Here is a 144,179-nt window from a genome sequence, read left to right on the forward strand (position 1 = left end):
TTGCTCCTCCATGATTTTGTCTTGTTCTTTTCAAGTTGTGCTTACAAATAATGAAACATGAAAGCCTTAACAAAATGGATGGAGAACACTTATCTAACAGACCCCGATTTATACACGCCTAAGAGTTTCTTTGTGCTGAGTCTCTCTCTCTTTCTTTTTTTTCATTCTTTGATCAACTCCACACACATTTGAATCGTTGTGAAAGGTATCCCGAAGGAGTTTTACTGGAGAGGAAAAAACAATGATGCCAGGAGGCAAGAGGCTGTTTCATCTGGTGCAGAGGTAGAAATCTTGTATTGTTACCAGGAACAAGAGCCTGGGATTGAATTACTGATGCATATTCAATTGTGTGTGAGAAAGGTCTGGGTAAAGTTGAAGCTCCTAGGGCAAAAGAGATGATGCACAACTTGCTCCAGAAAGCTCATAATCTGCAGAATGAAATGACAAATCTTTCTTCTTTGTGAAAGGATTCTGATCCAAGTATTTAACACTAGACATCAGTCAAGTCTTCACAGAAGCGATTGTTTCCGCTTTCATCTTTTACTCCAGTTGTTGGGAAGCCCACTTTCTTGTCTATAGCATCCTTTTCAGGCAGTTTCGTAGACCATTTACAGAGTAGTACAGTGGAAAGACCCTCATCCTAAAGATCAATCAGCCTCAGGCTTTTTGATTTCACTATTTGAAAGTGAAAGTGTTAGTCGCTCAGTTGTGTCTGACTCTGCAATGCCATGGACTGTAGGTAGCTTGCCAGGCTCCTCTGTCCATGGCATTATCAGGCTAGAATACTGGAGTGGGTTGCCATCCCTTCTCTAGGGGATCTTCCTGACCCAGGGACTGAACTCAGGTCTCCTGCATTGCAGGCAGTTTCTTTACTGTCTGAGCTACCAGGTGTGATGATTTCACAATTTACTACTATTTAATTTGAACTTGCCACTTCACCTTTCTGAGCCTCAGTTTTCGTCTCTACCTGCCTTACAGAATGGCTGTAAGCATAAATTCAGTAGTGTCTCTGAAAAGACACTAAAAACTATAAGGCACTTGCAACTTTATGTTATTGAAGGATAGATGAAATGGAGAAAAAAATGTTCAAAGAATATTTATGGTAAAATCATATAACTATTGTATGCATGAGTTTTGATTATGTTTGATTCATTTATGTGACAAAATAGAAATATATTGAACTGATTGATCAGTTTACAATAAAAAAATTAGAAGCTGATTTATTTTGTAACCACATTGTAGCAAAAGTATTGGCATACTTTTTAATCCACAGTCAAGGTGATTTTAAAAAAGCTGATTTATGGTTGATTTGCATTGCTTAGGTAACATTTATACAATCATTCTGCTTATTTAGAATCAAACTTACTAGATTACTACAATTATAGCAGAACACTTATTTAGCTATTCTACTTATTCAGATTACTTCTTCACTAGGAATATTCCTTCCCTGCCCCCACCCCCATTCAAATACCTTATATTTACATAGTGCTTTGTAGTTTTCAAAGCCTTTCATGGATACTACTTAATTTGAGACTTGTGTAATACAAACTTTGTGTTTTTCTCTCTTGGTAACATACTGAACATGTGAGGTGAGACACTGGTTACTCTTAACAGTCCCATGAAACCCAATCTAAGTTAACCATAAGGATGTTGTGAAATCGCTTTCTCTTTGTTAGATGTTCTCTTAGCACTGCTGCCCTTCCCTTGTGGCTCTTGCTGAGGCTGTATTTTTAATTAATTTCTATGATCACCAGGGAAAGTTATTTGTCTCCTAGGAGATGTTAAGTTGCACGAGGGCAAGAGCAGTCTGTTTACTTACCTCTGTAGCCCCACGCAATCTGGTACTTAGTAGGGGCTCAGTAAAAGGCTGATGAAAAAAATGAGTCCAGGACAGTGCTTGAAATATTACAAAGGATCTAGTTATTTGAGGCTTCCTGGGAGAAATTTCCTTGTGGTCTTACTACATTGCTTCTCAGAAACAGTTTGTTCTTAGGCCATGGACACTCTCAACTGTGTACCCATTCACATTCTCCTGCTCTTGTTTGTGGCAAGAAAGCTTTGAAATAAGTGTGGTTGCCCCTTATCAGACATAAAGAACTTTATGGTGTGTACTTTGTGCACTGGTCACCTTCCTGCTTAAAATTTATGCCCTGTTCCTTATTTTCCCTTGTTATTTTTCTTTGCTCTCCTTTTGTTTATTATAACACATATTTTATGTGACCTTTACTATTATATTAAATATATTTGACAGCAAGGCAGGTTATACAAGATAGTACCCATAGGAATGACCTTTAATGAACTGGGGGCAAGAGATAAAGTTAGAATTTCAAGAATGGAATAAACAAACTTAGTTTTTAATTTGCTGGTGAGGTAATGACAAAAACAAAACAAAACATATTCATACTGTTCATACTGAGATTTTTGAGTTTTAGCAATGTAAGATCCTACAAAGAAATGTGGACTTCTGTGTAGAGGGTGTATGAGAACTAAGAAAGCCATTTGAACAGTGCTTGGGCCAGAAAGATTGGTTTCTCTCTTAGTTTGCTTCCTCATTGCTTTAGTTTTGGAGACATGAGTCAGGTACGTTCTTTTCAGGCCCACCAAAGTTTTGCTTCGCTTTTCCTCTAGGCTTTAGGGATATCAACAGGCTTCAGGGATGTCAACGAATGGAGAACTTATTTCTCACACTGAAAGCTTGGTTCAACCTCAACATTTTCAGGCACTCTTTTTGGCTTGAGAAAGGCTGTCTGACCTGTAGCATCCCTGAGTTAAACCTTGGAAATAGTTCCAGCCATAGTTGCCACAGTGCTCAAGCAACCAGATTTATAGGACCAGCCTTCTCTGTGCTTTTGAGACCTTGGTGACCCCTGCTTGTGGGAGACAGGGAGCTTTGTTTACACGTGAAGCACCACTTTCAGTTACACTCATGATTATGTGACTTTCGGTATTTGCTATGTCCTCACTCTTGGCCAACACAAATATGTTATCACATTCGACCTTCCTTAGCATAAGAATGACTTTGGAAGCCCACACGATTTTCTAATAAACAAATAATGAAGGAAATGAGAGCACCTGCAAAAGGAAGGAAAGCCTCCAACTGCAGATGAGGAGATAAGACCTAACAAAGCCAGCCACGTTCCTGTTCAGTGATGGTCCCTTCCAAGAATGCAGAATGCTAGGACTGCTGGTGTGGAATGCCTGCACTGGTCCTCTAGTTCTAACATAAGTAGTCCATGCCGGCCAGCCAGGGAAAATCTGACCACTGTCACTAAACAGACCCCCAACATTCACCCCAGGAGGCAGAGGAGAAAGCTCCTGGCACCATTATTACACTTCACCTCAACTCTTTGAAGGAAACAACTATAGTAACTAATCCTAGCCCTTCTCCCTTTTCCCTTGCTGCCCATTCCCTTCCACCCCCATCCCAAATATTTAGAGCTCTTTTTTTATGAAGATAGTACTTAAGGTTAGGAGGAAAAAGGCTCCTTGCTTATTTTTACTAGAGAGAAACCTTCGCTTCCAATAGCCTCAGTTTCATCCTCTGAAAGTCGATCTCCAGAGTTCTTGTATTTTTTTTTTTTTAATAGTGTTAACTCCATTTCCCTACTTCCAAAGATGCTCTGGCTTCTCTCAACTGCTCATTGTTTGTGCAAAAGTAACTGAGGTTTCACACCATGAATTTTAAATCATTATAACTAGGCTCAAATTCATCTTTATTAATTGAAATAGGAACCATTACAATCAACACATTTTTGCCAACAGGAAATAACTTTTTTGTAGTGTAAAAATCTGTTCTTTGGGATTCCATGAACTCTTGGGAAGGATTTTCTGCCTCCTGACGGTTGTGGAAGTGTTTTCCCTGCAAAAAGTCATCAAGATGCTTGAAGAAGTGGTAGTTCATTGGCATTAAGTCGGGTGAGGCTGGCAGATGAGGCAAAACTTGGTAGCCCAATTCATCCAAGTTTTAAAGCATTGGTTGTGGGACATGCAGTCAGGCCTTGTTGTGGAGAAAAATTTGGCCCTTTCTGTGGGCCACTGCCAGCTGCAGGCATTGCAGTTTTTGGTGCGTGTCATCAATTTGCTGAGCATACCTCTCAGATGTAATGGTTTTGCTGGAATTCAAAAAGCTGTAGTGAATCAGACCAGCAGCAGACCACCACACAGTGACCATGATACCTTTTTTGGTGTAAGTTTGGCTTTGGGAAGTGCTTTGGGGCTTCTTCTAGGTCCAACCACTGAGTTGGTTGTCCCTGGTTGTCATATAAAATCCATATTTCGTCACGTGTCACAATCCGATTGAGAAATGGTTTGTTGTTGTTTTGTAGAATAAGAGAAGATGACACTTCAAAAGATTTTTTTTTTTTAATTTTAGTCAGCTCATGAGGCACCCACCTATCGAGCTTTTTCACCTTTCCAATTTGCTTCAAATGCTGAACGACTGTAGAATGGTCAATGTTGTGTTCTTCAGCACATTCTTGCGTAACTGTTAAGAGAATCAACTTTGATGATGATTTTTAGTTGGTCATTGTCAACTTTCCAAGGCGAGCTACTGCACTCCTCATCTTCAAGGCTCTTGTCTCCTTTGCCAAACTTCTTGAACCACCACTGCACTGGACGTTCATTGTCAGTTCCTGGGCCAAATGCATTGTTGATGTTGCCAGTTGTCTCTGCTGCTTTACGACCCATTTTGAATTCAAATAAGAAAACTGCCCAGATTTTCTTTTTGTCTAATACCATTTCCATAGCCTAAAATACATACAAAATAAATAGCAAGTAATAAATCATTAGCCAAAAAACAAAGTGAGAAATGCACATTAAAATGATGTATAACATAACCATACTTAAGAATGTATTCCAGTGTCAAATGGTAAATTTCAAAAATGCAAAAACCACTATTTTTAATACATTTGCACCAACCTAATGTCTTCTCTACACTGTCTTTTTACTACTTGTTGGAATAGCAGGCTCTTGAGTCAGACTCAGTTCAGTTCAGTCGCTCAGTCGTGTCTGACTCTTTGCGACCCCATGAATCACAGCACGCCAGGCCTCCCTGTCTATTTACTAACTCAGACTACCTGGCTTCAAATCCTTTCTTCGTCGCTTCCTAGCTATGAGATCTTGAGCAAGTTCCTTAAACTTTCTAGGCCTGTTTCTTCACTGGTGGGTGGGGGGGCGGGGAGGAACAACAATAATCCTTATTTATGCCCATTTCCCATGTTTGTTATGAGGATTAGGTGAGGAAACCTGAATACTGTGCTCATGTTCTTTCCTTTTCTTCTCCTCCCACCCACCCATTTTTCTCTCTTCTTTCTCGCCTTCCCTCCCACTCTGCCTACCATCTCTTTTTCTCCCTGCTTTCCTCATTTCTTCCTCTTTTTCTTCTTACTCTCCCGTGCAGCTTGGGTGAAGCAGAATCTACGAAGGACCAGCACCCAGATCCTAATATTCGAGTCCCTACTCCTGCTTCTTTTAAACAAGGTTCGCTTTTCCCGATGCACAGCAAGCCAAAATGTGTTAAGACATCCAGGTGAGGTTTGCACCAAAGAGAGTTTTAAGTTACAGACCATCAAGAAGACGGTAGAACAGAATTCAGATATGCCTTCCGGAAGGTGAGTGACTAGAAGGGGGTGGTATCTATATGATAAGGAATAAAGCAGTAGGGTGGTCTGAGCCATAGGAAGCTTCGGGAAAGGTGCGGTAATAGTCAATCTGCACAGGTGTAACAGCTGGAAGGCATCAGTGATGCAATGAACATGAACTTGGGCGAACTCGGGAGATGGTGAAGGACAGGGCAGCCTGGTATGCTGCAGTCCATGGGGTTGCAAAGAGTCAGACACGACTCGGTGAAACAACAACAACTAACTACAGGCTTCTGCACTTGAAAACTTGGTGGCACTTAGGACGATCTGGCGGAGTTTTCAGCCTTTGGACGTCAAAAGTTCGTGAGACACTTGCGCATGCCCAGTTGGAAGGTCAGTGCTCCAGCGCATGCCCAGTTGGAAGGTCAGTGCTCCAATCCAGTTTTAACCAGCTCAGCTCCGACTAGACAAGAGTGGAAGCCAAGTTTCTGGAAAACAACTCACGGGGTGCATCTTATATTTAAGACCATGTGCTGCTTGGTGGACTATAATTAGTGAAGGCAGGTGAAATGGATTTAACTACTAGTTACCCGCAATTTTCATCTCCACCTCCTATCATGACCCAGAAAGCCAGCCCAGAGGCACTGTGCCCCCAGTATGAGGAGGTAACAGGAGAAGATCCCAGTGGCGTGGAGCTGCCTAGACCAGGTGTTTGCGTTTCCTCTTATTTTTAAATTTTATTATTTTTGCATTTCCTTTACAAATGGGTACAAGCACATTTAGTCTCTTAAAAAGTGATTCTGGGATGAAGCAATGACCCCGCCTAGGTTGACAAAGGATAGGAAAACATCCATGACCTCATAGATCCGGTAGGTTCTTAGAGTGGTCTGCCTTGGGAACTTGTGACAACTTGTCTTACTGAGGGAAGGATGGAGAGGGGGAAGCAAAGCAAAAGCTTGTATATGTAGGTGCCTGGCAAATTTTGGAGTTGCTTTGGTAAGAATTTGTAGATGAGTTTTAGGCAAGGTTTCTTTTTATTTATGGCAAGGTTTCTTTTTATTATTATTTAGAAATAAAACATCTTTTGACTGCATGGCATGTGGGATCTCCGTTTCTTAGTTCAGGGATCAAACCCATGCCCCCTGCATTGGCAGCACGGAGTCTTGACCACTGGACCACCAGGGAAGTCCCTGTTTCTAAGTCCTGCTTAATCTATTCTGAGCCTCTATTGCTTGGGCGGCTGTGATGGTAGAACTATGTCTGCAGCAGACATGGAGAGCATGTGACGAGGATCCCACAGACAGTGATGATGATTAGCTTTCACTTCACGTGCCCACCCCTACAGATTTGCAGTGCTTGCCTGGAAATGTTGCCTTGAGAAAGATTCAGAGAAAAAGAGTGCTATAGTTTCTTACCAATGCCTGTCACGGGCAAGGTGAGAGTGATGGGTGTGTGTGTGTATGGATATGTATTTGCCAGATCTAGAGTAAGATGGTAAATGATGACATCACCATCACAAGCCGGAAGCAAAATAACCCAAGGCTGCTCCAGAGTGTGGCATACTGCAAGAGGAAGAGACGAGTGTTCTTTCTCTTGGGGTGAGGGTGGAGAATGGAATGGGGAAGAAAGAGTAGAGTAGACAGGGCTGCTGAAATGAATAGGGAGGAAAAAGCAATTGTTTCATTGTAGGGAAAATAGAATATATAAATAGAATATCTTTGTGAGATGTCATATGAAACAGTGTTTTGACAAAAATTTCTCCTTGCACCTGTTAATGTTTAACCTCTGCTGAGGCGGACTCCAGTAATTCAGCTGGACATATCTGCTGAGTGTAAATGGTTTTCTAGGTTTCCCATATGCTGTTTCTGTCTTAAGCTATTTATATTTGCAAAGAAAAGGGGAGGGGAGTTTAACTCAAGTGTATGGAAGAAGCCTTGCTTGTCTTCAGTTCCTGTGATGAAAAGTTCTTTTTAGTTAAATTTGGTTGTAACATAGGCTCTAGAAAATCTCTCTTGCTTTGAAGATTGTTACTCCTGGAGTGTGTATGTGCTTAGTCATGTCCTACTCTTTGGGACCCGTAGACTGTAGCATGCCAGGGTCCTCTGTCCATGGAATTTTCCAGCAAGAATACTGGAGTGGGTTGCCATTTCCTACTCCAGGGGATCTTCCTGACCCAAGGATCGAACCCGAGTCCCTTATGTTTCCTTTATTGGCAGGTAGATTGTTTCCCGCTGTGCCACCTGGGAGGCCCTGGAGAGGAGAATTTAAATCTAAAGGATAAAGCAAAATCTGGTCAGGCTACTCAATACAAGCTCAAATCGGAACTGTCCCAATGTCTCCAAGTGCTTAGGTTCCTTAATATAATTTAGAATGTGTTCCAAAAGATTTTCATTTATAAAACGTTTTATAATGACAGTCTTCATTTCAGGTGTTGGGTTTGCTACTTACATAGATGTGACGATGATTTTTCCTGTGTGTCCCAAATTTTGCAGTTATAAATTCATAGCTTTCTGAAGTAGAACAGTGAGGACACATGTAAGGAATTATGTATTAACAAGGCTTGTTCTCTCTCTGTAATGACTCCTCCTTCTTCCAACATCGACTGAATACTTGTTCCTGTTGATTCCACCTTCTAATATCTTTTCTTGTGCTTAGTTCAGAGTTTGATATTGATCTTCTTCCTCTGTTCTTACTCAATCCATCCTTGCTTCTTTAATCTATTTGCCAAACTTCTACCATAATAATCTTGCTACTCCTTTACTTAAAACTGTTCAGTTTTCCAGTGCCTGTAGGATGAAGCCCATTCAAGGCAGTCATGCGTTATCTACTTCCCATTCCCATCTCTGCCCTCTCCATTCTACAATCCATGCCTCTGGCATATGAGATCTCTTGAAGTTATCTCTGCATTCCCTGGTAATTGTTATCTCCATAGTTCTGCCTGTACCATCTCTTTTCCTTCATCTTTTTATTCAACAGGTAAACTCTTACCCTTTGAGATCAACCGAAGTATTTATCTCTACTCATCAAGCCATTTTTTCTACTCTCCTTTTGTTTCTGCCTGTCATAACCTGGATCTCCAGGATGTGTGCTCTAGTACAGGCAGGTTGTTAGAATTAACTACTACCACCAGGACCACCTGGTAATTTAGCAATTAAAGGGTTACTGCTTGCTCTATCAGGGGGCCTCCCTGACTGTGTACCAGTATTTGGCACTATCTATTGGGTTCAACATTTACTATTTTCAGTTTCCTCCTTGATTCCATCATTCCCCATGTATGAGTGCCTGTGCACCCCCCGCCCCCGACTTTTCCTGTTTCATTTGATCACTCTTCCAGCTCTCCTAAATTGTAACCTCTCTGAAGGTGAGGATGCAGTCTTTCCCAGCTCGAAATCCCTAGCATCCAAGTCAGAAACTGAAACCAAGTAGGTGTCTAATTGAACACTGAATGAGACTGAGCCTGTGTGCTGCTGTGGGCTGGGATATTGCAGAAATGATGTTAACTGATTTCTGATTGCTTCTGAACCTGTTCACACTGGTTTCTCTTAGAGCAGCAGTTCTTATTTGGGGTGATTTGTGCCCACTCCCTCCCCCAGGGGATGTTTGATAATGCCTGGATACAGTTTCAGTTGTTAGGGCTGTGGCAGTGGGTGGTGGAGGGTAGGGGTGCTAATGACATCTGGTGGGGAGAGACAAGGGGTGCTGTAACAGCCAACAATGCACAGGGCAGCCTCTGCAACAAGCACCTGTCCAGTCCAAAATGTTGACAGTGCTGAGGTAGAGACTTTTTTAGCCATGGCAAAAATTTCCTTTCTTATTTATTTTCTAGACTTCCCAGGTGGCTCAGTGGTAAAGAATCTGCCTGCCAGTGCAGGAGATGCAGGAGGCTTGGGTTTGATCCCTGGATCAGGAAGGTCTCCTGGAGTAGGAAATGGCAACCCACTCCAGTATTCTTGCCTGGGAAATCACATGGACAGAGGAGCCTGGCAGGCTGCAGTCCATGGGGTCACAAAAGAATCAGACACAACTGAGCCACTGAGCACATACATCTACTTCCTGCCATTGGGCTTCGATCCTTTTCTTGGTTAATGCCTTCTTCTCCTGACTTTCCACTCATTCCATGGTTCTAGTGAGTCTGAAGAAATTCACTGGAACAGCAACAGAAGAGGAGGAAGCTCTTATTTCTCTCCCTACCTTTCTTCTGCTGCCTGAGGTGGTGCTGCTATTCCTAACCTCTTCTGTGTCCTATGTCCCTCCAAAGTTAAGGTCCCTCCTTTTTTTTTTTTTTAAATATGCTTAAAAGTGAAGATTTTTGAACAGTGTGTAAGATCTGAAGTTGACTTCACTACCCAACATACTCAAGTCAGCATTTGGTGTCTTAAACTAGCGAAAGGCAGGAGGAGAATCTGAATATTTATGTCTAAAGGACATCAAAACGTTTAGTGGAACAAGACAATTGTTTCCTTGCATGTGAGTTGCTTGTGCTGTTTAATCTTTATGTGACCATTATCCTTTTTCCTCTACAGACCAAATAGACCTCATTCTTTCTGTGATCTCTGTTTTCATTTTAGAAGGTTTTTTTTTTTTTTTTTTTGGTTTCTTCCAATGAACCCTTATTTTGCTGCATAATATCAAAATATTTTCTTCGAAGACAATTTCCTTTAAAAATAAACTGTTATCAGGAGAGAAGCTATGTTCACAGCTGGTAAAGGCATGATTAAATAATCGCTGTATGGGGAATTGAAAGTAATTTCATAATATAGCTGTAGAATCCAGAGAGAAAATCGAAGGAAACATCCCAGTTGGTTAAGAAAACTTTTAATCAAATGAAGTGTTTGAACTCTATTTGGTTTTCAATTTTTTTTTTCTATTTTGGCAACTTTCTGTATGTGCATGTTTTACTTGGTGAGAGTTTGTAAGAGGTTATCTGAATACAGTTATGGGCTTCCTGAGAGTTTGGTTAACCTCCTAATTACATATAAAATAGCCTTTCAAATAGTTACACTAAGAATTTTAGACATAAATTTGACATTGGTCCTTATCTTTACAGCCAGTCTCTGCTATAGCTCTGTTTTTTATTTTATTTAAAAATTATCACCAGTTGAAGAGGAAACAAGAATATCTTGTAAGAAATTCCTATATTTTTTATAGAGTGACACTTTTTTACCCAAGAGTCTACTTTTGGTAGGGAGAGGCTAAAGCTCTGCCGGTGACCAACAAGTAACTTTCAGAAATCCTCTAACATCTCTGGGTCTTAGTTTACTTCATCTGATGACTGGGTACAATGTTACCATCCTTGGTGTACCTATGAGCTAAGTCGCTTTAGTCATGTCTGACTCTTTGTGACCCCATGGTCTGTAGCCTACCAGGTTCTTCTGTCTATGGGATTCTCCAGGCGAGAATACTGGAGTGGGTTGCCATGCCCCGTACTAGGGCATCTTCTTTTAGGTTTGTGGTAAGGACTAGAAGTTACCATTGCAAAACCCTCATGACAGTGTATATAGCAGGACCTGGATGCTGAGGAAACAATAGATATGATATTAATAGTACCATGGTCGTGTTGGTGATTTGGGGGATAAATCAGCTCTTTACAAAAAAGTTTTTACTTTGATAAAATGTTAGAGCTAGGAAGAGAAATTTGTAAAATGCGTGTAAAAATGTCTAAGAATGTACAGATTTTAAGCTGAAATATGTATAATTTTATGCCTATCATTTGGGGACCAATATATATTGCTTTTAGATGTGAATCTTTGATTAATTTTTAAAGCTTCATTGTACATGGAAATCCTGCACTGATATAGACATAGCAATTTACATGCCTGTGATTGTGAGAGGTTGTATACTATACTAAAAACTGTATTTGATTATTAACGTTATTGTTAAAGTCCAAGATTTTTAAATAATTAATTTTGAAACTTAACCTTATTTAATTATATTCAAAATAATGTAAGTGTAAATTTTGAACTTTGCAAGTTGGTTTAATTGTATAAGATGGTAGCTGAAATAGTCTGTTTATTAAACTTATATTAAATCTTGAAAAAAATGAAATAATTTAGAAAAATCTTCCCAAGTCTTGTGAAATGACTAATTTTTGTTGTTTACATGAGCCTCAGAATATTTTAATGTACTGTTGTTCAGTCACTCAGTTGTGTTAGTCTCTGTGACCTCATGGACTGCAGCACGCCAGGCTTCCCTGTTCTTCACCATCTCCCAGAGTTTGCTCAAACTCATGTCCATTGAGTCGGTGATGCCATTCAACCATCTCATCCTCTGTTGTCCCCTTATGCATACCCATATAATCATTATTATATATTCCAATATTTGAAATAATCAGAATTACATATTCTAGAAACATACTTTGAACTTCTGTAACAGAACTGATGTATGCTTTGGAATTATACACATGCAGTAAGTCATTTGGAGAAGGCAATGGCACCCCACTCCAGTACTCTTGCCTGGAAAATCCCATGGATGGAGGAACCTAGAAGGCTGCAGTCCATGGGGTCGCTGAGGGTCAGACACGACTGAGCGATTTCACTTTCACTTTTCACTTTCATGCATTGGAGAAGGAAATGGCAACCCACTCCAGTGTTCTTGCCTGGAGAAGCCCAGGGACGGGGGAGCCTGGTGGGCTGCCGTCTATGGGGTTGCACAGAGTCGGACACGACTGAAGTGACTTAGCAGTAAGTCATTTAGTCAATTTACATAATTATAAAATATATAATATTTGAAATGCCTTTCTAAAGCATATTTACCTGAATTTTATTGCCCATCAAAGTCTGAATTTTATTTAAGTACTTATGTCATTTTTGTGTTCATCTTGAAAAATTATATTTAACATTTTGTAAGACTTCCATTTAGCATTATCTAATACATTAATTTAGTCTTAATTCAATAGATTAATTCCAGAGCATGGTATTTTAAACTCTTTTTACCTTTTATAGGAGTGCTATATCATACCTATTTGCAAGTCGTAGGCTGGAGGCACTTTAATGAAAAGATTACCTTGCCTATCCCCACACAGCATTATATGCACATAGGATTTTCAAAGATGAGTTCAATTACCCAGCAAAGTACATTCTCTGATTCTTAAAAATGGAAAGAAAATCAGTGGCATGCAGATAAATAGAATCAACCTAGTCTTAAGGCTTATTTCTTTGTATTTTTGTCTTATGAACTTTGAATTGAACTTCTGCACAGGATCTGATCTGGATGAAATGTCATATCTGAGACTGATCCTTATCTCCTAAACGTTTCCTTTGTTTCTTTGATTCTTTGGGCTTTACCCTCTTATTTTATTGTGAGTGGCCCAGAGCTTTGATCTTGCAATAAGCTCTGGCTCGCAACACAAACCTTTGCTTTGGTATGACACACAGAAGGACATGGGTATACTCAGAAAATCTAAATAGACAAGAGGTTACTTCTTCTGTGGTTAGGGCTGAAGGCAAATGGGGTAACTTCAGAATTTATTGTCTCCCATTACATGATGGGAAACGAAAAATTCACACGGGTATTTTAGCATTAAGAAAGCACACCTGTGAGAATAAGTTTGACGTACAGTATATATCTGTTTCTTGTTTCATTTACAGTACTTTCTTGAGTTTTAAGAATTAAAAATTTCCCCTTTGTATTACTGTAGGCATAAAAATTTAGAGCCATCTTTCAGATTCCAAATTCCTTTCTAGTTAGAAAATTACATTAAAATAGTTTTGAAGCTGTACAGTAAGAACAAAAATGTAAAAAAAAAAAGTAAAACTAGTATACTGAGCACAGAATATATCATACATAGGTGTTTTTTGGCTTAAATAATAATCAGAAATGCCAAATCCTAATAAAAAGAGAAATTATTAAGTATTTTGCTTTCAAATAATATTTCATATTCTTGATCATTTAAAAATTTTCTTTCCAGGAAAAAAGCATACAACTTTTTGAACCAAATAGCTCAGTGTATCCATTGTTTCAGAGAAAGTACTCAATAATCATGTATCAGAGAATATATTTAGACTACAAACACTATATGTGTTATATACATATGTACATTGTAGACCTCTAAAATTAGGGGTGTCAGAGTGCTTCAGAACTCAGATAATGCTAAAGATGTTTGAGCAGAATTTCAAAGTTTCCTCCGTCATGAAAATCTACTAATAAGATAATTATGAACATAGATCTAGTAGTTTATGGGCAATTTTTAAATTTTTTATCTTTGTTTAAGCAGAAAATGTTAAGTAGCAAGCCCAATCCAGTCATATGACGATATTAATGGAAAGTTTATCATTTTTGAATGGACACTGACACTTTTATGATGCTCAAAAGCAGCCAAGCAATTGATTTCACATGCTTAATAAATGAGGAATTGGGCTGGAAATTTTTATTTGCCAATATCAGACATTTTCCTAGCAGACATTTCTACTAACAGCTTTCTTCAGATTTGAGAACTAACTGAAAGAGCCTGGTTACAAATATACTGGTAGGGAACTTCAGTTTGTGCTAGGAAAGCAGTCTTATCGTGACTATTATGTCAGTCTTTCAGAGTATGAGACTTTGGTTGCATTTCTCTGTCTCTCTCTCTATATATATATATGTCTTCTATTTTTTTAAACTGGGACTCACCCACTAGCTACTAAACAAACACTGAACTTTGTCTAGTGGGTTCATAACCTGAATTCAAGTTGTAGGTAGTGTTTGTAATTCTAAAAATGCCGACATTTGTCATTGTGAGTTATGTTTCCTTTAGGAAATTCCTTTACTAAAGAGAGGCAGTCATTTTTGACACTAATCAGATGCCTCTGTACTGACCCTCTTGCTGAATGAGGCCAAGCTTTCTAGGTTATTAGTATTTAAAAAGAAATAGCCATTCAGGGTAGCGTTTCAGTAAATAATGACCTACAAGACTTATTAGGCATATTCCACAAACTTTCCCACCCACAGCAATGGTTAACTTAGGAAACATTATAGAGCTTTTCTTGTGTCAGCTGAGCAGGGGTTTGTAGTTCTTCATTCACATTTTTCACTTAATCTGATGGCTTTGAATTCTTTGCCTTTTAAGTTTCTATATATAAAGATTAGAAACTGCTTTTGGCTGTGCAGAATTACATGCTTTTAGATGAAATTCAATCCATTGTAAAAGATTTTGTTCAGAGCAACACTATTTTTTCCTTGTTGAATTTGGATGACACAGAGAAGAATATTAGTTAACTGGGAACAGAAATCGTTACCCAATTTAAAAAAGCTGTAGCAATAATTTTGGGAACGACTAGAAAAATTAAACACCAATGAGTTTATTTAAGCCTTTTAAGGAAAAAAGGAAATACCGGAAGATAATTAAAAGTGCAGGGCTAACGTTTTCTCTGGAATGTCTTTGAGTTGCCTGCCTTTTATATAGGTTCTGTCACAATGAAGGTTGGGGATTGAAAAAGAATTTTTGGTATTTACGGAAGTGATGGGTTTTTGTGATTGTTAGTATTCATCTTTGAGTAAAACAGGTTAAAAAATCATTAGGTGTGAAGGAAAAATACTTGGATCTCTGGAGCTATTGGAATTGGTTTTTCTTTTGCCTATTTTCCAAATATACTAGACTAGGTTAAAAACTTGGAGAAACTCTGAAAAGTGATTATCGTCTCCTTCAAGTTTACTCTATCTGACCACTTACAGACCAGAGGGGAGGCTTCTCTCAGATCTGTGGTGAGGCTCTTGATGTTGTTTGCAGAATTCCAAAGAAATTCCATGTTTCTACATGGAGTGTTGGGGCAATGGTGGGGTTGGGAGTAGGGAAGGTGTCCACACAAGGAGGAAAAAACTGAACAAATATTTCATTTGTTCATATAGCAGTATTAAAACTTTTGTTCCCTGTGGAGCACAGGCATAAATCCTTAGACAATCTGCAAAATTTGTAGAAGGATCCCTTGAACTTAAAGATAACAAACTCTTGGGGTCTTTGGGTCACACATTTATACGTTCTTATACTCTTTACAACTAACAGAAAACGCCAAATGCCACCGCTCTGCACTCCCTCCTCCCGCCCAGACCTCCTTTATTGTTTTCCATGTCCTCTGCCTCTCACATCTTATTTTCTTCCCAGATGCATTTAGCAGATTTTTATGTTGGTTTGTGTAAATGAGCTTCATCTCACAGTAGCCATGTCCCTCCCACTTCTGAATCTACTCTTAATGGATAACCCTTACTTCCTTGTTTCCCAGTCTTCCCCCTTGAAACGGTTGCTGCTCCACTGTGTTTAACATTAGCGTTGGATGTTTCTCAGGATTCATTCAAAGATGGGAAGTGAGTTTTTTTTTTTTTTAATTGACTTGGCTGGAAAGTGCTCATATAGAAAGGATGCTGGGAAAAGAAAATGAGCAGACATTCTAGGGAAGTGAGGTAATCACACTGGACAGAGGGTGGGTCCGGAAGGTCCCACTCACAGTGGGCTTTAGGGTTAAGGAAAGTGAATCTTCCAGTTCCTGGCTTGGTGCCTTATGATAGAAAAGGCATCGTAAATATTTAACCACTTCTTGGGGGGCCCTCTCATCCCCTGTAAGTATTATTGAATAAATGACTATTTGCTTCTGGAAGATTTTTTTTTTTTAACTTTTTTTAAGGACCAAAAAGCCATTTTATCATTGAGTTGAGACCCAGACTTCTGATGAATCCTGTTGAAGAGGAAACTGTACGTGCCAACCTGAAGAACATAGGTGGCTATTCCATGTGTACCTAACTTGTAATATTTGAACCGAGTGTAGGGGAAGTTAATATCACCAGAAAGAACACAGAATGAGAAGCTTTGAGAAGCAGAGGGTTGTGACCATCTTGTCCACCACTATCTCCCTGGACTGGTGGATGTCTGTTCAAGGGATGGATGAGCGAATTATCCTGTGGGCTGCTGTTGCCAAGTCTTCGGCTTGTTTCTTTTTGATGTCAGTAGTATTAGGCCTGAAATTTGCTTTGAAATTACAGGAAGAAAAACTCTATATAAACTAAATGGCCATTGTTTTTGCTAATATTATTATGTCACACCCAACCCCCAATCCTTCTCAGACAACAATTGAACCAAAGCAACATCTGTCATGTGATGCCTAGGGTCAAGTTAGTTCACCTCCCTGCCTCTGGCCTGGCATTATGTAAACCACTGAAATAAAGGCAGGGAAGTCTAGTATTTCTTTAGAGGTTCATACTTAATATAATAAAAACATAGTTTGAGGTGAGAAGGGGGGAGAGAGGACGTTGTTCAATGTCCTCCAAATGAGTAAGTTATGCTTAGACACAGACCAGTCTTCTGCAGATTTCTTCTTTTCTTGGATGAAATTAACAGAAAAAGGATTTTGGCCTTCCAGATTGTTGTGGGGAGGGAGGGCCTGTCCTCACTTGCACAAGGTAATTTCTGTCTGTCTCATGGTAAATGCTGAAGCTCAGATATAGCAGTAGATTCTAGGTGAGTTTATACTGACATTTGGTAATGGTAGGGGCAAACAGAGACCGTAAATTTCCAGCCTTGTGAAAGTATCCTAGGACTGGTAAAATCAGTGAAAAAATGAAGTGCCCTCAGATCAGATCAGTCGCTCAGTTGTGTCCTGCTCTTTGCGACCCCATGAATCGCAGCATGCCAGGCCTCCCTGTCCATCACCAACTCCCGGAGTTCACTGAGACTCACGTCCATCGAGTCGGTGATGCCATCCAGCCATCTCATCCTCTGTCATCCCCTTCTCCTCCTGCCCCCAGTCCCTCCCAGCATCAGAGTCTTTTCCAATGAGTCAACTCTTCGCATGAGGTGGCCAAAGTACTGGAGTTTCAGCTTTAGCATCATTCCTTCCAAAGAAATCCCAGGGCTGAGCTCCTTCAGAATGGACTGGTTGGATCTCCTTACAGTCCAGGGGACTCTCAAGAGTCTTCTCCAACACCACAGTTCAAAAGCATCAATTCTTCGGCGCTCAGCCTTCTTCACAGTCCAACTCTCACATCCATACATGACCACAAAGGAGCATACCTTCTCATGACAATATGCCACTAGGTCTTCATGGTTTTCATTCATCTATATAAAAGATACTTATTTGGCATGCATTATGGACCGGGCCAGGCTCAGGTGGACACAATTCCTGCCTTTCTGGTGTTTCTATATTTAGCGTTGAAATAATTATCAATCCACATAAGAGCTCTCACATTCTGAAATACTATATTCAGAAGCTGAATTAGTAATAAATATGAATGAATAATAATAAGGAGGAAGAAGAGAAAAGGAAGAGAAGGAGGAGGAGAAGAAAATAAAACAATATAAAGCAAAAACCAAGAACAAACCAAAAAGAAGTCCAGGGACTGTGTTAATCAGTAGCAGAAAGTCAGCCCTGATCCGGCAATCCCCTAAACCACCTTTAGACACCGCATTACATACTATTTCTTGGGGCTTCCCAGGTGGCTCAGTGAGTAAAGAACCTGCCTGTCAATGCAAGAGATGCCAGAGATGCAGTTTTGATCCCTTGGTTGGGAAGATCCCCTGGAGGAGGGCATGGTAACCCACTCCAGTATTCTTGCCTGGAGAGTCCCATGGACAGAGGAGCCTGGTGGGCTACAGTCCATAGAGTCACGAAGAATCACACATGACTGTAGTGACTTAGCAGGCAAGCATGTACACACAGAGAGGGAAAGAGTAGGAGAGCCAAGTCTTGGGTCAGGCTGCAGATGTTTGCCCATTTGGGGAGTTCTCTCTCAACACAAACACCTGCTGAGGTAACTGGGGATTATGGCAGCCACAGAGAAAGCATAGAAGGGCACTCCCATTTTTTGCAAGGGCACGTTCAGGCCAAATATCCAGTACACCTTCCTGAGTTGAAATCTTTCCACTGGTAAAACTAAGCCTAGCCATCTTGGGCACTCAGGGTCAGTGGTGAGGGACCTCCTGCTTGCCTCCCTTTTGTTGGTCTGTGTGCAGCAGAAAGGAGGGAAGAGGCCACCCATGATGACAGAAGTCCTTTCCTGCCCATGCCCCCATTCTTCCAGATGCATCTGCAGGCAGTGCTCCAGGCATAGCCAGTCATGAAAAAAAAAGTATGTTGTACAAATTAATAAAAATATGGTACAAGGAGTTAGCCCAGTGCCTTCCAGGACAAGTACACAAAGAGCAGAGTGGCCAGAGTGGTGAGAGGTGTTCACGTGAGGGCCAAGAGGGTAGCATGGCCCCCCTTCTCTGGCAGCAGCAGCCTAGTTCCCATGGAGTCTTGCCGTGAGGAGAACATGGGTCCAGTATTGCTCAATCCTCCTTCAAGAGGAGCCAGAAATCTAGACTTCTGTGTGAAATCTCATTAAAAAAAAAATCTCATTTAAAAAATGTGGCTATCACTATTTTTAAAACACTGAGAGGATCAAACAAACATATCTGTGGGCCAGATGCAGCCCAAATCTGCTCGTTTATAGCTCTAGCATAGATGAAAACAAAGAGGACCCTATTAGGGGAGACAAGTCAATGAGAAAAACAACTTTGAAAGAGTTGTTTTCGGTCCATAGTCATTAATTCTTTTGGTTTATATCACAGAGCATATGCTAGAGGCTGTGAAGGTCTAAGCAAAGCTGCTGTGTGCCCTCTAACTCTGTCATTGTTACGGATCCTCTCTGGCCTTCTGCTGACTTTTCAGAGTAGGTATCTGGAGTTCTCTCATTAGCTCAGATATCTTCTCAGGGTTACTGCTTGTGCTTAGTTCATCCAAGTTAGTGGAAAGAGCTTAAAATAGTTTTGTGTGAGTCTTTCTAGGTGGCTATCACTAGAGGTACCAACTAGGCCATGCTCCAAGAGTGATCAAAGTAAACAACAGTACCTGACCCAGATATATTTAATTATACATTGTGGGGAAGGGTGGAGAACACAGGCCTGATATCACTCCGGGAATAAGAGAAAATGGACTTTTTACCCCAGTCAGGACAAAGAGAATTTCCAGGGTGTGACCTTCAGAGAACATCTGCGACCTTCTTTATTTCAGAAGTTCCAAGAGGAGGTTCAAGCTGTGGCTCTGGCTGCCACCACCGGTTGAGCTGGTCAGCAGGAAGCCTGGCCTGCCAGAAAAACAAGGGAGGGAACAAGAGAGGCATGTTTCCAACTTATCCAGCTGCCTCTGAGTCCAGAGCTGATTGGCCAAAGGGAAGTGATTTTAATGAGTTTATCTTTACTAGTCTGTATTAGATGTGGTAGGCTACCTGATGCTATAACAACTAAACCCCAAAACCTCATGGCTTAACACAATAAACATTTGTTTTTGCTTAGCCAAAGTCCACTGATGCTCAAAGGGTTGCTTCTATGGAACTGTCTTCCAAGCACAGATTCTGGGATCCATTTCCATCCCTTTAGGTCCTCTGGTGCCCTAGGCTTGCCTGGAGGCCCTCTTTTGGGATAAGCAAAGAGAGAGAATTGATTGATCTGTTTTAGAGCCAGGCCAAAGAATGGCAATCTTTGTTTCCATCATGTTTTGTTGTCTAGAACTTAGTCATGGGGGAAACTGTTTACCATCCTGTTTTCCCTGGAGGAGGAGACACTGTTTGTGAACATAGAGTAATCCTGACAAACAGCACGTTGACTGAACAGAGGAGAAAGTTATACAAACAAGTTCCTTTTCCCTTCCCTTTCTTTCCCTCTCTCATGCTGATTGTAACTGGCCAACCCCAAGCCAGTGAAACCCAGCTGATAACAGGATGGTAGCCTGGCTTTCCATGAGGCTGGACTTTCAAAATCACGAAGGAGCATGGTGGTCTCATTCAGACTGGAGCACAAGAACTAATTTGTCTCTGATTAGCCTATTGCCAGTTTCTCACTTGCTAAGAGCTTTTTCAAAGAACTCTTCTTCTTCCTTCTTATTAAGTCTAAACTCACCAGAACACATGGACTGATAGAAGATGTGTGTAGACCATTCCATATAAATATGTATACACATAGGTTCCCTCATTAATCTCTTCCATTTCCAAGACTAAGATAAATTGTTGAACTTTTTGACTCTGCACTTTTCAAAGTGGCTTCCATCAAAAGACCTAATGGTGGTTCACAAGTATTTAAGCCTTTCCTATTCATCCAAATGAGTTTTAGCTGAGCCAAACATCAAACTTCCTTCGTTTATAGGGGAGAAATGGAGTCATAGAAGAGTTTAGATTTGTCCATGGTCACTCCCAGAAGTAAAATCATTATTGCCAGATATTCCTAAGGCCTAAGAATCACCTGATTCCCCAGATTAGGTCAGAATTTGCACTGAAATGCCTGCATAACTTATTCAAAAATTAATGCATATGTTTTGTGTATTTTAAATATGCTTTTGAATCACTGCCACTAAAATTACAGGTCTTTTGTCAAAATTCAGAAGTGGTTGGTACGTATATTTTAAAAGTTCACTCAAAGACAAGATTTTGAAAGCCACAAGGTCACATTAGATGTCTGAGCAAGTAGGTCCTCTTGGTTTGTGAATCTATCTTCATAATGAGCCCATGTTCCTATGAAACAAGCCTAAACAACATGGCTGACCATTGATGCAGTATTTACAGAGTATCAGTAAGACGTGGTGTTCTTAGTGCAAATAGCTTATGTGGGAAGGCAGTGGTAAGCTAACCAAGTTCAGTGAAAAATGACTGTTTAATGCACTGTATGTAAAATTGTTGAGTAAAATGATAGACTTTTGAGTGGGCTTAAAGTGACATTTTTCGGGAGGGTTTATTGACCAGATGCAGGGAATCTGAGATCAATTAATTTTGCTTTGAAGTTTGTTCTTGATCCAGATCTTCAATAAGAAGGTAGTTTCCAAATCACTGGTCTGTGAACACTGCTTGTGATTAATTACCCTTTTATAATCTTAGGAATTCTGTTCTTTGCTATATTTTGAATAACTCAGACTCCATGGGGAGTTGTATTTTGGCTGGTATATTTGGAACTGCTAATAAACACCTACTTCCTGTTTTTCTTACTACTGTGTATAGCAAATTGTAAAATTACTTGAATTGCCATCTCTGTTTCTTGTGTGTTTAACTAGCCCTGATTTATGTTGTGGAATAATCTGCATCAAAGAGTCTTTGACAACACATTTCTCATAGCTTCAAAATGTAAGATACTGTATCTTACTATTGCAGTATAAACTTGAATGATGATAGGAGAAAGTATTCCATTTCATCAGCACAGAAAAATTGGAATTTTAGTATCTTGAGCCCCAAATAACTCTTGGAAAGAAGTTAGTACATTTTTATTTCTTTACATATATTTTTGAGTTTAGTAGTTTGATTCTTTTAGGAAGATGTGATGAGGTAGAAAACATTTTTCTATGCTTAAAGTGTAGTTTTTCTTGCTACAGGCTAAAAATAGTATTCAACCAATAATAAGTACTATTGTTTAATAGGGCTCCTCTTAGGTTTTTAATTAGCAAAGTACTGTGGTTGCTTTTGTTGCTCATATTCACCTGGCTGTCGCTAAGCCCTTTAGCTTGTGCTGTGAAAGCTGCAGGTTTGTGTCAAAGTCCAAGAAGTTGCTGATTTGGGATAGATGAAAACTTCCTGTGAAAGACTGGATGCTTGGGGACAGCTGACCCTGGGTCTGGCACTGGCCCCAGGAGAAGGTGACTATCTTTGCTTTGCAAGTCTAGATAGTAGCTGAGTGAATGATCAACAGATATTCATTCTCCTTTGCTGATAGAAAAGCAGAGAGAGTTAATGAGTTACTGGTGCCCTGGAACCTCTACTCTTTTTCTACTCTCCCAGCAGGGCTCCACCCCATGTGGTGGCTCAGACATAAAGAATCCAACTGCAATGCAGATCTGGTTTAAATCCCTGGTTGGGAAGATTCCCTGGAGAAGGGAATGGTAACCTACTCCAATATTCTTGCCTGGAGAATTGCATGGACAGAGGAGCCTGGCGGGCTATACAGTCCATGGGGTCGCAAAGAGTTGGACATGACTGAGTGACTAACACACACAGGTAGGAATGGAAATGTTGAAAATGATAGGAAATGTTACTCCAGAATAGCCTCTGAATTTGGCACTGCATCAGCCATGGGGTGATACCCTGAGACCTGGGCAACATGATGCTGGTTCCAGAATCCCTGCTTTAGAGGATGCTGCTCAGACCCTTCTCTGCTTTGCCCCTCACCAATGGGGGATGTAACCTGGGAAGAGTATCCACCCAGAGCTCATGCCTTACTCCTCCATAATCTGGGTACCCAGGACCATCTTGTCCAGATGATCCGAGGACTTCTCCCCAGGCCTCGGAGGGCCTGGTTCCTCAACCATCTTCCTGAGGGGTACTAAGTTTATATATGTGCTGGAAGAGAATTTGGACCTGAGAGATGTGGTGTCCACACAGGCACCCCAGGCCCTCCCAGTGCAGGATGGAGCTGCTGATGGCAACAAAGGGGCAGGCGAATAAGTGAGGCCTCCATTTATTGTTTTTTGTCGTGGCTGGGAGATGTTAGGAGCAGGCCTGTTGTGTAGGGCAAAAGGGGAGATGGAGCTTCAAAACCTTCATGGTGCTCCCCAAGGTTTTTTTTCTTCCTTCACCTTCTTTTAAGTCTGTTAACAACATTTTCACATGACGTCTCCCCTTGCTACAGTTGACTTCCCAAACTATCCTTCTAACCTCCAGGATCCCACCTTCAGTTGTCATCATGATTTCTCTTCCTAGAGGTCCCATCAGCACCTTGAATGCAGAATGAACCAGAATCAAAATCACAATCTCCCATAATCAGCTCCAGTTTTTGAGGTCTCCGCTTGGTCCAATCACACCAGATTCTGTGATTATTCAGGCAGTTGTATTCAGAACGAATTTTGACTTCCTGCTCTCCTCTACTGTCCTACTTCGTGCGCATGCTAAGTCACTCAGTCGTGTCTGACTCTGCGTGACCCTGTGGGCAGTGACCCACCGGGTTCCTCTGTTCATGAGATTCTCCAGGCAAGAATACTAGAGTAGGTTGCCCTGTTCTCCTCCAAGGGACCCTCCAGACCCAGGAATTGAACCTGTGTCTCTTATGTCTCCTGCATTGGCAGGTGGATTTTTTTTACCACTAGTGTCACCTGGGAAGACCACTGTCCTCCTTTAATTGATTCAAAATTAATTGGCTAATTAATTCTCAACATGAAGCGAAACACCACTGTGCAAAGCCTTTAGTTCACATCCTCTCTCATTGCTGCACATTCCTAGAATTTCATAGCTGCTCATCAGAAGGAGCTTTCCAGCTCCTCACCTCCTCCTGTTCTCTGTTCCACCCACCCTACACCTCCTGGCCCGGCTGTGCTCGTATCTCTTCTCTGCTTAAGAGCTTTAAAACTTTCTTTTGTTGATAAAATTTAGTAAGAATTCCTTACCCAGTTATTGAATATATATTCCTGTTATCTCCAGTAAGTTGGAGAAGGAAATGGCAACCCATTCCAGTATTCTTCCTGGAGAATTCCATGGACAAAGGAGCCCAGCAGGCTACAGTCCATGGGGTTGCAAAGAGTTGGACACGACTGGGTGACTATTACTCACACTCCTGTCAAATTGTTATAGTCTATTAACATCTTCCTAAAATAATATCAAGAAATCTATTTTAAATTCTCAATTCTATTAGATATTTTTTCTTTTCTCAATACTTTTTTTTTGCTTTATTTATTTTTTTGTGTGTGGTTTTCTTTTAATTTAAATTTATTTATTTTAATTGGAGGCTAATTACAATATTGTATTGGTTTTGCCATACATCAACATGAATCCACCACGGGTGTACACGTGTTCCCCATCCTGAACCCCCCTCCCACCTCTCTCCCTGTACCATCCCTCTGGGTCATCCCAGTGCACCAGCCCCAAGCATCCTGTATCCTGCATCAAACCTGGACTGGCGATTAGTTTCTTATATGATAATATACATGTTTCAATGCCATTCTCCCAAATCATCCCACCTTCTCCCTCTCCCACAGAGTCCAAAAGACTGTTCTATACATCTGTGTCTCTTTTGCTGTCTCGCATACAGGGTTATCGTTACCTTCTTTCTAAATTCCATATATATGTGTTAGTATACTGTATTGGTGTTTTTCTTTCTGGCTTACTTCACTCTGTATAATAGGCTCCAGTTTCATCCACCTCATTAGAACTGATTCAAATGTATTCTTTTTAATGGCTGAGTAATACTACATTGTGTATATGTACCACAGCTTTCTTATCCATTTGTCTGCTGGCCACTATGGAGAACAGTGTGGAGATTCCTTAAAAAACTGGAAATAGAACTGCCTTATGACCCAGAAATCCCACTGCTGGGCATACACACCGAGGAAACCAGAATTGAAAGAGACACATGTAACCCAATGTTCATCGCAGCACTGTTTAAAATAGCCAGAACATGGAAGCAACCTAGATGCCCATCAATGCATTTTTTATTGTATAATATTTCAGAACAGACAAGAACTGAGAATAATATGATGAACAGCATGTACCTACTATTTAGCATTATCAGATCTCAACATTATGCTATATTTGTTTCAGACTTTTTTTAATTTAAGAAATCAAACTTCACTGATATTGTAAAGGTTCCCAGGTACCCCAAACCTGTCTTCTTCTCCCCTTTCTCTATCCGAGACAGTCACTATTGTGAAGTTAGTCTTTATTACTACCATACATATGTTTGTACTGCTGCTAAAACTAAACGTTTGCTGCTGCTGCTGTCGCTTCAGTCGTGTCCGACTCTGTGCGAGAGATGGCAGCCCACCAGGCTCCCCCGTCCCTGGAATTCTCCAGGCAAGAACACTGGAGTGGGTTACCATTTCCTTCTCCAGTGCATGAAAGTGAAAAGTGAAAGTGAAGTCGCTCAGTCGTGTCCAACTCTTTGTGACCCCATGGACTGCAGCCTACCAGTCTCCTCCGTCCATGGGATTTTCCAGGCAAGAGTATGTTTGTACTACATACTTATATATTCAAAACTATATTATATTACTTTTATGGTTTGTAAACTTAATATAAAAGTTATAATTTAGCTATTATTTTTCTCTACCTATTGTTTTACAGCCTTATTAATATTTATTTCATTTACTGACTATAAGTTTTTCTACTGTATGAATATTCCACAATTTATTGATCTGTTTCCCTTTGATGGGTATTTACTTATATTGTTTCCGATCCTTTGCTCTTAAAAAATAAACAGTTCACGCCTTGTTGTATGTGCCTCCTCACATCTAAGTGTGAGAGTTTCTCTAGGGTTTATACCTAAAAGTGGACTTTCAGGGTTACCAATGTGCCTGTCTTTACTTACTAAAGTGCCCTGTCAATTGCACCCATTTATTAATACTTTCCCACTGGTGTGTGTGTGTGTGTGTGTGGGATCGGGGGTTCTTGCTTCTCCACAGTCCTGCTTGCAGTTGTGATCATTAGACTTTAAATTTCGTGAATATAGTTTGTGGATTGGATCTCATTGCTTTAAATTGCATTTCTCTGATTTTCAGTAAAGAAGACTTTGTTATTAGTAGATAGGACACAGTATAAGCATGATAGACCCATGAAAGATCCATATATCCATACAGTCTAAAAATAAAGACCTCTGTCTAACAAAAGAGACCATAGAGTTAAAAGACAAGACACACGCAGGAAGAATGGACATGCGATGCACACAACTGCTATGAACTTAGCATCCAGAATGTCAAAGAACTCCTGTAAACTTTAAAATAAGACAACTCAATAAAAAATGCACAAACGTTATGAACTGTCAGTACTCAACAGCAAGAATCTCACACATTTATTGAGATTCCTGGATCTCTATAAATGTTTGCAGGTTATTAAATGAGTAGAATGAGTGACTGAAGCAGATTTCTGCAGGTGTCAGTATCTTCAGTGGAGTCTTGGGACTCAGGCCCTGAGATGGGGGTTTGTGTAGGGGAGGTTTAATGGGAACTGGTCTCATGGGAAGATGAGGAAGACAGGATTGGACAGAGTGAGAGGTGGATCTGGGAACTCTGGAGGAAGCTGGTCTTTCACAGGTATCCTAAACTGAGGACTGGGCTTTCTTGTCCTGGCATGCATCGGTTACTGGTTAAGGCATCACTGAGGCGGAGAAGTCACCATTGGTGGGGCAGATCCCTTTGGCAGAGGGGACGTCCAAGGGGAGACTCTGCTGTGAGCCATCAGTAGCTATGCTCCTGGCAGCTAGGGGAATGAGGCAAGAGCTGGGTGGGGCACACTCTGGCGTCCGCTTCATTCACTATGAAGACCCAGGGAATTTGTCCAAGTACCTCTCATGATTCAGAATTCCTGCCTTGGAGTAAGAGAGCCCTGGGATGCATCCTAGATCCACTGCTAACCCAGATAGGTAATCTTGGGCAAGTTAACCAGTATCAGTTTCTCAGTCATGATTTTCTTTCCAGAAACACTGAGTAAAGTATCCGAGAATACCTACCTTGAGGTTGCCCTGAGGGTTAAGTGGATGAATACTCACAAAGAGCATCACAGAGTTCCTGGCACACATTTAATGCTTGATAAACAGTGAGTATTATTTTTTTATTATTAATTTGTGGGGAAGAGCCTGTGTTTCTTTTGCTCTGTCAGCGGAGTACAGCAAGAAACTCTCTTGGAATGTGCTTCCGTGGCTTTCTTAGATAAATGGAATACTCGTGAGGTTAGTGGGATTTACAGCAGACTTGTTCTCTAGTCTAAGCCAGTAATGCCTTAGCTGTTTAATAAAACATTTCCTGGTTTCATATTTAAAACTTCACTGACTTCCTACTCCTCCAGGCCAATTGTTATTTTTCTCTTTCTTTTTTTCATGTGACTTAATTCCTATAACAAATGGAAACTTCTTAAGCAAGAGAAATTATTCAGATGCCCCATCTTCTCTTTGACTGTGGTGAGCAGCTTTGGACATTAGAAAATTCTTTCTCTGTTAGAACTAGGTAGAATCAAATACATTTTAGAGCCAGGAGGGATCATAGACCTTAAAGATTATCAAGGGTAATTTTTTTTTTTTTAAGTAGTGGGAATCTACCTCCTTCTACTCCATGCTGCCCTTTTTATAAATGAAATCATACACAGCAGCCCGTGATTTGGAGCAAGAGAACACAGACTGGCTACAGTTGAAGTGGACGAGGAGACTAGAGGTCTCCCTCCCTATCTGCTCTTTGCAGTTCACCTTTGGCTATAGCTGTCCCTGAGGTTCTCTCTTGCTTATAGTTTTTTTTTTTTTCCCTTAAACTCACTGGTGTAATATAACAAATTCATTGTAAAGATGAAGAAATGTCTGATTTCTTCCTACCTCACTGCCTACTTCTTCTCTGTCTTCTTCACTGGCTCTTCCTCTTTTTCTACCTGTGGGACTCTTCCAGACCCTGTTCTTGGACCTTTCTTCTTTCTACAGTCGCATTTTTGATGATTCTTTTCAACCTCATGGCTTTCAACTCCACCTATATGCCATTGACTCCCAAAGTTATATCTCCAGCCCAGGCCTTTCTCTTAAGCTCCAGACATATTTCCAACTGCCTACTTGACACCTTTCTTGAATATCCAACAGCTCAAAATTAACATGTGCCCAATGACTCCCAGCCCCTCCTGCTCTTATTTAATGGCAGCTCTGTCCTTTCAGTTGCTCCATCCCCCAGGTCTTAAGAGTGATCTGTTCTTTCCCTAATTGTCCACATCTAATCCATCAGGAAATCCTGAGATCTCCACTTTCAAAATATATTTGAATCAGATCACTCCTTCATTGCTATTAACTTGTCTCATACCATCATTATTTCTCATCCAGATTTTGAAATAATGTGGACTCTGAATTAGGGTGGGGGACACAATATAATTTGTCATCCAAACTAGGACACTTTGAAGACCCAGAGGGGAGGGCCATGAATAATAGCATTGCAGCACATAGCCCAAGACTGTTGTGGGCAAATAGGAGCTACAGTTTTCTTCCTTAACATGTTCTCTGGCCTCTGCCCTTGCTACCTTGAAGTCTAATACTCATATATCAGCCAGGGTGTCCCTGTTCAAATCCAACTTTAGACCAGATCATATTCTAACTCCTCCACTGGACTTCATTTCCCTCAAAATAAAAGCCAACCTCCTTCCAAAGTTCTGTTCCATCTGCTCTTCCATCGCCCTCCAACCATAATTCTTGTTCTCTTCCCCTGTCTCTCCCTCCAACAACCTCTTTGCTGTTTTTCAATCATGTCGAGCTTGCACCCACTTCAGAACCTTTGTACAGGCTGTTCCTCAGTCTGAAATGCTGTTCCTCTAGGCATCTGCATATCTCTTATCTCCTTCGATTGTTGTCACTTGGTCATGTAGACCTACGCTTGCCATGTTATTTTAAATTATAACCACCCCCTTCTACTCCCCATTCCCTTTTGCTTTATTATTTTCAAAATATTCCTCTAATATTTTATATAATTTACTTATTATACTTATTTTCTGTCTCTGGTCAATAGATTGTAAGCTCCATGTGGACAGAGAATCATTTTATTTTTTTGCTTAGTTTCTGCTGTACCTCCTGAGCCTTGAATAGGACCTGGCACATAATTGAAACTCAGAAGATATTTGTTGATAACTGAGTGAAGGAGCCAAAAGTTTCAGAAGGTTCAGTCACTAGACAAGCTTGTAGAAAGTCTGAATCTAGAGTCAGCATCCCTGACTTCCCAACTCAAGGGGTTTGGGTGGGATTGTAGAGCCATAGTGTGCAGTGAGGTAGCTGAGCAAAGTATTGTTCAGTTGAGCTCTGCTCTAACTGGGCACTTTGTCTTGTTTGGATCTGGATGTCATTTCTGACATCTGGATACAAAAAATGACGTTGGATGTAGATTAGAGAAATTCAGGAAGAACTAATTCTTAGTAGAAGTAAGTCTTAGATTTGAGAGCAGTGATGCGAAAACAAATGAAATCCTATTCAGAGGATGATCTGAGAAGGATTTCTGCCTCAATCCTATTGAATGAGAGATTAAGATAGCACTTTTTGTGGTGGCTGCCTCTGAAAACATAGTTCTAAGAAATTGGCTCTGTTTGGGGAGGAGAATGGGAGCCTGGGGGCTGGGTTCTGTGCCTGTTTGGAAATCTCGGGCTCTCTGTAGTTATACTTCCACCTCTTGTTTCTTTGAAAATATAAATCTTGCCTTCTTGAAAATAGTAGGGTGATGAGTGAGTCAAATTTTCAGTATTAATGAGAATTGCTGCTGGTAATGTGTGACTTCTTCCATTTCTTAGGCCTGAAATGTCCTCCCCACACTCTTTCCTAAGTTCCTTCCAAATAAGAATCCAAGGTTTATTTTTTTCCCATAGTTTGAAATATTTACATATTGCTTTGTATGGTATATGCTGTTTTCAAAATGTGATTTAACTGTTTTTGTAAAAGTCTGTCTTGTATCTCCAGTTAAATTTAAAGTCTTCTGCAGGTAGAGGATGGGTGCTTGTGTGCCTTTTTTCTTTTTTTAAGTTTCTCTTGTTACTTATCTCATAAAGGCTGATGAAGGGAATGAGACGACCTTGATTCCACTTTCAGTTTTGACTTGACTACCTATATAATCTCTTATATAAGAGATATAAAATTCAGTTTTCTCCTTTGTAAAATGGAAATAATAGTAATAATAATAATAAATGTCGGTTTTATTGGGGTTTCCCTGGTGGCTCAGATGGTAAAGAATCCACCTGCCAATGCAAGAGATAAGGGTTCGATCCCTAGGTTGGGAAGATTCCCCTGGGGAAAGAAATGGCAACCCACTTCAGTATTCTTGCCTGGGAAGTCCCATGGACAGAGGAGTCTGGCGGGCTATAGTCCATGGGGTCACAAAGAGTCAGACGTGACTTAGGGACTAAATAACAACAACAACAATCTACTGGGTTGCCTTTCCTGGACACTCACTTTTGGGTATGAGTGAGTGTCCACTGCCTGCCCACTTCTATCTGTGCTTAGTCGCTCTGTTGTGTCCAACTCTTTGTGACCACGTGGCCTGTAGTTTGCCAGGCTCCTCTGTCCATGAGGATTCACCAAGCAAGAATACTGGAGTGGGTTGCCATGCTCTCCTCCAGGGGGTCTTCCCAACCCAGGAATCAAACTGGGGTCTCCTGCATTACAGGTGGATTCTTTACCAGCTGAGCTATCAGGGAAGCCCACCTTCTATCTGCATGGCTGTAATGGCTGGACTCTATTAAGCCACATTTGAGTAACATGACACAGTCTCCCTACCCCAGGTGATTGACAAAGGATGCCTGGGCACCTGACCAAGGAGGCCCTTTAAATACTTGCAATAAAGACCACAAAATTCCAGTTTTATCTGGCCATTTTTCTAAACAAAGAAGAGACAAACTCAGAAGGTTTTAGTTGGTGACATTTTTTTCAACGAGGCAGTTGAATCATAGAGAAAGCAGTGTTGCAGTTAGAATACAGACAAAAGAGAGGATTTGGGGGGTTTCCTGGACTAGAGCTTCCCACTTCCTCATTCTTGAGGCCAAGTTGCGTTCCTGCCCTGAGCTCAGTAAGATACTCTAGTATCCACATAATCAATTATTATTATCTGCTTTATTTAGCTTGAGTTAGTTTCTGTTACAACCAAAAGCAATGCTGATTAATGCATGATATTTGAAAATGATTTGCAAATCACATATAATAGGTTGGTCTTCCCTTGTGGCACAGCTGGTAAAGAATCCACCTGCAATGCATGAGACCTGGGATTGATCCCTGGGTTGGAACATCCCCTGGAGAATGGAAAGGCTATCTACTCCAGTATTCTGGCCTGGGGAATTCCATGGACTTTGTAGTACATGGGGTTGCAAAGAGTCAGACATGACTGAGTGACTTTCACTTTATAATAGATAATTACCAAGTAACTTTTTTTTTTCTAAAAAGCTATTTTGGCTGTGCCTCATGGCATGAGGGATCTTAGTTCCCTGATCAGGGATCAAACCCATGCCCCTGCAGTGGAAGTACAGAGTCCTAACCACTGGACTGCTAATGAAGTCCCTGAGTAGATTCTTCTTTTTGATGGTGTTCTATAGTCTCCTCTTACACTTGAGCCCTAATGGCAGCAGAAATGTGTTAAGTTCTGAGGTGAATCAACACCATCACCTCCACTTCCACCCCCAGTATACACAGAGGCATCCTTTGTTACTGGCGGTGACCATATATCCAGTGTACTGTATCAAGCTGATAAAGCTGTTTTCTGGGCAAGAAAGGAACTAAGCCTCTTGTAGTAGCAAACTTAGATTCAATCAGGGAAGTAAGAAGGCATAGACCCTGAGAATGACGGCTTCAACACAAAGTTTCCTAGAGCAAGAATTTTTTTTTGTTTTTTTCAGTGAGGGCGCTGGCACTAGTGGGCTAGAGACCAGTGAAGCCAGGTGATGCTATTTCATAGCATTGCTTTTAGAATCATTCGCCGCCAGAATGTGCAGGGATACAGGACTGTGCCTCACATGTAACACTGGTATGAGGTCCCTTTTGGTTTTGCTCATGATACTTCTTAACGTGACCTCAAGCCAAGATAAAATGAGATAGATGTGCTGCATGGTTAGATGCAAAGATTTGTAAGTTGAGCTCTTTTCCTTTAATTTCATATTCAACTTTTAAAAACTTTAAAAGAGATTCAAACACAAAGGATGCATTCAGGTTTTCTACCCTTGTAGGGAAGTTGAAAGTACGCGTACACCAGTATCCTGGCTGTTTGCTAGCTGCAGAGAGTGCAGTTGAGAGCACCAGAACCTTTCCCTACACCTCCCAGTGAAAAGTCAGGAAATGAGGTTAATTGCAGGCACCCATATTGGAAATAATTTTGGAATCAGAAAGTGGTGAACAACCTTGTCCTTTATGAGGAAGGTGTAGCTCTGTGTGGCAAATGTCACAGCTGGCATGACATGCCACGGAAGATGCTATTTCTCTCTCACCCGTTCTTTTAGGTGAAAACTCAAGTGTCTTGTCCACAGCTGACTAGATCCGTCTCCCATCCCTGGGAAACGGGAGGAGGGTCTTGAACACACCGCCTTGAATACTGTGTTGTTTTTAAGATTTTTTGTGTGTGTGTGAACCACTTTTAAAGTCTTCATTGAGTTTGTTACAGTATTGCTTCTGCTTTATTGTTTGGTTTTTTGGCCTAGAGGCATGTGGGATCTTAGCTACCCTACCAGGGCTTGGACCTGCACTCCTTGCATTGAAAGATGAAGTCTTAACGACTGGACCACCAAGGAAGTCCCACTGTGGTTGTTTCTAGAATGTGGCAGAAATGGATATGCCTGAAAAATGGGTGGTAGAGTAACATGATTTAAGCCATCTCCTGCTGAGAGGTGGCCAGCTAGCAAACAAACAGGGTGGTCAAGCAGAATCCTGGTCAGAGTTGAAGTGGGTGACACAGATGAGAACCACCAGGATTCCCTTAGTTGCCAGTTTACTGGGAGAGCATCCCACCATTCCTAATGGGGTTTGCAGAGGAGACTTGCTCCTCTCCAAGTTTACTCTCACCCCTCCCCCAGACTCATTGATTTTAATAGCTTTAAAATATTCTGGAAAATAAATGACCAAAGGATTTTTCTCTCCCCAAAGTTCTCTGCTAGGGCATGTTCTCTTTTACATTTTTGTTATTAATTTTCATTCTATAAGAGTTTGGTGACATGCCAATTTGGAAACACCCAACAGAAAGATTTATGGCATTGCAAATTATACACAATTAAATTGCAATTCAATGACTTAAGAATGTTCTAAAGCTAAAAAAATTATATTCTTTGGTTGATCTGCACATAAAACAAAGAGCAGAAAGGGGCACAGTGTTAGTGGTCCACATATAGTATTGAATCCCAAGATAAGTTGTAATGCTCTTGTGTTGATTTCTTTGTAGTATATTAGTTGCTCAGACATCTCCATCTCTTTGCGACCCCATGGACTGCCAGGCTACCCTGTCCATGGAATTCTCTTTACTGGAGTGGGTAGCTATTTCCTTCTCCAGGGGATCTTCCTGTCCCAGGGATTGAACCTGAGTCTCCTGCATTGAGGTGGACTCTCTACCATCTGAGCCAACAGGAAAGCCAGGAAGATTTCTTTGTGAGGTAATGAGTATTACACACTTCAAGGAGTGTACACTCTGGAATTAGATTTGGGTGTGGATCCTGGCTCTACCACAGCAAGAGCGTCATGTTGAGCAACTTAAATAACCTCTTAAAACCTCAGTTTCTTTTTTGGTAAATTGAGAGTAAAAACCCACCTTACAGAGTTGTTATGAGAATGAAGTAAAATACTAAAGGGCTGGAGTTGCTCTAAGCCAAGTAAGCATGACTGCTTCATGCCTTATGCCCACTCCCACTTGTCCTGCAGGTTACATTTGCAACTAGCATATACTACACTGTTTTGATGCCTTCCCCCCATTATTTAGTTCTTAATTGATTTTTTCTTTAGAGGAGGCATTATAAAACAAGGACAACAGAACCCGACAAAAACAATCCCATAAGAATAAGTTGATTAATTACTGCTGATTATTCATTATGAATTCATAACTCATAATGTTAGGGCTTCCCAGGTAGCACTAGTGGTAAAGAATCCATCTGCCAGTTCAGGAGATGCAAGAGTCACAGTTTTGATCCCTGGGTCAGGAACATCCTCTGAAGTAGCAAATGGCAATCCTCTCCAGTATTCTTGCCTGGAAAATTCCACGGACAGAGGAGCCTGGTGGGAAGAGTAGGACTAAGCGACTGAAAGCCAAAGCCAAGCCGCATTCATAATATTGATTGTGACACTTGACACTGGTAGATAAGGTTTCTGATTAATTGATTGTTTGCTAAATACTTTAAAATTTCAATCTTTCCTTTAAAGGGAGCAAGCACCATTGCCAAGCAAGGAATTAAAACTTCCTTAGAAGAATGTCATTGTATATGGAAGGGTTCCATGGTTTGTTCCAGAGAATGGACAGAAGTTGAAAATCATAGAGAAAGTAATTGCAACTCAATTTAAAGAACTGTTTACTAATGTCTTGGAATTTCAGGACCATGTTCCATTCTGGACAAGAATTGCAAAGGCCTGGCTTTGTCTTAGGTAAACGTAAGATGTGAAGGACGTGGATATAAAACAAGTGGATCATGTGCTGCCTCTGCTTGTGAATCAAGAAGTCAGCATTCAAAATTTAACTGCTTGTCAAATCAGGTAGCCAAGATTCAAGAAAAAGTATCCTAAAAAAAATGTCTGGGCACTTCTACTGAGTGTTTTTTATGAGCAACCCCAGATAATTTACTCAGGGCCCTGCTGGGTGACCACCTGGGCATCTAGCCTAGGTGGCAAGTACGGGCCTGCCATCAGATGGATTTTAGGGGCCCAGTGGAGTCTCACCCTAGAAGTATCCCTGTCTCTTAAGACTGAGGGGGTGGAATGGAGGGAGGGGAAAGGAAAGGCTTACTGAACTGACTTTTCTGGTCATCTTTAATCTTCCACCTGTTGTAAAAGACCTGCTATTAATGAAAACTGACAGTCAGTCTCATTCAGTTTGGGAAGGAAATTTGAAATGCTAGAGACTTTGGAAAGTTGTATATCTATTAACTTGGACTTGCCTAGAACCATTAAGAAAGGTAGTAGAAGTTTCTGTCCTTGCAGAGATTTTGTGAAGGACTGATGCGGAAGGTGTGAGGGTGGGCAGGTCAGTTCTATGTTATTTTATTTTTAAGACAAGGTGGAATGAATTCTGGTTTTAGGGGTAGGGAAGTTCGGGACTAGAAGGTTTTACCATGTGATTCTGTTGTAGAACCTCTACTTGGCATAGCTGTTAGAATCTCAATCCGGCCTCTGGTTGAAATCTATATACTTTCTCCAGTCCTACTTTCACAAAGTGGTTGATCAGAACCCTTACCTTCCAGCCTCCTGTTTAGCTGCTCAGAAGGAAGCTGCAGAAACACCTTGGATTTAATCATGGCAAATGATGTGTTTACCTCAGAACATTTTAAGTTAATGAAAAACCTGGAAAATATCAATTTAGTCATAATGCAAAGTCCAGAAAGCAGTAAATAATTCTAGCACATTCCTCTGTCCGTGAAACACAAAACTAGCTTTGTTTTATTTTTCCTATCTAAATCTATTTTCTGTTTTAAATCTCAGTGGGATATATTTTCAGCTTTGAAAGGCTCATTAAATCATTGATCCCTAAATTAGGTTCTTTCCAATGGGTTTGAAAAACACAGGCACCCGTAAGTTCAACTAATTCATACTGTCTTGAGTTGTCTGGGAGAACACATTCATGTTCAGACAGAGAGACTTGGTCAAACTACTGATTCATTACAAGCAAAAACATTTTAGTTTATCAGTGTATATACTTGGAGGAATTTATACATATCAATATTGGTCTCAATCCATATTTATTTTATGGTCTTCACTTTATGGTTGACAGATTAAACACTTTATTTGCATGCTTTAAAAGGTCTATAAAGAACGATTAATGCTCAAAGTATTGCTGTTTGGGGCATGGCTTGGGTGGAAGGAAGAAGTATTTAGAGATCAGCATGGTAAGGCGTAGCTTCCTGAGACTACACTGCAGTGGAGGTATAAGGAATCCACCCATTATTCAGCCAAAACTTGCTGAGTCCCTGCTATGTACCAAGACTTGTTTTTGTTACTACAGATACCACTATCTACCTCATGGGCTTAACGATTTTGTCCATTGCTCACAGTTGTTAGGGAGAGCTTATAAGAGCTGTGTAAAGAGAAATATGAACAGAGGAACCTGACAGGCTACAGTCCATGGAGTCTCAAAGAGTTGGACACACCTGAAGTGACTTGAGACGCATGTAAAGGGAAATATGAAGTCAGATTATGGTATTGATTGAATTGGGACCTATCCTAGCACCATTCAAGCTGGGTCAGCCTAACCTTCTCTTATTTGTGGGCTCCTAGGGGTCAGTTTTCCAGGAAGCTATGTAGACTTTGTGATCAAGAAGCCAGTGATAAGTCCTCAGATTGTGGGTTAATTCAAGAGCAATTTTTATGTGTTATGTCATAAATGCCTTGGCAGAAATTCAGATTAAGCTGGTAAAATAAAACTAGCAAGAAAACTTTCTGTGACCAGGAGAATAAAATTCATTTTTATCCTATTGCATATTGTATAAAAAGTTAGTGATTCAAAAGTGGCTAGCATTATCGAGTTCTTACTATGTACCAGGAGCTGTACTAAGTATATATAAATCCTATATATGCATCCTGTCCCTTAATCTCATTGTCAGCCTTACGAGCTGCATACTCTTATCATCTCAGTTTTACTGTTAGGGAATTGAGGCTCAGAGAGGCTAACCAACTTGTTCAGCATTGTGTGGCTACTGAATGGGAGAGAAGGCAGTGGACTTGAATCACAGTCTCTGTTCAAAGCTCATGCTCTCACCTGGTCATGGTCAGCTTGATTTAGCTCCTGGTATAAACCAGCACCCACCACTCTTCCCGTCTCTCCAAGCCATTAACGGTCCTAGTATCTTCTCCAGCCAGAACCTGGGAATCACCTTGACCTCTTTTCTTCCTCTCTTTGACTTCTCCCCTCACCCATCAGTCTTTAGGTATTGATAGTTTTAATTCCTAGTATTTCTTGAATATGCCTACAGTCATCATTTTTTACCTGGACAAAGCAATACTTTGAGCATTAATTGTTCTTTATAGACCTTTTAAAGCATGCAAATAAAGTGTTTAATCTGTCAACCATAAGGTGGTAGTTGTAGTTGTCCAGGTAAAAAATTACCTGGTAATTTCCTAACCAGCATCTCTCTCTTCCAATCCGCCTTTACAGCTGCCAACAACACTAAACAACAAAGATGTTCATGCTGCATCTCTGCTTAAAAACCCTCAGTGACTTTTTGACCCCTGCTCACTCCTCTCTCTCTCAGTCTGTGCTTCAGAGACCTTGAACTAGTTGCACTTGGCTGATTGTGCTGTTGCTTCTGTGCCTCCATCTATCCTTTTCTCTATGACCAGGCTCCTCGTGGTTTTCTGTTCAGGAAATTGGCTCTAATGTCTCCTCTGGGAGTCTTTCGTTTGTCTTTGTGATAACAGTCATCACCACTTTGAGTTGCAATTTAATACCCACCTGTTTTCTCCCATGACATGGTGAATATTTCAAGACAGAGTAATGCAAACTATCAGATAGACAGTGTAATAGCAGAAACTGTCCACAGCAAAAGGAGCACCAATAACAAGCATCATACAGTACCCTAAGGCCCACCAGAAGTCCTGCTCAGGGTCATCAGAAGAGAAGCTTGTACATATAGGGATCCATGACCTGGGCACCAATTTTCCTGCTGTGATCAGCACATGTACCAAATGTTGGCCCTCTCAGCATGATCCCTCTATACTTCTCTATTGGAATGTACTCATTTAAACTTCCCACTCATGGTGTCAACTTGGCTGCTCCTTAAGTTTGCAGCAGAGTAGGTTTTGCCAGATCTGTTGCCCATCCTTACTAACTGGGCATAGTCCCTTTGCCCCTGCACTTGCAGAAATGTCATAGGAACATGGTCTGTTTTTGCCTCAAAATAATCTTAAATGACAAGAAAACCTATATCTACGTCCTTTGGAGTGGGATTGCAAGTATTCAGCCAATTGAGGATACATTTTTAACTTTAAAACAAAAGCATATGAGAAGGCTGCAGAGAGATGAGTGTCTAGGATACAATACTGAACAGTAGGAGAGAGGCTGAGCTGAGAGTGAGGGAGAGGAGAATTTCATCTGGTTCCTGCCTATTGCCAGTTGTGTGATGCTGAACAGATTGTTTAATGTCTCTGAACAACACCCTCTGCATGCGTAAAATGGGATAGTGTAAGACCCACGTGAATGTATAACGCTGTAAGTCACTTCAGAAGCGTGGCATATGAGCAGAACTCAATTAATGGGGGTATTATGTAACAGATGAATCTATTGTGTTGTGTTTAGTCATTAAGTCATGTCTGATTCTTTTGAGGCCCCATGGACTGTAGCCTGCCAGGCTCCTCTGTCCATGGGATTTCCCAGGCAAGAATGGAGTAGGTTGCCATTTCCTTCTCCAGGGAATCTTCCTGACCCAGGGATCAAACCGCTGTCTGTCAGCAGGCAGATTCTTTACCACAGAGCCACCAGGGAAGACCAAGTGGACTTATAATAAATGCAAATACATTTTCTTATTTAAATTGCAGTCTGAATGATTGCCCTTGGTTAAGATAATCTCTCGACTGATAGATTTTTCACCAAAAGACCCTTAAATCAACCAAACAGCAGACTTGAACTGTAGTGAAGATTAATTCTGAACAAATGAATCCAAGTCTAATATGACCTTAAAGGCAGGATTGACTCCTTTGCTGCAGCTATTCTAGGTCTACCTTGAAGCCACCAATACTACATATGCCCAGTGTCCAGACCAGGGAGGGTTGGATCCCTACAAAATATCACCCCTGGGGCAAAGAGTGCCATGATTAACCCAGCTCCTAGCACCAGGGATCTTTTACTGGACACAAGACTGAGCCTTTAGCAGCTGTTCCAGGAGCCAATATAAACAGACCTGGAGGACTTATGTGTTGCTCCCTCAGTCTCTGACATAACCACTTAGAGAACAAGACAGACATGATTATCAATTGGTCTTCAAATTTAAGGAGTATCCCTTATGGGGAAATAGAGCTCTGAGTTTGACAACCTTCACTAGAGCTCCCAAGGAAATCAGCATGGCTGTTCTTATTTTATAGGCAGAAAACCCAAGGCACCAAGGGATTAAATAATTTGTATTGGAATGAGATTTTACTAACTCCATAGAAAATTGACCTAAAACTTAAATATGGATAAACCACATCCTTTATTTAAACAATATTTTATAGTCTATGATGAAAGAATACTTAGAGATGGAATTTCCAGATTGGCTATTCATGAACTTACAGAAAAATTATGCAACTTTCTATTCATTCAGCAAACAGTTATTCAGCACATACTGAGTGGTGAGCACTATGATGGGTATTGGGGGGACAAGCTCATAGCAGACTATTACCCTCCTCAAGGAGGAGACACACATGTAAAGAAATAGAACAAAATGGTATAGACACTGTGCTAGTGACAAAAATCTTTATACATTACAGCAAGGGCCCAAATAGGACACGTGTCTTGAAAGATGACTCTGTTTGTTTTGCCCTGGGTAGGCTTGGCAACAGGAAGAATGCTACGAATCCTAAAAGAGTGGTGGTACTTGCCAAGTTTAAACCCACAAATTGGTGAATATAATATATATCTCAGAGCTAGAAGTCATGACTGCATGTGCACAGGGAATGCTACCATTTATGTTCAGGATCTGAATTGAGATGTTAATTATTTTCTAAATCCTAAAAAACTAGACTTTTGAGTCTCCTATAATTTGATTTTAAATAATAATTTCTTGCTAATAGCTATCTTGCCAAAGTAGAGACTTACCATGGGAAAGGCCCAAAGAAGGAGTCCCAGGCCTTGCCAAATTAAATACAGCTTTCAACTCACTTACGTGCCCTCTTCTTGAAACATTGCCTTGCGTTGACTTTGACAGCATCCCATTTGCCTGCCTCCCCTCTTAACTTACCAGCACTCCTTCCTAGCTTCCTTTACTGACCCAGCATCCTTTCTCTTCGATGAAATATTTTTTTCCCATTTTCTCACTATGCTCTCCCCATAGGTAATTCCATATTGTGCCATGGCTTCTGTTACAGGGTAAATGTCAATCACTTTCACCTGTCTTCAGTTTAGATCTTTCCACTATCATCCAGACACAGATGTCCAACTCTAAGCTTGATATAGCACTTGGACTCCTCTGTCAAAACTCAGGTAGGATGGAAACTCATGCGTTTCCCCTCAAACTTCCTCCCTGTCAGGTGTTTTCTACCTTGGTAGAAAGTCTCTCCACCTAATTCAGGGATTCTCTAACCTGACTTCACAGTTGAAACATCTGAGCAACATCAAAACCATACCTGTGCCCGGGCAGTACAGTGTTAATGTCTTGGCAAACATACTTCCTTCTCACCAATTCAGACTCAAATCCAATACTCCTGGCAGCAGGGGAAATCCTCTCTATGATTAATTACTTGTTTGAATAATAAGTAACTTTACTCTTCAACTGTTAGTTCCATGAGGGCAAATGCATGCCTCTTTCATTCAGTGTGCTCAGTCGCTCAGTCATATCTGACTCTCTGAGACCCCATGGACTGTAGCCTGCCAGGCTCCTCTGTCTATGGAATTTTCCAATAAAGAATACTGGAGTGCATTTCCATTTCCAACTCCAGGGTATCTTCCCAACCCAGGAATCAAACCCACGTCTCTTGTGTCTCCTGCATTGGCAGGCAGAGTTTTTTTTTTTTTTTAATTTTATTTTATTTTTAAACTTTACAATATTGTATTGGTTTTGCCAAATATTGAAATGAATCCGCCACAGGTATACATGTGTTCCCCATCCTGAACCCTCCTCCCTCCTCCCTCCCCATACCCTCCCTCTGGGTCGTCCCAGTGCACCAGCCCCAAGCATCCAGTATCGTGCATCAAACCTGGACTGGCGACTCGTTTCATACATGATACTGTACATGTTTCAATGCCATTCTCCTAAATCTTCCCACCCTCTCCCTCTCCCACAGAGTCCATAAGACTGTTCTATACATCAGTGTCTCTTTTGCTGTCTCGTATACAGGGTTATTGTTACCATCTTTCTAAATTCCATATATATGCGTTAGTATACTGTATTGGTGTTTTTCTTTCTGGCTTACTTCACTCTGTATAATAGGCTCCAGTTTCATCCACCTCATTAGAACTGATTCAAATGTATTCTTTTTAATGGCTGAGTAATACTCCAGGAAGAGTTTTTATCACTGCACCACCTGGGAAGCCCTTCATTCCGTCATCGTTCAAGTTTCATTCAATGCAGTCTCAGTTTTCTAGCACAAAGAGAGTCATCATTCATTGATGGATGGATGGATGAATGAATGACTAGTCTTGGAGACATCCACTGAAATAAAGGTCAGATTAAGGATACAGATGTCAATGTAAGGTTTGTGGATCCATTTGATCAAATGTCACTGTGCTGACTCAGCAAATGGCCCTGAGATGGAGATATGTGATGTGTGAAAGCCTAGCCACACACCTTGGTGACGTCAGGGATTTCTTTAGTATTCTCTCATCAGGAGATGTTCCTCTGGCATTTTTCAACTCCTTTTCTCTGATAGGTAAACTTTCTGTCCTAAAGTACCCCAGGATGAAGTACTTACTGTGGGCTGTTTTATTTTATGATCTGACATCAGAATGGAAAGGGAGACTACGCTTTTTAAACTCCTTAAAATGCAGTTCTATTGAAAATAGCTGTTGAGACCCATCCACAAAGTAAGCTGTTGAGTGATAAGAGAGATGGTAGAGTTATAAAACATGATATGGTATTCTATCTAGAAATATTGTGCAATGTGAATATCAATTTATTCCTTAAGAATGTAACCAAAATGTATATAATCCTCTGTAACTTTTGCTTTGTAATTTAATTCACTAAGGTTTTCGATGTCTGCATTTAGCCATTTGATTCAATGATATTGAGCTGGAAATATTTTGATGTATTCTAAAAAGTAAACCCTAAAATTATATCCATTTAAATTATGAATAATACATGAATCAGATTTATCTCCTCTTTGAACTAGACTTCATCTCCAACCTATACTACCTGGGGTAGTAGATTCATGCTGGTCTTCTGACTTCAAAATTAAAGTTTATTCATGCAGAATAATATATTCTATATTTAAATAATACAGAAAGAGGAAAATTCTCCATGATCAAGTTTAAGGTAGGGGTGGAGTGTAAGTCAGGGTCAAGGCAGATTCATTGCAAAATGTTGAAGTATAAACTTCAAGCTCTGGGAGGGTACTTGTAATATGTAGATATAGTCATTTTATTTTAACTTCAGTTGATGCAACACCCTGATGCTGGGAAAGATTGAAGGTAGGAGGAGGAGGAGATGACAGAGGATGAGATGGTTGGATGGCATCACGGACTCAATGGACATGGGTTTGGGTAAACTCCAGGAGTTGGTGATGGACAGGGAGGCCTGGCGTGCTGCAGTCCATGGGGTCACAAAGAGTCAGACACAACTGAGTGACTGAACTGAATTGACCTGAACTAATGAAGGCTGCATTCTTTTTTGTCCTACCTCCTGCTTTTTCTCATGTTGGAGTTATCACAGGCCTTTTGGAGAACAGGCTAAAGAAAAGTTGAGTTGGAGATCCTTTTATGTTTAGGTCAGAGAGCTATTTTTACATTATTTGCAGTTGTATCCATGTAGGGCTGTTCAGCTAACTGATTTGGTGTAGAAATTACTTCTAGGTTCACTCCTGTCATCCATTCATCTATTGCTTTGAGTCACCAACATTGTGACACAAAAGTGTAAGGCCAGAATTTGCATAGAAACAGGAGAATGAGCTATAGCTCCTAGCACTGAAAGGATGTGGGTGATGAAGAGGAAACATGGTTTGAAATACATGGAACCCGAAGCCAGTCTGTGGGAAATTCTTCCAGTCATCTAGCATGCAAAATTGAAAGTGAATCATTTAGTTTTCATCAAAGCTTCATCAAAACAGAAGTTCTTTGCTGCCAGTAATGTATTTGAAACGTTTAGAAATATTTTGAAAATCTCTCAAAAGGGAATTTTTATCAGAATTACTGTATTTGTAGGACACATGTACGCAGTGGTACACAAAATTTGCAGTACTGTATATCTTTGTGAAGTTACATGTTTTGTGTATCTCAACATATCACTGAATTACATAGATATATTGGGGAAGTATTTACATTTCTAACTTACTTAAAATGAAACACTGATATCAGCAACAATTACATTGTTGTAATGTATCATTACAAGTTTCACTGAAGAGTTACTAAGTTCTGTTCATTCAAGGAACAGATTGTTCACTGCACAAAAAAAACCTTAAGATGCCCTGAAATTTTACACTCATATATGAAAGATTGTTCACTGCACAAAAAAAACCTTAAGATGCCCTGAAATTTTACACTCATATATGAAAGAAACTTGGTGGAAGTTTTCCTATATTTGACAACAAACCTAAGAATGTATGTGTATTTTCCAGTAGTAAACTGTGATGCCAAACCATCAGTAACTATCAGCAACTTTTCTAAAAAGTCAAAAATTAAAAACAAATTTAGATCAATGATGCTGGAAGAATTATTTTTCTGTTCTCTTTGTGTGTGCCACTCAGTTGTGTCTGACTCTTCGAGACCCCATGGACTGTAGCCCACCAGACTCCTCTGTCTATAGGATTTTCCAGGCAAGAATACTGGTGTGGGTTGCCATTTCCTTCTCCAGGGGATCTTCCCAACCCAGGGATCGAACTCGTATCTCTTGTGTCTTCTGCATTGGCAGGCAGGTTCTTTACCACTACCACTGGTGCCACCTGGGAAGCCTAAGAACAGGTGCCACCTGTTCTCTCTAAGGACTGATATGGCAAAGTCATTGGCATATGAAGGGATGATCAAGAAGTATATATTCAAAAAAGATAGGAAGGGGTTCCATAGAGGTCTGTTAAGTAGTTAAGAAAAAATTGTTATTTTTCTGCTTTTATTTTAATTTTGCCTTTGCAGCTTTCCCAAATTTGTAATTTGCTATATGTTTTTAACTCATTCTAAACAACACTAATTTTCGTAACACGTTTATTCTTTTTCCTTCATATGTAAGACATAGGCCCAATAATACCTGAATCCAATGCTAGTAGGAATATTGCTTTTATGTTTTTGAAAAGATGGTGATTTTACATGTTAACAAGGTGGTCTGACATCAAATGGCTGCATCAAAGTGTTGGGTCCAAACGCCCAGCTTTGAACCAAGCCCATCCCAGGGACAGTGGAGCCTGGTGGGCTGCCGTCTCTGGGGTCACAGAGTCGGACATGACTGGAGTGACTTAGCAGCAGCAGCAGCAGCAGCAGCATCCCAGGGTGGGGCTGAGCGCTGCTGGCTCAGGTCTCACACATGCAAATTAGGGCTTTGGTATCATCTCCAAGTGAGGTTGTACCTACAGTCAGCGGGACATGCTGGACGGAAAGCAGATTTTCATCACATACCTTTAATCCTTGTGACCTACAATCAGACCACATGCCCTGGGATGCATTTTGAATTGATACTAAAAAAGAATTATCTGTGCCTAGTATAATTATAATGCATTGGATTTTTTTTCCTGATAAAGACATTGATTTGCTCAACCTAAAACATTTAAAATGGGCCACAGTTTGTGTAACTCTGCCTTGACCTTGGGAAGGTTCTGCCACACACCTCTGATCCTGGCTCTTGGGCTATGAAAGCTGCGCTGGGCTTTTTTTTCCCTTGGTGTCTGGCACATAGTAAGCCTTCAAATATGTTTTGCTTCCCTTCTTTCATTGTTGTTTTTCTTGGGGTACTTTTTTGTGTGTGTCTGTCAGGTATGAGGAAATTTTTAAGAAAAGAAAACATATCTGCCACATTCCAATTGTATTACCAAATGACTGCCTTTATTAAGCTGTCTAGGGTGACAGAGTCCAGCTCTATGACAGCATAGCACCTAGAAACTGTCTTTACAGCTGGTGTAATTTTTCACTGTTTCACACAGGATTGGAAGTAAGCTAATTAACTATGACAACCAGAATGAACCATGCTTATCTAGATGAAGACCTACATTTAACTGAAAGATGATGTATTTGAACTCTAGTCTTCATCTTGTGGACAGAATAATAGCAATTAATAATAATAGTATTGATAATAACACACAATGTCTCTGCTTTTGAATATGCTATCTAGGTTGGTCATAACTTTCCTTTTAAGGAGTAAGCGTCTTTTAATTTCATGGCTGCAATCACCATCTGCAGTGATTTGGGAGCCCCCGAAAATAAAGTCTGACACTGTTTCCACTGTTTCCCCATCTATTTCCCATGAAGTGATGGGACCAGATGCCATGATCTTAGTTTTCTGAATGTTAAGCTTTAAGCCAACTTTGTTACTCTCCTCTTTCACTTTTATCAAGAGGCTTTTGAGTTCCTCTTCACTTTCTGCCATAAGGGTGGTGTTATCTGCATATCTGAGGTTATTGATATTTCTCCTGGCAATCTTGATTCCATCTTGTGCTTCCTCCAGCCCAGCATTTCTCATGATGTACTCTGCATATAAGTTAAATAAACAGGGTGACAATATACAGCCTTGACGTTCTGTTTTTCCTATCTGGAACCAGTCTGTTGTTCCACGTCCAGTTCTAACTGTTGCTTCCTGATCTGCATACAGGTTTCTCAAGAGGCAGGTCAAGTGGTCTGGTATTCCCATCTCTTTCAGAATTTTCCACAGTTTGTTGTGATCCACACAGGCAAAGGCTTTGGCATAGTCAATAAAGCAGAAATAGATGTTTTTCTGGAACTCTCTTGCTTTTTCCATGATCCAGCGGATGTTGGCAATTTGATCTACATTCATAGCCTTGTGAAATTCTAAGCACTTTAGACGACGGGTACGACGTTTTACCCACGTCTTAGAGAGAACAGTGCTGTGTGGGAGGTTAAGAGATTGTCCCAATATATCTTGGGCAATGAGTGGCGATCCACGACTGTATGGTTTCTGTGACTCTTGGATTTCTTATGGCATTTAGATTAATGGTATTCAAGAATAGCACTTGCTGTGTTGATAGCCTCCTGCTCTCTCCTTAAACTCCAAGATGGAAGCCACTGTAGGAAAAACTTGGATGTTATACAAAATGTTATCACTCCAGAAAGTCTCTGGTGGCCTCTGGGGATATAAATAGAAGGAAAAGACAGAACAACTAAGAAGGAGGTGAAGGCGCTAAAGTAAGAAAGAGCTTGGTATTTGGAAGAAAATGAAAGCAGGAGGGTGGTGAGCCACAGGAAGGAAGGTAGGTAGGAATTACCGATGGCTTCCCCAAAGATAGTAAACACTTGCCTATGTGCCTGATACTATTTTAACCTTCACATCAGTTCTGTGAGGTGAAACATTTTACTAATCACAGTTGCCAGATGGCAAAGTTGAGGCACATGGAGCTTAAGCAGTTTGCTGGTTGAACTCATGCATTCTGGCTCCTGAGTCTGCTACCCTATGTGATGGAGTCAGTTTATTATGGAGCATCCATGTGGGATGTCTTGGATCAGTTGGGTTTAAAGCCTGAAATATAGACTTAAGGTTGGGATTGAATATACAGGTGTACCCATGTCATGTAGGCTGAAATTAATGATTTTTCATCACTTTTTTGGTCTGTTTTACACCAGAAGATTTGAGGAGGATGTTGTTTCTGTTTGTTCTTCCAGTTCAGATAAACGTCCCTCTGTGTTGTAGTACATGGTTTTAAAGTCTCCTGGTCTTCCATAGATTTCCTTGTGACCAGATGTATTGAAATCACAATACCATTTCATTTATTTTATTAAAATTTTTTAAAAATTAAATTACTACTATTGTTGAGATAGTACTGCTGCTGCTGCTGCTGCTAAGTCGCTTCAGTCATGTCCGACTCTATGAGACCCCATAGACGGCAGCCCACAAGGCTTCCCCGTCCCTGGGATTCTCCAGGCAAGAACACTGGAATGGGTTGCCATTTCCTTCTCCAGCGCATGAAAGTGAAAAGTGAAAGTGAAGTCGCTTAGTCGTGTCCGACCCTAGCGACCCCATGGACTGTAGCCTACCAGGCTCCTCCTTCCATGGGATTTTCTAGGCAAAAGTACTGGAGTGGGGTGCCATCGCCTTCTCCGTGAGATAGTACTAAATACTATAATAATAATAGTAGTAAAATAGTATCAAAATACTATAATAACTAATTATCATTTAAAAAGCATATATAAAATAAAGCAAAATGCATATGGATTCCTAAAAAATCCTTGTATAGTATCAACATTTCTTTATCCTGGTTTCATTCATTTCTGAAAAGAATCTTTTCATCTTTTCTTGAGTTTTAGTAATTATATGTAAAAATGACTTACAGGTATATTCCTAATGTTAGTGTACCAAAACTTCATTGGTAGCCTAGTTTTAAAATTCTTGCTTTAACTCGTTGGCGAAAAATACCAAAGTTTATCACGAAATAAAAGGGAGACATTAGTCTAATACTGCCAAAGCACCTTTAGTTTAGCATTAAACTAGAGCAGCATGAGCAGCAATGAATGAGAGGTGGTTTCAGCTCTGGGTGGGTTTACAGTCCAAGGAAGCGTTGAGAGTGTAAACAACTGACCTTAAGACAGTACGTACAAGGCTTCAAGGGGCACAGACAAAATGTGCTGGAGTCAATGACCAGAGAGGAAAACACATGTGGTCTATCCTGCATTAGCCAGTGGGAAACACCATGCTAAGTTGCTTCAGTCGTGTCCGACTCTGTGTGACCCCATAGACGGCAGCCCACCAGGCTCCCCCATCCCTGGGATTCTCCAGGCAAGAACACTGGAGTGGGTTGCCATTTCCTTCTCCAATGCATGAAAGTGAAAAGTGAAAGTGAAGTGGCTCAGTTGTGTCCGACCCTCACTTGTGTCCGACCCTCAGCAACCCCATGGACTGCAGTCTTCCAGGCTCCTCCGTTCATGGGATTTTCCAGGCAAGAGTATTGGAGGGAAACACCATACTGATACCCAATTCTTAATTTGTGTAAATAACACCACAGTAGGTAATACAGTCACTTAGAATGATTATACATGGAACTTATGTTGTGTAAAGTGAAAGTGAAGTCGCTCAGTAGTGTCAGACTCTTCGCGACCCCATGGACTGTAGCCCACCAGGCTCCTCCCTCCATGGGATTCTCCAGGCAAGAGTACTGGAGTGGGTTGCCATTTCCTTCTCCAGGGGATCTTCCCGACCCAGGGATCAAACCCGGGTCTCCCGCATTCCAGACAGACGCTTTAACCTCTGAGCCACCAGGGAATTATGTGTAAAGTCATTATGTTGTGTAAAGTCATTCCTAAATTTACAAGGTAAATATACCTGGAGTTTAAGGATTTGAACGAGATATGATGAAATTTCCCCACTGTGCTAATTTTCCATTTGCCATCCTAGCTATCTGAGTTCTTTATATTGTCTCGGTCATTTCAACATATTTTCCTATGTGTATTCTGTTGTAGTTAAGTCCTTGTCCTTCAGATCTAAATAAGTCATTTCAAGTCATCCAGCTACAATTAGGCCTTGAATCTGACTCCTGGTTGGGAAGGATTAACTTAATAAATGGCTCGTGCCTCTCACTCTTCCCATATTTTATCTATTTTTATTTAATTTTGTGGTATCTACAGAAGTGCATGGAATTATATAATCTGTTAATTGCTTCTCATGAGGAAAATTAAAAGGAGGTAGTACTGCATCAGGTAAAATTATAAAATCCACTTATGGGGACAGAGACAATTTCTTTGCCTGAGGTTTTTTAGAGGGTTATTTTTTTGTATTAAAATGGAATTATATGCTTAAATCGTTTACACTTTTGTCCATCAGCATGGAGTCTTGATTATGAATTCAAGCACTATGAATTTTGTGCTGGCTATTTTCCCAACTCTCCTAACACGAGTAAAACGTTTGCTGATGATAATAAGTACAGATAGATTTCCTAAGCTTGTCTGACAAATAACTGAATTAACTTCCTAACACAACTATTGAGGCAAAATCTAGATTTTAATGCCTCTTCCTGTTTAAAATTGTCCCAAATATATCCTACATTGTCCCAAATATGCCCTACATTGAAATGCTTTGTCCTTTTCGTTTTAGTCTCCTTGTCTCTTTTAAGAATGTCACCCCTCCCACATCTCCTTCCCCCACCACTTAGGAAATTAGCTTCTGATCTCATACTTAAATTTTTTTTCTGTTTTTCAGAGAGTGGGGTGCATGTTCCAGTTTTTCTCACCTGTATTGTGTCTAGTCTCACTTAGTTGTTGCTTTTCAGGCTCTGTCTCCTTAATATCATTAGTCCTGCCTGTGGACTAAGGACCAATCTTCCTCCTCTCCCCCCAGTTCACACAGTCCATGTGTGCTCACACAATTAGTTCATGTTTAAGTGTAAGCTGGTGACAAGACTGATGGCCTTTGGGTTAAATGTGGCTCTTCTGAAGTGATGAAAATCCTAATTTAAACAAGCTCAGGCCAAAAAAAAAAAAAAAAATCATTGACTCACATACCTGAAAAGAGTAGGTAGGGCTGGAGATTTTGGCCTGGCAAGATACAGTGCTCAGTCACTTCACTCGTGTCCGACTCTTTATGACCTCATGGACTATAGCCCACCAGGTTCCCCTGTCTATGGGGGTTCTCCAGGCAAGAATACTGTAGTGGGTTGCCATGCCCTCCTCCTGGGGTCTTTTTGACCCTAGGATTGAACCCACGTCTCTTATGTCTCCTGCATTGGCAGGTGGGTTCTTTACCACTAGGCAGGATCCAGAGGTGCAAATAATGCAGCTAACTTCCTCCATGAAGTGTGCTCTGGAAACTTTAGCCAATCCCAATAAGAGGCCTTTTCTTTTCTGATATTCTGGTGCAGACTCTCCGACCAGCTCTTGATTGGACTAATTCAGATAACTTGCCACCCTTGAGCCAATAATTGTCACCAGAGCCATCGAATATGCTAATTGGGCAAGCATAGATCATGCGTCCATTCTTGGAACCTGGGAATAGGGGTCAATCCTATCAGAAACACAAGGGTTTAAGTGGGGGAAAAGTGGTACCCAAATAAAAATCAGGGTGCTCGTATGGAAGAAGAAATGGATACACATATCTATTCTGATCTTCTTCCCAGGCAGACTATGATCCTTTCAGAGCTATGTTTTCTATACTTGGATTTTTAACCCAACTCACCTGTATCAAGAATACTGTAGAAGATGGTGTTTTCATTTAACACTAATAGCAAATCGTAACTGCAGAGTAACAGAACAGTGATTTAGATTTTTCCATATTTACAGATTGGGCAGGAAATATCTACTGTTTCTCTGCCTCTATGGTTACTAATAATAGCTTGGGATAATAGGAAAGATTCTTAGGAGAATAGAAGATAGAACTTCATTGGTGACCCCATATTTGTGAGCCCAGATATCTATGTGCACTCTGGTCTCAGAACTTAGCTTCACTCCAGGGCATGTCTTATACTGTTCTGGCTCGTCTCTGTCCATGGAAGGCATACTGGGTGCCTCACAGGTTGGATTCTGCCAGTGTGACTATCACAATTTGTTGCCTAATTTGTGTTGTCTGACTTACTAGCTGTGTGGCTTTCTAGCTGTGTGGCTTTGCCTGGGACCTGGGATCTGTAACCTCGTGGACATTCAGTTAAAGTGCTGCTGGTTACCAACTTCAAAGGGTGATCATAAGGGTCTTTTAAGTTAATGTAAAAGTGGAGTTGGCTGGACACATAGACAGTTGTCAGTAAGTGATAAAAACACGTCCTCAGGACCAGCTTCCTGCTTGGACTGCTGACTCTGCTTTTTTAGAAGTTTTCTCTATTTCATCTCGTCTTTGCTTCTCCTTCACCCATTCACATTTGGTGAATTTCTTTTCTTATGAAAAGAACACTTATTGTGAGATTTGCCCTCGTATCAGAATTTTAGTTAAATACTATGTTATCATTGACTATCAGTGAATTCTTCATGAGTTTTTTATAATTTCTGTTGCATTTATTGAGTGCTCACTATATGCCTGAGCATCTAAGATTGTTAATCATTTGAACCTCACAACAAGACTATAGGCGGACATTTATTGTTTTCATTTGACAGATGGGAAAACTGAGGCTTAAGTTGTGCACAAGAAGAGGGCAATATCACAAAGCTGTGGAGACAGTCCTGGAACTCAGGTCAGAATCAGTCTGACACCCTTGTTTCCATCCAGTGAGTGGCCCAGAAACTTCAGTATGCATGAAACACCCCCTGCAATGCACAAAGTACACATTTCTGAAGTTCGCCCTCAAAGGTTCTGAAGTGATGACTCTGGAGTAGGTCACAGAAATATGCATTTTTCACACATTCTCCAGGTGATTGTCCCACAGGTGGTCCACAAACCAGAAGTCTACAGGTGGACTTGAGATGACTGATTCCCTTCCTGTGCTTTCTCCCCTCCCCTCCCTTCTCTAGTGGAAGGAGAGGACTACAGTGCTACCTGAAGGTTCTGGCATCTGCCTTGCTGCCAGGCACATGGTTGCCCTCTCCTGGCTTCCTACTTTTGTAAACAGTTCCTTAACCCTTTGAGTATCCAAGCTATTCTGATCCCCTTTGAGCCATTAGCACTTGAATTTATGTTGAGAGCATGTGTGTTCAGCATGTTCATATGAGTTATCTGGCGTGTACTCTACATATAACAGGAGCTCAGTGTTTATTCGGGGAAGGCAATGGCACCCCACTCCAGTACTCTTGCCTGGAAAATCCCGTGGATGGAGGAGCCTGGTAGGCTGCAGTCCATGGGGTCGCTGAGGGTCAGACACGACTGAGCGATTTCACTTTCACTTTTCACTTTCGTGCATTGGAGAAGGCAATGGCAACCCACTCCAGTGTTCTTGCCTGGAGAAGCCCAGGGACGGGGGAGCCTGGTGGGCTGCCGTCTATGGGGTGCACAGAGTCGGACACGACTGAAGCGACTCAGCAGCAGCAGCGGTGTGTACTGGTTACTTTTCTGTTGTGTAAATTTCCATTTAGTCTGCCTCCATTTGTGTGCTCCATCTCCCTCAGCTAAGTTGTAAGATGCTTAAGAAAAGACGTGGACTGCTCTTCCAGTGCCTCTGTATTACCTGAAATCTCTTCATACCCGCTCGGCAAAGAATGGTGACTCATTCATACATAATAGAAGATTCGTAGTACATGTTTACTGAGTTAATTAAGCATTCAAAGGTGTTAGTTACCACTATTCTTTCATAGATGATGAGATTTTCATGACAAAATCTTTTGAATATTTACACTTGGTTTTCCACCTTAAACATTCAAGGGGGAGGAAAGAATAACCCCATTTTAGTCTCAGAGGTAAAATATTTAACTTCTCAACATTCTTTGTTTTGCATAAAGAAATGTTTAACCGAGATTCCTCAGGTTACAGTCAGATGGCCAAACTTTTAAAAACAAATGTGTGCATACAAATATGCAGGCAGCATTTACCTCAAAATGCAGATGCTTATGGATTATGTCTCTACTATTTCTTTATAGGAGCCCAGGTTTTTTTTCATAAAGCTTGGTCTGTCCTTTGGCATCAAAGTCCTTATTGGACACAACTGTTGAGATCCTCAAAATTCAGACATAGCACTAGGAGTTAGAAATAAAACTCTAAAATAAGATGCCCAATTTATAACATGGTGACTGTAGTTGAAAACACTGTATTACATAATTGAAATTAATAAAATTTGCTAAGAGAGTAGACCTTAAATGTTCTCACTAAAAAAGTGAATATGTGCGGTGATAAATGTATTAATTTGGGGGGATTCCTTTTGCAACATATATGTGTATCAAATCATCATTGTTTACTTTAAATATCTTACAATTTTATTTGTTGATTATACCCCAATAAAGCTGAAAATAACTAATAATAAGGTAAAACACAGGCTTCTTAGGCTAGTTATTGTTGTTGAGTCACTAAGTTGCATCCAGCTCTTTGTGACTTCATGAACTGCAGCACGCCAGGCTTCCCTGTCCTTCATCATCTCCTGGAGTTTGCTCAAACTCATATCCCTTGAGTCAGTGATGCCACCCAACCATCTTATCCTTTGTCATCCCCTTCTCCTCCCGCCCTCAGTCTTTCCAAGCATCAAGGTCTTTTCAAATGAGTTGACTTTTTGCATCAGGTGGCCAAAGTATTGGAACTTCAGCTTCAGCATCAGTCCTTCCAATGGACTATTCAGGGCTGATTTCCTTTTGGATTATTAGCTGGTTTGTTATCCTCGCTGTCCAAGGGACTGTCAAGAGTCTTCTCCAGCATCACATTCTTAGACTAGAGAATGATTAGTTATATCAAAGTGAATATCATGAAATTGTAGCAGGGATGCTAATTAGCATGGGGGTGAGTCATGTAATTTCAACTGGGGAGGCAGAAGACAGGGTCTAGAGCAGTGCTGGCCAGTAAAAATGGGATGTTAAGCCATGATACAAGTCATGTGTGTAATTAAAAATTTCTGGTAGCCATAATAAAAAAAAGTAAGGAGAAACAATTTGAATAACATTATTTAACCCAGTATCTCTAGAATATTATCATTTCAATATATAGTTGATATGAACGATAATATACTTCAAATTTGCTTTTGTGTATTGTTTTTGAAATCTGTATTGCGTTTGTGTTATTTACTTTTTTATTTTTTGGCCATGCCATATGGCGGCTTGCGGAATCTCAGTTCCCTAACCAGGCATTCAACCCAGGGTCATGGCAGTGAAAGCACAGAGTCTTGGCCATTGGACTGCCAGGGCACTCCCTTATTGTGTGTTTTATACTGACTGCACATTTCAAATGTTTTAATAGCTACAGTTGGTTAGTGGCTTCTGTATTGGACGGTATAGGATCCTCACTGATGAAAGGATCATGCCAAGTAGACTGGCCTGATCTATTTCCTAGAGAATGCTTCTCAAACTTTAATATGCATAGAATTCACCCAGGGATCTGATTAAAATGCATATTCTGATTCACTAAGTCTAGGATTCTGGAGTAGGTCCAGGATTTTGTATTTCTAACAAGATTTAAGGTGTTCTTGATGCTTCTGGTCTGTGACCCACACTTTGAGTAGCCCCAGGTTAAATTAGGAGATTAACCGTGATGGAGAGAAAGAAAAACAAATAGTTTTAGGTGGGTCAATCAGAATATTATCAGCAGAGGGAAAATGTTTTACCTCACTAAGTTCCTTGGCCCATGAAATGAGAATTTCTATCAAAACTTCTGCTCTCCCCAAAAAATAAAGAAGCCATTCTATCTGTGGCTTTCTCTCCTTCTAGCTTATGACTGAAATCTGCTGATGTGTGCTTCCATGGGAGAAGAAGAGAGAGCAGATAGAAGGTATTTTATGTCATGAAAGTAAAATGTCTTTTAATTCACATAGAATTCATTTAATGTATTTCAAAACATTTTATGGTTTTCTCCATAAAGTTCTTGAATATAATTTGGTTGATTTATTCCTATGCAGAATTTATCATTTTTGTTGATATAGTAAATCACATTTTAGAAAATAACATTTTTTTCTCCATTTGTTGCTGGTGTCTGAAAATACAGTTGATGTAGATTTCGTATCAAGAAAATCTACTAAGCTTTATAATTAATTTTCATAAGTTACATGGATTATTTTTGGATTTTCCAAGTAGACTATCATGTCATCTACAAATAATACTGGTCTTTTTTCTTTTTATTTCTTTCCAATTCCATTCCTTTATTCCTTTTTCTTGTCATGTTATACTGTCTAGGTTTTCCACTGAATCACTGAGTTTATGAAGTGAGAGTGAGTATACTTGCATTGGTTTTGAAAGATTTAATATTCACAATTAAGTATGTAATTTGTTGCAGATGTTCTTTATCAGTTAAAGGGTATTTGATTCTATTCCTTTTTTTTTTTGAATTATGAAAATCTATGCTGCTGCTGCTAAGTCGCTTCAGTTGTGTCCGACCCAGTGCGACCCCATAGACAGCAGCCCACCAGGCTCCTCTGTCCCTGGGATTCTCCAGGCAAGAACACTGGAGTGGGTTGCCATTTCCTTCTCCAATGCAAGAGAGTGAAAAGTGAAAATGAAGTCGCTCAGTTGTGTCTGACTCTTTGCAACTCCATGGACTGTAGCCCACCAGGCTCCTCCGTCCATGGGATTTTCCAGGTAAGAGTACTGGAGTGGGTTGCCATTTCCTTCTCCAACCTATGGTGCTGCTGCTGCTAAGTCGATTCAGTTGTAACTGACTCTGTGCGACCCCATAGTCGGCAGCCCACCAGGCTCCGCCGTCCCTGGGATTCTCCAGGCAAGAACACTGGAGTGGGTTGTCATTTCCTTCTCCAATGCATGAAAGTAAAAAGTGAAAGGGAAGTCGCTCAGCCGTGTCCGACTCTTAATGACCCCATGGACTGCAGCCCACCAGCCTCCTCCATCCATGGGATTTTCCAGGCAAGAGTACTGGAGTGGGTAGCCATTGCCTTCTCCACCAATCTATGCTAAATTATATCAAATAAAGTTTTGCATCTATTGATTGGATCATATATTTTTCCTCTTCTAAGCTACCTATATGGTAAATTCTATTAATACATTTTTGAATATTGAACATACTTTTCATGTCTGGAATAAACCCTACTTATGAAATATTTTGCTTTTTATCATTTCAGTTCAGTTGCTCAGTCGTGTTTGACTCTGAAACCCCATGGACTGCAGCACACCAGGTTTCCCTGTCCATCGCAAACTCCCAGAGCTTACTCAAACTCATGTCCATCAAGTCAGTGATGCCATCCAACCATCTCATCCTCTGTCATCCACTTCTCCTCTTGCCTTCAGTCTTTCCCAGCATCAGGGTCTTCTCCAGTGAGTCAGTTCTTCAGATCAGGTGGCCAAAGTACTGGAGTTTCAGCTTCAGCATCAGTCCTTCCAATGAATATTCAGGATTGCTTTCCTTTAGGATTAACTGGTTTGATCTCGTTGTAGTCCAAGCGACTCTCAGGAGTCTTCTCCAACACCACAGTTCAAAAGCATCAATTCTTCAGCATTCAGCCGTGTTTATGGTCAAACTCTCACATCCATACATGACTACTGGAAAAACCATAGCTTTGACTAGATGGAACTTTGTCAGCAAAGTAATGTCTCTGCTTTTTAATACGCTGTCTGTGTTGGTCGTAACTTTCCTTCTAAGGAGCATGCATCTTTTAATTTCATGGCTGCAGTCACCATCTGCAGTGATTTTGGAGCCCAAGAAAATAAAGTCTCTCACTATTTCCATTATTTCCCCAACTATTTGTCATGAAGTGATGAGACCAGATCCCGTGATCTTAGTTTTTTTAATGCTGAGTTTTAGCCAGTTTTTTCACTCTCCTCTTTCACTTTCATCAAGTGGTTCTTTAGTTTCTCTTCACTTTCTGCCATAAGGGTGGTGTCATCTGCATATCTGAGGTTATTGATATTTCTCTTGACAGTCTTGATTTCAGCTTGTGCTTCATCCAGTCCAGCATTTTGCATCATATACTCTGCATATAAGTTAAATAAGCAGGGTGACAATATACAGCCTTGACATACTCCTTTTCCAATTTGGAACCAGTCTATTGTTCCATGTCCAGTTCTAACTGTTGCTTCTTGACCTGCATACAGATTTCTCAGGAGGCAGGTGAGGTGGTCTGGTATTCCCATCTCTTTAAGAATTTTCCAGTTTGTTGTGATCCACACAGTAATAGGCTTTGGCATAGTCAATGAAGCAGAAGTAGATGTTTTTCTGGAATTCTCTTGCTTTTTCTATGACCCAGCAGATGTTGGCAATTTGATCTCTGGTTCCTCTGCCTTTTCTAAATTCAGCTTGAACATCTGGAATTTCTTGGCTCACATACAGCTGAAGCCTAGCTTGGAGAATTTTGAGCATTTCTTTATTAGCATATGAGATGAGTGCAATTGTAGGGCAGTTTGAACATTCTTTGGCATTGCCTTTCTTTGGGATTGGAATGAAAACTGACCTTTTCCAGTCCTGTGGCCACTACTGAGTTTTCCACATTTGCTGGCACAATGAGTGCAGCACTTTCACAACATCATCTTTTAGGATTTGAAATAGCTCAGCTGGAATTCTGTCACCTCCACTAGCTTTGTTTGTAGTGATGCTTCCCAAGGCCTACTTCTCTTTGCACTCCAGGATGTCTGGCTCTAGATGAGTGATCACACCATTGTGATTATCTGGGTCATTAAGATTTTTTTTTAACTTTTTTTTGCATTTATTTTTTACATTTTTTGTTTTTTATACATTTCTATATTTGATGCTAATGTTTTGCCTAGAATTTTTATATTTTTGCATGTTACTTAGATTAGCCTGTGAGATTCTATTTTCATACTTTCCTTATTTATTTTCACATCGCAAATGTAGTTAATATAATGAGGTATTGCTCATACAATGAGTTGGTGAGATTTTCCTGTTTTGTCACTCTTAAAAGAATTTGTCTATGTTTATAATGATCTGTTCTTTGAATGTTGGGAAAAGCTTTCCTGTAGAAAGCCTGTTGTTTTCATTTTGGGGGATATTGATTTAGTAATTCAGTTTCTTCAATTTTTATAATATTATCTGTTTTTCTATTTCCTCATAGGTTGATTTTTGTGGTTTGTGTTTTCTTAGTAATTTATCAATTTTATTGGTTTTCAATTTTTTGGCATAAAGTTCTTCATTTCTTTTATCATTTTCCTGAAGAACTGTATGTCAAAAAAGTGAAAGCCAATATTATCCTTAAAAAGGAAAAAATGGGTTCATTAATCTATGAAACTGGTTTCAAATCTTTACTGATTTAGTTTCCCCATCATGTATCAATTATAAGAGAGAAATTATCTATTAAATTTCCTTGTAGTTTTAGGTATGTTTTTAAAATATTTTTGAGTCTATGTTACTAGGTATAATTCAGTTTATTAATAGAATTAATTTTTTAATTTTTATATTATATTGGAGCATAAGTGATTAATAATACTATTTTAGTTTCAGGTCTACAGCAAAATGATTCAGTTATACATATACATATATCTATTCTTTTTCAAATTCTTTTCCCATTTAGTTTATTACAGAGTATTGAGCAATGCTCCCTGTGCTGTACCGTAGGTCCTTGTTGGTTATCTATTTTAAATATAGCAGTGTGTACATGTCAGTTGCAAATTCCCAATCTATCCTTCTCTCTACCCTGCCCCCCTGGTAATCATAAGTTCATTCTTTAAGTCTGTTTCTGTTTTGTAAATAAGTTCATTTATATCTCCTTTTGGTAAAGATTCCACATATAAGGGATGTCAAATGACATTTGTCTTTCTCTGACAGATGTACCTCACTTACTATGATAATCTCCAGGCCCATACATATTGCTGCAAATGGCATTATTTCTTTCTTTTTAATGACTGAGTAATATTCCATTGTATGTATATACCACATTTTCTTTATCCATTCCTGTGTCAATGAACATTTAGGTTGCTTCCATGTCTTGGTTATTGTAAATAGCGCTGCAACGAAAATTTGGGCTCATGCTTCCATTTAAACCATGTTCTTCTCCAGATATATGCATAGGAGTGTGAATGCTGGATCACATGATAGTCTAGATTCTTAAGGAACCTCCGTACTGGAGCAACTTATATTCCTACCAACAGTGTAGGAGAGTTCCGTCTTCTCCAAACCCTCCATAGCATTTATTGTTTATAGATTTTTTGATGATGGTCATTCTGATTGGTGTGAGGCTCATTGTAGTTTTGATTTGCATTACTCCAGTCCATTCTAAAGGAGATCAGTCCTGGGTGTTCTTTGGAAGGACTGACTTTGGAAGTCCTTTTGGAAGGACTCCAATACTTTGGCCACCTCGTGCGAAGAGTTGACTCATTGGAAAAGACTCTGATGCTGGAAGGGATTGGGGGCAGGAGGAGAAGGGGATGACAGAGGAGGAGAAAGGGACGACAGAGGATGAGATGGCTGGATAGCATCACCGACTCGATGGACATGAGTTTGGGTGAACTCTGGGAATTGGTGTTGGATAGGGAGGCCTGGCATGCTGCAATTCATGGGGTTGCAGAGTTGGACACGACTGAGCGACTGAACTGAACTGAACTGAATAGTTAGCAAAAAGTTGAGCATCTTTTCATGTATTTCTTGGTCATTTGTATGTCTTCTCTGGAGAAATGACTATTTGGTTCTTCTGTTCATTTTTTGATGAAGTTGCTTTTTTTTGATATCGAGTTACACAAACTATATACATTTTGGAGACTAATCCCTTGTAGGTTGCACTGTTTGCAAATATTTTCTTTCATTCTGTGGGTTGTTTTTTTTTGTTTTGTCTATGGTTTCCTTTGTTGTGCTAAAGCTTTTGAGTTTAATTAGGTCATATTTGTTTATTTTTATTCTTATTCCATTACTATAGGAGCTGCTGCTGCCGCCAAGTTGCGTCAGTCATGTCCGACTCTGTGCGACCCCATAGATGGCAGCCCAACAGGCTCCTCTGTCCCTGGTATTCTCCAGGCAAGAATACTGGAGTGAGTTGCCAATGCATGAAAATGAAAAGTGAAAGTGAAGTCGCTTTACTATAGGAGACAGCTCAGTAAAGATATTGCTGTAATTTTGTCAGAGTGTTTCACCTATGTTTCCTTCAAGAGTTTTATAGTATCTTGCCTTACATTTAGGTCTTTAGTCCATTTTGAGTTTATTTTTGTGTATGGTGTTAAAGAATTTTCTAATTTCATTTTTTTACATACAGCTGTCCAGTTTTCCCAGCAGCATTTATTGAAGAGACTATCTTTCCTCCACTGTATAGTATTACCTCCTTTGTTGTAATTTAATTAACCATAGGTGTGTAGGTTTATTTCTGGGGGTTCTATCCTGTTCCAGTGAACTGTATTTTTGTTTTTGGGCCAGTACTATACTGTTTTGATTACTGTAGCTTTGTAGTATAGTCTGAAGTCAGAGAGCCTGACTCCTCCAGCTGACTATTCAGGGCCTTTTGTGTATCAGTACAAAATTTTAAATTTTTTTCTAGTTCTGTGAAAAATGCCATTGATAATTTTATATTGTGTTGAACATTTAAGTGTTATTCAGTTACCTTTTAATCATCACCAGTGCTTTTTGCCTTAAGTCTATTTTGTCTAATATCAATAGCTTTAGAAATCTTTTTTTATGCAAGTGTTTATCTTGTATATCTTCTTCCATCCTTTAATTCTAAACACTACTGTGTCCTAATGTTTGTACATATGTCTTATAAACAGTATTTAGTTGGAATTCTTATTTTATCTAGACTGACAAGCTTTTTCTCTGAACTGGAGAGTTTTAGTCTATTTACAGTTATTTGATTTCTGATGTATTTGTTCCTGTTATATTCCCTACTTTTTTTCCTGCCTTTCAGTTTTCTGTCTCTTTTCATGCTTCCTCTATATCATTTTTATTTCCATTCCATATCTTCCTTCTACTAGGTTAGAGAATTTAACTTCTGAAGTGTACACATTTACTAGTTACCCTTTATGTTTTAATGTGGTCAGCTAACTCGTCAAAGCCTATAGTTACTCAGTTTCCTTTTCTGCCACACAGATTATACAAAGCCCTTAGAATACTTTACTTTACTTACTAATACTATTTATATTCTGTTTTTACAGTATATTTTAGTTCTAACACTCAAATGAAATTATTAGCACTGCTATACATAGTGGTAATTCAGATCAGCATTTCTTAACCTCAGCACCTTTGACATTTTGGGCCAGATAAATCTTTGTTGTAAGGAGCTGTCCTGTACATTGTAGGATGTTTAGCAGCATCGCTAGTGGCTCAGTGGTAAAGAATCTTCCAGCTAATGCAGGAGTCTCAGGAGATGCAGGTTCTATCCCTGTGTTGGGAAGCTTACCTGGAGAAGGGAATGGCAACCCGTACCAGTGTTCTTGCCTGGAAATCCCATGAACAGAGGAACCTGGCAGGCTTACAGTCCATGGGGCTGCAAAGAGTCAGACATGATTGAGCACACACGCATGTGCTCAGTGTCACGCTGGTCTCTATGCACTGGATGCCGGTAGCATCATTACCTTCCTAGTTGTCTCAGACAAAAACGTCTTCAAACATTGTCAAATATCCCCTGGTGGTGCTCGTTTCGGCAGCACATATACTAAAATTGGAACAATACAGAGAACATTAGCATGGCCTCTGCACATGGATGACATTGCAAATTTGTGAAGCGGTCCATATTTTTTGGCTGATTCATGTTGATGTTTGGCAGAAACCAACACAATTCTGTAAAACAATTATCCGACTATTAAAAAATAAATAAATTTAAAATAAAAAAATGAAAACAAAAGATCATACACAAAAGCCAGGAGCAAAGTGATTGAATACTATGCTTCTTATATAAAATTTTTGAAAGCACTACAAATTGTATCTCATTTATTGATACACATATATATGTGGAAATATAAGAACTGATAGAATGAATATCAAATTCATAATAATGAAGAGTGGAATGGGAATGGTGGACAAAGGAAATTTTTTTCTGTTTTTTGACAATGGAAATTTAAAATGTACTTATAATTGTTCTTTTATTAAAATTAATGAAGCAAATAAAAAAATATCCCCTAGCAGTGGGCAGGATTGCTCTTGGTTAAGAACCATTGATTTAGAAACACTCACCTATTTAACAATATCTTTTCTCAACATTCTGTCATGTTTCACACCTTTCACCATTTTCTTTCTGCTTGTAATGATAATTTAGAATTTTCTTTAGTGAAATTTGAATGGCAAAAGGTAACAAATCTGGTTTTGTTTTTGGTAAATCTGAGAAAAGCCTTTTTTTGTTGTTGTTATAAAAAGATAATTTATTGGGTATAGAATTCTAGATGAGCGTTATTTTAGCACACTGGATAAATCATTTCACTGGTGATTTTGCAGCTATTGAGAAGAAAGAGCTATTGGTTTAATTGTTACTCACTTTTAAATAATATGTTTTTTTCACTCTGGCTTATTTGAAGAAATGTTTTGGTCTTTTCTACTAATTATTGCTATTATGTGTATAGGAGCATATTTCTTTTTATTTTTCTTGTTTGTGATTTGTTGGGCTTTTTGAGCCCTAGAATTGGTAACATTCAATAGTTTTTGGAAATTCTCAGCTATTGTTTCTTTAAAAGTTATTTCTTCCCCATTCTATGTTATCTTTCTGGAAATTAAACACAGATTTTTTTCATGTTATCCTCCATTTTCTTCTGAATTTTCTTTTACATTTTCCTTCTCTGGGCTCTCATTTTAATATTTATTTATATTTAAAGAATATAAATGTTTCCTGTGTCTCCTGCATTGCAGGTGGATTCTTTACCATGAGCCACTGGGAAACTCATTTTTTATACCACAGAAGTAGTAAAATTGGTCTGGAAACCCATGTGAGGGAGTGCTTATGGTTATGATTTCTTATGGGTGATTTTTCTCTCTTCATCTAGTATCTAGTTTCCTTGATATCCCTTCTATACTATGGGTTTCTTTCTAATAGATTGTAATCCTTTGGAGTCTCGGACTTTCCATCCCAATGCCCCCTAGGCTTTGTGTGTGTGTTTTCTTCTTTTCTTAAGAACTGTGAAGGGCCTGAGATGTTTATCCTGCTTTTAGCCAACTTTCAAGCAATCAAGTTTCAATCTTGTACCAAGATTCTGGTACAAGACTTGAGACTCTCGAATTAAAGACAGAAAAAATGTAATAGCAATAGGAGTAATCAGAATATCAGCATTTTGCATAGGTTCCCTAAGCCTCCTTTTTCACAGGATGGCTTGAAGAGGTATCAGATGACATCTAAACTGCAGTGGATTGTGTTATTAGACAGGAACCCAGAGGTTAGGGAGTCCAGTTCTTTTATAACAGGCATTTAGTCATGCTTGTTCTTTTGCTCTGCAGGGAGACCCTATCTCTGTCTTTCAAGGATGCTCAGTAAACAAACATTCTTGAAAAGATAGTTTAGAAGAAAGAACAGCTAGTGCCTTCCTCACAACACATGTAGAAACAAGAGAGACCTGTGGGGAATTATCTCCCCCAAAGTCTTCAAAATGGAAGGTCAAATTTTAGCAGCTATCCTTAGAATAAGAGCTATGAGTGCTAGCTAACCTCAGAAAATTCCTATTTTATTTTAACCTTTGCAGCTGCTTTACTTTTTTCCCTGGTGAAATGTTTACTATATTTTATTCACCATTTTTTAAAACAAACAAAAAAATCTTCTTGGATTTCTAGTGTGTGATATTGTTGTAAACTAAAGTTTCAAAGTTAATTTATAGAACTTAATATAAGCTAACTACTTATAATAAGCTTGTTTCTTACTGTAATTCTTTAATTTGTCTCCAATATCTGAACTATAAGCAGTTTCTTCATATTTCCTTTTCTACTTTGGTATCACAGCATATAGCTTTCCATTTTAAAAATAATTTAATATGCAAAGAAAGATTCATTTTTTATGTTTTATACAAAAATAATTCTCCACATAAGCATTTGTAATCTCTTTCTTGAAGAGGAATAACTGTGCAGATCCTGGTTAAGAGAGAATGGTGTCTTATTCTTTCACCTTTTTATGTCTTCATTTTTTCCCTTATGTTTTTACAAATAACAATATAAGATGCCTTTACTGCAGTAGTTCTCAGAGTCTTTAATTTGCTAATAGGCCTTGCCTTTATCCAAAAAATGGGGCATTCTACGAGTATTTCCCAAATTAAATTGACCATGGAACCTCTTTTCCCAGGAATACCTATTGGTACCTTGGGAATTAGTCTGTTTTATGGATCCCAGATTCAGAATATGTACATTAGACCATACTGCTTATAAAGATGAGACAAATTCAAGGTCTAGTCTTTCTTGAGTGTGTCATTGAGTTACCAGAAGTGCTTTGAACCCAGCAGGATATAAAGGGAGGGGTTGTGCATGTGGTTTTTACCTTAGTGTCTTTCTTGAAGTTCATGGATATTCCTACAGCTTTAAGTTGTTGGGTACATCCTCCTCCCACCACACCCTGTGGGGACGGTTGGAATGTTTGCAAAAGAGAAATCAACAAAGTATAATTTCCACATGGTGAGAGTAAAGCTATAACATGGCCTCGTCTTTTGTTTCCAAAGTGCAGAGCAAATAGCACATGGTGTAGAGAATGTTAGTTACAGGAATCACAGCCTCCAGAGGCATTCATTGATCAAGAGTCAGTTACAGAGAATGTATTATCACCCTGCTAATAATAGACCATTTTTTTGATGGGTCATCCTTGGAAATAACACTGTTGTATGGAATACATCTTTTGTGTACTGGAAGTTGTTGTAATGAGACTGCTTTAATTAATATTTTTTAATATATAAAAATGAGGCTGATTCCTACTTCTTTTTCAATAGGAATGCTTTATTTGGCAGACTTTACATATAAAAAAAGAATATATAAATAAAGCAGCTGATTTGACCTGGCAAACGTCGATTCCAATTCAGCGTACTTTCCCTATTTATAAAGTGCAGTAAAAATGTTGGCCTTTAGAAACTGATATTCCCTGGGTGAGCAAGTGTGGTAAGGCTTTTTTTTTTTCTGTTGTTGTTATTATTATCACTCTTTTAAAAAATGTAGCAGTATTCTAAGAGAAAAATCTCCAAATAAAAGCTAATATAATGTTTTTATGCTTATAAAAAAGGGAAAAAATGATTTTTAAATGACTTGTTAAAGACTGTGACCCCAAATGGTGACTGCAGGCCTGGTGTAGGCTAGTATATGTGCTACTATAATCTTGCTTGAGGCTCATAAATCTTGCATTATTTGGAGTAAGTGTAGACACTCCAAAATGAATTTCGAGGCAAATGTGCATGTGTTTCTGGGCACAGGCCGGGTGGAGGGAATGCTGTGATCATGTCTCAAAAAATTCTAATCATCTGGTCTTATAATGAATGGATTAGTTCCTCCATTCTGCCAATAGAACATGAGCATAAGAAAACTTTGAAGTGCGGGAGGCAATGGCAAAGAAAACAGTAAACTGTTCATGTGAGACTGGCCTGATGCTTGGTGATTAAGAGATGAAGACCCCACGGGTCAGCTCCCCATAGGTACAAACAGATGTTTGCACTGTTTCACAGCTGCTAAATATGATATAAATCCAAAGAATTTTTCTTGTTTTTATAAAGGAAAAAAATACCCAGACAGCAAATTTTTGGTCATTCAGATACTCTTACCAAATGACATCTGGTTTCTGTACTGCTTATTTAAGCAATCCTTAAAAAAAATGTTTGCCAAGGGGAGTAACTCTAAACTTTCAGTCCTTTACCATACATAACAGTACAGTTTAAATTACAGTGTGGCATGCAGAGTTTATTCTGAGCAATGCTATTCTTTATTTCTTAACTAGCAAGTTTTATTTTCAAGAAAATGGGTTAGATATTATGTAATTAGTTAAGGGAAATCTATGATGAAGTTACATTTAAAATATCTAGGATTCTTCTTCTAATGACGGCAAAGAAAATGAATTAATTGCTTCCATATGTTAAGCATGGTGGTGAGCAAAGTTAAACTGTACAATTACCTAAAATAAAATGTCAGCAATGTAGCAAGAGAATATTTTGACTTGCATCAAGGTGAGAGAACATGAAAGGCAGAAAGGAAGCAGTGACAGGTTGAAGGTCAAGATGGAAATGAATCTTAATAAATGACTTGCCTAAATCTTCAGAGAAGAACCAGATTTTTTGCCATCCTTATATCTGTTACACTTTTGAGTTTACATACAGAAGTTGGTTTATTATTATGCCCAACATGTTTATATTGATTGTCATCCTCCAAGATGTCTATTTTGAAGGATCTAATACCCAAGTTTACAGGTTTGCTTTCTGAATATTTTCTACCTCATCCTTTGTGTCTGACATTGATCTACAGTTTCATTAGAGGTTTCATTCAGTGAATCTCCCAGAGCTTAGCACTGAAACAGAAAATGTGATAATTCCAGAACAAATTTGGCAATTAGCAGCGTTCCTCCTTTCAGATTTTACATCATTATTTGGCCTGATACTGTAATTCCAGTCTGATATTAATAAAGAGTAAGCAGTCTGACAAGCCCAACTTTGTTGGAGAGTTCTTACCCAAAGATTTGCTAGGTCTGTAGAGTATTCAAAACCAATCCAGTGGGAGTTGCTCAGAATGAAGATAATGTACTGCATGGACTTTTCTTTTTAAAAGATCAGTTTGTTTTTTGAGTACTAGGTTCTGGCCATTATGTGATATAGGGTCTACCAGAACTGAATTTATAGAAGGGTGATATTTTTTTCTGTTGTGTTTTACTTTGCAAAGTTTGGTTATGAGTTAATCTTAGGTTTCAGCATCAAGTCTAATTCACTGCTTCATTTGCCTTTTCTTTTTTAGGAATGTTGCCTTGCCCCAGGTCCCATGATGAGGTTTATCCTATCTTTAGCATACCTCATTTTCGTGTTTACTAAATTTGGGAAACATCTCATGTCAAACTTTCTCATATACACCATCTGTGCGTGAAAGTCCCAGGTGGGGGCTTATAAAAAGGCTTCATGAAATCATGGCTGAGGAGTCCCATATTCAAGATGACACTGAACTGTGCACAGCTAACCACCCCCCCGCTCCATGCCCCCAGTGCCAAGTTCTCCTTATCACTAACAGCTTCCTATTGATGTCAGTGAGACTAAATATGCAAAGGAAACATGAAGCTCTTCATTCCCTGAGAACCAGGATATTTAGATTGTGCAAATCCCTGAACCCTAAAATGGATTTAATCAGCCCAATTCACATCATAAATATCATGTTGCAAGGACACACATGTGCTGGAACAGATAGGAGATTTCATTTTAACTTCTAAATTTGCAAAATTATGCCTGTGGGCCATCAATTTTTCTTGGACACTCCAGGGGCTTCATGGCAAGAGGAATTCTTGAGGGACTCCATGCCAAGAGGAATTCTTACAGTGAGTAAGACCATGCCTTTTATTCAGAAGGGAGCTGTTTCCTCTGTTATCAAAGATACCATATTTCATCTTCTAGAACCCTCTTAGCAGTTCTTGCCTGTTTTCCCCAGACTATTCTGAAGAACAGCTAGGTGATCTTTTGCAAGGTCTATTTCAATTCTTTATCTTTTCTCTCTCCTGTCTCTCCTGACTCTCCTCCCCTCCCCATTCCTTTCCTTCCTCCCTCCCTCCCTTCTTCCTTACTCCCCTCCCTACTTCCCTCCTTTCCTTCCTTTCTCCCTTTGTTCCTTCCTTCCTTCTTCTCGCTCCTGCTTTCTTCCCAATAACCTTTAATATATAATGATTCCCTGTTGAATCCCATCTAAATATGGAAGAATAACTGAGGCTAGTTTTTTAATTAAAGTTTTTATTTTGAAATAATTTTAGTCACAAGTAGTTATAAATAATAATGCAGAGAAAGCCCCTGTACACTTCTCTGATAGAGACATCTTGCAAAACAATTGTAGTACACTATCATAACCAGGACTAGTCATTAATATAGTCAAGATACAGAATATTTCTATCATTATGAAAATCCCTCATTTTGCCTTTTATACCTATAATCCACTATCCTCCCACCTCAGCTTCCTCCTTAACTACTGGCAACCATGAATTGATTTCTACAGTTTTTTTTTTTCCTTTTCAGTTGCTGATCTCTTAATTTCAAATACATTTCAAATATCCTGCACTTGTACTCTTGTCCTCTTATGATTACTGGTTTTGATATGATATTTGTATGTGGATGATTTTCTACCTTTATTGTATGTTTGCCTTTACTGGTGAGTTTTTCCATTTGTGATTTTTCTTGTTTCTAATTGTGGCCTTTTCTTTTCCACTTAGGGAAGTTCATTTAACTTGTTTGGTGGTTTAGTCACTGCATTATGTCCGACTCTTGAGACCCCATGGACTGTAGCCCGCCAGGCTCCTCTGTCCATGAGATTTCCCAGGCAAGAATACTGGAGTGTGTTGCCATTTCCTTCTCCAGGGGATCTTCCCAACCCAGGGATTCTCCTGCATTGCAGGTGGATTCTTTACCAGCTGAGTCACCAGGGAAGCTTGTTTGGTGGTGCAGAATTCTCTTAGCTTTTGTTTGTCTGTAAAGCTTTTGATTTCTCTGTCAAATCTGAACAAGAGTCTTGCTGGGTAGAATGTTCTTGGTTGTAGGTTTTCCCCTTTCATCACTTTAAATATATTGTGCCACTCCCTTGTGGCTTGCCGAATTTCTGCTGAAAAATTAGCTGATAGTCTTATGGGGATTCCCTTATATGCTATTTGTTGTTTCTCCCTTGTTGCTTTTAGTATTTTTTCTCTGTTTTTAAGTTTTGTCAGTTTGATTACTATGTGTTTCGATGTGTTCCTCCTTGAGTTTATTCTGTATGGGACTCTCTGTGCTTCCTGGATGAGTGATTCCTTTCTTTTCCATGTTAGAGAAGTTTTTAGGTATTATCTATTTAGGCCTTTTCTCTCCCTCTTCTTTCATGACCCCTATAATGTGAATGTTGGTGTGTTTGATGTTGTCCCAGAGGTCTCTTAAATGGTCTTCATTTCTTTTCATTCTTTATTCTGGTCTGTGGCAGTGATTTCTATGACTCTGTCTTCCAGCCCACTGGTTCATTCTTTTGCCTTATTTATTCTGCTATTGATCCTTCTAGTGTATTTTTCATTTCAGCTATTGTATTATTCAACTCTATTTGGTTGTTCTTTATGTTTTCTAACTCTTGGCTAAAACTTCTTATAACTTCTTGCTCTGTGCATTTATTCTTTTCCCAAGCTCTTGAATCCTTTTTATGATCGTTACTCAACTATTTCTCAGGTTGATTGACTATCTCCATTTCACTTCTGAGATTTTATTTTGTGCCTTCATCTGGGACATATTCCTTTGCTGTCTCAAATTGTTTAAATTTCTATTTGTATTTTTCTACATGTAGTAACTTAGTTATGTTTCTCGACCTTGGAGAAGTGACCCTCTGTGGGGGATGTCCTGTGTGTCCCAGCAGTGCTCTCCCCTCTCATCACCTGATGGCCAGGGACTAGCTGGTCCCAGGATAGTTTCTGACCTGTGTTTGGAGACTCACTTCTGCAGCCTGCAGAATTGTAATTTCCTTGCTTCTGGTGTCTGCCCTCTGGTGGGTGAGGCTGGTCTAGAGGTTTGTGCAGGCTTCCTGGCAGGAGGGGCTGATCCATAAGCTTCTGTAGGAATGGCCAATGTCCAGAATACTGATAATACCAAATGCTGGTGAGGATGATGAGCAATAGGAATTTTCAGTCATTGCTCCAGCTAAGCAGCCCAGAAGGCCCCACCTGGATCTTCAGGGGACCTTATACACCAGGAAATATGAGGAATGTGTGTCAGGCAGAGGTGCCTGTGTTTTGCTTTGCATCCAGAGAAAGGGCTGCAGTGAAGATCTGGCCCTGGAGACACTGGAAGGTGACGGACTGATCGGGATGCTCCTTGCCCATTGCTGTGCTGTCCTAGGCTACGAATTTTGTCCTTTTGAAACTGTTATATAAATAAACACACAATACATAATTTGGGGGGATTAGCTTTTTTTTTTTCCCACTGAGCATAATTTTCTGGACATTGAGTCAAGTTATTTTGATGTATTAGTAGTATGTTCTTTTTTATTGGTGAGTAGTATTCTTTGGTGAGTTCCCTTGGTGGCTCAGTGATCAAGAATCTGCCTGCCAATGCTGGGGATGTGGGTTCAATCTCTGGTTTGGGAAGATCCCCTGGAGAAGAGAATGGCAACCAACTCCAGTATTCTTGCCTGGAAAGTTTCATGGACAGAGGAGCCTGGCAGGCTACAGTCCATGGGGTCACAAAAGAGTCAAACACTTAGCAACTTAGCGACTAAACAACAATATTCTGTGGTATAGATATACCATAGTTTGTCTAGTCATTCACCAGGTGAAAGACATCTGGGTTGTTTCTGGTTTTTTGTGACTAAGCTTCTATGAACATTTATGTACAGGTGTGTGTGTGAGCATAGTTTTTGTTTTTCAGGGATAAATACTCAGGAGTATAACTTCCAGGTCATATGGTATTTGCATGTTTAGCTTTATAAGAAACTGCCAGACTGTTTTCCAAAGTGGCTGTACCATTGTCCTTTCCTGTCAATAGTAACATTGAGTTATACAGCCTGTCTGTGTTGGGTGTTGTCATTATTTCTTATATTAGCTATTCTGATATATGTGTAGTGATATCTCATTGTGGTTTTAGTGTGTATTTCCATAATGGCTAATGAAGTTGAATATCTTTTTATTTTCTCATTTGCCATCTGTATATTTTTTGTTAATATCATTTGCCTATTTTGTAACTGGACTTTTTTTTACTGTTGAGTTTTGAGAGTTCTTTATATTTTCTAGACACTAATCCTTTGTTGAATAAGTGATTTACAAATATTTCATCCCAGTTTATAGCTTGTCTTTTCCTTCTCTTAACAGGGTCTCAAGCAGAGCAAAAATTTTTTATCTTTGATGAAGTCCAATTTATCTATTTTTCCTTTCACAGATTATGCTTTTAATGCTTTGCCTGGGGCTATGTTCTGAAGATTTTACCTGTTTTTTTTCCCTAAAAGTTTTAAGGTTTGTGAAGTTATAGCTATATAGTTTATAAGTTATATGCATAACTTATCATCAAAGCCTACTGCTGTTGACATCTTACAAGTTTGAATAAAGTACAGAAACATTACCTCCCTTTACTCTATTTATATCGATAGTATAATTGTCTTAAGTATTTACTCCTAATATATTTAGAACCACATCAGTCAGTGTTTTAATTTTTGCTATCATTATTGAACATGACTTAGAAAACTCAAGATGAAAAGTTTATTATATTTACCTATATTTTTGCTTACTCTATTCTTTCTTCCTTCTTACTGTTGTAGGTTCTTATTTTTATCATTTCCTTTCAGTTCAAAAACTTTCTTCAATCATTAACTTATGTTAGGTATCCTGGCAACAGATTCTCTTGGTTTTCTTTCATCTGAGAACATCTTGATTTCTAACATAGTAATAGTTCTTTTTACAAATTATTGGTTTTTACTATAGGCACAAATTACTCTTATAGGTGAGTTTCAAGTCTCATCAACTAAAGAAGCTACTTGCCTAATGTTTAGGACCACTTTCAGCTTGTGGTAGGTAAGCAATAATAATCTATGTTGTTCAGACCATGCAACTGGGAAGACAGAAGATTGGTACAACTTTGCAGCTTCATGTAGATTAATAATTTTTGTGTGACTGCTCAAAAATGCATTTTAAATGCAGGTATTTAAATAGATGTATTTTGTGTTAGTTACCACATATAGAGAATTATGACAGAAGGTAGTCTACTAGGAAGTGGAGGCCTGAGCTCCACCATTTCTCATGAGTATATTTGAGGCTCTGCCTTTTTGGATGGTTAGTTTAATAGTTGATCACAAGTAAATGCCTTTCTGAAAAGTCATTGATTTTTATCAATTTCTTTTAAAAACAAGTATTTCTTTCCTTTTGATATTAAAGTAAGCATACCTATCATTTTGGAAAGTGAGTTTCTGGAAATACGAACTTTCAAATATAATAGAAAGTAATCAAAAGAAATAGGTACTAGAAATGCTTTTAAGAGTTAACTCATATTTTTGATACTTACTTTGTAGCAGGCATGGTGCTAGTTGCTTCACATACATATCTCATTTAATTCTCAAAAAGACTTGAAGTTCACGCAGCTATTGAGAGATGGGTTCTGGGTTTGAATCCAGATCTGTGTGATCGTAAAGCACCTACATGTTTCCTCTACACTTTGGCACCATCTTGTAGCACTTTGCCATTTGCCTATGCTAGATTATCCTGTTTCCATGGCTTCTATGGCTACTGCTGGAGTGAAGGATCCTGAATTGAACATAATGAAATCCGTTAACATAATGAAACATAATGAAATCTGTTAAAATATGTAAGTAATACCTTTGTAAGTTTTTAAAATATGAGTATATGTACCTTTAGGTTTGAAATTTTTAATCTGAAATAGGAGTGCAAGGTTGGATTTGACATTCTTGTTGTAGAAGTCATGGTGGGTTCTATACAGAGGAACTGTGGATGTGGGAGCAACCTGGGCCAGTGGGTTCTAGCTCTGGTGTGTAACTGTCAATTCACAGAACCATTTTTCTTGGAGATCATTCTATAAGAATGTGAATTTATGGCTTGTATAATTAGTAATTATATCCAGTAAATGAAAATGACATCATGTATGTTGGGCTTGGGAGTCTAAAATTGCAGAAAGATGCCAGGGAAGAATGTTCATGGTAAAAATTAGGACCACTAGTCATTCATTGTTGAGCTTGGAGATTAGATGACAGTGCTGTGAATATAAATAATTCCCATCCATGGAAACATGCAATACCTTTTTTTTTTTCCCCAGCATATATTAAACACCAACATCCTAGTAATAAATCCCACAGTGTAGATTTAACCTTCACTCATTTTCTTTTTGGAGAAGGCAATGGCACCCCACTCCAGTACTCTTGCCTGGAAAACCCCATGGGCGGAGGAGCCTGGTAAGCTGCAGTCCATGGGGTCACAAAGAGTCGGACATGACTGAGCAACTTCACTTTCACTTTTCATTTTCGTGCGTTGGAGAAGGAAATTGCAACCCACTCCAGTGTTCTTGCCTGGAGAATCTCAGGGACGGGGGAGCCTGGTGGGCTGCCATCTATGGGGTCGCACAGAGTTGGACACGACTGAAGCGACTTAGCAGCAGCAGCATTTTCTTTTACGCTCCATTTTCCCCTCTCCCAAGTATACCCTCCATTCCCTTTATTAAGATTTACTAATAGTAATTCCATGTTAGATGAGAGGGCTGTGAAGTATTTAATTAAGAGAACAGGTTTGTGTCAGACAAACCTGTTTTAAACTTGATTCTACAATTTTCTGTGTCCCCTTAAGCAAGTAACCTAAAGAGATTAGGTCCCAGTTTTCTCATATGAAACAGGGATAATAATCATATTTATCTTGTAAGACTATGATGGGATTACATGAAATAACATATAGAACTTAGTGTGGAACAAAGTACTCAGTAAGTGACAGCTGTTATTATTATTATTATTAGCTATTATTTATTTTTTGGAGAAGAGCATGATAACCCACTCCAGTATTATTGTAAGTAAGTTGGAATTAAAAGTCAGCTGATTTGGTCTTCAAACCTAAGAGTCTACCAACCTTATGTAGTTGGAAGTTTCCTGAACCCAGAAAGAATGAACACAGCCACCAAAGTGTATGCATACATAGGGGTGGCAGAAGTCATATATGAGACCCGTTAGAATAGTTTACTGATGTTCTGTGTTAGAAAATAGCTACTTCATTTAACCATCATTGTCTGTGTACCTACTCAGCACAACATGCTAGACATTTTTCTGGCTCTGATATTGTTCACAGTCCATTTTGCAAATAAAATTCATCCATTTCAATGTTACCCAATTTCTTTTTCTCAGCTAACTATGGATGAATATGTATGAGGTATCTGCTAACTCAAATATCAGAAAACTGTTCTCTCTCCATATATATGATATTGCTTGGATTTAGAGATCAAATTTTGAGATCCCTACTGGGCTTAATCTCTTTGCAGGTGGGAAAGCCTCAGTCACCAGTGAAGCCAGTGAGCTTGGTGGCCACTGTGAGCAAGTCTGGCCCCTCTCCAGGAAAGAGGCCTGGGAGTTCCCCTCCTGACCCGCTCAGAAATGTGTGGTCTCACACCAGAGTTCCCGTGCTTGTGTCCTTTGGGGACACACAGACGTGGTTGGGGTGGGCTGAGCTATCTTGCTCTCTCCGCATGCTGAGAGTCTTATATCACAGAGAGAAAGGAGCTGGCAAAGCACTCATCAGTCTGTGTTCAGTAAGACAGCGGCTGTGGCTTCATTGCAATAAAGTGTTAATCTCCTTCATCTGTTTTCATTTTGCTAATCCACTACATCAGGCACAAAAAAACTAAATTTATTAATTAAATGTCCCACTCTCTGAAGGAAGGCACTTGGAAAATGGAAAAATATTCATTAGCAGCAGGGAAAAAAAAAAGAAGCCAGAGGATAATTTGAAATCTTGAAACTTCTGCAGTTGGAATAACAATAAAAAGAGGAGAGATGGCCATAAAATAGTCTGTTCTTGGCATTGTTTAATTGGCCTATTTATTTTTCTGTCTCTGACGCTGTCTTTAGTGACACCTACTGATAAGAGCCAATCGGAACCGTAGCTGAATTCCTTCGGGCTGGACCTGCCAACAAACTGCTCAGCCCTCCAGATGTTGCTGCTTTGTGAGAAATGAGAACTCTATAAACCAGGCTCACCCTTCCTCCTGGGGTGAATGCAAAGACAGTGTGATATGGAAAATCACTGCTCAGCACCATGAACAATGCGCTCCAATGAGGGGATGGGCCAGTTCTTATTTGTCTTGGTGGAACAGACAGCCATGGAACCTAATGCAAGAATTTTAGCTGGCAACCATTCAAAATGTGACTATACATTGAAATCGCTCAACAAAAGGAGGCCTTTTTAGCTAGAAAAAGTCCAACAGTAGGTTTAAACAAATACCTAGGACAGTTTACAGAGAAGGTTAAAGGTGGAGCACGCACCATTATCTTAGGCTGAACATGTCTCCACCTCTTGTCTTTTTCAGATTCCATTCGTTTGTGTTATGTAACAAATGAGAAAGATGCTGCAGTAAATAGCCTCATGGCACATCCTAACTGTCAATGAATGATATTCCGTGAGCACTGGCAGTTCTGGGAATAGAACAAAACGAGCTAAAGTGGATTCATTCTTGTCCTCTAGACCAGAGTGTCCCAGTCTTTCTTTGTACCAGACACACTAGTGACCTTGCTGTGAAATGGTAAGAAAATGTATCATTCTTCTTTTTCCCTGAGCCATCCCTCAGCCAGTTGTCTGTCCATCCAAATCTTCTACCTCCACCTACATTATACACACTCATGCACCCCATGACACCTGATTAAGGCCAGCCTCAATATATGATGAGACACTCTTCTTTTCATGATGTAATCTCCAAATAAATAAGCCTTTTGACTCATGTAATGGATATTCTTCTTACTTATGATATTTACTTATTAATTTATTACTTATTAGATGTTTACTTGTGATATTTGACTTAATAACTTAATCTCACGTATATACTTACAGTCACATCTTATATGTAAAGATATATTATTTGAGAACCAACTTCTTGAGTTCACATGTGACATAATTTTTATTTGTACTCTTTACATGAACCTTGGTGACAGTCAAGATGTAACAGAGCCTTTGTCACCAGTAGAGTTATTTTTTCAAATCACATAGTATAGTTTCCTAGAGTCTGTTGCCATCATTTTGATTTCATGTTTTGAATCTGAAATGCAGTACTGCAAATTTTATTCCAGCCACATGTACCCATTTGCATAGTATTGGGATTTTTAAAAACATCACCCTGTGGTCCCTACAATAGAACCACTTAAGTGAACCTTGAAAGTCTCATTAACTTGAGAGCCAACATGCAGAATTGTCAAACATCCAGGAATAATGACTAAATCTGTGGTGATTTTTTCTTTTTAAAATACTGTTCATATCAGATGACTTCTGCAGACTTCTAAAGCTAGCACTGATTGAATCTGTTTCAGTCTAATGAGTCTCCATCCAGTGGCATTTGTTGTTTAGAATAAAGTAACTGAGAAAGCATACCCATTATATGATACTTGGCAAATATTCCATATAATGTGCCTCTTTTTAAGAGATTTGAGGGGAAATTTTGCCTTATAATCATTCAGCATATTCAGTATATTCAAACATTACCGCATGCCATCTCTTCTTTCTATAAAGTCTACTGTCATATCTACACCCCAAGTTCCTACTAAGAAGTTGGCAGAAAGAAATATTAATCTCTGAGGATGACTTTGTGTCTTATAGAATTAGGAGGTACTAGTGAAGAAACGATACTTCAGATGCCAACTGTCTAAGATTATAGTCTCCTCAGATAATTTCAAAACAGGACAGATGTAGAGTACGACAAATAAGTAATGGTGTAAAAATGAAGTGGTAAGCCTAAAAAAAACAATATTTAGATGAATTGCTCCTGGTGTTGGGTGAATGGATGTTTGAATAGATTATCAGAGTGAGGGAAAAACATTATCTCCTTTTGTATTTAAGTCTGGAGGACTTTGTGGAGGAAGAGGAATTTTTGGCCTTTGATTTGAGAAGTGAAACTGGGTAAATTATTGTAGAAGAGGTCCAGAGGAAACAGTATGTATGAATGGTTAGAGGAAGGTTCAGTTGGACTACGAAGGAGGTTGACTAACACAAAGCAGAAGCTGTGGGGAGAAGAAAGAAGCCGATAAATTGGGATTGGTAGTTGATAGGCACTTCAACTGAACAGAGAAGAAAATGGAAGTTTATTGGCTCAGAAAAGAAGGGGAAGTAGATTTATAACGATAATTAAGGAGGATGTATTAGAATGTGATGTTGATGGAAGGTGAGGGCTGAAAAAAGACCTAAAGGTCATTGCAGAATAGAGAACGGTCATCTAACTTGGAAAGAGATGATGAGATAGGGTGCCAAGGATTCAGGCTAAGGTTTTTCCCTGAGGTTTGGGAAGAGGATAGAAGATATGTATATTAGTGATATTTATGTTATTAAATTAGGTTATACTTTTCACACACGTGTGTAACTAATTTTATTTATGTCGGGTCTATTTATTTGTAAATACTTTGGAGATTAGATGCTCAAGTCATAGAATGTAGTCAGATATCACCTGTCAATCATTTTATTAGTCAAAAGGAACTTAGGGTATATTCAATGAATGCTTGTTAAACCTAACTGTATGCTTGGGTCTATACAATGAATATGCTAAGTCACTTCAGTAGTGTCTGACTCTTGGTGACCCAATGACCTGTAGCCCTTATGATTATACAGTGGAGGTGAGAAGTAGATTTAAGGAACTAGATCTGATAGAGAGCCTGATGAACTATAGACGGAGGTTCGTGATATTGTACAGGAGACAGGGATCAAGACCATCCCCAAGAAAAAGAAACGCAAAAAAGCAAAATGGCTGCCTGAGGAGGCCTTACAAATAGCTGTGAATAGAAGAGAAGCAAAAGAAAAAAAAAAAAGGAGAAAAGGAAAGATATACCCATTTGAATGCAGAATTGCAAAGAATAGCAAGGAGAGATAAGAAAGCCTTCCTCAGCGATCAATGCAAAGAAATAGAGGGAAAAAATAGAATGGGAAAGACTAGAGATCTCTTCAAGAAAATTAGAGACACCAAGGGAAATTTTCATGCAAAGATGGGCTCAATAAAGGACAGAAATGGTAGGGACCTAATAGAAGCAGAAGACATTAGGAAGACATGGCAAGAATACACAGAAGAACTGTACAAAAAAGATCTTCACAACCCAGATAATCATGATTGTGTGATCACTCACCTAGTGCTAGACATCCTGGAATGTGAAGTCAAGTGGGCCTTAGGAAGCATCACTACGAACAAAGCTACTGGAGGTGATGGCATTCCAGTTGAACTATTTCAAATCCTAAAAGATGATGCTGTGAAAGTGCTGCACTCAATATGGCAACAAATTTGGAAAACTCAGCAGTGGCCACTCACAGCAGGCCACTGGAAAAGGTCAGTTTTCATTCCAGTCCCAAAGAAAGGCAATGCCAAAGAATACTCAAACTACTGCACAATTGCACTCATCTCACACATTAGTAAAGGAATGCTCAACATTCTCCAAGCCAGGATTTAGCAATAGGTGAACCATGAACTTCCAGATGTTCTAGCTGGTTTTGGAAAAGGCAGAGGAACAAGAGATCGAATTGACGACATCCACTGGATCATCGAAAAAGCAAGAGAGTTCCAGAAAAACAGCTATTTCTGCTTGACTACGCTAAAGACTGTGTAGATCACAATAAACTGTGGAAAATTCTGAAAGAGATGGGAATACTAGACCATCTGATTTTCCTCTTGAGAAATCTGTATGCAGGTCAGAAAGCAACAATTAGAACTGGACATGGAACAACAGACTGGTTCCAAATAGGAAAAGAAGTACGTCAAGGCTGTATATTATCACCCTGCTTATTTAACTTCTATGCAGAAGTTAAATACATCATACAGAAGTATACATGATGTATACTTCTATACATCATGAGAAACGCTGTGCTGCAGGAAGCATAAGCTGGAATCAAGATTGCCGAGAAAAATATCAATAACCTCAGATATGCAGATGACACCACCCTTATGGCAGAAAGTGAAAAAGAACTAAAGATCCTCCTGATGAAAGTGAAAGAGGAGAGTAAAAAGTTGGCTTAAAGCTCAACATTCAGAAAACTAAGATCGTGGCATCCAGTCCCATCACTTCATGGCAAATAGATGGGGAAACAGTGGAAACAGTGGCTGGCTTAGTTTTTCTGGGCTCCAAAATCACTGCAGATGGTGACTGTAGCCATAAAATTAAAAGACATTTACTCCTTGGAAGGAAAGTTATGACCAACCTAGACAGCATATTAAAAAGCAGAGACATTACTTTGTCAACAAAGGTCCGTCTAGTCAAGGCTGTGGTTTTTCCAGTGGTCATGTATGGATGTGAGAGTTGAACTATAAAGAAAGCTGAGCACCGAAGAATTGATGCTTTTGAACTGTGGTGTTGGAGAAGACTCTTGAGAGGCCCTTGGACTGCAAGGAGATCCAACCAGTCCATCCTAAAGGAGATCAGTCCTGGGTGCTCATTGGAAGGACTGATGTTGAAGCTTACAGTCCAATACTTTGGCCACCTGATGCAAAGAGCTGACTTATTTCAAAAGACCCTGATGCTGGGAAAGATTGCGGGCAGGAGGAGAAGGGGACGACAGAGGATGAGATGGTTGGATGGCATCACTGACTCAATGGACATGGGTTTGGGTGGACTCTGGGAGTTGGTGATGGACAGGGAGGCCTGGCGTGCTGTGGTTCATGGGGTTGCAAAGAGTCGGACATGACTGAGCGACCAAACTGAACTGAATTGAATTACTCTACGATATTGTGGTGTTTTTTGCCATACATTGACATGAATCAGTCACGGGTGCCATGTGTTCCCCCATCCTGAACCACCCTCCCACCTCTTTCCCCATCCCATCCCTCTGGGTTGTCCCAGTTCACTGACTTTGAGTGCCTTGTTTCATACATTGAACTTGGACTAGTCATCTGTTTCACATAGGGTAATATACATGTTTCAATGCTATTCTCTCAAATCATCCCACCCTTGCTTTCTCCCACGGAGTCCAAAAGCCTGTTCTTCGTGTCTGTTTTGCTGTCTCATATATAGGGTCATCATTACCATCTTTCTAAATTCCATATATATGTGTTAATAGACTGTATTGATGTTTTTCTTTGTGACTTTCTTCACTCTGTATAATAGGCTCCAGATTCATTCACCTCATTAGAACTGATTCAAATGCATTCTTTTTAATAGTTGAGTAATATTCTATTGTGTACATGTACCACAACTTTCTTATCCATTCATCTGCTGATGGACATCTAGGTTGCTTCCATGTCTTAGCTATTGTAAACAGTGATGCGATGAATATGGGGGTACATGTGTCTCTTTCAATTCTGGTTTCCTTGGTGTGTATGCCCAACAGTGGGACTGCTGGGTTGTATGGCAGTTCTATTTCCAGTTTTTAAGGAATCATTGCACTGTTCTCCATAGTGGCTGTAATAGTTTGCATTCCCACCAACAGTGTAAGAGGGTTCCCTTTTCTCCACACCCTCTCCAGAATTTATTGTACATAGACTTTTTGATAGCAGCCATTCTGACCAGTGTGAGATGGTACCTCACTGTGGTTTGATTTGCATTTCTCTGAGCATCTTTTCATGTGTTTGTTAGCCATCTGTATGTCTTTGGAGAAATGTCTATTCAGTCTTTGGCCCATTTTTTGATTGAGTCGTTTACTTTTCTGGTATTGAGCTGCATGAGCTGCTTGTATATTTTTGAGATTAATTTTTTGTCAGTTGCTTTGTTTGCTATTATTTTTTCCCATTCTGAAGGTTGTCTTTTCACCTTGCTTATAGTTTCCTTCATTGTGCAAAAGCTTTTCAGTTTATTTAGGGCCCTTTTATTTATTTTTGCTTTTATTTCCATTAATCTGGGAGGTGGGTTAGAGAGGATCCTACTGTGATTTATGTCAGAGAGTGTTCTATGTTTTCCTCTAAGAATTTTATAGTTTCTGGTCTTATATTTAGATCTTTAATCCATTTTGAGTTTATTTGTGTGTGTGGTGTTAGAAGGTGTTCTAGTTTCATTCTTTTACAGGTGGTTGACCAGCACCACTTGTTAAAGAGATTGTCTTTTCTCCATTGTATATTTTTGCCTCCTTTGTCAACAATAAGGTGTCCATAGGTGTGTGAATTTATCTCTGGGCTTTCTATTTTGTTCCATTGATCTATATTTCTGTCTTTGTGCCAGTAGCATATTGTCTTGATGACTATAGCTTTGTAGTATAGTCTGAAGTCAGGCAGGTTGATTCCTCCTGTTCCATTTTTCTTTCTGAAGATTGCTTTGGCTATTTGAGATTTTTTGTGTTTCCATACAGACTGTGAAATTATTTGTTCTAGTTCTGGAAAAATACCATTTATAACTTGATAAGGATTGCCTTGAATCTACAGACTGCTTTGTGTAGTAAACTCATTTTCACTATATTGATTCTTCTGATCCATGAACATGGTGTATTTCTCCATCAATTTGTGTCATCTTTGATTTCTTTCATCAGTGTTTTATAGTTTTCTATATATAGGTCTTTTGTTTCTTTAGGTAAACTTATTCCTAAGTATTTTATTATTTTAATTGCAATGGTGAATGGGATTATTTCCTTAATTTCTCTGTTTTCTCATTGTTAACTTATAAGAATGCAAGGGGTTTATGTGTATTAATTTTATATCCTGCAACTTTTCTATATTCATTGATTAGCTCTAGTAATTTTCTGGTGATGTCTTTAGGGTTTTCTATGTAGAGGATCATGTCATCTGCAAACAGTGAGAATTCTACTTCTTCTTTTCCAATCTGGATTCCTTTTATTTCTTTTTCTTCTCTGACTGTTGTGGCTAAAACTTCTGAAACTATGTTGAATAGTAGTGATGAGAGTGGGCACCCTTGTCTTGTTCCTCACTTTAGGGAAAATGCTTTCAGTTTTTCACCATTGAGGATAATGTTTGCTGTGGGTTTATCATACATGGCTTTTATTATGTTGAGGTATAGAACCCTTTATTGCTAATTGCACATATTTTATATTATTCTTATTTTGTTTAACAGTGTTATCTGTTTGGGGAGAGGATGTTTAATGAGCGGAAAAAATCCAGGTTCTGGCCTTAGATTGACCTGAATTTTAGCCCTGTCTCAAAAACTTACCAGATTTGTAACACTGGGAAATACTTAAGCTCTAAAGTTGTATTCATAAAATGGAGATAATGATATTTACTTTATAGGGACATGAATTAAAAAAGACTAGTTGAAAGGTAAAATAAGAAAACAGCTAACAGGAGTTAATAGATTTGGCCAGGGAGGTAAATGTAATGATTCTTAGGTTTTAAACTTGTATGACTGGGAAAATGTTTGAAAAGTAATGGGAATAGAGAAATCAGGAGGAAGAAAGGACTTGATGACATACTGAGATGCCAAAAATACATCTGGATGGGAGTGGGCCATTAGGCAGTTGAATATGACCATTAAGCCTTGTAAAGGTGTAAGAATTATAGATTTATCCATGTAGAATTAAGCAGCAGATGAGATTTCTAGAGTGCAAAAATTAAAAAAGTAAAGAACGGAATCTTGGAGGACACATCAGTTTATGGAACAGAGAAGAAAGAGGGGGCTTCCTCAGTGGCTCAAACACTAAAGCATCTGCCTGCAATGCAAGAGACCTGGGTTCGATCCCTGGGTTGGGAAGATTCCCTGGAGAAAGAAATGGCAACCCGATCCAGTATTTTTGCCTGGGAAATCCCATGGACAGAAGACCCTGGCGGGCTACCATCCATGGGTTGCAAAGAGTCGGACACGAATGAATGACTAAAGAGGACCTAGAGAAGAAGCTAGAGTAGAAGTGACAATATTTTGAGTGCGATGAGAGTAAAGGAGGACTTGGATTTAAGGAGGTTTGAGTCAGCTGTGTCGAGTAACAGAAGGGTTACTCATTCTTGAATGAGTAAAGTTCACAGTGTATGTGTTAAAATCATCGAGGTCAATGGCCTTGAATACAATGAAGAAGAAAACTTAGGTGCCTATTTGGAGTTTTTGGGAGAAATCTTAAATTAGTGAGGGAGGTGGAATAAATGGACAGCGCAGACTTCAGTAAGAGTTTGCTGTATGATTGTGGAATCAAATCATGGTCTAAAGGTGTAGACATGGAGGTAGAGAGAACTGGAATAGACTACAAGTAGAAGCAGACGTTATTTTGCCAACAAAGGTCTATCTAGTCAAAGTTATGGTTTTTCCAGTAGTTATGTATGGATGTGAGAGTTGGACTATAAAGAAAGCTGAGCACCAAAAAAAAAATGATGCTTTGAACTGTGGTGTTGGAGAAGACTCTTGAGAGTCCCTTTGACAGCAAGGAGATCCAACCAGTCCATCCTAAAGGAGATCAGTCCTGAATATTCATTGGAAGGACTGATGCTGAAGCTGAAACTCCAATACTTTGGCCACCTCATGTGAAGAACTGACTCACTGGACAAGACCCTGATGCTGGGGAAAGACTGAAGGTGGGAGGAGAAGGGGACGACAGAGGATGAGCTGGTTGGATGGTATCACCAACTCTATGGACGTGAGTTTGAGTAAACTCTGGGAGTTGGTGATGGACAGGAAAGCCTGGCGTACTGCAGTCCATGGGGTTGCAGAGTCGGACACGACTGAGTGACTGAACTGAACTGAACCGAACAAGTAGCAGTGGCCTCGTCTGTGAGCTGTGGGAGAAATGATGTCAGCTAAGGAAATCAGCATGAGATAAAGGAAACAACTTGAGAAAAGTGAACAGTGGATTGTGGATTAAGAGAAGCCCACAGGATGCGATGACGAAATTTGGTAGAGGGCTGGGTATGGAGGAATTGGCAAGAGGAGGTATTAGGCTAAGCTGTGTTGGACTAATGGTGAAGGAGGACGTGCCAGTGAAAGGTCACCCAGGAGATAAGTATGCATTATGGGTATACAGGAGGCAGGGGTTGGCCAACTCATGGAGAGTGTGCCTGTGGGAAAGAATGGCATTGTGACTTGTCCTGAGATACTGTTGGAAGTCTGAGATAGCCTCTGCAAACTGACCTCCCTAGCTATTAAGCCTTTCTGTAGAAGGCATTCTGATTCCTAAAGTGAAAGTGAAAGTCATTCAGTTGTTTCTGAGTCTCTGTGACTGCCTGGACTATAAAGTTCATAGAATTCTCTAGGCCTGACTACTGGAGTGGGTCAGGGGATCTTTCCCAACACAGGGATTGAATCCAGGTTCCCGCATTGCAGGTGTTTGCTTTACCAGCTGAGCCACCAGGGAAGCCCAGGAGTGCTGGAGTGGGCAGCCTATCCCTTCTACAGCGGATCTTCCCAACCCAGGAATTCAACCAGGGTCTCCTGCATTGCAGGTGGATTCTTTACCAACTAAGCTATCAGGGAAGCACCCTGATTCCTAAGGCACAGCAAATGGGGGAGGGAACAATAGTTCCCCATTTGTTGCTACAAATTTTTGTTTTTACTGGATATATGATTTAAAATGGCTCTTTTGCTGGAAAAGCTTTTGCTGGAAGACAGGTTAGGCAGTTATTTGAATAACTTACTGGGGTTTTGGTTTGGGGATTAAAAACACAGAGACAAAGAAAAATAAGACTGTAGAAGGTTTGACAAAACTTATAGGCAGACTAGATATAAAAAATGAAAAAAATAGGCGCAGGAAGATCCTGGACATATTCTTTATGGAGTTGTACTAGGCTAGTGTCTTAAAATTCTGCACTTGACTCAGATTTAGTAATTTGAAACCAGTCTAGTGTGTTGAGACATTGAAAAGCAAGGATCATAATTTCAAATATAGGCTTCTTTGAAAAGCCACAAAAACATGAATTTTTAAGGATAGATATATATTTTGTGTCAAATATTAAGGAATTTATGGTATTAATGTTCAGAAAATACTTAACAATAGTCTTGATGCAGTTAGGAGTGCATATATTTGCTGGGGTCGGGAATCTGGGCTATATACCCTAGAAGCATCCAAACTTTCAAAATGTGATTTAACATCTCAGAATTTAAGAAGTATACCTCACTGGACAAATGTAAACTGGTTCTGCCCTCCATGTGGTTTGGGTGAAAGCTCCCAGTGGCTGGGTTGGGTTTCCCAAGTGTCCAGAACTCCCTGAATGTCAAACCCTAGGGAATGGTTCCTTCAAGGTCAGTCACTACATTTTCATTCCACAGATTTTCTTGATCTTAAAAAGGACCAGGCAAAGGGAGGGGCCTCTGATCTGGAGCATCTTTTCCTTTGGCCCAGGCACCTATCAGCCCATCATTTTGATTCCTGCTCTGCAACCAAAAAGACAAGTATGATGGATCTCCTTTTGGAACACAATGCAGTTTGCTTGGAAAAACATCCACTTTAGACAAACAATAAAAGCAGCTCAAGTGGGGCCTTGGCTGCTCTCCTGGTGTTACGCTCATGCATATGCCTCTGGTGCTTGGCAGAAAAAGGTTTCTGGTTGCACAAAACAGCAGACAGCCCTTTGGGAAAACCTGTCCCCTGTCCTTGTTGTTCAAAAACAGAACTTGGAATTTAAGTGATTAGCCCCAAACAAGATGCAAATTTGACTCTCTAAATCTCAATTTCTGTGTATTGTAAAGAAGGATTTTTCCTCTTTTAATCTACTAATCTCCAGGGGGAAGAAGACTAGGGGAGATGATGGAACAGATGCTGTGTAAACACAGCTCTGGTCTGTTGAAAGATATATCAACTCAGCCACGAAGCCTCTACTGATCCCCTCTGTTGGAAATCATCTCTCCTCTCCTCTGAACTCCTGCTACACTTTGTTTCTTCTTACAGAGTGTTTATCATATTCTGTCTGGTGTTGTAACTGCACGTGTTCATGGCTTAATTTTCCTTTTAGCCTTTAATTTTCATACTGGCATGGACTCTCTTATTTAACTTTGTTTTCTCCACAAATTCTACATATGTATTTTATTAATAATGATCGATTCCCATATAACCCCCTATTTTGATAGACATTCTTTTATTCAAGCAGTTGCTGAACACCTAGTATGTGTTGGTTCCTAAAAATAACCTAATCATGGTTCTAAGTACTTTATGCTTATTTATCCTATCATAAGGGTGTGGCAGAGGATGAGATAGTTAAACAGCATCACTGACTCAATGGATGTGAGAAACTCTGGGAGGTCGTGGAGGACAGAGGAGCCTGATGTGCTGCTGTCCTTAGGGTCGCAAAGAGTTGGACATGACTTTGCATCTGAACAACAACATCCTATCATAAAGTATAATAGCTATCATTTTAATCCTGTTTATAAGTAATGAGACAGAGGCATAGAGAGAACATAAGCAAATTTCCAAGGGCCGTGCAAACTGTAACTTGGCCAAGCCAGGATTCCAACTCACTCAGGGCCTGAGCCTATGTTCTCAACACCAGGCCGTACTACCTCTGGGTTTTGCCTTCAGAAATAGGATTAGGTAGGCAAACATGAAAACCATCTGGCCCTTAAATCAAGTATTTCACATTCTGGTAGAAAAGATATATCTGTAAAAACGTCAGAAGAATATAGAGTGACTGGCTGTAGTGATGGTGCTGGTTAGATAGGCAAGTCCTGAAAAAGGGCTGCCTCCAGGTTGCAGAGTCCTCAGCAGAGGGCTTAGGTGGATATGGATTTCCTTCACCTGACAGGACTTGTTTCAACATCAAAAGTAGCTAGGGGGCGGGATGGGGGAGGTGGGTGCAGGGAGGCACAAGAGGAAGGGGATATTTGGATACTTATGAGGATCCCCGCTGTTGTACAGCAGAAACGAATGCAACATTGTAAAGCAATTATACGCCAATTTCAAAATAAATTACAAAACAAAGTAGCACTCTTAGTATGAAGGGTAAGTAGTTTGAAAGGCCATCTTCGAGTTCACTCCCTTTAATCCAAAAGAGGAAATGAAATAAAGAGTTGAGGTGATTCACTTCACAGACACGGCTTATTGCCTGCTCAAAACAGGACAAAAAGGGTAACTATCAGAATTTTTCCTGCAGGTTCATTTAGAAAAAAAAAAGTGAAGGAGATGTAAGAAATGATTGTATATTACAAGATGTTGACATATCAGCGAAGAAATAAAACCATCAAGATCCACAAACTTTGTAGTGTTATCTCTTACTTTGAAGAAAAGTATATAAAGAAGACTTGCCCCCTTTCCTTCATATTCCTCTGCCTAAACACATATTCCTCCCCTCCTAAACACAGTCTCTGCAAATGCTTTTGATAGAACTGGGAAGCTATTAGGCTTGGTGGTCTGTATTCAGGACCCCAAATATGATCTAATGGATTGCCAGTTTTCTAAGAGATTATAAATCCAAGTGCTTATAGTCCCATTACAAGTTTACCTCAGGCTTTCGCCACCTATTTCAGTTAGTTCAGTTCAGTCGCTCAGTCATGTCCTACTCTTTGCAAACCCATGAATCGCAGCACACCAGGCCTCCCTGTCCAACACCAACTCCCGGAGTTCACTCAGACTCACGTCCATCGAGTCAGAGATGCCATCCAGCCATCTCATCCTCTGTCGTCCCCTTCTTCTCCTGCCCCCAATCCCTCCCAGCATCTGACTCTTTTCCAATGAGTCAACTCTTCGCATGAGGTGACCAGAATACTGGAGTTTCAGCTTTAGCATCATTCCCTCCAAAGAAATCCCAGGGCTGATCTCCTTCGGAATGGACTGGTTGGATCTCCTTGCAGTCCAAGGGACTCTCAAGAGTCTTCTCCAACACCACAGTTCAAAAGCATAAATTCTTGGGCGCTCAGCCTTCTTCACAGTCCAACTCTCACATCCATACATGACCACAGGAAAAACCATAGCCTTGACTAGACGGACCTTTGTTGGCAAAGTAATGTCTCTGCTTTTGAATATGCTATCTAGGTTGGTCATAACTTTCCTTCCAAGGAGTAAGCGTCTTTTAATTTCATGGCTGCAGTCACCATCTGCAGTGATTTTGGAGCCCCCAAAAATAAAGTCTGACACTGTTTCCACTGTTTCCCCATATATTTCCCATGAAGTGAACAAGTGCTATTTGGCCAACCAGGGTATTATAAAAACCCAGTTCATTCATGCTCTAGAGATTTAAGTTATACCACTTAAGTAAACTTCCCTGACCACCGCCCCACCTCGCCCGCCCGCCCCCCCTCCCCGCCGCCAATGCTCTAGGTTAGCTCTTACATCTGCCTTTTTTTCCTGTTATTCTGTCTGCCTGGATTTTCTCCTTATTTCTACCCATTTAATCCTTTGCTCTTTGCATCACCCAGTAGGAATTCTACATCTCCCATGAAGTGTGTCTCAGCTAGAGTTCCCAAAGCAAGTTCTGTGGGACATGATTCCCCAAGTTGCTTCTTGAGAGTTGGGCACCATGGTCAAAGGAGCTTGAAATATGCCTCTTACACTTAAACACCATCTCTTATTGGATCTATAGAATTTATAATCTGTATCTCAAATTTTAATGTTCATTTATTGTGCATGTAAAAAAAGATTAAATATCTATTATGGGCCAAACACACTCAGTGCTGGATGTTGGAGTTATAATTGTTTCCTCATCTTAAGTCAGTCTCAACTGTTTGCACAGATTTTATGCTTTTGGAAAGTATGGAAAGGTCTTATTTTGTCTCCAGTTCAGTCGCACAGTTTCGTCTGACTCTTTGCGACCTGATGAATCGCAGCACGCCAGGCTTCCCTGTCCATCACCAACTCCCGGAGTTCACTCAGACTCACGTCCATCGAGTCAGAGATGCCATCCAGCCATCTCATCCTCTGTCGTCCCCTTCTCCTGTTCCCAACCCCTCCCAGCATCAGAGTCTTCTCCAGTGAGTCAACTTTTCGCATGAGGTGGCCAAAGTACTGGAGTTTCAGCTTTAGCATCATTCCTTCCAAAGGAATCCCAGGGCTGATCTCCTTCAGAATGGACTGGTTGGATCTCCTTGCAGTCCAAGCGACTCTCAAGAGTCTTCTCCAACACCACAGTTCAAAAGCATCAATTCTTTGGCACTCAGCCTTCTTCACAGTCCAACTCTCACATCCATACATGACCACAGGAAAAACCATAGCCTTGACTAGACAGACCTTTGTTGGCAAAGTAATGTCTCTGCTTTTGAATATGCTATCTAGGTTGTCTTATACTGTTACTAATTTAGCATATAGTCCTGTAAATATAGCAGAGTCTTGATAAATGATTGTTGTTTGGCTTGTCAGTTAAGTAAATCTGAGTTAACTTTTATCAAAGAAAATTGCTTTTATCTTATTTTTGAAAACTTCTTTTCAAGATAGTGTACCTTTGACCCCACTGTGGTGTTTCTAATAACAAAACCCTTCACAGGAAGTGCGAAATGCCTCTCTCTGCCTATTGTAACTGGCCCATATAGTAATGTCCAACATAAAAAAAAAAATACCAATTTTCCAATTTTAAAGCACCTACATAATGCATACTAGGGCAAAACCCCAGTTATCCCCATTTCGGTCCCCACTACAAAATCCATCCTCTGTCGCTCTTGTCTAACTATAATCACGTGTGACCGAGGTGAGTTCATTAACTGAATTTGGATTGTTCCCATGAAATTCCTAAATAGAGGAGAATGTTTTTTTTTTTTTCTCATCTGACTGGCCTTGACTATAAGGTATCTTATGGCGAAGGCAGTGCAGAAGACGATGCAAAGTGAACCATACCATTCTCCCCTCGCCAAGGTATTTTATCTGCCCAGGAGCAAGATCAGCACCCAATGATTAATGCCGTCTGTCCAACACATTCCTTGTTTGGGGGCTGGGTGTCAAAAGAAAAGGATTTATGATGCCCTAACTGAACTGAAGATGTTCATGAACACACTCCAGGGACAGATATGGCAAAGGCAGGACTGAAAATGCTTGGAGAGAGTATCCCAGTTACTCTGTTAGGGACTTGTCAAATTTTAAGTGAAGCAGGTTTTTATGATTTTTTTCCCCTTCGCTTAAGTGGAATGTCAGTTATGTTACTGGAGTTAATGCTACCAAATTTGAATGCTGAGTGCAGCTCTGTCTTGGCAGAAACTTCACTTAGAAGGTATGAGAGAATCAAGTATTTCTGAGTGTGCTACTGATAAGCTGAAAGGACCTGGGGAAGACCTTTCAAACTGATCATAAATTGGAATTCAAATCAAAAAAGGATTACAAGATCTTGATTCAGAGCTAACTTGAATTCAACATTTCCCTTACCATGGCCTTTCTCAGTGTGTCACTTAACACCTTGTAAATGGTTCTCTACCATCCAAAAATGGTGCCTGAGGCTTTCTGTTGCTGTTGTGTGGCGGATTAAAAGCAAAGATAAGCCAAATTTAAGCAAATATTAAAACCAAATTTCAGGTTTACACTCTGTAGGTGGGTTGGGAGGAAGGCCCTTCTGCCACGAGAGAACACGAAACAGTGGTGTGTGCTACCAAGAAGACAACTGAGTGAGCTTGTGAGTCACCCACTAGGGGAGACATGGGATGGCCCCCATCATATCATCTGAAATGCTCTGTCTTATCCTCAGCTGTATCAGATCCTCTGTCTAGGATAATTCTAGCCCCCAGTGCCCTTAAAGACACTGGAAGGGAAGCAATGAAAATGACAGGGGTGGGTGTATCCACTGTATTGGTCTTTGATAAATCCATTGAGAACAGGAGGCGGGTCCCAGCTACAGCATAGACAGTATTCTCCAAAGCGTGGCCCTTGAACAACTTTCAGGTGATCCACATCATCTGAAAATCCTTAAAAATGCATACTTCCAGGCCCCATGCCAAACCTTCAGAATCAGGATCTCTGGGAACGGGTCAGGGAACACGCATTTGGTGAATCCCTGAGGGACTGTGGTACACTCCGAACTTCTGACTTAGGGACTTGAATTATCTGTTCCCCTTGTACGTGCAATTGCTTCTGAAGATGAGGCAATGGGGGAGGGAAGAGGGGATGGAGGAGAAAGGGACAGATCTGACCCATCAGGATGGTGACTCTGGTCATCAACTGTGGGGCTTCGAGAGGGGCTTAGGGAAGAGATTCCCTGTTGGTGGCCTGCACGTGTATTTTATTTGGACTACATGGTACTGCATATTTTAAAAAGTAGGAATGCTTTATGTGGGGCATGCCCTCCCCAGCCCCAGCAGGCCCGTCCCAGCCTGCTTACCCCTTGCCTCTGAAGGCAGTTATCATCAACTGCTGGGGCGGGGCAGGGGGCGGTGGCGGGTGGTGGTGCAGATTTAACATTAATGGCCTATGGTCTCTTTGTCTTTAAATCATGAACTATAAACTTGTTCATAAAAGTTGGCCCTCAAGAGAATAATTGACTTATTTCTTTGATTTGCCTTTGGACAAAGTTACCTTGATTTTCCTGACTTGCTGGAAGGCACCAATGAAAAAGTACCCAGCAAAGTGTTTTTGTGCAGTGCATGCCTCGATAAATAATTTTTGCAAGAACAAAAGAGTAATGTGATACAGCTGACGATTGAGTTTAGGGCTGTTTTCTCTTATCCTTCCATCCCTTGAGTCCTTCCAAACTGTAATTCCCACCCCCCACCCCCAGCTCTCCCCCCTCTACCACCCCCGCCCCCACCTCCGCCATCTGCAAAATGGTGGAGGAGGATTCCTATGACCTGACTCTTTCATTCACCTGTTTTGGGTGGGACAGGTGCAGCCCAGATTTTTCTTCGTCTTTGTTTCAAATTCTCTGTGAAATAAAGGCACGGCTTTAGGTCTGTCTGAGAGGCCTTTTTATACCATTCATTCCCGAATGTTTTCACATAAACATTTTAATTTGCGGCAAATCTGTTTGTTTGTTGTGTTTGTCAAGTTAACGTAAACTGCAGTCCATTAGGCCTCGAGATGAGTCTGTAAATAATTTCAGATGTTTTTTATTTCCCCAGCTAAGAGCTGGATTTGAACCAGAGCTCAGGGGTGAAAGGGCAATGTGTAATATACTGAGACATGAAGTTCGACATATGAAATAAAATAATGTAATGTTTTTAATATTTAAGATGAAAAAAGCAGCAATAAAACACTGTGGAAGGAGGAAAACATGAATACCTGTATATTTTAATTTTAAATGCCTGCAGATGTTGAATTTTAATCAGAGCATGTCAGATTCTGACTCTGACAAAGGCAAAAAAGTGAGATCTGTTTTCTTGAATTGCTTCCACATTTCATGCTTCAGATTTTTATTACATATAGCACTGCATCATCATATATTTATGTAAAGTGCCAGCATCCATTGACTTAGCATGTGCCTGATGGTTAACATATAAAACAGTATGCAATGAAGGAGAGGCCCCTTCTCTCTTTCCCTGGCATAGATTCTCTCTGTGACCTTGTGGTGAGAAAGGCATTTAACCCCTTTGTGCTTCGGTTTTCATAATCTCAAAATAGGAACCCCCACTCTTGATTCTTCCTAAGCTCCATAGGTAGAGTGAAGCCTATTTGAAATGGTAATTGATCTGTGTACTTACTGTACAATAACAATATCATATATATATATGTGTGTGTATGTGTACATATATTTACTTAGATTGAAAAAGAAAAACAGTAAAAATTAGATGGGTATATATTAAAATCTAAAATAAAGGTACTTTTAGATTTTATGCATATTTTTAAATAGTTTTTATTTCTCTATTTTTTTGCATATTTCCTAAAGCAGTGTTAAAGCCAATGACCTTAAATTTCACAGTATAATTCTTCTATTGAAAACAATGGATTTGTACTAAGTGGGCTTCCCAGGTGGCATAGTGGTAAAGAACCCACCTGCCAATGCAGGAGATGGGGGCTTGATTCCTAGGTTGGGAAGATCCCCTGGAGGAGGGCATAGCAAACCACTCTAGTATTCTTGCCTGGAGAATCCCATAGCCAGAGGAGCCTGGTGGGCTATAGTCCATAATTTTCTGCTACTGAAAACAGTGGATTTGTAGTTCAAATAAATATCTAAATATCTATAAGTTCCCACTATATTTTTCTCTGAACAGTTTGAGATGTATAGGATAAGGAAAGGGGAAGTAGTTGATTTAATTGAAGATCTTCAAGATCAGTCCTCATCTGGCTTCTTGCTCTTAGGATCTTTTAGGCTAAATGATTCTGTATTCCTGGTCCTTTAAAAATTTTCTCTTTTGGCTCTCTTTTGCCTTCTCAGGGGATCTGTGCTAACTTGTAGGAAATAGTCATGGAACTTCTGAGAATAGTGGAATTGAGTATTAAGCATTAAATTATCTGTGGTGTGGGCCCTTTCTTGTTATTCTTAAATGTTCCGAGAGGTTTGTTATGCACACAGATGTTTAGGGATAAGACGAAGGGTGGTATTTTCATGTCCAGAGTGATGTGGTACAGCATGTGTGTAACAGATTCAGAACAAGACAGTCCATCTGCTGAACTACATTAGGAGAAATTGGACTCAGAGCCAGCAGAGAAGGGAAACTACCGGAGTCTATCCAACTATCCCCTCTACCAGATTACCAACAGATTATGTATGTTTCTGTATGCAACTTACATTTTAATTTTAGTTTCAAGCAACTGCACTTATATGACTCTTGCTTCCCTGATTTCCTGGAGAAGGAAATGGCAACCCACTCCAGTATTCTTGCTTGGAAAATCCCATGGACCGAGGAGCCTGGTAGGCTACAGTCCATGGGGTCGCAAAAAGTTGGACACGACTGAGCAACTTCACTTTTCTTTCACTTTCACTTTTCCCTGATGGCTCAGATGGTAAAGAATTCACCTGCCATGTAGGAGACCAGGGTTTGATCCCTGGGTTGAGAAGATCCTCTGGAGAAGGGAATGGCAACCCACTCCAGTATTCTTGCCTGGAAAATCCCATGGACCGAGGAGCCTAGCGGGCTACAGTTCATGGGGTTGCAAAGAGTCAGACACGACTGATCAACTAGCACTTTCACAACACTTTTCAAGATTTTAACTGTATTGAGATAGAGTTTTTCACCAGGCATTCTTCTCAAGAATATTTCAGGAGGAAAGTGGTCAGGGTGAGAAATGAAGCCTGTGTCCCAAGAGCCCTGTGCATGTTCCCTGTGGGGAAAATTGAGGACCCAGGGGAGGCCTTTGTTGGATCCGTAGGTGCTCATGGAGGGACCTGCACAGCTTCAGGGAAGGGGTGGAGGTCCTCTCCACCTGGATGGCAGGGCAGGAGAATGGTGGTGTGGAGAGAGTACTATGCAGATGAGAGATGGAGAAAAGTTCTTGTATCTGTTGTGAGTGGAAGATTTAGAGAGAAAATTCTGTGTCAAACTTCTGAAACAAATTTCAGAAGCTTATCAGTGAAGAACTTTGTGAAACTTTCGGCCCCTCCACCTAAGAAAACCTACAGTAAAGATAACATGCTATTCTCCAAGAGTTTGTTGTCATGCTTCCGAAATTATTGTCATGCTTCTGAAATTATTTCTTGGACTCTGGATTGTGATACACACAATCAGAGCAGTCCATCAGATGGCATGCACACATCTAGGCTCAGATCCTGCCTTCATCAAGCCTCCTTGATTCTTTTGATGTAAAATTAATTTCTCTTTTATCTGTTCCCTTAACCCTTTTCACCTGCATTCTTGTGCATCACAGGATTATAGGATCCTAGGTTGAAACATAATTGAGAGATAATGAGCCTAAGATCTCAACCCCATAATCTAATAATCTTTTCATTTGTTCATCTAATATTGGCTCTTTGGCCACTAAAACATAGTAGACATGTCATATAAAAAAATTATTTGCCAAGAGCTGTTGCAGGAAACCCACACCTTCATGAAGATGAAGACCAAAGAATCCCACACTCAGCTGGCACCCAAGCAACCCAGGTCCATCCTTGCACACATCTCTGGCTGACTTACTCTTTCTTTCTCCACAGGGGCTAGCCTAGACTTTCATTATTCCCCTCAAAATTTCTATTCCCATCCCCACTACCATATTGCTTTTTAAGAAGTTTGAATAATAACCCTTGATGATTTAATTCTTGAATAAATGACCCTTGGCAATTTATGAGGATCATTGATGTTATTTAGCAGCATCATTTCACAGGTGAAAAAAAATTGAGGTCTAAAGGAGTTATATGATATACATGGTCCCATAGCTGGTTTAGAGGTGGGCCCTGGAAGAGCTGTAGACAAGTAGAATCTTTTGCCAGTCTTCTGTCCATTAGGCCATTCTGACTGAGTAAATGTGCCCCACTTTAAAACACTGCTTTAGAGAACATCAATTTTCTGTAATAGATTAAGGGCTGTTATTAATTTAGAGTTTACACACTCGCTCAGGACTGCTTCTGCCTATGCTCTCCCCCCCACCTCTCCGCATGCAATTCATTATAAGTGACAAATGTTTACAATGCTCTTAGGCTGAAAAGTGGAGAACAAACAAAGATATAGAAATTTAATATGATGAAAGACTCAAACACTAACAGAAACTAACTTCTACCTTAAGGACCAATTTTCCTATCACATTTCTGAATTTCTTATCACAATTCCTGAAATTCTACTGAAGTTTCTATTACATGAATCAGTATGTTTAAAGTCAAATCTGGGGCCATTCCCTTTCAGCCAAGATGAAATATCAGGAACGAGTTTTACTGTCCTCCCTTAAGCAGCCAAAAATGGACACCAATAAAGGGTGAGAACACAGCATCCTATGCTTGGGGTTCCTTCTTAAATCACTCATGGCTTTCACCATGTTTGTTTTAGTGTCAGAGATAATTACATAATCTTTTTCTCAGCTGACTGATTCACTCTATAAATATTTCTTCAATCAGATTCACTAAGTTTGCTGTGCGACACCCAGAAATCTCTTGGCAGCCAAGTAAAGCAGATGCAGAGTTGAATTCATCATTAATCTCTGAGCCTGTCACACTTAAAAGAAGACTTGTGGCACTGTCTGCATGTCCTAAAACTGATATACATAAATATACAGAAGTATCACATTTATTAATATTACTAACATTTTGTGCACAGAAGTATACTACACAAGCTTTTTCTTCAATTACTTGTCCCCTAAAAAGAACTATTTTCTAGAATATATAACTTGGGTAAATATTAGTATTCTTCAGCAATAAAAAAGGAGCAAACTACTAATATTTGCAATCACGTGGATGGATCTCAAAGTCACTATGCTGAATGAAAAAAGACAATCTCAAAAGATTACATATTATTTGATTCTATTTATATAACATTCTCAAAATAACAAAATTATAGAGATGGAAAAGCTATTAGTGGGGCCTGGGTTAGGCATGGTCGAAGGAGAGGAAGAAAGAGATGTGATAAGATCTTTATCATGGTGTAATATTGATTAGTCCTGTATCTTGATTGTGGCAGTGGTTACACAAATCTGCACACATGATAAAACTCCTAGAACTATATACTTAGATGTAACAGTTCCAAGTTCCTGTTTTTCCTATTGTGCTATGCAATACAGGGCACTTCTCTGTGCTGTCTTTACAATTTCTTGTGACTCTGTAATTATTTGAAAATAAAAAGTTTTGTTAAAGTCACGAAGAAGACAAACTCTAAAGTAACAAGCTTATAGACTGCAAATGAACTTTGATCACAGATCTAAGAAAAGTATGGGAAATATGAAGTAAAGAAGAAAACATCAGTGAAAAATGAGTTACTCCAATCATATATTTTTCCCCACTGGTAAAATTTTTTTAAAGAAAGCTTTAGGAAGATAATTCCTTATTTTTGATTCTGGATGCTACCCTTTTAAAGTAAAAGTCTTTTTGAAATAATTTACTAATAATTTTTCAGTATTTTTTCAAGTCATAATCAGTTTTACTGCAAATGGCCCCTGTACACATTAATCAATTGAAGTACCTTAATAGCCACCCAATAAGTTGTCAACATAAAGAGAAATCTGCATCATGAGAAGCAAAAAATAGCACCAAACCTTCTGGTGTTAGTTAGCAACTTGTCGCTCCTGAGTAGAGCTCACATCACTGAGGTCTGTGAACGTTTTTCACATTCATCCCAGGTGAAAGGTGGAATAACTTCAGTACAAATGCAGCATGTTATAAAAAAAATTTCTTACAAAAAAGTCACAAATTATTTTACAGATAAAAAACACACCCAAAGTATTTTACAGAATACAAACACCATGAAAAAAAAATGCCTTCACTTAAGCTCTCTCTCCATACCAGCTGGATGTGTTTGTGCCTAATGATGACTCTTTCAGCATGGATGGCACAGATTAGGATCTTCAAGTAAGCCCACCATGTACATGTCACCAGCCTCCTGAAGCTCACCTGTGGCAGCACTCAGAAACCTCCAGTCAGTTTTGAAATCCTGGGTGATTTCCCTCAACCACCTCTGTCTGGAAAAGCAGCTTCCAGATCAGAAACTCAGTTGATTTCTGGTAGTTACCTGCCGCAGTGAGATTTTCTTGCCCTGCCGTAGAGGGGGCTATTTTCCCGCAGCCTTAGTGGTCAGCTCTTCACAGGCACTTTCCCACCCAAGGATCTGCAAGCAGTCTGCTTGGTTAGCTTCCAAAGCTCAAATCTTAGTCCACTTCGACCACCTCAGGGCTTCTGCTGCCCATGGAAGAGCTGCAGTTGTGAGCCAAGAAAACGAGCTTCTCCAAAGAAAAGCATTCAGTCTTGCACCATTAAATATAACATAGTTGTATAAGTTTTGGGTAGACGCTCTTTCTCAAATTGAGGATGTTCCATCTATTCTTTTTTTTTCTTTTTTCTGAAAAGTTTTAGTGTGAATAGGTGAATTTGAATTTGTCAAATGCATTTTCTTCACTGACATTATCATGGGAGTTTCCTGCTTTAGCCAGTTCATACTGATTGCTATTCAAACACTGAACCAGCCTTGCATTCCAGGCAATACCAATTCCCTTTGGAATTGCCTGCCTGCATGCGAAGTCGCTTCAGTCATGTCTGACTCTTTGTGACCCTATGGACCATAGCCTGCCAGGCTCCTCTGTCCTGGGATTCTCCAGGCAAGAATACCAGAGTGGGTTGCTGTTTCCTTCTCCAGGGGATCTTTCCCACCCAGGGATCGAAATTCTGTCTCCTGTGTCTCCTGCATTGGCAGGCAGGTTCTTTACCACTAGTACCACCTGGGAAGCCCATTTGGTATTATTGGTGTATGATTCTTTTCATACGTTGCTCAATTCTCTTTAGTAACATTTTAAGAACTTTGGCATCTATACTCAGGAGGGATACTGGTCGGTAGTTTTGTTTTTGTACCATCTTCGTCTGATTTTGAAATCAATGTATTATAATACAGAATTCATTGAATGAATTTAGAAGAACTCCTTCTCTTTTATTTTCTGGAAGAAATTGTGTAGATTTGATGTTAATTATTATTTAGACATTGAGTAGAATTCTCCCGTGAAACCCTCTGGACCTGGAGATTTCTTTTTTGGCAGTTTTAAAATGATGAACTCAATTTATTTAAAAGTTATGGGTTTATTTCTTATTGGCAAGTTATGATAGTTGGTACTTTTCTAGCAATTGGCACATGTTATTTAAAATTTTTTTATAGACTTGTTCATAGTATTTCCGTATCAGCATCTCTAGTGATGACCTGTTTCATTTCTGAGCTTTATAAATATGTCTTCTTTCTCCCTGTTTTTTTTTTTTTTGTCAGTCTTATCAGTAGTCTATCAACTTTACCTTTTCAAAGAAACAGCTATTTGATTTGATTTTTTAACCGTTGTTTTTCTTCTTTCAATTTTATTGATTTCTTGTTAGCCTTCTAATTTCTTCCTTCTTAAACTTTGATGCATTTCAAATTTCTGTTATCTTATTTTTTTCTCTCTATCTTCCTTTTCTCTTCTAATTTTTTCACCTCTTACCTCTTTTGCCTTCTTTTGGATGATTGTTTTTTTCTCAATCCTTTTCTCTACTAATTTAGAGAAGATATTTTATATTTCTATCCTTTAATCGGTTATCCTAAAAACGTCTAACCTTCACTTTTAACTTATAAAAGACTTAATTTAGCAATAACTTTAGTGTCCTTCTGAAGAATACAAGAATCATGTAATATTTTATTCCTGATGATGTTTTATCTTCTAATAGTAAATGTTGAATACTGTTGTAATAAAATGTTTTAGTATCATCTTTTTCGTAACCTATATGATACTATTTCTACTATTTTATATTCCCAATAGTTGTTTCAGTTCACATATATATTTAAGACTTTCTTTGCTATTTATTTTTTTCTTTCATCTAAAGCCTTCTATCTAGAAGCATTGTCATTCTGCTTAAGATACATCTTTAAAATTTCCTCTATTTACGAAATGTTGGCATCAAACTCTGTTTTCATCTTTTACTATTCATTTATCTGTTTCCTCATCTTGAAAGATAATTCCATTGGAAATAAAATTCTAAGTTCTTTATTTTTTAGTATTTTGAATATATTCAACTTATGACTTCCATTCTTGTTGTTGAAAAGTTATTTGTCAGTCTATTAATTATTCCTTTGAAAGAACATGGTGTTTTTTCCTGGCTGCTTTTTAAGATTTTCTGTATGCTAGAGCTATCACTAATGCATATGTTCCAAGAATATAGTCTCAAAGTATGCTATGCTATGCTAAGTCACTTCAGTCATGTCCGACTCTGTGTGACCCCATAGACGGCAGCCCACCAGGCTCCCCTGTCCCTGGGATTCTCCAGGCAAGAACGCTGGAGTGGGCCACCATTTCCTTCTCCAATGCATGAAAGTGAAAAGTGAAAGTGAAGTCACTCAGTCGTGTCCGACTCTTAGCAACCCCATGGATTACAGCCTAACAGGCTCCTCCGTCCATGGGATTTTCCAAGCAAGAGTACTGGAGTGGAGTGCCATTGCCTTCTCAAAGTATACCAAGCAGCAAATGAAAGAACTGCAGAGAAAGCAATGAGTATTTTTAGCTGAAAGTTTTAAAATATACTTTTTAGGAAACAGTAGGTCAAGGCAGATAAAAAATAAGCACAACTTTTTGAAGGCCCCCAAAAATACAATTAATAAGTGTGAGCTAATATTATATTGTACTGTACTATATCATATATATGGAATTCTATCCCAGAAAATGGATAATACTAGTTTTTAAGCATACATGCAGCATTTACAGAAGTAAACATGTGTTAAACCATTGAAAAGCGTCAATAAATCAGTATCGTACAGACTGTATTCTTGAGATACACTGCAGTAAAATGAAAAATCAGCAATAAAAGACTATCTTAAAACTCACTTAAATTTCAAAAGTAAATAACAGAACACTAATTTCTTAGAAAGGGGAATATAGTCCTCTTCTCTTTTCTTGCTTCTAGTATATCTTTTTCTCATAAGATTTCTCATCCCTGCATAGTCTAGTCAAGGAAGAAAGAGCACAATTTTAAATAGCAAGTGCTGTTATCATTGGCATGAGGCTGAGTGGCAGATAATAAAAATTAAGATAACAGTCCTTTACTGTTTGCTTGGGTCAGTGTTGGCTTATATTTATTGTCCAAGAATAAATATTAATAGCTTCCATTTTCACTCTCCAAAATTTTCTAGTTTGATCATCCTAGGTAAATCTGACTCCTTTTTGGTTGTTTTGCTAGAGATTCTCACCACTGAGGACCACACATAATTCTATTTGGGATGGTTATTTGCAACTACTTCCACAGCTTCTCAGAATCCAACTGTTATCTGTCTTCAGTGTCTTGGTAGAGTTTCTCTGCTCTTCTAGATACTTTTATTTTAAGGGACCCAAGGTAACCCTTTGTTAGCCTGCTCTCTGGTCTGTGAGAAATACTCATGCATCTTTTCCTTTAACAAACTCTAGGATGGCAGACTAATTCCAAGGTGCTGTCTCCATCCCATTGCTACAGGATGTTTTAGTACCCTTAGTGTGTGCTAGTTACCAGTCATCTGTGTTCCCCAAAGATAAATAATATATTCAGAGCTCTCTGAGTGATCCCATGGAAGCCCATCCTCATAAGACTGGAGGAGGAAAAGGTGGCGCTTCCAACTCTCCTGCTTTGGGGCTGGGGGAGCACAGCAGCTACTCTTTTCAGTGGTGGTCTTCCTGCAAACCCCCTTCACTATCCTGACCTCATCATGTTCTCAAAGTGAATGAAAAGTCCTTTAGCAAATGACCTAGAATTGTAAAATTGGAACTAAAGTAAGAAATTATAGGCTGTATAACACAGGGAACTCAACCCAGCTCTGTGATGACCTGGAGTGGTGGGATGGGGGTGAGGTGGGAAGGAGACTCAAAAGGGAGCCTTATGTATACTTATGGCTGATTCATGTTGTTATATGGCAGAAACCAACACAACATTGTTAGCATTCAACTAAAAATAAACAAAAAAAATAAATTATAGAGGCCTGTCTCATACTCCCTGGTGTCTCAGATGATAAAGAATCCACCTGCAATGTGGGAGACCTGGATTCGATCCTTGGGTTTGGAAGATCCCCTGGAGGAGGGCATGGCAACCTACTCCAGTATGCTTGCCTGGAGAATCCCCATGAACAGAGGAGCCTGGTAGGCTATAGTCCATGGGGTTGCAGAGAATTGGACATGACTGAAGCGACTAAGCACAGCACACAGCACAGTCTCATATCACCTTGGAGAAGGAAATAGCAACCCACTCCAGTATTCTTGCCTGGGAAATCCCATGGACAGAGGAGCCTCTCAGGCTACAGTCCATGGGGTCGCAGGAGTCAGACATGACTTAGTGACTAAACCACCACTGTCTCATACTCATTCTGAATCTATCCTATTAATGACTCAATCAAACTGATACATTGAGACCATCATTTTAGTAGCCTGTTACCTGCAATACAAATGGCACCCCACTCCAGTACTCTTGCCTGGAAAATCCCATGGACAGAGGAGCCTGGTGGGCTGCAGTTAGCTCCCATGGGGTTGCTAAGAGTCAGACATGACAGAGCAACTTCACTTTCTCTTTTCACTTTCATGCATTGGAGAAGGAAATGGCAACCCACTCCAGTGTTCTTGCCTGGAGAATCCCAGGGATGGGGGAGCCTGGTGGGCTACTGTCTATGGGGTTGCAGAGTCAGACACGACTGAAGCGACTTTTTTTTTTTTTACCTGCAATACATTTTTCATTATAAAAGAGAATATTTGTTTTAACAAAACAAGGTCATCCTATACTTTATGGTCTGCTTTTTACAATTAATAACATTTCCCAAATAAATATCCAAATCAATAAATACCTTTATCCAATATGTACTCTCATTCTTCTGAGAGAGTAACCTAATCAATTCAAAAGTAATAATAACTTTTTTATCTTTAACAAAGATTCTGCTGAGACTCAATGAAGCCCTGATAAAGGATGAAGAATGCCCCAAGAAACAGCATTTTATTTCTGTCACTGAGATGATAGCAGTGGTGGAGTTGCTATTTTTCTTAGCACCCAGGGGAGCCAGCTGCCTGCACTGATCCCCCTAGCTATTGGATTCATTCTATGTTGAAATATTCAGGGGTAAGACAGGGAAGAGGTTTAGGAGAAAGAAGGCAGTGGGAATCAACAAGCAATAGTATATAACATTGTCACTCAGGAGATGATTTGATATTTTTACTTTAGAATAAAACCACACCTGTTTCTATTAAAAAGGAAATTGAGACTAAATGAACAAAATCTTGACCTGATAAACCATAAAATGGAATTTTTCATTATTTTCTTGCTGAGTTGTTCTCTCTAGCCACCGTCATCTGCCGTGTGGACGCTGTGTTTTAAAAGAATGCCTATCAGGTTTCACATTCTAAAGCCAAGTTAGGTGTGCTTTGGAAATTTCAAAATAAAGACTTAAAATGGATGCCAAACCAACCACAGACAAGAATGTATTTAGTTACATTTTGTTACATTAGATCATCTTGCCCACCCCACCCTATCGCGCACACACCCCAAATATCACTTACAGTCTGTTTCCTCATTCTGTCTTATTTCCTAGCAACCATTTGCTCCAAAACTATGTCTAAAAGCCATCCTCTATGATAAAAAAGCCCGCCTTTTAAAAATTATTTTATTGGTTCATTTTATAGTACCAATTATGTATGCCACTCTGAAATGTCATATGAAGTTTTTATCCTCTAGGCTCATTAGGTTTAGAAATTAAAGTTTGTATATTCTTACCTTTATTGCTAACTTTCCATCTTCCCAATTCCCCTCATGAGATTTTTGTCTCACATCCTGTGTTCCTTTGTGAAACCAGATTTGCCTTAGGGTTCTCTGAAGGCCTTTCGATCAAACTAGCGTTGCTTATGTAACATATGTGTGTGAGCTGGTGAATTATGCAGTTATGAATCAACCTAGTGTTTTCACCAATAGTTAAGTTCATCTACTTCTGGTTATCCTTCTCATGTGCTGGCTCTGAGCGAGGGACCGAGATGAGCTGCAGAGTGAAGGGGTTGGGAGCATATGGGATGAGATCCCACCCTATATTGCAACCAAATGTCAGGGCATCCTGGCCAGCTAAGAAGAGGCCCATCCAGTTTATTACTTCCCTAGATTATGGATTAGCCAGAAGTGTTCTCCAGTCTGATGGGCCCATGAGCTGCGGTTAGCCCAAATTCCTCAAAAAGGTTTTTGTTTGTGATTTTTTTGTGTATCAAAACATAGTTTAGTCTTCATCTAAAGTATTTTAGGAACTTAGGAAATACCGAATGCCAGTCAGTATGTGTGCTTTTGACATTAGTTTGTGTTGCTCCTATGCTGAAAATCACTGGCTTTGCCTCTTTTTTTTTTTTAATGAAGTTGTGATTGGTAACCAGGTAATTTATATAAGATTCTGCTGCTGCTGCTAAGTTGTTTCAGTCGTGTCCGACTGTGTGCGACCCCATAGACGGCAGCCCATCAGGCTACACTGTCCCTGGGATTCTCCAGGCAAGAACACTGGAACAGGTTGCCATTTCCTTCTCCAATGCATGAAAGTGAAAAGTGAAAGTGAAGTCGCTCAGTCGTGTCTGACTCTTAGTGACCCCATGGACTGCAGCCTACCAGGCTCCTCCGTCCATGGGATTTTCCAGGCAAGAGTACTGGAGTGGGGTGCCATTGCCTTCTCCGATATAAGATTCTAGTGCTTTTTAAAAGTAGGTTCTTGTACTGGGTTGGCCAAAAAGTTCATTCAGGTTTTTCTGTTACATCTCATGGAAAAATCCAAATGATCCTTTTAGTCCACCCAATATTACTAGCTTCTCATGATACTCATAGGCATTATATTGAAAACTGGCTTTGTGGTCACAGTTTGGAAAACACTTTTTAAAATAAATTAGAATAGGTTTTATAAATAACCCTGATATTCATTGGGTTGTAGTGGTTGGTGTATATGTGGCTGCTGGGGACAAATATGTATCAATTCTCAATCTCCTTGAACTTTCTTCTCCAAAAAGTCTCCTGGGGGATTATCATTCTGGGAACATAGTTTGGGAAGCACTAGCTTTCACTATACTCATGGGTACCAAAAATATGAGAATAATTATGCTTGAGTAAGAAGTACTACACCCTCAGATTAGAACATTTGTGAATGTCCTTGGTGTTAACTTTTATTGTATATTGTTTTCCTAAGAATTCAGATTTCAAGATCTTTATCGATGTTTCCCTCTCTGTGTTCAGGTGTGCATGGGAGGTATTCTGTTGAAAACACAGAGCAAGTAAACAGTTTCATTTCCCAGAGATAGGCTCTGTGTTCCTCTCAGTGAAATGCGAGCTACTCTTCACCTCTCAAGTGGTCTTCGACACGAGTAGGCATCAGTAACCCCATGGTTTAGCCCTCAGGCCTGGAAATTCTGATTCAGTAGGGCTGGGATGAGGCCTGGGCACATGGATTTTACAAAGCACCTACGTGTTCTTTGTTATGTGATCTCCTCTCTAACTACATATTGAACAACTTTTGAAGTTAAATTAACTGGGTACTCAACTCACTGAAAGCTGTTATTTATATTTTTTGGCAAATAAATTTCTATGAAAATGCAATATAAGTGCATTTAGAACTGGTCAGTCATAGTCCTTTAGCCACTTTTTTTGAGGATAATTTCCCTTGTTTTAATATTTCTTTTTCCCTCTCAGTGTTTCCCTGCTGCTTTCCAGATCAGTCTGCCTCTGTTCATTTCCCTGACTGTGTGTGTGTGTGTATGTGTGTGTCTGCACATGCACACACACACACACACACTCCTGCCTGCCTTTGTGTCCATGTGGCTTTGCCTCCTGCAGCCCTGTGCATGTGGAGACGCCATCAGCTCAGCTGGGCTCCTCTAAGCTTCCTGCAGTTTACACAGGTGTCTGGCTCTGGGGGCAGTGTGGTCTGTTTCCTCCAGTCCTCACAGGCCTCTCTGGCATGCATCGCCTCCTCCAGTCCAGGCATTCTGTCTGTCTTTGCTCTGTCCCACAAGGAGGGGAATACCAAAGGCTGGGCTATACAGATGCTTTGGAATCCTGATAATGGGTGTGCTCATGGGGGAGCAAACTCCATGGCACTTTCCACAGCAGGAACAGGCAGAAGGGGCTGCGCTGTTTTAAGAAGACTCCTTGTCACCCAACCCTATCTCCCCTCTCCTTGTCTCCCTTGCCCCCTTTTGTATTTCCTCCATTTCCAAATAACTTGCTCCTTCATTTTGTTGCATTTGGGATTTTTTTCTCCTTTCTTCTTCCTCTTTAAAAAAGAAATCTGTCCCCTCCTTTTTTTTTTTAAATTTTTATTCCTGTGTCTTTCCTCTATGACTGAAACATTCAGACCATATGACTGGAAATGCATTGCTGAGACAAACCTGAGGATATGAAATTTACACTGGGATGCTGTCTCTGTTATTCTCCAAAACAAGTCTAGAGACAGCCACATCTGTAGAGTCTTTCCAATCTCAAAGGAACCACTGGTATACAAATAATATAAATCTCAGCAAGGCTCTTTTCAAGAATTCATTCCAGACAAAGCACAAACATGTATGTATGCTCTGGAGCATTGGACTGCACACTAGGAAACTGAATATCCAGGGAGAGAGAAAACAACTCTAAAGATATGTCTAGACAAGGATGTTGCTGAAACTCCCAAAAGATGTTTTTGGGGAGATGGCTATGAGAGTGAGATGACCTGACTCACAGAGAGTTGATTCTGGGTAGTGAACTAGTTTGTGATGCACATACATACTGTTGTGCAGACAGATTGAATAAAGCTGCTCTTCTCCATCTCTTTGTGTCTAAATCCTGCCTATTCCTCAAAGCTCAAATAGCCCCTCTTCCTCAAAGCCTTTCCTGACCTCCACTCCACTGCTCAACTCTCCTTGCACTGCCCTTCTTTGTAGCTATCACGGTCATCTCTATATCATGGTAATTAATGTAGGTAATTTTATTTCTTCAACCACGCCATATATAAGTCTCTTTGGGGGAAGAATCCATATCAGGTTCATTTTCCTCTTTCACCAAAACATTTAATGTGGTACATTGTATGAAATAGGCACCCTACTCTCTCCTGCTGAAAAAAGTTTGTATGAATTAAATTGTCAAGGCATGAGTGGCCTTGAAAACAGTTCTTGTGCAGTTCTTGGTTTAGAAACAGTTGAGAATCCCAGGTCTGAGAAAAGATAAATATAAAGCAAGCAGATAAAATGTCTTTGCATCAATGCTAACAGCTTCATAGAACCTGATATTCTTTAGGGAAAGAAGCTCTCTGGATAGAAATGCTAAATACCGAAGGAAAGACACAAGGGAAATGGCTCTTAACTACAGCCCATTTGAAGAAGTGTTAAAATGTCCCTTGAACAAGATAAATCTCTCTTTTCTACAGATTATTTTTCTCTCCCCAACCCGCACAGGATTTGGTCATATAAGACTTTTGTTGTTCAGTCACTCAGTTGTGTCTGACTCTTTGCAACCCCATGGACTGCAGCATGCCAGGCTTCCTTGTCCATCACCATCTCCCAGAGCTTGCTCAAACTCATGTCCATTGAGTTGGTGATGCCATCTAACCATCTCATCCTCTGTCATCCCCTTCTCTTCCTGCCTTCAATCTTTCCCAGCATCAGAGTCTTTTCCAGTGAGTAGGCTCTATTAACCTGAGTTAAATAATTACATTTTAGATCTTTTTCTGGGTACAATCTTCATCTTTGGGGAGTTGTCAGATTTGCAGTTTTGTAGATTTCACTTCTTAAGTAATATCTTCAAGATTGCAAAATGCTGCTACTTGCCAATTCTAAAATTTAGTGTTCCACTTTCATCACTTGATTTTTATTTGCTTAGGATTTCAGATGAAGACTTTCTTTGCGTGCGTTCCTGTCTGGAGGGCAGCTCAGGGAGCCTTCCTAATTCTGCCAGGATACTGGAAAGCATCCTGTTGGGACAACAGGCCCTCAAAGTCTCCTCCAGTGTCATGGAATTCTAGTGGGTGCAGCGCACGCCTTAGATTGTCTTGAAAGGCCTGTTCTTAGCAATTACAGATAATATTTTTATTTAAACACTGAACTTCTCTTACTGACTGAAACAGTATTGAGTGAGCCTCTCAGATACTTTCTTGTGCTCCACGGGCTCCACCAGCATAACTGTGTGGTTCTGATGAATCATTTTGAGACTAAAATTCCCGCCTTCGACAGATATTTTCGGAATGTGAATATCTAGGAAGAAGCTTTAAAGCCAAATGTTAGAAAGGTTTTTCATGAGTACTTACCTGAGAGCAGTTAACCCAGGTAGAAAGTCTTTAAAGAGCAAGGTATGAAGACAGACAAGCAATTGAAAAGGGTAGCATATGTCACACACTGATTTTTATCCTAAGAAACCCAGTCAACTGGACAGGGGTCAGAATCTACAGCTGAGAAGGGTGCTTCTCAGCACTCACTCCAAACCTATGGAACTAGGATATCTGGGGGTGGACCCAACAATGAGTGCTTCAACCAGCTCTCCTGGTGATTCTGATGGATGCTCAAATTGGAGCACCACTGTTGTAGAAGGTAGGAGCTTGTACCATCTCAGATTTCAAAAGTCTATGTGCAGAGCTGAACAGGGACATTTTCATGAACTTTGAAATTCTGAGCAGTGATTCCAGGCCATCTAGCTGTGGTGAAAAAAGTTAGGAGTTTACATTCCGAGTACCTGATGGTGGAAAATGCCTGTGTATACTCATGACAGAATGAGATAAAACACTATTATGAAAATGGTTTTGATCTTAAGGACTTGTTGAAAGGGTCCTGGGGATCTCCAGGTTTTCTTGGACCACACTTTTGGAATTGCTGTTTTATAACAAGAGCAGTTCGCTTCCAGAGCATTCACCAATTGTTTGGATAGAATCCTTTAGACAGTTATTCCCAATGCAACTTCTAGGTGGTTCAGAGGTAAAGAATCCACCCAACAGTCCAGGAGACTTGGGTTCAATCTCTAGGTTGGGAAGATCCTCTGGAGAAGGAAATGGCAACCCACTCCAGTATTCTTGCCTGGAGAATTCCATGACGTAAGAGCCTGCAGGGCTACAGTCCATGGGGTTGCAAAGATTTGGACACGACTTAGTGACTGAGCATAACAAGAGCTGTTCACGTCCAGAGCATTCACCCTTTGTTTAGACAGAATCATTTAGACAATTACTCCTGGTGTAATTTCTACTCATTTTATATATATTCAGTCAGTTCAGTCGCTCAGTCATGTCTGACTCTTTACGATCCCATGAACCGCAGCACTCCAGGCCTCCCTGTCCATCACCAACTCCCGGAGTCCACCCAAACCCATGTGCTTCGAGTTGGTGATGCCATCCAATCATCTTATCCTTTGTCGTCCCCATCTCCTGCGGCCCTCAGTCTTTCCCAGCATCAGGGTCTTTTCAAATAAGTCAGCTCTTTGCATCATGTGGCCAAAGTATTGGAGTTTCAGCTTCAGCATCAGTCCTTCCAATGAACACCCAGGACTGATCTCCTTTAGGATGGACTGGTTGGATCTCCTTGCAGTCCATGGATTCTCAAGAGTCTTCTCCAACACCACAGTTCAAAAGCATCAATTCTTCAGTGCTCAGATTTCTTTATAGTCCAACTCTCACACCCATACATGACCACTGGAAAAACCATAGCCTTGACTAGATAGACCTTTGTTGCAAAATAATGTCTCTGCTTTTGAATATGCTGTCTAGGTTGGTCATAACTTTCCTTCCAAGGAGTAAGCGCCTTTTAATTTCATGGCTGCAATCACCATCTGCAGTGATTTTGGAGCCCCCCCCAAAAAAGTCAGCCACTGTTTCCCCATCTATTTCCCATGAAGTGATGGGACCGGATGCCATGATCTTAGTTTTCTGAATGTTGAGCTTTAAGCCAACTTTTTCACTCTCCTCTTTCACTTTCATCAAGAGGCTCTTTAGTTCTTCTTCACTTTCTGCCATAAGGGTGGTGTCATCTGCATATCTGAGGTTATTGATACTTGATTCCAGCCTGTGCTTCCTCCAGCCCGGCGTTTCTCATGATGTACTCTGCATATAAGTTAAATAAGCAGGGTGACAATATTAGTCTTCTTTTATTTTATAGACTTCTTTTATGTGTATATTTGTTCTCTGTAGGGTCTGATTTTAAGGCTAAACACTGTGCGCTTGATAGGTACAGAAATGCAGAAATTGTAACAATAGCTATGAACAGATTGATATTTCTTAGGTATACCTCCTTGTAATAAGGGGAAGAAGCAACATTGGATCATTTTATACCATAGGTAGAATTAACCCAGAATGTTTATTAACAGAAAATTTTAAAATAAAAATTGTTTTTTTTTGTTTAAAAATACAGAATTTTTGAAATAGAAAATTTAATATTATATTTATTCCAGTTTCTAACACTCTGAATCATTGGATAGACTGAATTTTACCTGTTTTTTTTTTTTTTCAACTTAGCAGTCAACCCTTCTGTTCTTAGTCCAAATACATGGATTCGATTCCCTGTTCCACCAGCTGGGCTGTGTGAACTTGGACAGATTTTTATGCTCTCTTTATTTGGTTTCTTTATCTATAGGATATGAAAAATAACAATACTTACTTCTCTCATGGGATTCTTGTGATGCTGGAGTGAGATGCTTTTAAGGTGCTTAACACAGTCTCTGCACATGGCCAATGTTCAATCAGCATTTGCTGGACAAATAATTGTTGAAAGAACTCTGAGTAAATATCATTCATTTTATGAAGTTCTCCTTTTAAACATGATTAACATTGACTGAATTACAAAATCATTTTTGAAAGAGTGGTTCTGTATCTTTTTTCTATTTAACCATCTACTGTTACGTTTACTTCAGTTACTTTTTACATATTTTTCTAAGTGTTTCACATCTGGGCCTTGAAATGTGTATACGATGTGTTTTTCAGGTAAAAACATCAATTATCAGAGCAATGTGCACAGCCACCTTATGCTCCCTGTACTTATATTGTATCCCAAGTCCCCCAGATTAAGTAAACATATTGTGATATTATTACAGCTTCCTCTGAGTTATTGCTTTCTTATATTAATAATAATCTTTGGGGGATTGTGACCTAGGCTTTTCACAAAGCACCCATTTTGGAGATGTTTTAGGTACTAAGTTTGCCTTCAAATTTTTCCAATCTGTGTCTTCACTTTAGAAATGAAAATTAGTTAACAGACTGTCATGAGACCTTTCCCTCTTCTACAACTGTTCTCACTCTCTCCACACCTGACATTAGGCACATGTGCCTGAGAATGACCCTTGGTTTCTTCTATGACTCATTGTTAATCATTTTAAGGAATAGCTCCATCAGTTCATAAATTTGAAGTAAACTCAATTTCCCACACAGTCTGTCAAATGATCATCAGCAAGCTGTTCAAGTTGATTCATAAGCTCTTAAACTCCCATTATTTGGAGGAGATTTGGAGTATATTGACAAACAAATTTACACGTTCTAGGTTTGTTCAAACAGGCTTTCTCTATCCTCCAAAATATATAAGTTGACCTTCTGGCAGGAATCTAGTTCACAAACTAAATATTTAAAATGTGAGCCCATTAGGTAAGTGCAGTTTATCTACATCTCATGTTGTAATGAGAGTATGAATTTGGAAGAATCTTGCTCAGTATAAGTCAGTATTGCCTCCCAAGAATCTATTATAAACCAAGATCACTTAGCTGGGGATTCCTATAAACTTATACAAATCCACCAAACCAAGGCATGATATTAAATCAAAGGGAGTTTTGAATAATTTTTAAAATATATAGCATCCTTTCTCTGTGAGGCAGAAATCATTTACCTAGGCATTCTTGGCATATTTACCTTTCCAGACAAAACATAAGATTATATTATAAATGTTTTCAAAAAGCTATTTGTAACTTTGTCATAACCGCACATCTCAACATTTCTGCAGTCTTCTCTCACTGACCTCGGGAAGAGCTTTTCATGTAGGTTATTTTGCCTATGTGGAGAGGACTTTTTGTGGATTTCTTTTGTAACATGTTTGGAGAAGGTGATGGCACCCCACTACAGTACTCTTGGCTGGAAAATCCCATGGACAGAGGAGCCTGGTGGGCTGCAGTCCATGGGGTTGCTAGGAGTCGGACACGACTGAGTGACTTCACTTTCACTTTGTAACATTAAATTTGTCATTTTATTCTTGAAATAAAACACAAATCATAGTGACCTCATTAAGGTGTGATCCAAGTTAATCTGAAAAATTAATTTTACTTCCCCTTGAAAAAATTTTAAAACCCATGTCAGACATGCCCATGAAGTTCAATGAACTCCTTGAAATCACTTGAATTATTGTGAACCTTTTTTTAAAAATTAATTTTTATTGGGGTATGCTGCTGCTAAGTTGCGTCAGTCGTGTCCGACTGTGTGCGACCCCATAGACAGCAGCCCACCAGGCTCCCCCGTCCCTGGGATTCTCCAGGCAAGAACACTGGAGTGGGTTGCTATTTCCTTCTCCATTGCGTGAAAGTGAAGTCGCTCAGTCGCGTCTGACTCATAGCAACCCCATGGACTGCAGCCTACCAGGCTCCTCCATCCATGGGATTTTCTAGGCAAGAGTACTGGAGTGGCTTGCCATTGCCTTCTCCATTATTGGGGTATAGTTGACTTACAATGTTGTGTTAGTTTCAGTTGTACAGCGAAGTGAATCATTTATACACATATATACTATATTTTAGATTCTTTTCCCATATAGGTCATTATAGAGTATTGAGTAGAGTTTCCTGGGCTATATAGTAGGTCCTAATTAGTTATATATTTTATATCCCAATTTATACTCTTTCCCCCTTAATTAAAGTTATGACCAACCTAAGCAGCATATTGGAGAAGGCAATGGCACCCCACTCCAGTACTCTTTCCTGGAAAATCCCAGGAACAGAGGAGCCTGGTGGGCTGCAGTCCGTGGGATCACTAAGAGTCGAACACGACTGAGTGAATTCACATTCACTTTCACTTTTCACTTTCATGCATTGGAGAAGGAAATGGCAACCCACTCCAGTGTCCTTGCCTGGAGAATCCCACGATGGGGGAGCCTGTTGGGCCGCCGTCTATGGGGTCGCACAGAGTCGGACACGACTGAAGGGACTTAGCAGCAGCAGCAGGCAGCATATTAAAAGGCAGAGACATTACTTTGCCAACAAAGGTCCATCTAGTCAAAGCTATGGTTTTTCCAGTAGTCATGTATGGATGTGAGAGTTGGACTATAAAGCTGAGTGCAGAATTGATGCTTTTGAACTGTAGTGTTAGAGAAGACTCTTGAGAGTTCCTTGGACAGCAAGGAGATCCCACCATCCATCCAAAAGGAAATCAGTCCTGAATATTCATTGGAAGGATAATGCTGAAGCTGAAACTCCAATACTTTGACCACCTGATTCGAAGAACTGACTCATTGGAGAAGACTCTGATGCTGGGAAAGATTGAAGGCAGGAGGAGAAGGGGACGACAGAGGATGAGATGGTTGGATGGCATCACTGACTCAATGGACATGAGTTTGAGTAAACTCCGGGAGTTGGTGATGGACAGGGAGGCCTGGCATGCTGCAGTCCATGGGGTCGCAAAGAGTTGGACACAACTGAGTGACTGAACTGAACTTCCCCCTTAACTGAGGAATTGTTAGGTTGGATGCAGAGATGCCTTAAGTGGAGGGCTAATAAAGCCCCATTAAACCATCTGAGAATTCCACCTGATACTCAGATATGACATAGTATTTCCTCACTAGTTATTCTCATCTATTTGTGAACCCCAGGAATCGTACTGTCTATTTCTTTCCAGTAGCTCTTTTCCTGTCTTATATCTGGCAAAAAACTTCTGTTATTCAGCCTATTCTTTTAAGGATTTCCCCAAACCCAAATAATTTTTATACTACTGTCTCTTAATGTATGAAGACAGAACATTATCTGTTGATCAAAAAAAAGTCTACCTAGAGTGAGACGTCCTGGAATGTAAAGTCCAGTGGGCCTTAGGAAGCATCACGACAAACAAAGCTAGTGGAGGTGATGGAATTCCAGTTGAGCTATTTCAAATCCTGAAAGATGATGCTGTGAGAGTGTTGCACTCAATATACCAGCAAATTTGGAAAACTCAGCAGTGGCCACAGGACTGGAAAAGATCAGTTTTCATTCCAGTCCCAAAGAAAGCCAGTGCCAAAGAATGCTCAAACTATTGCACAATTGCACTCATCTCACATGCTAGTAATGTAATGCTCAAAATTCTCCAAGCCAGGCTTCAGCAATATGTGAACCGTGAACTTCCAGATGTTCAAGCTGAATTTAGAAAAGGCAGAGGAACCAGAGATCAAGTTGCCAACATCCACTGGATCATCAAAAAAATAAGAGAGTTCCAGAAAAACATCTATTTCTGCTTTACTGACTATGCTAAAGCCTTTGACTGTGTGGATCACAATAAACTGTGGAAAATTCTGAAAGAGATGGGAATACCAGACCACCTGACCTGCCTCTTGAGAAACCTGTATGCAGATCATGAAGCAACAGTTAGAACTGGACATGAAACAACAGACTGGTTCCAAATAGGAAAAGGAGTATGTCAAGGCTGTATATTGTCACCCTGCTTATTTAACTTATATGCAGAGTACATCATGAGAAACGCTGGGCTGGAGGAAGCACAAGCTGGAATCAAGATTGCTGGGAGAAATCTCAATAACCTCAGATATGCAGATGACACCACTCTTATGGCAGAAAAAGAAGAAGAACTAAAGAGCCTCTTGATGAAAGTAAAAGAGGAGAGTGAAAAAGTTGGCTTAAAGCTCAACATTCAGAAAACCAAGATCATGGCATCTGGTCCCATCACTTCATGGGAAATAGATGGGGAATCAGTGGAAACAGAGGCTGACTTTATTTTTCTGGGCTCCAAAATCACTGCAGATGGTGATTGCAGCTATGAAATTAAAAGACACTTACTCCTTGGAAGGAAAGTTATGACCAACCTAGACAGCATATTAAAAAGCAGAGACATTACTTTTCCAAGAAAGGTCCATCTAGTCAAGGTTATGGTTTTTCCAGTGGTCATGTATGGATGTGAGATTTAGACTGTGAAGAAAGCTGAGCACTGAAGAATTGATGCTTTTGAACTGTGGTGTTTGAGAAGACTCTTGAGAGTCCATGGACTGCAAGGAGATCCAACCAGTCCATCCTAAAGGAGATCAGTCCTGGGTCTTCATTGGAAGGACTGATGTTGAAGCTGAAACTCCAGTACTTTGGCCACCTGATGAGAAGAGCTGACTCATTTGTAAAGACCATGATGATGTGAAAGATTGAGGGCAGGAGAAGAAGGGGATGACAGAGGATGAGAAGGTTGGATGGCATCACCGACTCAATGGACATGGGTTTGGGTGGACTTCGGGAGTTGGTGATGGACAGGGAGGCCTGGCGTGCTGTGGTTCATGGGGTCACAGAGAGTCAGACACGACTGAGCGACTGAACTAACTAACTAAGCCACAGTTCCTTGCTTTGTGTCCTGCTCTGCAGAAGCCACTATTTAAAATTTTTCAGTGGTTACCTCTATTCTTCTGTGGAATACATTTATATCTTTGTTGCTTGACTTGGTCCACTTTAGACATGATCTCTTGACTCCCTGCTCTAATAGATATGAATTTGGTTCTTTTATACTTAACCTCATCTTCCCCTTCTCTTTCCTGATAATAGCTATGTCACAAATTTTAATTCCTTTATTTTGAATTTTTACTTCAATATTTGTTACTTGCTCCATCTATTATTGACAGTATCTCTTGACTCCTATTTTGTATGAAGGGGATGTTATTCCCTACCCTGCCCTGCATATTCCTTCCACATTCAACCTTCCAACTTGTATCCACTATACTTAGACATTATCAAGTCAGATAACTACATTCTACTCTGTAAGCATGATTGTCCTCTATGTTTTATTGAAAACCAAACTTTCAAATAAGCTGTTTGTATCTAAGTTTCACCAGACAGCCAGTATTATGGGATGACTGAATTTTTTTCTTGGTGGTTTTCCAGTGTCATGATGATATGCTTTGCAGAAGAGAATACTGCTAGCATCATTTTTTTTTTTTTCTTCTCCTTCTGTGAACACTCTTTAGTATTTCTCTCTGGAAGTTTTCTGGATATTGCCTTTAACCTTGGAATTTTGAAAATGCATAATGACATATGTCATGTAGGTCTCTCTTGTTCTATCCTGTTCCATCTTACTCAGAACTTGGTGAATTCCCCTACTTTATAATGTTACTCTTCAACTCTCAGAAGTTTAGTAATATTAATTCTTTATAAATTCCTCTTCTTTGAGTTTCTTCATCTCTTTTTCTGGATTGATTTTCTGTGTGTCTGGATTGACTCTTTATGTACCTTAGCTTCCTTCTACCCCTTCATCCATATATTCTGCATTTGTATATTTTAGTTCTGCTTTTGGGGATTTATTCAACATTATATTTTAACTTTATCTTTGCATTCACCTTATTAATTTTAAGAGGTCTCTTTTTCTCTGGTTGTTTTTATTTACATATTTAAACATTTTAAGGATGAAATATTATTTTGAACTCTGTAATGACCCAAAGAGGTGGGATGGGGGGAAGGGGGGGAGGCTCAGGAATGAGGGAATATATGTATAACTATGGCTGATTTGTGTTGTTGTACAACAGAAACCAACACCATCTTTTAAAGCAATTTTCCTCCAATTAAAAAGTAAACTTAAAAAATCTTATTTTGACACTAAGGATCTGATTGAAATTAGAGTTCCCTAATTTATTTAGATTTTTCCATTTGTCCAGAGTTCATTTCTACTTCTTCTTGGCCTTTTTCTTTGATTATGCAGATTTTCCTCAGACTTCTAGTGAGCCTTGATTGTCCATATATACCTAAGAATGAGCTTAGAAAGGATGTCTGGGACCTCTGTGGCTATGGATGGTGTTTAGCCCAAACAGACTCTACTTTGATATAGGGAAGGTCAGTGCCATTATGATAGAGGACCAAAATATTGGACCGAGGACTTTATTGCAATTTTTATTTTCTAAAAACTTTTATTGGAGTATTAATTGTTTTACAATGTTGTGTGAGTTTCTGCTGTACAATGAAGTGAGTCAGCTATATGTATAAGTATATCCTCTCACTCTTGGACCTCCCTTCCATTACCACCTCCCTCTCGCCCATCCACCCCTCTAGGTCATCACAGAGCACCGAGTTGCACTCCCGGGTACTATACGGCAGCTTCCCACTAGCTATCTGTTTTACACATGGTAATGTATACATGTCAGTCTTACTCTCCCAATTCATCTCCTCCTTCTCTTCTGCCGTATGTATTTAAATTTTTTATACTCTTTTTTATTAGTTTATCAGTTTGTATACACATTATACTTAAATTTATACTTCATGGCTCCTAAATGAAATAAGCACAGTAATAGTCCCTGCTCTTCTTTCTTTTCATTTCCCGTACTTTATCAGTTATATCTTAAATTTTGCAATAAAATTAAATTCTAAATATCGTCTGTAACTATACTTTGGAGTGACTTCCTTACCAGTTTTTTTCTATAATTTGAACCTAAGGTTTATATGTTTATATATAATATTATGACCATGGAAATATTGTTCACCATAGAGCCAAGGAGTGTGCTAGTATTTTATTTCCCTCTCTGTATGACCAAAGTTATATCCATCTCATCAAATTATAAATATCCATGTCCAAAGTTTGACCTTTTTTTGCATTGTAGTGAATGTTCACAGCTAGGTCATATTTTAATTTACTTCATAATTGAACCAGAGCTTCTTGTACAATTGTGCTTTTCCTTGAATTTCTACCTGCCCTTTTTTGTTTTCTTTCCTGTGGGGAGAAAAAACATATGCTTTTATCGCTATGCACTAATTTTATTCAGGTCCTTAGTTATTCTGTCTTTTGCTTGGAATCCACTCCTCCTTTCTTCTTGACAATAAATTTGGGGGGGGGGCTATAAAAGATTTTGCTTTGTATTTTAAAAATGGATCTGCTATAAAATCTACTTTGTTGGCAAAATGTAGGAAAATCTTAAAATGTGTTTTTTTTAATTTGCAAAAGTGTCTACAGTTTTTATACTAGTTAGATTAATTATAACAAGATTCATAAAGACATAGTTGATAGACTGATTATCATAAGATTGCTAAGCAAGTTCAAATTTTAAGGACAAAACATTCCAACAAGTGCAGTTTCCAATAATAATACATAGTCCCAAGGTCACAGGTTACAGTCCACGAGAGATGATTATTTGAAAATGATTGGAAACTCTTTTTCCCTCTTGGTAAACAGACAAGATAAAAACTGAATTCCTTTATGACAAGATACAAATAAGTATAAATTAAATTATACGGAAACTTCACCCACTTGGTTATGGCTTTTTGTTCCTCTGTGTAAAATTTTCAACCTTTTTCTTCATCTGTAAAACAAAGGGTTGTGTCAACAGTCTTTTCTGCTTTCATGGTTCTAGTTTAAATACCATTTTGCTTCATGACATACGGTTTCACCGGTAATTTTAAACAAAACTGAATCAAAATATTTGGGGTTTATAATTTCCTGTTTATTTGGAGCCAACTGTTCTAATTTAAAATAATTGCTTTCAAGGTCTGTTGTCCAACAGTCATTCTGGATTTCTCTCTTTATTGGTTTCCTTGGATTTTAAGCTGTCTTCTTATGTTAACTCTCAGCTTTCTGAACAGTATTCCTATATAACTCCTTGGGACCTTTCTTCCTTTTCATATGTCTGAAAATATCTCTATTTTGCTCTTATTTGTAATTTATGGTTTGACTTAGAGAATTTTGGGTTAAAAAGAAGGAATTTGGCATTTTTATTTGTTTGTGCATTAATAATTTTGGTTTTATTTCACTGTGGTCAGCGAATGCAATATGTAATTTATTCTTTCAGGAATTAAGGTTTTCTTTTCCACATACTACAAGATCAGAATTTTGTAAATGTTATCTGGACACTTGAAAAGGAAGTGCACTTTCTGTTAATAGAAGATGAAGTTTGGTAAATAATTCCTAAAGAAAACTTTTAAATTATATAATTCAGATTGTTTGCATTCTTATTTATTTTCGCCTATTTTATCCAGCAAGAAGTCTGTTAATTAGGCAGATTTGTGTATTATCTTTATGTTTTTCTTGTGTATTGTTTAGCATATTAAAACTGATGATGTATTTTTGGAAATATATGCCCTTTATTGATCTAAGATGACCTAATTTGCCTTCTTTTGGATACTCGTGACTCCTGGCTCAGGGAGAGTTGGTCTCTAAGTTTGTGTTCCGCAAAGTCTGCCCTTGGCCTTGAATCTCCGCCTGTTGCTGCCTTGGAAGGGCTATTAGATAGTAGTGATAAAGTGGGTTCCAGCTGGAGACTTCTTAATTTGTCCTATAACCAAATTACCATGTTTTTATCATTCAAATCAGGATATTTATGAGAATTAAAGAGGGCTCAATTGCAACTCAGCTGGGACAATGTGTGTAAACCGAGACTGCCTCAGCCAGTAGGGTATGTGGGTTGCCCTGTCTAGGACTTACCACTGGCTTCACAACTACTTTTTCAAATTAGGGAGTATTGGTGGAGCTCTATGATGGTACTTTCTATAACTAACATATATCAACCTAAAAAACAATTTCTAATAACAATAATAATAGTGTTTTTTATATTATGAGTAAGATATATCCATTTATTTAGTGCTTCATTGTTCAGTCACTAAGTCATGAATCTTTGTGAACCCATGAGCTGGACTCCATGCCAGACTCCTCTGTCCTCCACCATCTCCTGGAGTTTGCTCAAATTCATGTCTATTGAGTAGGTGATGCCATCCAACTCTCTCGTCTTCTGTCACCCCCTTCTCCTCCTTCCTTCAGCCTTTCCCAACATCAGAGTCTTTTCCAGTGAGTTGGCTCTTTACATCAGGTGGTCAAAGTATTGAAGCTTCAGCTTCAGCATGAGTCCTTTCAATGAATATTCAGGGTTGAAGACTCTTGAGACTCCCTTGGCTTGCAAGGAGATCAAACCAGTCAGTCCTAAGGGAAATCAACTCTGAATATTCATTTAATGCTTACTATTATGATAATCTGCCCAGGTTTCCCACAGGAAAATGCATAAACACTTACAGATTTTGAACTCTTTTCCTTCTCAAGATCTCCACCACTGGTCCACAATTTTGGGAGTTCATTGATATTCTTGAAGGAGAGAGAAGACAGGGGCCACTGACTGTATTTTCCCATTTCTTTTCCCTTCCCTCCCTCCCCCTCACTCAGCACTAATGTCCTTTGGTAGTTTCAAAGGTGTGTATTTTGTTCTTAAATAGATGGTAAACTCTTTGAGAGGAGGAATCTTGTCTCCTAAGTCATTGACATTCCCCACAGCTTCCAGTTGGTGCTTAACCCATATCTCCCACCTCATGCTGTTTTTTCCTGAAGGTATCTATGATTCTATGGGTGAGTATAGATTTTTTTTCAGAACTCTTTAATCTTCTGTGTCTTTGTTGTCATTACAGCTTAGCTTCTGATCCAATGTTACTATTATAGTTGGATTTTATTCAAATTTTAATCCCACATTTCATCTCCAGTAGCAGATTAAACAATTGAGCAGTTACATATTTTGCCTTTCTTTAACCAGAGTGAAATTCTAAGTATTTTAAGACAAACTCTAAATCTGAATGGAGTATGTGTGATGATATAATTTTATATAAAGTGAAAGTGAAAGTGAAGTCCCTCAGTCATGTCTGACTCTTTGCAACCCCATGGACTGTAGCCTATCAGGCTCCTCCGTCCATGGGATTTTCCAGGCAAGAGTGCTGGAGTGGATTGCCATTTCCTTCTTCAAATTTTATATAAATAGGAATCAATCTTGAATAGCTGAATTACAAACTGAAAAGAGCCATTTAGCCACTATTAGATCATCTAGACATCCTTAGCAATGCATCAACCTGATGGATGCTTATATCGCTCTTCTTTGCCTTCTGTCTTTAATTGTGCAATTATTATTTGATTGATTATTAAATTGCACTTTATTGACTAAAATTTCCACTTGAAAAACAAGCTTAAAAATTTTATCTATTTCTTTATGTGAGGAAAGATGTGGCATGTTATTTATAATGCCTTAAAGACAGAAAGTAGGAAGCAGAATTTTAAAAGGTTTATTCTAGTTAAATATAAGCCTTAATCTTTGTAATTGATTTTTATCTGGTAACTGGAGAGAAATTCAATACTTTCAGTTCAGCACATCATTTATTCAGACTTTGCCCATTAAATTTCACTTCCATTTTGAGCCAGATGAACTGATCAAAATTGGTATGATTATGTGTTGTTTCATCTTTTTACTAGAGAAAGTGAAAGTGAAGTCATGTCTGACTCTTTTTCTAGAGAGGAGAATAGCAAAAATAAGATAGTCACTTTTGTATAGATTATAAGTTCCTCAAAGGCAGTACATGAACCTTAAACTTCTTTGTTTTATTTCTTCCACTTACTTGATACCTAGCACAATTTCCTGGACATGGCCCCTATTTACTGTGGGCCATGAACTGCCAACTTGAACTAAATGTTTAATTATCGGTTTTAGCAGCCTTGGGAAATATTATTTGTAAGAAGATTGAAGAAACTTCTCATCCTAAGAGTTTTCTTACTTCAAGTTCAGCTCATACTTAGCTTTGTCTTTTTCATGATATCATTACATTTAATCTTTGGACTTCCTCTGATGAAAACAAAAAGTCAAATTAGCAACTTACTCTCAAGTGCATGCCTTTCTTTTTAGCTTTGTAACTTTCTGAATCTAGTATTCTGAAAAGATAAAATGATAATAAAAGGTTATCTGCTGAGTTTTGTTCAGCCAACACTTCTGTCACAAATTTCTCACCTAAAACCATTATCCTGCTTGGACCTTTGCTTTCTTCTTGTGTAAAATGGGTTCAGTAAATTGCCAATGAAGTGGAAAGAGCATCTGTAAAGCAAGCCTAATTATTCATTGTTTGATAGGTTTTGTATCATGAATGTCTTAGGATTGCATTTCTATGCTAAGGCAACAACACAATTTTTTTCTTTCTAGCATACAGGACATAGTAATTACCATGAAAAAAAGGTAAAGTGTGTAAAGTTTTTATGTTTAACACTTCCATACACATGCGCAAAGCTACAGATAAGAAGTTTGAGCAAATCAGCAATAGTCTAAATCTTGGATTAGATTAGGTTTCCCATTTCCTGGGGAGTGATTTTTTTCTGAACTTTCTACAGGTTGCACAATCACTCAGATATATTCATGTAAGATTTCCCTGTTGAGAAAATATCTCAAAATAGAGTGGCAAAATACAAGTTTTCAGATGTACTGCTGTCCTTGGGCAGTTTTCACTGTATGTTTTAAAATCCGTGTACAAATTAGCCATATTATTATTGCTGTGTAAAGGTAAAAATTGAGGGTAGGAGGGGAAGTGGGCAATAGAGGATGAGATGGTTGGACAGAAACACTGACTCAATGGACATGAATTTGGGCACACTCTGAGCAATAGTAAAGGACAGGGAAGCCTGGTGTGCTGCAGTCCATGGGGTCGTAAAGAGTCAGACATGACTTAGCAACTGAGCAACAACAAAAGGTCAAAATATTATTTCTGCATTGCATATTCCCCAAATCAATATCCATATTTTACTGTGTGAAGTCTGTAAATCCACCTTCAACAATGCATTATGAGGGAAGGAGTACAGCTCTTAGAATCAGAAGCTTGACTTTAAGAGTGGGATCTATGGGATTTTAGGCAAGGTTTGATATCCATCCATCTCTTTCCCATCTACCAAAAGAACTCACAAGATTGCTGTAAGGAATAAAGTAAAATAATGTATGATAAGAAAACCATTACATACAGTAGGGTGTTCTGCAGAAGCGGGCATTTATTATCATGTTTTATCATATTCTCTGTTAGGTTTGAAGCCTCCACTTTTTCCTCCTGTCTCTTGTTCTGGACTATACTGACTGCTGTTTGGTGTGTATATGCTCAGTTGTGTCTGACTCTTTGCGACCCCATGGACTGTAGCCCGCCAGGTTCCTCTGTCCTTGGAATTTTCCAGGCAAGAATACTGGAGTGGGTTGCTATTTCATACTCCAGACTGATCTTCCTGACCCAGGGATCAAACCTGAGTCTCTTGTGTTTCCTGCATTGGCAGGCAGATTCTTTACCACTAGCACCACTGGGAAAGCCTATTATTGCTATGATTACTCACCAACAAATTCAAGAAATGGTTATTTCTTTGACTAGTTATAAGTTCTTCAAGATTTGAAATATTCTCATCCTTGAGGTACAACTGGTAACATTGTATTAACAAATGTTCCTGTGATTCTATACTAGTCCTAGATCAGATCTATGCTCCTTTGCTTTCCTCAAGGCATTTTGCAAGATTATATAAATAACCCGAGGGCAAAATTCGCCTTAAAGTCCATCAGACTTTCTAGGATTCTAGGATTCTGTGCTCACTTACTCTGTTTCCTCACAACTGTATCAAACTGTGATTTTTAATAAAAAGTACAAGAATCTTCATACATTTGCTTTACAGAGTTGACTCCCTAGGGAAAAGCCATCCAGGTGTCCTGACAATTGAAGCTGAGAAGAACTGGTTCTAGACTGCGTTTCTACACCATGCTGACTAGGTGGAAATCAGGATCCAGCTCTTTCCCCTTCATAATCAGCCTAGGCTCCACCCTCTTTCAGCCTTCTCAGTGTTCCATAGATTTTTTCTTATTTAAAAACGGTAACTCTATTTTAAACAAACACTCCCTGTGAAGACTATTTTTATGTTCAGTGCGGTGAGGCTGTCTTTGTTTGGCATGACTATTAGAAATGGGAGATTACCAGTGAATTTTAACCCATGATCTTTTACTCAGAAGTGGTCCTTTCCCACAGAGCGCACTTAAGGCGCTGAGTAGTCACTCGATAAATGTCCATTTCGTGCATACACAGAGTTATGACTGGAGCTGATTTCCAAGTTTTGGGAGAGTGACCGCTGTTTTACACATTTCCCTTCAGCAGAAGCGTCTCCCCAACTACAGTCTCTAGGTTTTCCTGCTTGTTTCTATCTGCAGGAAATTGTGTGTCCTACTCACATACTCCTTGCCTCAGTGCCCCGTCATATGCAGTTCACCCGGCAGAAGGGATCACAGTCCAGCCTCCTGACGCAACGTCCAAGGGAGCACTGTTTGCGTGTGTTCTGAAGATGGAAATGATTATCATAAAAGACGTAAGAAGGATTATGTCAAGAATTCTCTCCAGATCTGCACATTTAGCAAGCCATCCTGTTTTGCATTACAGAATCACATTATGTTCTGCAGCTCCTCTGTGGCTGTTTGGTGTTGGGCAGGGATTTGTGAGAGATCGGGGTCAAAGTCAGCAATGTTTACAAACACAGGAGGAATGTCAGCGAGAGATGGCCAAATCCAAATATGATCTCGACGATCCTCTAAGTGGCTAGTCATTTGACCTATAAACAAAAAGCATGGTTTCTGGCTGTGCAAGGTGTTCCCTGCACTCAGAGCTCTCAACAGTGTAACCAAATCAAATCATTCATCTGCACTTCAAGTGCTGGCAAGCCGGCCCCTTCCTGTTGCCAGGGTTTCTGCCTAATACCTGGTATACTTTTCTATGGACTAATGCGTAAAAGGAACCACAGGAGCCTGAACACATCTCTGAATTCATGATGAATTAAGAGCCTGGGAATGACTGCAAGCCATTTGAACTGGGCTAGTGGGGTCTCCAAGCAGCTCTGGCTTAAAAGCCAGTGTCTAAAAGTAGACAATAGTGTTCGGAAACAGATAGTAGATCTTGACCATCAGTTCCTTTCTGAGGGTGTCATACTTAGCTAGTTTTCACGGTTGAGTTTCTCTTCCTGTCTTCAGACAAGCGACATGAGACTGAGCAAGTGGTTTTCTTGCTCGGAGTGAGGAAAGGAGTTAAGTATCTTTCACTTTACAATAGTCTGAAGGGTAGTTTGAGGATGAGTTCGTGGCTCTGTGGAATTTATGGGCATGCTATCAAGTGTACCCTCAAAGAAGCAGGATGCCCTTGACAACAGTTTTATTGAGACCACTTCTATAGTTTCTGATCTGAGTTCTATTTTGGAATCTGGAAGGGGAGCCCGAGGAGGGATCTCAATTACATTGCAGGCTTCCTGCCTCTCTTCCAAAAATGAATAAAGTGCAATAGTTTTGGCATTAAAGAAATGAATTTAGAGTAACAAAACTGCAATTCAACCTCTATAGCACCACTAAGAAGTTAAACTTAGATTCCCATTGGGCAAAAGACTGAAAGATATGACCCTGGACAAAAAGTTTCTGGAGCAATTCATGTTTACATCCTTAAAGGGGTCCTGAGACCTGTGTCCTAGTTGAGGTCTAGGTTTTATGTCTTAGAACTTGGGAGCAAGTGTCCCACAGCTAAATGTGTATGGTTGAATCTACTGGTTCCACCTCAAGACGCTGCCCTAAATGCTCTGTTATTGTTCTATATTAGCCACTTAATCCAATTTCCGACTGTTCCTGACAAGTGGCACGAATAAGGGAGCAGATGGAGAGAAGTAAAGAGCCTGAGAGGAAAGAACCCAGCAGCTGTATCCTGGCTAAGGATGGACTCAGTCTGAAGACTGAAGCAATTACAGTCTTCTCCATGTGGATTTCTGTATCACTTTGATTTAAGCCAAAAGAAAAACAATCAAAGAATGGAATAAAATTACTGCATGCAAAAGTTTCTGATTTGGGGAAGGAAGAGACCAGATCAACATGTGCTTCAAAAAGTAATTTTGGACAGACAGAGATGTGATAAGATCCAAATCAAAGAGATCATCTAGAATACACCAGTGACTTAGGAAACAGTTTTATTTTATGGGCTCTTTGGGACAGAACCCATAGAAGAAAGATTAGTGAAAGCTTGGGAATGTGGAGAAGAGTTAGTGCAGATTTGAGGGTTCATGTTTCTCTGCCTTTTCTCTCTTGAAGGTTGCACAGCTGGGTCCCAGTGGCTTCTCTCTCATGGAGATGTTTCAGTCTCTCAGCGTGCAGACCACTGAAGGTCTTTATGCCCTCCCCCTTTTCAGCAGTAGGAGGGATTGAGGATGCTCACACATGAGTAAAGGGGTCTTTTATTCTTAACTCAAAAACCCTAAAGAGGCAATTCAGTTCAGTTAAGTTGCTCAGTTGTGTCCGACTCTTTGCGACCCCATGGACTGCAGCACGCCAGGCTTCCCTGTCCATTGTCGACTCCCAAAGCTTGCTCAAACTCATGTTCATTGAGTCAGGGATGCCATCCAATCATCTCATCCTCTGTCATCCCCTTCTCCTCCTCCCTTCAATCTTTCCCAGCATCAGGGTCTTTTCCAATGAGTCAGTTCTTTGAATTACGTGGCCAAAGTATTGGAGCTTCAGCTTCAGCATCAGTCCTTCCAATGAATATTTAGGACTGATTTTTTTTAGGATGAACTGGTTTGATCTCCTTGCAGTCCAAGAGACTCTCAAGAGTCTTCTGCAACACCACAGTTCAAAAACATCAATTCTTCGGTGCACAGCTTTCTTTATAGTCCAACTCTCACATCCATACATGACTACTGGAAAAACCACAGCTTTGACTAGATGGACCTTTGTTGGCAATGTAGAGTCTCTGCTTTTTAATATGCTGTCTAGGTTTGTCATAGCTTTTCTTCCAAGGAGCAAGCATCTTTTAATTTCATGGCTGAAGTCACCATCTGAAGAGGCAATACTTAGTATAAAAATTGATGGAAATCCTAACAAAATTTTCTCTGAAGACTTCTTGATATTGGCTACTGAGATGGAATGCTTTGTGTAATGGGGGTCATGGTGATGGGTCTTGCTGGAGAATAATACATCTGTAGCAGGATTCATGGAGACAAGCACAGATGAGAAAAAGGAGATAGATAAAGTAGTGTTAAAGCCACTGCTGAGTCATACATTTAGGTTGACATTTTAGCAATTTTTTAGTGGGTTTGGGGGTTGGAAAACTGTTTGGTATTTGTAAATCATGTTTTTAAATTCTAACATTTTTCAAGTCATTTTGATTGTACTATATACTGGGTCATGAAAGCATCTATATTATATTTCACTAACTCAAGAACCTGAAATAACTGTGTGGGTGAAGCTTGCACTCTGAGATCCCCAAGAAGCTATATTTGAGGATTTTTCTCTTCCTGCTTATTACAACTAATTTTCCCATCACATCCTAGTGCATTGCTTTGAACCACTCTAACACTCTGAAGGCAGACATGTATTTTTAACTCATTCACACTGGTGCTAATCTCTTCAGTGATTTATAAGGTCTTTAAGGCTTTAATTCTGTGTCTGTCAGGAATCTTCCTTGGTAGTAAGTTGACAGTTTAAATTAGTGTTTAGACATGGCTTTCATAATGTCAGTTTTGTTTTGTCTCAGCAGTGTCTTGGAATTCCTTCCATTGTACCTCAAGTGACTCATGGCAATAAATGACTCTCCTTCTCTTTTGTTCTTAATCAAAGAAGAATGGAATGAACCACATAATGTTGTAAAAGAGCAACTTTAATTAGTTCTCAGCTGTAGCCAGAGATGCTTGTCTTGTCTCTTTAGCATATAAATGTAGGACATGATGCATTCAGGTGAACAAATACTGGTTTCCTAAAAAACCTCCTTTGGTTCCCTTCCAAAAAATGAAGGGCAATTGCAGCACCAACATTCTGAAGCCTTCTCCTCAGTTGGCAAGAGAGACTATGAGTAGTTTCTAAGAGTTGTATTTGGGAGGGCATTTTTGGAGTTGAATGAATAAACCACTGAATGAAAGAACGTCTCCTGAAAGGATTTCCCTGGCTAGCCTTAGGCCTTCCTATCCTTTGGGAAATAGTGCCACGATACATCCAAAGGATGCTCTCCTTGCCAAACTGCCAAGCTCCATCCTCCTGAGTTTTAAGTCTAAGGGTAAACCCCAGATCTTTGGGGGTTCAAGTTTGTTTACTCTGAACATCGTTTGGCTTCCTAAGGAAAATGGTGAAAGAAAGTATAAAATTCCATTAAAAAAAAACCCTCAAGTATTCTTGGACATCAAACAACTCTTACAACACAGCCCTTTGATGAGTTCAGTGTAAATGAATCAGAAACATATGGATAGTGTTTATGCTCAAATGCACATGCATTTAAAAATTCTGAGCGAAATTAGTTTAGTGAGCTATGTTTGGGTCATTTCCAGCATCCAAGAATTTGGAAAATCACTTCTCCTGAATAAAGATGTGGAAGGAATGGTTGAGCACCCCTGGCACTGCAGGATGGGCACGTTCAGCAGCCCATGCCGTGTTGTGTATCATAAACACAGTAGCAGAGGGCACAGATCTTGGGATGGCTCCAAGCCAGGAAGGACTGGGGCTACTGATGCGGTGAAAATTTCTGTATTTTATTACCAGCTGTCAGTACCTGTGCACGAATGTCCCACGCACTTAACAAACATGGCCCACCAACTTCCCTGGATTAGAACAGTCACTGGACACTTTTGTAAATCACAGTTTGTGCTTAAGCCATTGGAACCCAGCTGCTATGCAGCCCATCCTTGGGTATAAACAATGCTTTCCTTTCCTTTTGAGGAAAGTGGAAACTGCCAATCATGTTACAGATGTGGGAAATAGTCACATATGTGGTTTCTGATTATACCAGAGGAATGTATATGAACTGTAAAGAAAAGTCCCCACTTGGATATAATGTGGTACTAAAGGTCTCAACATCTCTTATTCCTAGCAGGGCAAAAAAGTATTCAATATTTGAATTATCTCATTTTAACCCAAATGCATGTCATTGTTTATTGAGGAAGAAGAAGGAACAAAAGATAAAAGCTGCTGTATCTTGATAAGTCAGATTTCTCTATTTTTTGGACCTGTCTCATGGGCCAGGTCTGGGTCATTGATTACTTTTCATAGGTCCTTATAGTGATAAGATGATGGCTGAGAGTGTGAAGGAAACCTCCCCAGTGTCTCCTGATGTCCAGTCACGGAGTGGCACCAAAAATGTTCTTTCATTGTAATCAGTTTGCTAAAAATGATATCTGCTACTATGTGAACAACACAGCATAAGATGCTGAGGATAATGCAAAAATGTAAATAGCACAAGACCTCTGCCCTCAGAGAATTTAAAACTGAGGTTAGCAGAAACACTAAATGAAGTAATAGCATTAGTGATGTCACAATGAAATGCTATATCATTGCTAAGCTAGTGACAGACACCATTGTTTTATGAGTTGAGGGACTGAAGGTGGACCTAGATGGTATGGGAGAATAGAAAGATACTAAGATGATTGAACACCGCTGGAACTGTGACAAAGTAGAGAACATTATATTTGCTGGATCTGTTCTAAGATTACTAATGTGGTTGAAATACCTTGATAAGCCAGCCCTTCAGCTTGAGATGGAGGGAACATTAAAAATTCCAGCTCTGCCATGAACTTATTTGTGACTCTGTCCAAATTAATTGTTCTTTGCTGACATCATCCATGGCTAAAATGGTATTAATATTAATTAATCTTGATTAATAGGTATTAATATCTATCCTTCTATCCATTCAGTAGGTCTTTGAGTGGCTGTAACACACCAGGCACTATAAAGAGATGTGAGCTATGAACACAGGCAAAGCACAGTGCTGTACTGGTTGGTGTGTGGTGGGTTTGGTGGAGGCAGTGAGGTTGAATAGGTTTTAAAATGGGGGGAGAAAAGGGAACCTAATGTTAAACTATATAATTTTTACTTTGTTTCATGGAATTATTTGCAAAGTTATAGACTAAAAATGTTTCAAAGCTAAAGTGAAAGTGTTAGTCACTCAGTTGTGTCTGACTCTTTGTGACCTTACGGACTATAGCCCACCAGGCTCTTCTGTCCGTGGGGTTTCTCCAGGCAAGAATACTGGAGTGGGTTGCCATGCTCTTCTCCAGGGGACCTTCCCAACCCATGGATCAAACCGCATTGCAGGCAGATTCTTTACCATCTGACCCACCAGGGAAGCCCCTTAAATGCTGAACTAAATGTCTTTCTCTCCCATCATATACTGTAAATCGCAGCATTGCTTTCTTTTCTCTCTCTTCTCTCTTTTCTCTCAGACCTTTGCCTAGAATGAGAAAAATAGGTGGTGCTGCTAATTATAATAGCTTTGTTTTCATTCACAAGCTTTACTCTTCTCTTCTCAAAACACACTTGGTATCAGTGTAGCTTTATAGGCTGCTTGCTCACTGCTCTGCATGCTGTTCTGCTTGTGATGACTCAGTGTATGACCTTGGACGTGTGTGTCTTTCTGTGGGTCAAGGTCTCCACCTGTGAAGTAGGCTAATAACACTGACTAGTACATAAAGCCCTCAGTGAGCTTCATGAAAGACACAAAGTCATGTTATTATATGCTCATGAAGCCTATTGCTCATAGCCCTGTTGCCCTATAGATGTTTATGGAGTTTCCTTTTCTGAATAACCTTTTGTACTTTATTAGTTTGCTCTTTGTGAGACATATGCCTTGTGTCATTGAAGGGGTTGGGGCAGCAGAAAGAAGAACACCTACATCTCTAGGAATTGGGAGGGGAGCGTAGGGAATGGGGTAGGGGCTAAGAAAGTCATGGGCCTTCTGAGGACACAGTACCTTTAATGTGGTAGAGAAGAGAGAATAGAAACCAGTTATGGTATTTTCTATCACAGATTCAGACATGACACCTCCTCTGAGAGAAATATGTTCATTGAATTAAAGGCCTGATAAAATGTAGATGTTAGCTGTGGCTCCACACCCATCCTGCTCTGTCCTTAATGTAGAAAGTGTGCTGATGTCCCTGAGATTACAGAAACAACACTGGATGGGAAGGCGCACCTTCCTTCTCTTCCCTTTTCTTATACTTAGCTGCTCCTCTAGGTAATGTAGAGAAAATATTTGAAGAATATCGCTTTAAAGATGCCGAACTGTTTGCCTGACCTGAGCACCCTCATGTCTCAGGTGCACCCTGGGAGGATTCCTTGTTCTGCAGTTGGAGACCCTCACACTGTGGGAGCAAGAATGTGAGCGAAGGAGGTCAACATCCCTACACCCGATGGAGATCCTCGAGGGTGGGGCTGGGCTCCAGCCCTCCTGTGAACCCCCAGCTTTTGGCTCCATTAAGGTATTCATATTTAATAAATGGGAATCAAGTGAGTACAACCTTGACTCAGAAGGCATAAAACCAGTCAAATAAGAGTGCAGAGTGGGTTGCCATGCCCTTCTCCAGGGGATCTTCTCTACCCAGGGATTGAACCCATGCCTTTTATATCTCCTGCATTGTCAGACAGGTTCTTTACCAACAGCACCACCTGGGAAGCCAAATGAAAGAGAAGGTGTAGCAAATGGCCATGCACAGCAAATGGGAGGATCTGGGCTTCCCACAGTCAAGACATCAGTCTTTATGAAATACCACAGTTTCAAAAGGGATAAAATGCCATCTTGATTACTGGCTCATGAAGTTACTGTCCCTTATCAGGAAAAAATAGGAGGAAATAAAGGCCATGTCAGATAAAAAAAATTACTTTGATTTAATCTTATTTTTAATGCCATATCGATCAATCAGTTGCTCGACTGATAGATAGATATCTTCATCCCCAAATCAGTACCAAAGGAGCACAATGTGGTGGAAAGACCACTGCACTGGGCCCTGGGCACGAGCCTACCCAGGAGTCACTCGATCCCTCTGGGATTCTGCCCCCTCCTTTATAAAATGAGAAGTAGGATGAGTACCATTTCTCAAATTCTGTATTTCTACCTAAGTTTGGTTAAAATGTAATAACTTGTTTCATCATAATTTCACAATTTATTTTAATTAACATAGAGGATGGCTATCACACTTTCTAATGTATACTCTTCTCTGGTATGAATTTACACACATTAAACATTAAATTATGTTTCCACATTTAAGCCAGAGAAAAGGCCCATTTTTCAATATCGTCTTATGAAAATTTTAAAGCATACAGAAGAGTGGAAATAATTCAGATTTTGTTTCTAAATGACTGGCCATTTCATTATCTTAAAGAATAAGACTGAAATACTAAGGGTACAACTAATTTTTATCTTGGGTTTCCAAGTATATCTAGCTGAGAGCTAACTTAGCAAGTTGGTTTCAAAATGGTTCAGTAAAATATATGTTTTATCTCAGTACATGAACTTGTTATCGAGACCAGTGGTCACTGGTGGACAATAAACCAATGCTCCCTGTGAATCTTCCTGATCCTGTCTTTCTTGAGCTTCTATGGATGAATTGGTAGAATCTTGACAATTATGTTGATGTAAAGCTATAGCAGATCTATATGTTTCCAGTAAATGAACAGTAAGGGAATATTTCTAAAATCAGTGGATTTTTTCTCCCTATCCATGATAGATTAAAGTGTAAGATGGTCTAGCACAGTGGTTGCAAAATTTTATTCTTAGTCTCAGAATCCTTTCTTTAATTAAATGCTTCGTGCCTAATTTTGGGAAAAGATTTAAATATGGTTGCAAGGGAAGACTGCAGGGCCCCCTGTGAAATATTTTTGCGTATATTCCTGACCTGGAATGACACCAATAGTCTCTGAACTTTATTGATCCACCCATATTAGTAAAATTTTCTCAATCGTGCCCTGATATGTATATTATACTAGAAAGAAGAAAGGAATTGTAATTACTTCTAAAAGTAATAGGACAAAATATTTTCTCTCACTATAATTTATTAATAATATTCTAGATTTTAAATTGCTGACAGTGATGCTTCTGAACATTATTTGTTAATGCTGTAAGTCATTTTAAATTTTCAGTAAAAGCTCAGTTTTAACAAGAGTGACTATTGTAATTTCAAATACTGCCTTTAATAACTCCAAAGAACTAATGTATATATATATATATATATATCCATATATATATAATATACATATTTTAAAAATATATTTAAGTTTCTTGTTTTCATTTTATAACTGAGGGGTAATGACACATCAGTTCTGCTGGTCTTTTATTGTTTATACATGTTTGCATTATTGAGATTATTTTAACAGAATTTAAGAATATTTTTAATCTTTGTGTCTATTATGTGAGTTAGACAAGATAATCTATAGATTCACTGAACTGGGCACAGTAATAAATTTCAATATGCTAAAAACAAATTTATAATAAAGAACTATGCCAGGAATCTCGCTGTGTTTTAGAATAGCTGCCTTATCTTCTTATGGCCAACATCCGCTGGATCATCAAAAGCAAGAGAGTTCCAGAAAAACATGTATTTCTGCCTTATTGACTATGCCAAAGCATTTGACTGTATGGATCACAATCAACTGTGGAAAATTCTGAAAGAGATGGGAATACCAGACCACCTGACCTGCCTCTTGAGAAACCTATATGCAGATCAGGAAGCAACAGTTAGAACTGGACATGGAACAACAGACTGGTTCCAAATAGGAAAAAAAGTATGTCAAGGATGTATATTGTCACCCAGCTTATTTAACTTATATGCAGAGTACATCATGAGAAACGCTGGGCTGGAGGAAGCACAAGCTGGAATCAAGATTGTCTGGAGAAATATCAGTAACCTCAGATATGCAGATGACACCATCCTTATGGCAGAAAGTGAAGAACTAAAAAGCCTCTTGATGAAAGTGAAAGTGGAGAGTGAAAAAGTTGGCTTAAAGCTCAATGTTCAGAAAACTAAGATCATGGCATCTGGTCCCATCACTTCATGGGAAATAGATGGGGAAACAGTGGAAACAGTGTCAGACTTTATTTTTCTGGGCTCCAAAATCACTGCAGATGGTGACTGCAGCCATGAAATTAAAAGATGCTTACTCCTTGGAAGGAAAGTTATGATCAACCTAGACAGCATATTAAAAAGCAGAGACATTACTTTGCCAACAAAGGTCCGTCTAGTCAAGGCTATGGTTTTTCCAGTGGTCACATATGGATGTGAGAGTTGGACTGTGAAGAAAGCTGAGTGCCAAAGAATTGATGTTTTTGAACTGTGGTGTTGGAAAAGACTCTTGAGAGTCCACGGACTGCAAGGAGATCCAACCAGTCCATCCTAAAGGAGATCAGTCCTGGGTGTTCATTGGAAGGACTGATGCTAAAGCTGAAACTCCAATACTTTGGCCACCTGATGTGAAGAGTTAACTCATTGGAAAAGACTTTGATGCTGGGAGGGATTGGGGCTGGGAGGAGAAGGGGACAACAGAGAATGAGATGGCTGGATGGCATCACCAACTCGATGGACATGAGTTTGAGTGAACTCCAGGAGTTGGTGATGGACAGGGAGGCCTGGTGTGCTGCGGTTCATGGGGTTGCAAAGAGTCGGACACGACTGAGCGACTGAACTGAACTGAACTTCTTATGGAACATAACCATCTGATACAGAGTGTGGGCACCAGTGTGAATCCATACATTTAAAATGATTGAGAATTATATAAATAATATAAACATACAAACAGATACTCTGATATGTTCTTTTTGTGCCCCATGGATCATCCCACTATGATCTAGGCTTGGCCTTCAAGACTGTTCACCAAAACTGCTTGATGCTCATGGTAACTAAGTGTGATCTGCATAAAATATCACACTGATTCCTTGCCTTCACCCTTGACCCTCACATCTTTCAGGACAGACATTCCAAGACTAGCCCAGCTTTAGTAAATATCTGACCTCCAAACTCACTCTCATCACATCAGACCTGAATAGTGGTGACTGCAAGGCAACTGTGTGCAGGCCTTCTTCACATGATGAAGTGCATGATGTCCCTTGATAGACACTGAATCTCATAAAGCAGATACAGTTGACACGAATGAAGATGGGCATATTGTCAGCATGAGCTAAACAGAGGACTACACCTCCTCAATGGATGAAATGAAACTGAAGTCTAGGCTTACTGCTGTCATTTTATCAATGATTTTCCAGATAAATAAAAGAGGTTTTTATTTAGAAATTGGAGCCTATAACTGAGTCAGAGCAACACATTTTTTATTCTTTTCCTTGAAACACTTATTTTCTAACACTCTACACACATGTAAGTTGTAGGTGTTTGACATTGGCTGAAGATGGTTGCCCTAGTAAATCCAGCAATTTCTTAGCATTTGGTTTTGTAATCCTTCCCTTTAACCTGGGAATGAAAACAGAGTCTTAGCAATCATAGATAAAATTTCTTTTCTCCTCCCAATACAGGGATGAATGTGATTCTGCCACAATACTATAACACGAGAAATGGTACATTTGATAAATTTTTTCCACATCGAATTAAAGATGTTCACAGCTCCCATCCTGTCAGACTGCAATGCATAATCTCTCATTGTTGGGGGGCCTTGCGGGTCCAGGCAAAGCCAGGATGTGTATGTGGCCCCCAGTATTTGGGAAGGGCCTGTTGATATGCTCATTGCCCATGCCTGTGTGGTTCCATAAAACAGGATCTGCTGGATTCTCAGGCAAGCCTTGGAGCCCTGGGCTCCAGGCTCAGCCATCCTATGAAGACTCAGTGGGGCTCAAGCTCCTAATTTTCTCAGAACTCCAACCATCCCTTCACTGTTTCCCAACACCCAATAGAAATGAAATTCAGTAAATTATTCTGCTACAACAATGGTGGGGAGGCCATATTGAGGTACCAGGTAAGGGCCCTCTGCCCTTCTCTTCCTACCAAAGGGGTCCCTGGGCCTTGTGATGCTGGTGACGCCACCACCACCAGGCCGTGCTGCTACTGCCACCAAAGCTTTAGTGTCACCGTGTGCCAGCCAAGAATCTCCCACTTCCCTGATGCCACAGATGCTTGCTTCCACCTTCACTGGCAGCTTCCTCACAACCAGTTCTTGAAGAGGATACCTGAAGACAAATCTGAGTAACAAATGCTTTGCTGTTTTTATTGTTCCCAGCTCCTCTGGCTGCTTAAGTATTGCTACTGGAACAAACTCATGAGGTTGACCCTTCCTCCTCTTAGAAAGAGTTGTTTCCCAGGAGCCTCCAGGACTCCTAACACACACAGTTTAGGCCCTACTGGGCCAGCCCTCAGGGGACCTGGCTTGTGTGCATTTGTTTGCATTCCTGGGAGAGAGACAGATCCATGCACATTTGATAGCCAAAATTAGTTACTATATTGTTCTTATGTTGGCTGATACAGTCTTAGCATTTTCAGATATCTTAGTTTTATCTCAGACATGTTGGTTTTGTTAGAATCTGACAAAGAAATGGTACAATGGCAAAAAAAAAAAAAAAATTTTATAACTCTCATTTTAATTACTCCCAGATCCTTTTTTTGTACAACTGGCTGGCTGGCTGGCTGACTGATTCAACGTAAATGTTCAGAAGGGTGGGACCGTTTATAACCATAGAAACAAATACAGGACTTTTACCCTAAGCTATGCTGGATGGATAAACAAACACTGGGACTAGACAGCTGACATCGTCCTCCAGTCTTTGTAACTGTGTTTCTGGAGAGTCCCCTAGACAGAGCTCTAACGTCCTCATCCAGCTAGCAGATTGGCTCCTTTGTTAGGCCATCACATTATTCAGAATTTTTTGAACATTTTATAGACCATATTAAATAGATGGGCTAATGTCAAAATCAATTATTTTTATAACTCAGTCTTGAGAAGTGAAACATTATTTATTATAGTAACTATGAAACAGATGTGGTAATATATGTCCTAATTCAATAAAAAAAATCCACTAAAACAGCCATCTCATGATTTTCCCAAGAACACAAGGTTACATTCGATGGGTCTGGTTCCAAACAGAAATTCACACAAAGTGTGTCAGAGTACATTTAGCAAATATGAAAGATTTAGATCCGAAAGAGAAATGGGAAAATAAAGCATCATATTGGGGGAAGAATCTCCCAATCTAAGCAGATGTTGAGAAAACACGAGAAGGCCTGGGCTACACCTTATGGGGCAGTGTGAGAACCAGCAGCTTATCCAGTGAGGTGCTTGGGCATACCTCAGCATCACAGAGATGGGCAGGAACCCAGGGTTGGCAGAAAAACAACTCCTGCTAAGGGAGATTGTCAGCATGGCTTTTGACATAGGGATGAAGTAATGGGTTGGGTATGAATGCAAGTCATTTCTTTTCAACATCTGTCAGTTTGCAGCCTTCTCTTCTCTTAAATTGTCTTCACTTTGCCATTAGTTTCAGCAAGGTGATCTTCAGGGGTTGAGACTTGATTTTTGCATTTTAAAAAATCATCATAATCTCTTTGAGCCTTAAGAACCCTCTCTGTGTTTCCACCTGAGTGGAAGAAAGAGAATAGAGGTATGTTCCAAATGGAATATGGGGATATTTTAAGTAAGGACTACCAAAACCAATGCTTACAGAAAAGTAGACAAATAACTAAGTTTCTAAAGCCAGTTTTTTTTTCTTTGCTATGACAACTGCAACCTTGTTTAATTACAGATGATTTTACATCTGTAGGATGATTACATCATCCTAATTTACAAAATATATTTCTTAAAAGTTAGATATGTTTTAGATACACATAATATACTATATGTATCTAAAACATATATATATATATTTGTATACATTTATAAAATCACTGCAGATGGTGACTGCAGCCATGAAATTAAAAGACGCTTACTCCTTGGAAGGAAAGTTATGACCAACCTAGATAGCATATTCAAAAGCAGAGACATTACTTTGCCAACAAAGGTCCGTCTAGTCAAGGCTATAGTTTTTCCTATGGTCATGTATGGATGTGAGGGTTGGACTGTGAAGAAGGCTGAGCGCTGAAGAATTGATGCTTTTGAACTGTGGTATTGGAGAAGACTCTTGAGAGTCCCTTGGACTGCAAGGAGATCCAACCAGTCCATTCTGAAGGAGATCAGCTCTGGGATTTCTTTGGAAGGAATGATGCTAAAGCTGAAACTCCAGTACTTTGGCCACCTCATCCGAAGAGTTGACTCATTGGAGAAGACTCTGATGCTGGGAGGGATTGGGGGCAGGAGGAGAAGGTGACGACAGAGGATGAGATGGCTGGATGGCATCACTGACTTGATGGACGTGAGTCTGAGTGAACTCCGGGAGTTGGTGATGGACAGGGAGGCCTGGCATGCTGCGATTCACGGGGTCGCAAAGAGTTGGACACGACTGAGCGACCGAACTGAACTGAACTGATATATAGTACATATGTATAAGGAGGAATTTATAAAAGATTACAAATTCACAATTATACTTGGCCACTTATCTTCAATGGTGTATTTGCAACATTTCATATCTCTGATCTTTGACCAACTTGAATTAAATAACTTCTAATTGGAGATGAATAGTTTCTGGTTTGGATTACTTAATATTTATTTTCTTTGTTTTAATATTAAGAAGTGTATCAGAACTATGTTTCTTATTACTAGTAGCAACATTTTTATAGAACTGTAATGGAAACATTATAAAATATATATATCCAATATTTAATAATATGAACTGCTTTGGGGATAAATAAAGTGATGATGCTAAAATTAAATTGTTGTCTGGCAGGCAGCTATAAAAATAATGAGTTGAAATACTGAGTCATTAGCTGATGCACTAAAATCTAAATCTGGTGTGTAAAAGCCACTTGTGGAGTCAACATATAATTTTTTAGAGTGCTCATATTTTGAAATTAACATTGCCATATTTGGGGAATGGCTGCAAGTTTAGGAAACCCACTTCTTGTACTCTTATCTTTAGAAATCACTGTTCTTATGTGAGAAAATAATGTGACTCACTAGGCTACAAAAAGAAATGCAAAAAGGCAAAATGCTTATCTGAGGAGGCCTTGTAAATAGCTAAGAAGAGAAGTGAAAGGCAAAGGAGAAAAGGAAAGATATACCCATCTTACTGCAGAATTCCAAAGAATAGCAAGAAGAGATAAGAAAGCCTTCTTAACTGATTAATGCAAAGAAATAGAGGGAAACAATAGAATGGAAAAGACTAAAGATCACTTCAAGAAAATTAGAGATACCAAGGGAACATTTCACAGAAAGACGGGCACAATAAAGGACAGAAATGGTATGGACCTAACAGAAGCAGAAGATATTAAGAAGAGGTGGCAAGAATACACAGAAGAATTATACCAAAAAATGACACAGATAACCACAATAGTTTGATCACTTACCTAAAGCCAGACACCTTGGAATGTGAAGTCAAGTGGGCCTTAGGAAGCATCACTACGAACAAAGCTAATGGAGGTGATGGAATTTTAGTTGAGCTATTTCAAATCCTAAAAGATGATGGTGTGCAAGTGCTGCACTCAATATGCCAGCAAATTTGTAAAACTCATCAGTGGCCGCAGAACTGTAAAAGGCCAGTTTTCATTCCAATCCCAAAGAAAGGCAATGCCAAAGAATGTTCAAACTACCACACAATTGCACTGATTTCACATGTAGCAAAGTAATGCTCAAAGTTCTCCAGGTGAGGCTTCAACAGTATGTGAACTAAAAACTTCCAGATGTTTGAGCTGGACTTAGAAAAGGAAGAGGAACCAGAGATCAAATTGCCAATATCCGTTGGATCATAGACAAAGCAAGAGAGTTCCAGAAAAGCATCTACTTCTGCTTCATTGACTACACCAAAGTCTTTGACTGTGTGGATTACAACAAACTGTGGAAATTTGTCAAAGTGATGGGAATACCAGACCACCTTACCTGCCTCCTGAGAAACCTGTTTGCAGGTCAAGAAGCAAGAGTTAAAACCAGACATGGAACAACGGACTGGTTTCAAATTGGGAAAGGACTATGACAAAGCTGTATATTGTCACTCTGCTTATTTAACTTATATGCAGAGTGGTGGTGGTGGTTTAGTTGCTAAGTCCTGTCCGACTCTTGCGATCCCATAGACTGTAGCCTGTCAGCCTCCTCTGTCCATGGGATTCTCCAGGCACGAATACTGGAGTGGGTTGCCATTTCCTTCTCCAGGGGATCTTCCTGACCCAGGAATTAAACCCAGGTCTCCTGCATTGCAGGCAGATGATATGCATATGCAGAGTACATCATGCAAAATGCCAGGCTGGATGAAGCAATAGCTGGAATCAAGATTGCTGAGAGAAATATCAGTGACCACAGATATGCAGATGACACCACCCTTATGGCAGATAGTGAAGAGGAACTAAAGAGTCTCTTTATGAAAGTGAAAGAGGAGAGTGAAAAAGCTGGCTTAAAAACTCAGAATTCAAAAACTAAGATCATGGCATCTGGTCCCATCACTTCATGGCAAATAGACCAGGAAACAGTGGAAACAGTGAGAGACTTTTATTTTTTTAGGCTCCAAAATCACTGCAGATGATGACTGCAGCCATGAAATTTAGAGACTTGATCTCCTTGGAAGAAAAGCTATGATGAACCTAGACAGCATATTAAAAAGCAGAGACATTACTTTACTAACAAAGGTCTGTCTAGTCAAAGCTATGGTTTTTCCAGTACTCATGTATGGATGTGAGAGTTGGACCATAAAGAAAGCTGAGCGCCAAAGAATTGATGCTTTTGAACTTTGGTTTTGGAGAAGACTCTTGAGAGTTCCTTGGACTGCAGGGAGATCAAACCAGTCAATCCTAAAGGAAATCAGTCTTGAATATTCATTGGAAAGACTGATGCTGAAGTTGAAGCTCCAATACTTTGGCCACCTGATGTGAAGGACCATCTCATTAGAAAAGACCCTCATGCTGAGAAAGATTGAAGGCAGGAGGAGAAGGGGATGACAGAGGATAAGATGGTTGGATGGCATCACCGACTCAATGGACATGAGTTTGAGCAGGCTCCAGGAGATGGTGAAGGATGGAGAAGCCTGGCTGCTGAGTCCACTGGGTCGGAAAGAGCTGGACATGACTGAGCAACTGAACAACAAAAACAACAAAGGCTGTATAGCTAGAGAAAATCCATTTTGTAAAGAAAGTCTGCTATATAAACAGTAATGTTATGGTATCTAGCCTTTAATGATGCCTATGTTTTCTATGGCACCCCACTCCAGTACTCTTGCCTGGAAAATCCCATGGACAGAGGAGCCTGGTAGGTTGCAGTCCATGGGGTCGCTAAGAGTCGGACACGACTGAGCGACTTCACTTTCACTTTTCACTTCCATGCACTGGAGAAGGAAATGGCAACCCACTCCAGTGTTCTTGCCTGGAGAATCCCAGGGACGGTGGAGGCTGGTGGGCTGCCGTCTATGGGGTCACATAGAGTCGGACATGACTGAAGTGACTTAGCATAGCATAGCATGTTTTCTATTATGGTTTAGCAATATGATATTCTTATTAATTAAATCCCTAATTAGAAGATGAAGTTGCTATATGTGCTACACACTTCACTAATTTCTACTTCCCCATCCTTTTTAAGTTCAACAAATATTCATTGAGCTCATCTTCTGTAGGCATTGTGTAAAAAGGTATTTAGACAACAACACCCTGGCCTTTCCTTAGGGGGCTTCCCTGGATTATCAAAGATTTTGAATGCCACACATATGCTCAATAGAAAAATCATATTGAATCAATTTAGTCTTAGTTGATTTAGAAGATACTTCCAGATCTTTCAGTCCCTAAAGTCATGTTATGAGCAGCATTTATCATGGTATAATCAAAGCCTTGACATTCTAGTTAATAGTTTTCAACTTGGTATTCTGCAGCTAAAAGTGTACTGCGTGTTGCAAACAGCACTTTATAGCTGAGAATATCAGAGTGCAATGAAAGCTTGAAAACAATGACTTTCATGAGCTGCTCAGAGGAAAAGAAAGCTAAATGTCTTCTCGTATAAACGGGAAACAATGTTATTTACCATTCGTTCAATAGAATTTACTGAATGCTTATAATACAAAGCTATGTCACTTTGTTAAGTGACCCTTTGTTTCCACAGAAGCCAATATAGTTGTCTGTCTTATACCAGGGTATTCTCCTCCTCCTGTTAGAGAAGCTGCTCCAAGAATAACAAGTTACCATTGGTTGAGCACCTGTGTTGTCCAGGCATTATTCTAGCATCTTACGAAATTACCTCTGATTCTTACAATAGAATTGCAAAGTAGGTTTTATTTTATTTATTATTATTTTTTATTGGCGTATAATTGCTTTACGTGTTTAATGTAAATGTAATGTAAATCTTTAAATGTCATGTTAGTTTCCGCTGTACAACCAAATGAATCAGCTGTATAAGTATGCATATATTCTCTTCTCTTGAACCTCCCTTCCCCACCTCTTCCACCCCGCTAGGTCATCACAGAGCACCAAGCTGAGCTCCCCGTGCTATACAGCAGCTTCCCACTAGCTCTCTGTTTTATACATGGCAATGTATCTGTGTCAATGGTATTCTCCCAATTCATCCTACCCTCCCCTTCTCCCCACTGTGTCTACATGTCCATTCTGTATGTCTGCGTGTATTCTTGTCCTGCAAATAGGTTCATTTGTACTATTTTTCTAGATCCCCTATATATGTATTTTTTTATTTTTTTATATATGTATTAACATATGATATTTGTTTTATTATTCCTCTTTACAGAAATAAATTCAAAAAGTAATGCCAAGCTTCCTTCAAGTCTCTCCAGGATTTAGTGACAGAGTCAGAATTTGAACCCAGGCTGGTTTGATTCCAAAATCTTATTTCCAGTTTTAAAAAATGAGTATATTGCCTCATTTAGATTCAGTTCTACTTTTAAGAAGTGCCTCTTTTTCTTACAAGGCTATATTTCAGAGAAGTAGCATCAAATGGGTAGGGCACACATGCTGAGGGTTTCCCTCAGAAGACCTCATGGATATGGGAAATGACTCTGCTCAAGAAAGGAAATCTGAAAGGATATTAGAAGGGAAATGAGATGATATAAGTGGTAGACTGTGAATTCCTTCCTCTTGGTAACATAAATGTGCCAGAGGAGAGTTAACCAGGAGAATAACTGCTTCTCCATCTTATAGCTCTCCAAAATCAAAATTTGAAAAGATGGCAACCTAATGGGCCAAAGGTGAGACTAGGACTGACATAAAGATGTGGTTAAACTGAGGAAAGGCTGAAAGAGAAACTCTCAAGTTCTAACAGTAGATAGATGCTTTGTTGATCCATACTAAATTTTTTCTTCAGGGGTGTGGGAATTTTTTTTTTTTATTATCCTGTTTAAATGCTACAGCATAAAGGAAAGAATTAATATAACATTTGGGGTTAATTGAACTTTTAGTGTGACTTTATGGAAAGGATGCTTGCCTCAGTCCCAGGAGCCCCAGGAAAGAGTCAGGAGGACAAGCCACCTAGCAGTCTCCCGTGAGCCATACTCATTACACATTACTCAGAGGTATTTACTACTGATTACTAATTTACAACACATCGTTGATAAATGTTTACTAAATATGAATTGACTACACATTATTGCATATTTTCTAATTACTAATTTACTGTTAATTCCTAATTATATTTTCTAATTACTAATTTATTACTAATTAGATTTACATCTGAGATGTCACCAGAGGCTGAATGCTTCTTGGAGATTTTGGTAAACTTGGTTTGAAATGGGCTTCCCTGGTGGCTCAGCTGGTAAAGAATCTGCCTGCAATACAGGCGTAAAATACTGATTTCAAGGCTTATGAGAATCCAGAGCAACACGACCTTGAATACTGGGCTTGAATTCTCAATTATCTATAAATAATTGGGAATTTATTTTTTTCAAGATCCTCTCTGTTTCCACATCTGAGTCTGTGCTGTGTATAATCTTGTGCAGAGAATTAAATCTTGCACAATTTTTTAAGACTTGACTAAACTCAGAGAAAACTATCTTCAGAAATATCTTTTTGGTAACTAAATATGTAACAAGTGAATCTACAACCATATATATCTAAAGTTACAACAATGAACCAGGGGATACAAATTATTGGGTTCATAAGATACATGTGTGAAGTAATGATAAATGTGAAGAGGATTTTAGCATAGCCATGGCATAGAAGAAAGAAGAATTTGGAATCTTGAATCAGTCTTAGCTTGATAGTTTGTATGACAGCGTGTATAACTGGCAATACAGACCTATCCATAGAAATGTAAGGAAATTCAGGAAAAAGCTTTGGGGAAGGGAGTATATCTCAGAGATAATTATATATCAAGGAAGCAGAAAAGGCCTACAGTTAGAAAGTACCTTTATCAATCTGTTCCCTCAAGAAACTTGAGAAAGCAAAAAAGGAAATAAAAACAGAACTACCTCAGGTAGGATATAATTCATAACTATATTGTAGGGGATCACACATAATTCAATACATGTTTTAGAATCCATTGGATATTATTTTATGGTATAGAAGATGAGGACCCAAAAAGCAGGTACTTTTTCAAAGATTATATTGGAAGGCAGGAAGGATAGCAACCTCTGAAAATAACCAGAATGAGTCAATTTCAGGATTCTGAGCAAAGGAAGGTTAAAAGTCAGTAAATCAGTGAGGCCATAGTTCACTTTGTATATTTGTCATCATTTCCTTGCTTGTTTTTTAACTGTTTTAATTGGTGTTCAGAATTCCTGTTCAAATATTTACTGAAGACACTTGCTTATCCAGTTACATAGGAAATAAGTAGCAGTATAGATGGTTTGAAATCCTAAATGGGAAGAGAGGCTGAGAATTTTCTAATTTTGAGGGTCAACTTCATTCACTGTATATTCAGTTCAGTTCAGTTCAGTCTCTCAGTCATGTCTGACTCTTTGCGACCCCATGAACCACAGCATGCTAGACCTCCCTGTCCATCACCAACTCCCGGAGTCTACCCAAACCCATGTCCATTGAGTCGGTGATGCCATCCAACCATCCACTGTATATTAAACAAATTAAATACACTGAAGTTAACAAATCTCAAGTGACAATACATTTATACATATATCCTTCAAGCTGAAAAACTTCATATATTGTAGTGCAGATATATTGGAAATAAAAAAATTCTAGCTTTTGCTTCCAATTTGCTTTCATTTTTGAAAGATAAAATTTTCTCTGGAGATTGAATTATATATTAGTAGCTTATGACCTTCAGCTCTTTAAATACATCATTCCATTGTTCTCTACATGCATAAGTTTGGCTAAGAAGTCATTTAATTCTTACTTTAATGAGTAAGGTATCTCTGTTAGAGAGGTACTTTTGAGATTTTGTTTTCAGCAGTTTTTCATGTGCCTAAGTGTGGTTTTCTTTGCATTTATCTGCCTGGATAAATGCATAGGTTGATTATGACTATTATATCTTCAAATAATGCTTCTACCTTGTTCTTTTTCTTCTCTACTTCTGATATTCAAACTACATATACATTAGGTTGTTTTACTGTATTCTATATATCTCTTACACTCAGTTTCATCATTTTCTTTTCTTTTTCTCTTTGATTTTCAGTTTGAGTGTTGTCTTGTTGACACTTTCCTGCTGTGTCTTGAGTGCTCTTAAGTTCATCCACTAAATTTTTTTTTTTTTTTCATCCACTAAATTTTTAACTTCAGATACGGGCCTACCTCAGTGACATTACAGGCTTGGTTCCAGACCACCACAATAAAGTGAGTATCACAATAAAACAAGTGACTCAAAGTTTTTAGTTTCCGAGTACGTATAAAAGTATGTTTATACCATACAGTAGTCTGTTATGTGTGCAACAGCATTATGTCTAAAATTTTGTAGATGCCTTAATTAAAAAATAATGCTATAAAAAAATTGTGCCAGTAGAATTGCACACTACAGGGTTGCCACAAACCTTCCAATTATCTGATTATATAGGTTTCAATGTCCAATTAAAATTATTATTA

General features: G+C 39.5%; 2 long non-coding RNA genes and 1 other non-coding gene across 15 annotated transcripts; 2 read left to right on the forward strand and 1 right to left on the reverse strand.

The window, feature by feature from the left end:
- Positions 1-3,696: 3,696 nt before the first annotated feature.
- LOC147364335 (uncharacterized) lies at positions 3,697-5,711 on the reverse strand. The gene is made up of 2 exons (XR_015134372.1): positions 5,565-5,711; positions 3,697-4,746 (listed from the first exon to the last, which is right to left on the reverse strand). It is a non-coding gene; the product is annotated as an uncharacterized LOC147364335 (long non-coding RNA).
- Positions 5,712-5,833: 122 nt separating this feature from the next.
- Positions 5,834-84,914, forward strand: LOC147364336 (uncharacterized). 13 transcript variants are annotated; one of them, XR_015134382.1, is made up of 6 exons: positions 5,834-5,972; positions 26,894-27,011; positions 54,323-54,383; positions 54,785-54,819; positions 54,966-55,186; positions 59,422-61,658. It is a non-coding gene; the product is annotated as an uncharacterized LOC147364336 (long non-coding RNA). The 13 variants fall into 13 exon arrangements; XR_015134373.1 differs by having other exon boundaries at positions 5,902-6,448; XR_015134377.1 differs by having other exon boundaries at positions 5,902-6,287.
- LOC147364337 (U6 spliceosomal RNA) lies at positions 61,120-61,227 on the forward strand. Its single transcript, XR_015135655.1, has one exon. It is a non-coding gene; the product is annotated as a U6 spliceosomal RNA (small nuclear RNA).
- Positions 84,915-144,179: the final 59,265 nt, after the last annotated feature.

This window comes from Bos grunniens, chromosome 10 (assembly GCF_055505025.1).
Source record: "Bos grunniens cultivar Pamir isolate PY7600 chromosome 10, Bosgru_T2T1.0, whole genome shotgun sequence".
NCBI lineage: Eukaryota > Metazoa > Chordata > Mammalia > Artiodactyla > Bovidae > Bos > Bos grunniens.